Source organism: Carassius gibelio, chromosome A17 (genome assembly GCF_023724105.1).
Source record: "Carassius gibelio isolate Cgi1373 ecotype wild population from Czech Republic chromosome A17, carGib1.2-hapl.c, whole genome shotgun sequence".
Lineage (NCBI taxonomy): Eukaryota > Metazoa > Chordata > Actinopteri > Cypriniformes > Cyprinidae > Carassius > Carassius gibelio.
In genome coordinates this window covers 26094590-26238768 of record NC_068387.1, presented here as the reverse complement: position 1 = coordinate 26238768, position 144179 = coordinate 26094590, and the positions used below count along the sequence as shown (strand labels likewise).

At 33.5% G+C, this 144179-nt stretch overlaps 8 protein-coding genes and 1 long non-coding RNA gene across 14 annotated transcripts in view; 3 read left to right on the top strand and 6 right to left on the bottom strand.

Moving 5' to 3' along the window:
• The window catches only part of LOC127933226 (abscission/NoCut checkpoint regulator), an 11993-nt gene extending 11972 nt beyond the window's left edge, over positions 1–21 (bottom strand). Inside the window, exon 1 of the mRNA XM_052530038.1 lies at positions 1–21. This exon is cut by the window's left edge and continues 156 nt beyond it. The gene's annotated coding sequence lies outside the window, so the exon portion shown is untranslated.
• Positions 22–2429: 2408 nt separating this feature from the next.
• LOC128031449 (serine/threonine-protein kinase PAK 6-like) lies at positions 2430–29759 on the top strand. The gene is made up of 9 exons (XM_052619719.1): positions 2430–2727; positions 15856–16081; positions 18584–19204; positions 19567–20103; positions 23744–23877; positions 26146–26272; positions 27353–27478; positions 27554–27688; positions 28858–29759. The coding sequence occupies exons 2-9, from the start codon at positions 15878–15880 to the stop codon at positions 29023–29025; spliced, it is 2052 nt and encodes a 683-aa protein (XP_052475679.1). The 5' UTR covers positions 2430–2727; positions 15856–15877; the 3' UTR covers positions 29026–29759.
• A 2240-nt stretch (positions 29760–31999) lies between these two features.
• LOC128031532 (uncharacterized) lies at positions 32000–34190 on the bottom strand. Its single transcript, XM_052619827.1, has one exon. It carries the CDS (start codon positions 34052–34054, stop codon positions 32675–32677), a length of 1380 nt encoding a protein of 459 aa, XP_052475787.1. The 5' UTR covers positions 34055–34190; the 3' UTR covers positions 32000–32674.
• Positions 34191–58464: 24274 nt separating this feature from the next.
• LOC128031331 (1-phosphatidylinositol 4,5-bisphosphate phosphodiesterase beta-2) lies at positions 58465–91565 on the bottom strand. 2 transcript variants are annotated; one of them, XM_052619520.1, is made up of 33 exons: positions 91159–91565; positions 90900–90977; positions 89364–89432; positions 88649–88786; positions 86149–86228; positions 86019–86072; positions 85562–85637; positions 85381–85481; positions 85142–85305; positions 83662–83808; positions 83431–83588; positions 82346–82428; positions 82177–82261; positions 80793–81018; positions 80639–80703; positions 79166–79262; positions 78150–78234; positions 77926–78050; positions 74734–74885; positions 74465–74629; positions 74285–74384; positions 72440–72544; positions 72304–72359; positions 71243–71312; positions 70503–70649; positions 70317–70472; positions 69723–69900; positions 68568–68691; positions 67164–67228; positions 66713–66733; positions 65964–66012; positions 61135–61233; positions 58465–59065 (listed from the first exon to the last, which is right to left on the bottom strand). In XM_052619520.1, exons 1-33 carry the CDS (start codon positions 91240–91242, stop codon positions 58895–58897), a joined length of 3573 nt encoding a protein of 1190 aa, XP_052475480.1. In that variant the 5' UTR covers positions 91243–91565; the 3' UTR covers positions 58465–58894. The 2 variants fall into 2 exon arrangements, with proteins under 2 accessions (XP_052475480.1, XP_052475479.1); XM_052619519.1 differs by having other exon boundaries at positions 70317–70649; positions 91159–91564.
• Positions 91566–95120: 3555 nt separating this feature from the next.
• On the top strand, positions 95121–96528 carry LOC128031422 (putative transmembrane protein INAFM2). Its single transcript, XM_052619678.1, has one exon. The coding sequence runs from the start codon at positions 95466–95468 to the stop codon at positions 95991–95993; it is 528 nt and encodes a 175-aa protein (XP_052475638.1). The 5' UTR covers positions 95121–95465; the 3' UTR covers positions 95994–96528.
• Positions 96529–99943: 3415 nt separating this feature from the next.
• On the bottom strand, positions 99944–121026 carry LOC128031349 (coiled-coil domain-containing protein 9B). Of its 5 annotated transcripts, none has more exons than XM_052619539.1 (13): positions 120823–121026; positions 116429–116545; positions 116112–116216; positions 115164–115289; positions 113924–114034; positions 110891–111060; positions 106429–106466; positions 106294–106341; positions 104866–104959; positions 104412–104445; positions 102912–103248; positions 101811–101875; positions 99944–100779 (listed from the first exon to the last, which is right to left on the bottom strand). In XM_052619539.1, the coding sequence occupies exons 1-13, from the start codon at positions 120832–120834 to the stop codon at positions 100753–100755; spliced, it is 1284 nt and encodes a 427-aa protein (XP_052475499.1). In that variant the 5' UTR covers positions 120835–121026; the 3' UTR covers positions 99944–100752. The 5 variants fall into 5 exon arrangements, with proteins under 5 accessions (XP_052475499.1, XP_052475501.1, XP_052475503.1 ...); XM_052619541.1 differs by having other exon boundaries at positions 116429–116535; XM_052619543.1 differs by having other exon boundaries at positions 101811–101870; positions 120823–121025.
• An 8013-nt stretch (positions 121027–129039) lies between these two features.
• Positions 129040–129654, top strand: LOC127933524 (uncharacterized). Its single transcript, XR_008147531.1, has 3 exons — positions 129040–129172; positions 129283–129306; positions 129407–129654. It is a non-coding gene; the product is annotated as an uncharacterized LOC127933524 (long non-coding RNA).
• Positions 129655–134403: 4749 nt separating this feature from the next.
• Positions 134404–137095, bottom strand: LOC127933119 (zona pellucida sperm-binding protein 3-like). The gene is made up of 8 exons (XM_052529863.1): positions 136527–137095; positions 136185–136303; positions 135997–136100; positions 135747–135924; positions 134918–135035; positions 134756–134838; positions 134607–134695; positions 134404–134531 (listed from the first exon to the last, which is right to left on the bottom strand). Exons 1-8 carry the CDS (start codon positions 137061–137063, stop codon positions 134452–134454), a joined length of 1308 nt encoding a protein of 435 aa, XP_052385823.1. The 5' UTR covers positions 137064–137095; the 3' UTR covers positions 134404–134451.
• A 3461-nt stretch (positions 137096–140556) lies between these two features.
• On the bottom strand, positions 140557–143340 carry LOC128031637 (zona pellucida sperm-binding protein 3-like). Its single transcript, XM_052619938.1, has 8 exons — positions 142764–143340; positions 142433–142551; positions 142241–142344; positions 141991–142168; positions 141888–141922; positions 140896–140989; positions 140750–140838; positions 140557–140677 (listed from the first exon to the last, which is right to left on the bottom strand). The coding sequence occupies exons 1-8, from the start codon at positions 143298–143300 to the stop codon at positions 140601–140603; spliced, it is 1233 nt and encodes a 410-aa protein (XP_052475898.1). The 5' UTR covers positions 143301–143340; the 3' UTR covers positions 140557–140600.
• Between the last annotated feature and the right edge of the window lie 839 nt (positions 143341–144179).

The following is a 144179-nucleotide window of genomic DNA, read 5'->3' as shown; positions in this document are numbered from 1 at the left end:
ATGAGCATGTAAACACGGAAGCGCTGTGAGGACCGGGATGTGTCGGGAAATGTAGTTCTCTCGCACGCAGCTATAAAAACTACAGTAGTTTGAAAAGATAAATACATGCAAGATAGTGTAAAAGCTTATTAGACATTACAGTAATTACCTAAATATTTATCTTATCTGTCTGTGTCGAATGGAACAATCGATACTGTTAAGGTTGAAACGCACCGGGAAAACTCATTTTCCCAGAATGCAACATGACGGTTGACGTTGCTTATCGAAAAAATATGAGGAAACAAAAATACCTGTAAAAACAATATCGCTATTATATATATATATATATATATATATATATATATATATATATATATATATATATATATATATATATATATATATATATATATGCAAGATAGTGTTTTTAGCGATTTTTCTTTTTACACACATTTGAGTAATTTCATTGTCACTTTTATAACATGTCTATAGTTTTTATACATTTTTTTATTTCAATTTTAGTTTTTTGAAGTTAAACTAAATACATGTTTTTTTTCACTTTTTTAGATATGCCAATATACTTTTTTATTAATTTTTATTTACGTTTTTGTTATTAAAATTAAACTAAAAGTATATATATATATATATATATATATATTATATGAAAACGTATTTTGTTTTCAGACTAAAAAAAATCTTGAATATATACATATATGTGTGTATATAATACACTGTATATATAAACAAAAACTTATTTTGGAATAAGTACAGAGAGATCTGCTGAATTTAGACTAATACTTTGCCTGTTATGTGCAACTCCAGCTTTTACCTTCATAATATCTTTTAACATCAACAAAGCCAAAATTTATCTGCAACTCATAGAACTACTTTAATATATGCATTTATGTTATGAATCAGAAACGAACACAATATTGCCAGAACAGTCAAGCGCTTACACAAAGAAACATTTAGCCTTTTCTTTTTGTGAATAAATGCATGCATGCTGAGATTAGACTCATATTTTCTGGGTGAAGGTGTGAACGGAGGATCATCAGCTCTATTGATATGCTAAAGACAAACACAAAAGCTCACTGGGCGTCATTGTTTGTGGATGGACTTTAATTGCCCTGCGTAACAAAAGCTCTGAGAGGACAAAAGCAGCAGAGCAGAGCGGATCAATGTGTTTATTTGGGAATTCTGCATCAATTTTACATTTGATCTGATGTATTGACAGTTTCTGAATGACTGTGGTTACTCATGAACGACATGAAGAGCTGTTCAACACCAGCTCGAACAGCACTTTATCACTAACTGAGATGTAAACGTCTCTCAAATTCAAATGTCTTGTGGTTTTAGGTTAAGATTTTAAAGATCTGGCAGTGGCTTTGATGATTTGACTTTATTATAAACTATGTCATTGATTTCCTAAATTAATTTTAGATTACAAAGTATTGAAGAAAGTCTCAACATGAATTGGAAAAATATAATATATAAAAAAACAAAAAAAAAACAAAACAAAAAAAAAACACACACACATATATATATATATATATATATATATATATATATATATATTATTTAAATAGTTTACAAAACAAATATTATTAATATTTTGTCCACCAAAATACTTAATCATATAAATCTTAAATAATATATAATTCTAAATAACATAAAAATACTCAAATATATTTTATATAAATATATGAATATAGTTGTTACATTAAATCAAAGTAGAGCCATCTGTATCTGATTTGATCTAAAATGCTGGTGAAATGCAGGTATTCAGATTGATTTGAAGTCAAATGTTATTATTATTATTATTATGATTGCATTAGGAAAGGAAATTATGTTTACCTTGGTAAATATTTGATGATTCATCTTCTGTCATACGATTTTGATATCACATCATCACCGGCCTGTGGTGACCCTCATTATAATCTCATTAATTATTCATGAGCTGACCACATTTCAGATTCTGACACGTCACTGTGACAAAAACACGCATTTGTTAAATCAAAAAGAAGTAAAAGAAGAAACAGAGCCTACATTATCTGACTCATTGAATCCTGGTAAAAACCTATGTAGGTTAATTCAGTCATATTAAATCACTCAATTTTAATTCTGATGATTAAATTAGCGCAAAGTTGAGGTTGATTTTAAGTCAAATGTTATTATTATTATTGTTATTATTATTTATGATGATTTAATTAGGAAAGGAAACTATGTTTACCGTGGTAAATATTTAATGGTTCAGCTTCTACCCTGTTATGACCCTCTTCATCTCATTAATTATTCATGAGCTGACCGCTTTACCTGCCGTCTCAGATCACGCGCTCGCGTGGAAACGCTTCACCACGGCGACAGAGTGGGCGTGAACGGTCTCCTAGGTGACGCTGACCCCCCCGCCCCCCCCCCCACACACACGCACACATACTGCAAGGAGGAGAGAGAGAGAGAGAGAGAGAGAGAGGGAGAGGGAGAGACAGAAGGCAGGCCGTTCTCGTTTCCTCTAGATGTGGATTGCACCGTGTTTTCACCATGCTATCATCATCAGATGCGCGGCTTCGAGCATCATCTCTCTGAGATCTGCAGAGATGCATCGGACTGAGAAAGAGTCGAGCGGAAGCCTGCATTGGGAGGCTGATTGAGCGCGTGCTCGCGCGCGCGCGTGTGTGTGTGTTCATACGGCACCAGAAAGCCTCTTCCCAGCAGGACAGCCTTCTACATCCCTCATCACACAACGGCAAGGTAAGAAAAGCCGCGTTTTGACATCTGCATGCGAGCTGTGGGTGCGACAGTGATGCTGAGCGTCGCTTTGTGTCGCATCGCTGGATGAAGACGCGCAGAGAGCGCGCGCTGGACGAGACGCACAAAGCCTAGACGACAATGAAAAGCTGTTCTGTTCTGATGAGGAGATGCTTTCACCTTCCCTCACCCCCGGCTCTCTCGCGATGCATTTGCATGCAAAGATCAAAATCTCCTTGAAGCATCATTTTGGGGATCCTCAGATGCTAAACCTGTCAAAAATGGCAGGAACTTACAAAATGGATCCCATAAGTTCATTATAATGGAACTGATGTATTAAAGTTCCTCCAGCAAATGGATGTTCTTCAAAGGGAGATTTAAGGAATTGATTTTTTTGCAGCGATGCCATCGAAGAACCATTTTTTTTTGGCTCCTCAACGAACCTTTCGCTGAACAGTTCCACTGTTTTTTCTTCAAAAAAGGCCAAGTACGGTTCAGAACTTTTATCAACACTGGAACCTTTCCCTTGAATAAAACTTTCTTTATAGTGCAAACTGTTCTTTTAGGAACTGATCATTGAAAGGTTCTCTGACGAACCCTATCCTAGAACCTTTATGTTTAAGATGAACCGTTTTCGAAGAACGTTTTTCCATGCAGAGCTTTTTGTCATTCCACGGATGTTTAAGGTTTTTCATGGATCCATGAGTGTCGATAAGGAAACGTTATTTATGTATTTATTTAAAGAGAGCATAATGCACATCTCAATCTGAATACTTCCACATGCACTTTCAAATACATCATGATCTTATTCATATTCATGGCCATGCATACATAAATGTGCATTTATGCATTTGCCAGCCACTTTTATCCAATGCAACTTGCATTGCATTCATTGCGTTTTTGTTTTCCCTGTTGCTAGTGTCACGCTTTACTGTTTTAGCAACACTTATACATGCACGTGCATTTTACTGTTATAATCATCTGATTCAACTGTGCTGTCAACACACTGATATCTGCCAGAATCAAAAACTAGAAAACACACATCTTCTCAAAAAGCATGTTTGAGACGTGCAAATATCTGCGTGTGACTCGATGACGTCTGGAAGTGGACGTCCTCGTGGGCCGCTTGCTGCTGTCCGACCGTGTTTATCCTCGTTCGGACTCGAGTGATCATGTGAACTGATCTTATTAGACAGCGAGCTACAGAAACGCCAGAAAACATCCTCTGTGTGTTCTCTCTCCGGGATGAGAGTATTAATAGCGTTTATCATCTCTAGTGCTCATGATAAATCCTCTAATACCACACAGTAAAATACATCTCAACTTTAATTGAAATTTACAGGCAATTTCTGAGTGAAAGGTGTTTCAAAGTAAACCATGCACTCGTTATTTTTTAGTATAGTTGCAACCTTTAGTTTTTAATTTTTTTAATAGTATTTGCGAAGGTTAAAAATGTCTCTAGTTGTAACCAGGATGTCATATAATGAGGCATATTTAATGTCTCGGTTATTTTTCCAAGACAGCAATGCGATCAAATGGAGATTTTAAAATCATATTATACTTTAATATTAATTTTTATTTACCAATGTATCATCTTCAGTGATAAAAACTAACAGAATTCAATAAGAACTCACTATAAGCTGCTATCCGCTTTTGTTTTTATTCCAAGCAGTGTTATTTTAATATATGACATACTATTATAGCTTTTATTAATATTTAGAATTTTATTTAAAAAATATTTTTTACAGTATTAACTTTTATTTTAGTTTATTTTTTTAATTTTTTAATGTATATATAGTTATTTTTACAATTTATTTAGAGAATGAGAACTGAAATAAAATAATAATAATTTATTTCAGTTTGATTTTTTGTCTCAGTTTTAGTTAACAATAATAACCCTGATTTTAAGCGCTCTTACAATTGACAGATTTGGGACCATTTTCTGTAAAACTATGAAAGATCATCTGCTGAGCAATGCATGCATGATGCATTTATATAATACAGTTAATACATGTTTTCCTCTGACTGTCTTCATTTGACTACAAGAGGTTTAAACTGTTCCATCATTAGTCCCTGAGCAGCTCTTTTCTGAGCTCTAGAGATGTGGATGTGTGAGTCTGAGCTCAGGTTGAAGTGCTGTGGATGTGAATGAGGACAGATGACTCGTTTAGGTTCGGTCACTTCATCTGAAGTCCTGCTTCACACTTCACTTCTCTGCTGTTACTGTGATGGGACTGTCACGTCTCAAACATCCCCTGGAGAACAAGAGATTCACATCAAGGGCTGGAGATGGCAAACAGCCACTCAGAATAGATGCTGATTTGGGATTTGGAGCAGAATAGAAAAATCATGCAGAAACACAGAGCATGCAAAGGAAGACGTAAATACTCGGCCAGAGCTTGAACACATATGCTGTGCGTATAGTTTGCATGAAATGAAAAAGGACTCTATCTATCTAAACGCATGTGGGTCATCTTTTTTAAATGAAGACGAAAGCCAAAATATTAAATGTCATGGAGGTATATTTACGGTATAATCTACCTGAAATGACCTTAGGAAGATGGAAGTGTCATTAAATCATTTTCTAACAGAGATCAGTGGTCTGTTAGGAAAAAATGGCAATCTTTGTTGCATTAAATGGCAATAACTGTTCAAAAATAAATAAAAAAGCACTTTTTGAGTTTTTTCCAGCAATGTTTGGATGGCTGTAACTCAAGAAGTATTAAATATATCTTAATATCCTTTAAGACACTTCTGTATCTTAATCTTTAAGGCCCTATATAGTTCATTTCCAGAGATACGGGGATGTGGGTCAATGTGGGTTCAAGAGTAAATTATCAAAACTAAAGGTGGGTCACTTTGACCAGCGGATGTTTTTTTTTTTTTTTTTTTTATGTTTGAAATTTTTTTTAACAAAATGGAAAAGTTTCTGAAATCTGGTTGATTTGATGTACATTTACACACACACGCACACATAAATTTTTTTTTTTTTTTTTTTACATTTTGACCTAATAATTTGATTCATAATTTGAAATTCTGCTGAAAACAAGACTTCTCCAATCAGTTAGTCCGTTTTTATTTTTTAATAAACTGAAAGAAAAATCCTTATTTAGGACTTTTAAGCAAACATTAAATAAGGCTTGCATTTCAGGTGGATAATAAATAGCAATAGAATAATGTGCACACTTTTCTCTTCTACTATTTTTTTTTAAATAACAGTTAACAATATGCATTATGCCAACAATAAGCATTTTTGTTGCTTATACTCACTATGTTGCATCTAGTTATCATTACAATTTTTTTTTAAAAAGTTTTTTTGCATGTTATTCAAATTTTGTTGTAGATGACTTAAAGCTGCGGTCTGTAACTTTTGACGCTCTAGCGGTTAATAAACAGAACTGCTTGCGTCTTGCGGAAGAACATCGTGGCCGGAACTACTTCTCTCTGTTTATGTCTATGAAGAATCACAAAGGTACTGGGTTACTCCGCCGCGGTATCCCTGAAGCAATCTAAAATAGTCCGAATATAAACACTTATTATAGGTGCACCCTAGTGATTCAGGACAAGCTAAAAACACGGTTTGGAAAATGGATTCATGGTGTACTCGCTTATTATATACATTTTTCTACATTTTGAACACAAACAAAGTTACGGAGCGCAGCTCTGATTGGTTGTTTCTTACCGGGAGCGATGTATTTCTGCAAATGGCAATAGGACACTGGGAGGAGCCAGAGGAGCTTGATTTTTACACAGATTATCTGTCTCATATTCTACTGTCAGGACATAATGACAGGTTTAACAAATATGTAAAAAATATATTTTTACAAAAGTTCCCTACAGCACCTTTAAGTCGAGCGCATTGCATTGTGGGATATAGTGTTTCACACAGTGTTGATGCAATAGAAATTGTATTGGGAAAATGATTCAAAATTAACTGCTGAAATGACACAGATGACATGATTCGTCATAATTCATGAGTCGCTTGGGCAAAAAATGCAAAAACGCATTCAGTCATGAAACAGATGCTCAAGCGTGTTTCTTCAGAAGTACATCTCTATTCCTGCATGAGCGTGGAGCTGTTTAAACCCACACATTCTCTCTTGAGTTGTCTCATTGGAAAGCTGTATCTGTGTCGCTGGGATTTGGGCTGTCAAACACTCCTCACCCACAGACTCCCTCTCCAGCTCCAGATGAAACACTTCTCAGGTCAATATCCAACTTTTAGAGTCGGACTTGATTCTCAGATTACTCGCACTCACAGCTGAAGTGTACATGTGGAGAGGAGCATGTTGCAAAGCATTCGCAGTCATCATCACAAATCAGATCTATCATTTAATAAATAAAAGACCTTGCACGACATTCTTTTCTTAATGCATAGAGATTTTTAAAGATTGCACTCATTAAAAAAAAATATATGTATCAGAATTACAATTTCCAGCATACATATATATATATATATATATATATGCAATCTCAAACTTTACAACGTGTTCAGACAGCAAAAAAGGCAAGTCTGGGTTGTGATCAAAATAAAGCTATAATTTTAATTATCTGCTAATTTAGATCTAGTGTTTGGGTTGGACATGAGTAATACAGCAAGATTCATCAATGAGAGACAGATGGTGGCTCCACGATGCTTTAATAAATGTATTATTGTGCTGCTTACCCTTCCAGTCTGTTATAATGAGATAGTAAAAATTATATGATTCATAAATCATGGCAGCATATGTTTTTAAATTACTTCAACTTGTCAAAATAGTTTAACACATTTTTTACAATTACACAAGATTCAACTAGACAACATTGTTTTAAACTAGTGTTGAAATGACTTGTAGAGACAATTTGATAATACTTCAAATTTAAGCTATCTACTGAATTAGATGATGTTTGACAGATCAGATATGCATGCACATGTATTTCTGGTTTATATTCTGTAGCAGCTTCATAGAGCTATTTATACATTTAATCAATAATAAAAAGAGAAACCACAACAACCATAAAGGACTCATATATTTATTATCGTTGTGCATGATTTTAAATCCTGTGAGAGGATTTATATTCATGCATTTGGCAGATGCTTATTTCCAATACGATTTTCTTTGCATTTGAGCTGTATGTTATATCAGTTCAATATCAATCCGTTACCTCACTGTGGCTTTATTCTGCTGTTTGAGCTCCAGAGAGGACGCTGTACACACACACACACACACACACACACACACACACAGAATAATGAATCTAATGCAGGATTCACTGTACTGCACTGCAGGCACAAACACAAGCAAAGACTTTAAGTATCTCAGACGTGTGATGATTGTCCTCTATTGACAAATACAAAGAGAGGATTAACTCGTGTCTCACCCCCGCAGTGAAAAACCTCACACTCTTACTGCAGAAATGCTGAGCGCTCGTCCAAAACTGGTTCTGTGAAGAGGCGTGTGTTCAGTTAAGAGCCCAGACTGCGCTGTGTGCGACACTACTGTTGACAGAAATTAATAAAACACACACATTCATGAGAAACACACAGCATCTATCTTATCTTTGCATCCTTCACACACACACACACACACACACACACACACACACACACACACACACACACACACACACACACACACACACACACACACACACACACATCTGGTCAGCTATCCTTGTGGGGACTCTCCATAGGCATAATGGTTTTTATACTGTACAAACTGTATATTCTATGGCCCTACGCCTAACCCTAACCCTCACAGGAAACTTTGTGCATTTCACACACACATTCTCACTCATTCACTCACTAACTCACTCACTCACTCACTCATAAACACACACTCACTCACAAACACACTCACAAACACAAACACACACACATTCTCACTCACTCACTCACTCACTTTCACTCACTCTCTCACTCCCTCACTTACACCGACACACACACATTCTCACTCCCTCCCTCACTCACTCACTCACTCACTCTATCACTCACTCTATCACTAACTCACACGGAAAAACACACACATTCTCACTCCCTCCCTCACACGGAAACACACAAACATTCACACTCCCTCACTCGCTCACTCACTCACTCTATCACTAACTCACACGGAAACACACACACATTCTCACTCACTCACTCAATCACACACTCACACCGACACACACACACACATTCACACTCACTCACTCACTCGCTCACTCACTCACTCTATCACTAACTCACACGGAAAAACACACACATTCTCACTCCCTCACTCAATCACACACTCACACCGACACACACACACACACATTCTCACTCACACCGACACACACACATTCTCACTCACTCACTCACTTTCACTCACTCTCTCACTCCCTCACTTACACCGACACACACACATTCTTACTCACTCACTCACTCACTCACTCTATCACTAACTCACACGGAAAAACACACACATTCTCACTCACACCGACACACACATTCTCACTCACTCACTCACACAGACACACACACATTCTCACTCCCTTACTCAATCACACACTCACACCAACACACACACAAACATTGTAACTCACTCACTCTCTCACTCACTCTCACACACACATTCTCACTCACACACACACACGCACACACACACACACACACACACACACACACACATTCTCACTCACTCAATCACATGTTGTGTTATCTGTTAACACCTGCAATTCAATTTAGGATTTGCAACCAATTTTTAATAAAATTTTTCTGGTTATGCTCATATCTTTGCTATTTTATGGGAAAAGTATTTAATATATTTCCTGGTCTTCTGCTGTAATATTAATCTATCTATCTATCTATCTATCTATCTATCTATCTATCTATCTATCTATCATGAACAAGAATCATGAACAAATGTAAAAGAATGCCGTGGAAAATCATTTATCAAATAGAAAGAATATGCTGCTTTACGGTAGTATTTTTTGAATGAATTATATATCTGATATATGATATTGTTTGGACAATGGTTACAGTCCAAAGCCAAAAACAAATGAGAAAGATTGAATCATACTTCTTTATTTCACATGGAGCTTAAAAAACCCCTGTGGTTTAGTGCATCCGTCTGTCATCACAGAGAGCTGAACATCAGATGAGTGTTATCTCAATGATAATGGATTAAATTACCTGAGGGCAACACAAATGGGCCTCAAATGTAGACTTGTGGGACACGCAGAGGATGAACATGCTCTCCTGAACATGCACTCAAAAGTGAAATGCTTCACAGGCAAGAATAAAAAAATATAAATGTGCTGAAATTGTACTCACTCACGTCATCCGAGATCGGGGTTAGTTTGTTTCTTCGTCAGGTTTGTAGAAATGTAGCACTGCATCAGTGTCTCATCAGTGGATGCTCTGCAGTGAATGGGTGCCGTCAGAATGAGAGTCTGATAAAAACATCACAATAATCCACAGCACTCCAGTCCATCAGTGAACATCTGGAGAAGACAAAACCTGAAACGCATCCAGCATTAAGATGATTTTAACTCAAATATGAATCCATAATAACACTTCCTCCAATGAAAAAGTGCATCTCCTGTTGTCTCTATCATAAAAATCACCCACATATTAGTTTAGATCTGTTTAAACGCTGCTTGATCTGTGCAGATTTCTCTCCTGATTCAGACCAGATGCACTTTCACTGGAGGAAGTGTTATTATGGATTATAGAATAATTTCTCCAGATGTTCACTGATGGACTGGAGTGCTGTGGATTATTGTGATGTTTTTATCAGACTCTCATTCTGACGGCACCCATTCACTGCAGAGCATCCACTGATGAGACACTGATGCAATGCTACGTTTCTCCAAACCTGATGAAGAAACAAATTGATCTACATCTGGGATGAACTGAGTGCGAGCACATTTTCATTTCTGTGTGAACTATTCCTTTAGATAAACACATGCTGACAAAATATTTCAAGTCATCACATCTTCTCGTACAACAGACAGACTATTCTGTCAGACTATGCACTATGTAATCTATTTGGACCGATTACAACATCATTTTTTTCCTCATTGAACCTTGCGTCCAGCCGCAGCTCGATTTCTTGATATACTAACTTGAAGTCATTTTTAAATATAAAGTCTGAATATTTGTATAAAAACAAAGGCTGTGATGTTCAGAACATTAAATACAGTAATTCAGAACAAGTAATACAGTCTAAGTGGACGTCCATGACATGCGGAGTCCCACAAGGCTCGATCCTAGCACCGCTCTTGTTTAGCCTGTATATGCTCCCACTAAGTCAAATAATGAGAAAGAACCAAATTGCCTACCACAGCTATGCTGATGATACCCAGATTAACCTAGCCTTATCTCCAAATGACTACACCCCATTGATTCCCTCATCCAATTCATTGATGAAATTAATAATTGGATGTGCCAGAACTATCTTCAGTTAAACAAGGAAAAAACTGAAGTTTCTTTTTGATTTCTAACCCTGCAATCATATCAGATCTGGATTGAAACGCTGTGACAGTGAAAACGGATTAGTCTTTTTGAAAGCTGATATTGCTGCTTTAGCTGCACTATTTAAATGGATTATGATCCACATGGGATAAAGTCCCGGACAATATTAATATAGATCAGCAGATTAATGGATGAAGTAAAGTTGACAGCAGCTTTTAAGAGTAAGATTAAAACAACAGCGGTATCCGATTTATCATTAAGTACAAGCAAAATCTCATTACAGCTGATTGGACACTGAAATGTGCCGGATATCATCAGATCTATTAAACATAAACGTTACATGTTCAGCGCTGTTTTCTCAATGCTATATCTGTGTTTTAAGGATCTGTATCTGGTAGATGAAGCTCCTGGATTCAGTAACACACGCAGATCAATATTCGCTCTTGAAATCCTGATGCAAACACACACAGATAGTCTTGCTGTATAAAGAAGCGTGCGTTTCTTGTCAAGGGCAATCCGTTAAATGGGCGTTCGCTGTTATTGTCAGTGTGTTATAGACTCTATGGCTAGTTTCTACTCGTGTGCTGCTGGAAGAAATGTCAGTAATCAGGAATGATCAGGAACGACTTCAAAATAATCTGTCTAGGAGAAATATCTGGGGCTTTAAGCATAGCCAAAAATATTGTTTTTTCATGCATTGGTCGGTCTGGATATTTTGAACTGTTTCTTTTCTATAACATGGTGAGGCTAAAAATGCTAAATGCACCTCTATGTGTTTATTTTATTATGCTTTATCTATTTATGTGTTTGCATCTGTTACAATGTATCATATATCATTATGCAACATTTTCCTCAAACACGGTGACAGTGTATCGTTTCTAATTTATGGAGTGATACAAAGAGGTATCCAGAAATTTTCACAACAAAGTGAAAATAATTTAGACCCGGGCTTCATCCAGGCCTCAGGTTTCTGGTCTGGAAATGTATGTAAATTAGTACACACATAATAGGATAATATGACATTTGCATGTTTAAACATCACATTTCAGAGGAGAAAACAGCTGTTCTGATGTACTGTGATTTAATCAACCAGGGAAGATTATTTTTAGTAATTTATTATTATTGAAACTACCTCAGATGACTTTGATTTTACAGTAATATTACTGTAACACCGATGCAGTTTTTATCTTGTTGTGAGGCTGATTTAAGTGTGTGTGTGTAAAAAAATTATAAGAGTTTTTTTTTCTTAGCAAAAAAAAATTAAGATAATGTACAGGTTAGATTCTAAAAAATATGTCCATGTATTAATTTGTTGAGTAGTTGTATAATGAGAGGTACAATTTACAGTAATCCTGTAATTATTGCAAAAGAAACCCTTTCACAGTGTTATACGAGATGCTTATAATAAAATAAAATAAAATAAATTAAAATAAAATAAAATAAAATAAAATAAAATTAAATATTTTAAAACTTATTTTTAAAATGTATTTATTTTATTATTTTACTATAAGTCACCTCAAGACTGTTGTTTTGCATGCATTTTTTTTTAAACGAGGCATTGTCAAATTAAATATGCACTCATTTGCATACATTTCCAGAATCTGAATGTTGGCTGAAGCCAGGTTCAAAATTCTTGATTTTGATGACATATTAAAGTTAAAGATTTGGGATTTCTCTTTTCATTACTCCATAAAACAGAAACCACTGTCAGCAGACAGAAATACATGCATTTTCACCAAGTTTTTAGGAATTAAATGATATTATCAGGTGAATTATGTTCAGAATAAAGACAGGAATAAAAACTGTGATGCACTACTTAAATGGAGAAAAACTCACTGGCTTTAAATGTGTGTGTATTGTAATTAAAATCTACAGACCTACTGTAAATAGATGCATTAAAATAAACACTACAATGTATGCTTTTTTTGCGTTATGGAAGCAAAAACAGACAAAATATCAATATAACCCAGTTGTTTTTATCTGTTGTGCTTTACTTTAAATCAGAAAGCCTCTTTATTCCGATGTAAACTGCATCAGTTTCATAATGTCTCTGTGAGATATCATTAATAAAAACTGTCAAATAACTGTCTAGCCATTGTTTTAGCGAACGCACAAGCCGCTGTACTCATAACGTGACCCATTTTTCACATCTCCTCTGTGCTTTGACAGATTTCCAAGTGAAATACTGGAACGTGACGCACACTTTGGATAAAATCATTCCCTTTCCATCTTTGTCTCACTGAATGTCCTGTTTCACTTGGAAAGATGTCATATTATAGGAGTTCAATGTGTTGCTTCGAAGCAATCTTAAAGATAGTATATTTACAGTATCATAAGAGATCTTTTAGGATATAATTATTAATCGTTCTATGAAAACATGCATCATATTTATTTTATTAAACTAAATTGTAACAGGTGCAAAAATATTTCTGGCATCACAAGTGGAAAATACACAACAAAACTAATGTGAGAATAATATGTCCCTTTTAAATGCCATATTACAGTAAACTGTAAAAAATAATATAAAAAAATTGCAATTACAATGAAGAATAGAGAAATAAAACAGGAAAAACTACTTGTTTTTCTACTTAAAAATGTCATGATACGTGAATTATTAAATCAGGAAGGAAAATAATAGAAAACATTTGCTAATATTAGAGTATATTAGATTTATGTTTAATAAATAACTTATTTGTATTATGATATAATATCATGTCATTAATAAATACAATATATGATAATATAATAAAATAAACAGTAACCCCCCCCCCAAAAAAAGAATAAAATAAAATAAAATATTAATTAATTTTAATTATTTTATTTTATTTTATTCTTTTTTTTTGGGGGGGGGGGGTATATAAAAATACTGTTTATTTTTTTATTATCATATATTTTATTAATTAATGACATGATATTATATAATAATACGATGAAGTTATTTAGCCCTAAATAAAATAAAATATTAATTAATTAATTAATAATTAATAATATTTTATTTTATTAATAATAATTAATAATTATTTATATTTATATTTTATTTTATTATTATTTTGTGGGGGGGGGGGTTACTGTTTATTTTATTGTAATTTTATTTTATTAATTTAATTAATTAAAAATACAGGAATTTCGTTGTTATAGGAAAAAACCTAATGTTTTTATTAATATGTATTATTTTATAATTTTTGTATACAGAATATTTATTGAATGTGTATTTATTGTTTTTATATCTAAAATTAAGCTATATTTTTTCATGCATCAGACGGTAAATTCAATGTGTTGCTTGCATTGAAAAAGAATTGCAATGAGTGAAAATGAAGTAAATTCTGCACCTTTTTTCAGTGCATACGTCTGTCAAGATTTAAATCATTTTAAAATAGATTCAATACCTGAACCGAACTTAGAAAGAATAAAAAAGCGGCATGAAATCTACAAGGTCAGTTAACGTCCTTGCCTTTCAGTGAGCTCAGCAGCGAGAAGACAATGTTTTCCAGAGTTATTAGCATCCTTCAGTGTGACGGCAGGTCAGCTGCTTTCTCAGTCTTTTATCAAGTTAATGCACTTTGAACCCAGAGGCCTTCAGCGTCCCCCGTCTGTCATTTAAAGGGCAGGCCCAATGAATAAGCCCTAATTGAGCAGATCTACTTCATCTCTCGTGCACAGAACAGCCGTCGATGTACAGGAGGAAGATGTGTGTGTCAGAGACAGCATTAGAAACGCTGACAGTGAATCAGCAGATACGTCTCTATTTTAAGAACAAAGATGACTTGAGATTTCTTTTGCTTTGAGGCAATGCAACACATTTAGACCAGATTTAGTGCAACAAAAGAACAAAAATAGACATACTATATTTAAACGAGTCATTATGCAGCAGCTTTGGCGTCAAATGCTTCTAATTTGCAAATGCATTTAATGCATATGACCATTTTAATTGAAAATAACTCGACCAATGTTTTTTTATGTTTAGAAAATTAGTTTTAGTAATTTTGTGGTGTATTGTTTGTTGTTGTTGTCAGAAACTAGCATTTTTATTAATAGTTTGAACCTTTTTGTTTTATGTTGTACATTTTCTTTATAATTTCATAATTTTGGTAATAAATAACTTAATTGTATTATTATATATTATAATGTAATTAATAAATAAAATATATTATAATGTAATTACTAAATAAAATATATTATAATATAATAAAATAAAGAAAATAAACAGTAAGCCCCCCCCAAAGCTCAATGTTTTAAATTATATTTATTATTTTTATTTACATAATATTTATTTAATTTATGTTGTACATTTTCATTATAATTTCACAATTTTGTTGTGCATTTTTATTTTTTTAAATTGACTTTTTATTCATTTTTATTTTAGTACATTCATTTGAGAGACGTTTCCTTGAAATAAATGTTTTTATATATTTTTTTACATTTTATTTTAGTTATTTAGTCATTATTTTATTTTAACATAAATTTTTATTTCACATGCTTTTTTAATGATTTTAATGTTAATTGACTATAATAAGCCTGCAGTAATATTGTATTCCATATACCATAATAAATGAATATCCAAAATTATGGCAAATTACTATCTATAAATATCACATTATACTTGAGGCCTTTATGCATAGTGCATTAAAAGGAATTCATCAATAAAAGTTATTTTTACAGATTCCTGTGGTTGGTTTGGTCACGTGTTTAAATACATTTCTGTGTTTTGAAAGGCTTCTGCTGTAGTATCAGACAATGTTTCGCAAGAAGAAGAAGAAGAGGCCGGAGATTTCAGCGCCGAAGAACTTCGAGCATCGCGTGCATACGTCGTTCGATGCGAAGCGAGGAGTCTTCGTCGGTCTTCCCACACAATGGCAGAGTTTAATAGAAAACCTCCGGAGACCCAAACCCATGGTGGACCCGTCCCGGATCACGCCGGTGGAGCTCAAGCCAAAGAAGGTCAGGATTGCATGGATTAAATACCAAGAAGTGTCCCAGAATAACATACTAGACCTTTTCAGTTCACTTTGACTTGATTGGAAACTGCAGAGCAACAGCCTGAAAACTCTGGAGGCATGAGCCCACTTCAGAATAAGAGTCCTTTTATTTCCTCCCAAATATTTATGTGTGAATTTTGAGTAAATAAATGGCTGAGGCCTTTGAAAAATGTATATCTGTGTTTCAAAAGTTCCCATAAACTTTTTAATTTTAATAAAAAAAATAATAATAATAAAACAGTTTTTTTTATGCTTTTTAGTTTTTGTAGCATGAAGATAGAAAACATATATGTAAAATCTGTTTATATGTTAATATCTGTTTTTCGAAAGTTCCCATAAACTGAAAAAAATATGCTTATTTTTAATTTTTTTATTTTTATTTGATGATTTACTTTTTGTAGAATAACAAAAATAGATTTAAAATGAATAAAATTAAAGGGCAAACGTTTTTCTTGTAAATTATATTCTGAAAAATATTTTCTTATTATTTTCTTTTAAAAGATATTTTAATAATATATATATATTTTTTATTTGCAACTCTCAAAAATTGATTTATAGTTATTCACATTTCTTAATATCTGTGTTTCAAAAGTTCCCAGAAACTAAAACAAAATGCTCCTTTTTTATTTATTTATGTATTTATTGGATGCTTTATTTTTCTAGAATAAGAAAGAAAGAAAAAAATATAAATACTATAAAAAATAATAAAATAATAAATAAAATGAAAGAAATTCAAAAATAAATAAAATGTATTTTATTTTATTTGTATTTTATTAAGGGATAAGGCTTTTCTTGTAAATAATGATATATATATATATATATATATATATAAATATATATTTTTTTGCAACTTTGTTTTGAAAAATATATATATATTATGTAGATCAAGAAATTCACATTTCTGAAAAAAAAAGTTCCCAGAAACTGAAATCAAATATGCTGCTTTTTTATTTTTATTTAATTATTAATATATTTGATGCTTTATGTTATGTTGAATAACAAAGATAGAATATATATATATTATATATATATATTATTTATTTATATATATATATATATATATATATATATATATATATATATATATATATATATATATACATAAAATTAAAGGGATAAGGCTTTTTTCTTGTAAATTATTCTCTGAAATAATATTTTCTCATATTATTTTCTAGTAAAACATTTCAAGAAATTATATATTTTTTTATTCAGCTTTAAAAAATGTAATTCAAGTTATACACATTTCCTCGTATTTGTAGCTGGGAAACATGTCTGGTTTTGTCTCTGGCATCACTGGGACAGCGCTTGTATCTGAGCAGAGAATCAGTGCTTGGTCTCTCAGGGACGTCCTGAACGCCGTCAGAAACACATGTTTTTTCCCCTGTCACACACTGGCTTCTTATCTATCACGGTCCTGCTGTGAACACTGAATCCTCAGAGGAACGAGAGATTTATTACCTCTCGCTGGCAATTAATAATGATGCAGCGAGAGTCAGGCGGAAAAACTGCAACTCCACGCAAAAGAGCCGAGCTTCTGCAACATCTATGCGCTTTCATAGAGGCCTGCTTCATGAATGTGACGTCAGAGGATTATCAGGAAAAATCAACTGTGTTCGACAAAAAGAAATGGGAATATACTGGAAAATATAATGCATTATGTTACATTTATTTATGAGTAACTAGTGCTTATATTTTTCAATATACTGCAAGAAGTATGTTTATATAAATCCAAAATATACAGCAATGAAGACAAATTGAAACACTCAATTAATATTTCTTGTGTTAATGCATGTGTTTACATAAAACATACATATACATCATTATTCAATATATTGTAATATATTAACAAAAAATATTATTCCGTATAGTATACTTTACATTATACGTTATAATTTAATTTATTTTATTATGTAAAAAAATATATATATATATATATCACATTATAAAAATATTTTGTATTATTATGAATAATATATTTTTGAATATTATAAATAAATAAGTAAATGCATACATGCAATTTATATTATTATAAATTATAAAACATAAATAAATGTCAATATTGGCCAATACATTATAGATTATAATTTATTTATTTATTTATTTTATATATTTTATATATTTTATTTTAAATATATTTTAGATTTTTATTTTTAAAAAAAATACATAAATGCAATTTATATTATTATAAATTATAAAAAAAAACTGCATGAAGGTGACATAAATGGCATGGCCAATAATCTACAATAAAAGCCTCTTTACTTTGTCCTTTGTTTGCAAGAAAAGCAATCCTCCGATAGCCCCGACGAATCATTCAGCGTTTCATGAACACAAATCAGCCACAAATAGACTCCTCGGAGGAAAGTGTGATTTTGAGTTCATCCGCACCCGAGTGAATTCACACGCTCTTTAAATAGCATCCGGTTTCAGTCGGCATTAATCAAACCTGACTCTGTTCTCTCTCCAGACCATCGTGCGCGGCAGCATGATCGGCCACGGAGACTATATATCAGCCATGCTGTCCGACATGAGCCGTCTGTCCGTCACCAGCTCCAACTCCCTGCGCAGGAGCAGCCCGTCGGCCCGCAGGAGAGCGCAGTCGCTCGGACGCCTCGGGGAGGTCAGCGAGGCCGATGTGTATCAGTACGAAGCCCTGGACGAGCCTGACCCTCACTGGGACGAGAAATCACGCAACTTCCACAGCGAGAGCAGCACGCCGTACATGGGTCCGAAGAAGAGCGTGATGCTGCAGCCCAACGGCGTTCTGCCCCGCGCCAAATCCACTTACGAGGTCAGCATGAGCGCTCTGGACAGGCCTCCTCCTCCTCCGGCGCTCCCGGCCCCCCCGCCGCCCCCCATCCCTGTCCCGGAGCCACCCAGGGCCGTGTACCTCGGAGGGGACATCGGGAGCCCGACGGAGAGGCTAATGATGAGACGAGAGTTTCCCATCATGTTCTCACACAACCAGAGACCCATCACATGCTTCTACAGTCCCACAATGCCACACGGAGACGCTCTCACGCCGGACAGACTGCTGGTCCATCCGCAGAACAGCCCGGGGAGACCGTACTCCTCTTATGACCTGAAGGTAAACCTATGACGTCGAGTCGTTTACCCAACGGTGTTGTTTTTCTCACCACGTTCTTTCGTATTGGCAATTGCTATTAATTCTGACTTCTGTGGCCAACAGTCTCAGTGATGCAAGCGTCTTCTGACATGCATTAAATTTAAATTTATGCATTTAGCAGACGCTTTTATCCAAAGCGAGTTACAGTGCATTCAGGCTATCAATTTTTACCTATCATATGTTCCCAGTGGGTCGAACCCCCAACATTGCGCATGGTATGATGCTTAATAAATAAATGATATTTTAAAACATATTCACATAAAAAGGCAAACCAGCCCACGTCCTTATTTATATTTTCCTTGTGTTTCTCTTCTCAATGAAAGGGCGACGCAGCCATGAGACTCCAGCCTGGATATCTGCACAGTGGCACCAGCAGTCCCCTTGTGAGCGGCACCAGACCTCACAGAGCGGTGCGTTCGTCCTCCAGCTACACCATCGGACTCTCGCCCAACATCAGCTACCGGCCCACCGGGCCAGACCCCTTCATGAGACACTCGGGCTGCCCAAACCCAGGTCTCTACCCCAGACAGGACAGTCCATCTCAGCCCCGGCCGTCTCCCACCGGCTCTCTGGCTAACAGCCCTCCGGGAACCTGCTCGCCCGCATTCAGACCCCCGCAGCACCCCTCGCCCCGACCGCCGCCCGACCCGCCCAAAGTCACCCACGAGCAGTTCAAGGCCGCACTGCAGATGGTGGTGGATAAAGGAGACCCGCGCTCGTATCTGGAGAACTTTGTGAAGATCGGCGAGGGTTCGACGGGTGTGGTGTGCATCGCCCGAGAGAAACACAGCGGACGGGTGGTGGCCGTCAAGATGATGGACCTCAGGAGACAACAGCGCAGAGAACTGCTCTTCAATGAGGTGAAAGAACGAATGAGCATAATACTAGGGATGCACGATATTGGAATTTTACCGATATCCGATATGCCGATATTTTGGCCGATACCGATATATTTCCTTTTGTTTCGAAACAACACCAGGTCTGTGCAGAAATTATAAGCTAAATATTTTTAATTGTGGTTAACTTTTAACAATAAATTATTTGTTAGAATTAAATAAACAAATAATGATGGTTTTTGACAGTTCTTTGTAGCTTTTTAAATAAATATAAATAAACTATACATAAATCGCAGCATTTTCCCCAGAAAAAAAGCATAATGTTTTATTTAGTCAACCTAACATTTTATTTTAAGATTTAACATATTTATATGGTCTAAAGCAAAAGAGTGTAAAATCTTTCAGAGCTTATGATTAGTTTAAAAAAAACCACATTACATATTAATGAATAAATCTGTATATATAAAAGTATTTAATTTACAAGTGTCATATTTGTGATTTTTTTTTAAATGTAAGCTATAGCTTCTGACCTTTAAATAAAAACATACTCATTATTTTCTGATATTAATTACTGCTATATTTATTCAGAAACACAGTCTAAATGTTATTTTTGTTGGCTATTTTCCTTTTAATTTAATTAAGTAGGCCAACAGCGCCCCCTACAGATTTAAACTCCTTATCGAACGGGTGTTAGGACCCGGGGGAGGCTGGCGCTGTTTACTCTATCACACACCGAATCCGTCATTCTGTATCTGCTTTCACAGATTAAATACAGCGAACCGAACAGTCAATCTAATCATCATTCAGACAAAACATTGCTTCAAGTATGAGCCACACTGCTGATGTGATCTAATCGCTAGCACATCTTGAGCACATGTGAGTTAGCGCATTCCTCTTATCGGCAAGACATATCGGCATTGTTTTTTATATCAGGCCGATACCGATATTTACAATTAAAGGGTTAGTTTATAGAAGGGTTAGAGAAGACAATGATGAATAAAGTCGTAGTTTTTGCTATTTTTGGACCAAAATGTATTTTCGTTGCTTCAAAAAATTCTAACGGACCCTCTGATGTCACATGGACTACTTTGATGCAGTGTTAATTTTGACACGAAATTTTAATTTAGTTTTAGTCTTAGTCTTTTGACTATAATTCTTTTTAGTTTTAGTCAAGTTTTAGTCATCTGATTTGTTTTAATTTTAGTCTTATTTTAGTCGACTAAAATTGCTTGGTATTTTAGTCGACTAAAATTGCTTGGTATTTTAGTCGACTAAAATAAGACTAAAATCAATAACAGATTTACTAGACAATTTTTTACAGCTGGTATAGGAAACAAACTTAACCAAAATATATAAAACACAAATTCAACTTTATTTCAACACAACTGTGTCTTTATTTCGATTCAAAAGCTTTTATGCAGCAACAAACACTGTCATGATAATGTAAACAATAACTAGCTGCCAATTGACCATCAATAAAAGAAAAATAACGTTAGGTCCAGGACCTTAAAGCTTACAGCTGAGCTGAACAATAAGTGCATACATTTAAAGTAAATATTTAATAAGTTGGCAGCTAGGTGGATAAAAAAAGTAACAAGATTTTATAAGGTATTCATTTGTCTAGCAATATTGTATGTTTTAAATACTACAATATTGCTAGATTTGTATGTATAATGATAGGATGTGAACATTCATGTTTCACATGACTAATATAGAAATATTTGTGATATTGTCAACAAGTAGAACATTATAAAATATACTAAACATTAGTATTAATCAAATGTATTTATCATGATATTACGTATTAGTATTGTGCTCGCATCTAATTTGAAGAAGGGGCTATTTTACAGTACTTTTCAGTTCGTAATATTTAATGCTACAACATCTACGCACTGCACTATTACAATTTTGCTTAGCTCAATAAACAAAAGAACGTCGTTGTGAAATTACATTTGAGAAAATGTCCGGGTGGCTCGTCTGTAAATGTCTTTTCAAATCGGTTGTGTTCTTGCCACGAATGAGCGCTCTGCGTGCTTTACACTTTGTTTTGTTTTGTTCGTCGTCAAACGTGAAGTGAGCTGTGGACATTTTGTCGCTCTTTTAGACAGTATGGACTTTAAGCAACAGCTGCGAATGGAACGGCTACAGCGACCGGAAGTTTGCCGTCACACCGCTGTAGCCAAGAACGTAAAAGTCACTAAGCAACGGTAAAACAGAACAGCGCAACGCAGCATTAATTCATTTATTGAGATACAAAAAAATATATAATTTAAAAAAGCAAGAGAAGGATTGCTTTTGGCGTTAAATGACAATCTTTTGTCAGAAGAGGAGTTTTTAATATTGTATGATGTAAATAAGTCTAAAAACATAACATTTATTTACCTAACCTCTCACGTTGTAGCGACTCTGGCAAGTCAGCTGTTCTCCCGTAGTAGACCGTTAAATTAGAACGTCACAAAGTAGCAGTTAAATTCGCGCAGGCGCAATACAACGCCAGAATGGCGTTGCCGTTCCACCAGAGGCTGTTGCTTAAAGTCCCTATCACCTCTTCGAATGCCGACTTCCCGGGAGCTCATAAAAACTGAAAACCTTCGCTTCACGTCTCAATAAGTCAGGCTCTGATTGGTTCTCTTCTCTCATGCAGTCTGTTCTGTTTTGCCGGTTCTTTTGCTCATTCCTCGCATCTCTCCCGTCTGCTGATTTGATTTTCGTCACAGTCTATTTTCGTCTCGTCCTTTATTCGTTGACGATAATGTCAATCAATTTAGTCATAGTTTTAGTCTCCATCAGTGCCTTCTATTTTAGTTTTCGTTTCGTTTTCGTCGGCAAAAATATATTCGTGACGAAAATAATGACGAAAATATTTAGTCAACGAAATTAACACTGCTTTGATGATGTTTTTCTTACCTTTCTGGACATGGACAGTAGACCGTACACACAGCTTCAATGGAGGGACTGAGAGCTCTCGGACTAAATCTAAAATATCTAAAAACTGTGTTCTGAAGATGAATGGAGGTTTTTACAGGTTTGGAACGACATGAGGGTGAGTTATTAATGACATCATTTTGATTATTGGGTGAACTAACCCTTTAAAGCCATTATCGGCCGATTCCGATATTAACCGATAATATTGTGCATCGCTACATAATATTAATAAAAACAATTTCAATACTGATTTTATTCTAAGGAATAGTTCACCCAAAATTTTAATTTACTCACCCTCAGGCCATCCAAGATGTAGAGTAGTTTGTTTCTTAATTAGTTTTGGAGTTACCGAATATAGAATTTGTTATTCTGAAAATGCAAGTCCCATAACTGCATTTTTTTTCTCATTGAGTAGGCTATCTTGTTCCATTTTGTTACATAAGCGAAAACGGTTTCAAATGACATTGAACCCAGAACATTCAGTCACAAAATGTTTTGAAGGAACAAACAGGTTTTGAAAGGGAAATGTCTAGGGTTATTCATTAATAGTATAATCACAGTGTATGATTTCATACTACCAGAACTGACTCTATTCAGTCATATGCAAATAAATAGATGAAACATATATTAATATGAATTAAATATTTGGAACACTGTAAACACAAATCACATTTAATGTCTAAAAGTATATATATTTGACCTCTTGAATATTGAGATATGAATTCTGGTCTGTGTTTAGGTGGTGATTATGAGAGATTACCAGCACAGGAACGTGGTGGAGATGTTCAAGAGCGCTCTGGTGGAGGAGGAGCTGTGGGTCATCATGGAGTATCTGCAGGGAGGAGCTTTAACAAACATCGTGTCTGAAACCAGGTACCACAGCACAACAACTCTGACAACCATGTGATTTCTCCAGCCGTTTCTCATCCTTCTGTTTCATGAAAGATGAGAGAATTGTATTTCTTAGCCTTGCCGATTAATCTTAAGGTTTATGTTTTCATTGTGATAAGGATTTTTAAAATGCCTTTGACCAAAAAACTTATGTACATATGTAAAAAACAAATATATATATATATTTTTTTGGTCAAAGGCATTTAAAAATCATTTCTTAGGGACTTTATGTATACATAAATAATACAATAAAATAAAAATTATATGTATGAAAATGTATGACTTCTACTTTTTATTTTTAAACAATTTATTTTACATTTTATAATACATAATTTAAAAACAATACAATAGAACTTAAAATACAATTATATGATACAATATATAATTAGATTTTTTTTTTTTTTAATATAATATATAATTTAAAATAAACGAATGCAATATAATATAATATAATTTATTATAAAATAAAATAATTAAATATTTATAATATAATATAATATAATATAATATAATATAATATAATATAATATAATATAATATAATATAATATAATATAATATAATATAATATGCACATCATTTGCAGCCAGCTAATGGATGAAAAACTAAAGACAGACAACATGCAATGACGAATCTTTCACAATAAGACCAGATGTAATTGCCAATCAGTTTTAATTTCAAATCACTTTAAAGTGACAGTTTTTAATGCTAATTCACTGTGATTGCAGTTCTGCGTTTTAGAGGAGCGAAACACAACATCTGGCAGCTCTCAAGGGACTCTGCTCATGTCTGGTGCAGTTACTGACTCCATGTCGTATTACTGTGGTGTTTTATTCATGCCACAAGAGGGTGATGTACAGTTAAGGATCCGCTCTGAGCTGTGCATGTATCCTGACACTCCTTACACGACGGCCGACATTGATTTGATTACACAATCAGTTTAGTGCATGTTCTGATGACATGCAGGGGGAATTTGATTAGTGATCTAATGAGTTTGGTAAATGCATCTCTGTCTTTGTCTGGTGAGGCACTAGATTTACATGATAGTCTCTCGACTGAAGGACGAGATCTGACCCGAGCAGCAGGCTTTGAACCACACGTTTGCAAACACCATCGATTTTACACGCGGCCCCAGAGAGCACCAGACAACTGAGAGCACAGCAGTTTGACAAGCAATTATATGACATGAATAAATGAAGACTACAGTATATAAATAATATGAACGACGAACCACAACAATGAAACTAATTAATACAGCAGGGTAATCATAATGTCATGGTTATAAAAAAATAAATAAAAAAAATTAAATTAAATTAAATTAAATTAAATTAAATTAAATTAAATTAAATTAAATTAAAAATAAGTAAAGTTGATATCTATATGTCTATAAATATTAAAATGATTAATATATAAACAATAATAAATGATAATAAATGAACCAAAACCTTCCTTTAGAGCAAGTTAAACATAATGTCATGAATATATAAAGGAAAAAAAAAATTGTTTAGTCAACAAATACAATGTCAAATAATATACAAAACAATTAGAAGAATTTTAAATAAAACCATTTTCATAGTGATTTTAAAACAGTTAAATCTAAATAAAATCTAAATTAAATGAAATGTATAATATTATAATATAATAAAATAATAATGCATCAACAAAAACCTAATGTTGTTAATAAACAAGAAAAAAAATGAAAAATTATTAGTCAATTTATATATATATATATATATATATATATATATATATATATATATATATATATATATATATATATAAATTGTAAAATAAAATATAAAATAAAATATATATAAATATATATAATTTTTATATATATATATATATATATATATATATATATATATATATATATATATAATAAAAATAAAAAATAAAAAAAATAAATATATATATATATATATATATATATATATATATATATATATATATATATATATATATATATATATATAAATAAATTCAAATACCAAAACAAAAATTGCATGACATGAATAAATTAATAAGCGTGCATTACAAAAAACAAACAAGCAAAAAAAAAAACTTTAACTATATATATGCCAGTGGTTTCTTCCCGCCTCGATGAGATGCAAGACTCTGATATATAACAGCACAAAGAGCTCAAGTCACAGTTATACTGAAAAACACCAGATGCGTTGAGAAATGTGTCTGCTGATCTGTGCAGCACAGTTATGTAAGCTCTTGTGTGTGTGTGTGTGTGTGTGTTCAGGCTCAGCGAGGAGCAGATCGCCACCGTGTGTGAAGCTGTGCTGCAGGCGCTGGCGTATCTCCACTCACAGGGCGTCATACACCGAGACATCAAGAGCGACTCCATCCTGCTCTCGCTGGACGGACGCGTGAGTGAAATAAACCCTACTCAAACCAAGAACAGAGACAGAGATACACACAGACAATCAGAAGTGTTGGGGCCAGACACATTCTATTATTATTCATTATTATTATTATTTTTTAAAGAAATGAATACATTTATTCAGCATGCATTAATAGATCAAAAGACTAATAAAAGGCATTTATAATATTTATTCGGCATAGATGCATTAAATTGATCAAAATACTAATAAAAGGCTTTTGTAATGTAACAAAAGACTTATTTTCTATAAATAAATGCTGTTCTTTTGAACTTTCTATTCATCGAACAATCTTAAAAAATAAAATGTTTCACAGTTTCCATAAAAAATATGAAGCAGAACAACGGTTTTCAACATGTTTGTTGTGCAGCAAATCAGCATATATTTTTATGTAATTTATTACTAGGATTTAAAGCTGAATTTTCAGTATTGAATATTTTATTTTATTTTATTTTATTTTATTTTATTTTATTTTATTTTGTTTTTAATTTAATTTAATTTAATTTAATTTAATTTAATTTAATTTAATTTAATTTAATTTAATTTAATTTGTTGACTAATTCTTTTAACAGTTTTTATTTTTTTTGTATATTCATCACCTTAGATTTGAATTTTATTAAATTAATTTATTGCTACAAATATAATATAAATTATATTTAAATGATTCTTTCAATAATTAATTTTTATATTAATTACAGCTATTAATTATAAATATAATATTGCTATATAGGGTTCCGAAACAGATTTGTTTTCATTTTATTTTATTTTATTCTTTTATCTAATCAAAATCTGTTTACTTCACCATACATCAGTAATAATAAATTAACTGGTTATACAAAAAGAAAAAAAAGTGGAAATTAGTGATCAAATTAAATGGACGTAAAATGCTGAAAAACTCAGCTTTGCAGGAACAAGAATAAATGACATGATATAGAATATGTTACAATTGGAAACAGTTATTTGAAACTGTAACAATATTTCAGAATATTACTGTTTTTACTGTATCACTGTTATTCAATGCAGAAGAGACTTTGTGAACTCTCACCCGTCTCCATGTTTCTGGCTCAGATCAAGCTGTCAGACTTTGGCTTCTGCGCTCAGATCAGTAAAGATATCCCCAAGAGGAAGTCTCTGGTGGGAACGCCGTACTGGATGGCTCCGGAGGTCATCTCCAAATCCCCGTACGGAACAGAGGTACAGCTGAACACCACCACACAAACACATGAAGCAGACGGTCAGAGTAAAGCAGCGTCTGTGCTGCGTCTGCAGGTGGACGTGTGGTCTCTGGGCATCATGCTGGTGGAGATGGTGGACGGAGAGCCTCCGTACTTCAGTGAGACGCCGGTGGCTGCCATGAAGCGTCTGAGAGACGAGCCGGCACCCACCGTACGCAACCTTCATCAGGTACGAGGAAACCCTCTCCGTTAATCACAGAGACACACACAGAGATGAACGTGTGCAGAGTTACAGACAGTCGGAACTTCTTACAAACAAACACACAGAACCTTCTATATAAACAATATAGAAATAATAATAAATGAACCCAAACATTCCTTTACAGCAGGCTAAGTTTAATGTCATGAATATACAAAAGAAAAGAAAAAAAGTTAAAAATAAATATTCATTATTCAGTTAAATGGACTGGTCCAAGCCTGAATAATAAAATAAAATATTATAAAATAAAATAAAATAAAGCAAAAAAAATAAATAAAAAATAAAAAATAAAAAAATAATAAAAATAAATAAATAAAATAAAATAAAATAAAAGAAAAGAAAAGAAAAGAAAAGAAAAGAAAAGAAAAGAAAAGAAAAAAATAACTATCCTTTATTCATTTACACGGTCTGGTCCAACCTGGAAAAATAAATAAAATAAAATAAAATAAAATAAAATAAAATAAAATAAAATAAAATAAAATAAAATAAAATTAAATAAAATTAAATAAAATAAAATAAAATAAAATAAAATAAAATTAAATAAAATTAAATAAAATTAAATAAAATTAAAAATAATAACTATCCTTTATTCATTTACACAGTCTGGTCCAACCTGGAAAAGTAAAATAAAATAAAATAAATGTGAACAATAACTATTAATCATTCAGTTACATGCTCTTGTCCAACCCAAAAGAAAAAAAAGAGAAGAGAAGAAAAGAGAAAGGTGAAAAATATATATAAATGGTCTGGTCCAACCCGGAATAAAATGAAATGAAATGAAATAAAATAAAATCAATTATATGGCATGAATAAATAAGCCTGTATCTTAAAGAGATGTAAACACACACACACACACACACACATACAATATAAAATGTAAAAAATAATTAGCTAACAAATTAAACAAGGCTAAATAAAATAATACTACTGCTAATCATAATAAAGAAAACACAGCATATCAAAAAGGTAAAACTGCTTTTGATGTGAAAACATCCAAAAAGTAAAATAAAAAATAAATACGCACCATATAATATAAAAATAATGTAAAGTCCCATTGTGCCCAAACTGATATGTATCTGTTTAAACATCAAAATGTGGATGTGTTTGATGTTATTTGGTGCCGTCTGTTTGGTCGGCAGGTGTCCCCGGTGCTGAAGGACTTCCTGAAGCGCATGCTGACCCGGGATCCTCTGGAGCGGGCGAGTGCCACGGACCTCCTGGAGCACCCCTTCCTCCTGCAGGCCAGCTCTCCGCAGTGTCTGGTGCCCCTAGTGGAGCAGTACCGCAAGCGCATGTCCCGCTGCTGAAACCCCTGCTAACATCAGAGACCCGGCGGTGTCCCAGAGAGGAGATAACCAGTGTGAGACGCACCTCACGCTCCACCATTGAGACGGCTGCTATGAGGAATGGACTCCATAAAGCCTTTTTCTTCTACATGAGGACGTCTTAGTGGAGCTTAAAAGGCGGTGAATCAGAGAAGAAGTGCGTCTGACTGAAATGCGTGTTATCGTGACTCGCATCGAATCCCTGGCCGCAGAAACCTGAACGAGCCATGGTTTAGATTTTATAATGCTTTCACATAATGATCTCACTGTTGTTGTTGTTCTCTACAGCTGACACAACTTTACAATCGCTAACAATTTAAAATAAGTTTCTATTAGTTAACAGCTAAAGCATTTATTCATCTCGGTTCCAACATTTACTAATACATTAATAACAACAAAAATAAATTAAAATCGTATCTTAATATTATTTAATGGACCTGAGCTGATATGAACTAAAACTGTAACAAATATTGGGTAATGCATTAATATTCATTGTAAGGCATCACCTTAATATTTATTATTTACAAACTGGAATTATATATTACAGTCGATGATATTAATTCAGTTGATGTGCATCACAAGTTAAATGTATATTAAATTTTAATTTTAATTTAAACACCTTGCTCATTTAGTCAGATGTTAATGTATTACTAAAGGGAGATATATTAAAATACATTTTAGAATAAAATAAAATAAAACATGTCAACTGCTTCAAATGTGGCTTATCCAATTAAATTAAATTAAATTAAATTAAATTAAATTAAATTAAATTAATTTTTTTTTTAAATTAAATTAAATAATTTAAATTAAATTAAATTAAATTAAATCAGGCAGCTTCAAATCTGGCTCACTAATCTCATAAAAAAATAATAAATTAAATTAAATTAAAAATTAAATAAAATTAAAAATTAAATAAAAAAGAAAAATTAAATTAAATTCATAAATTATTTATTAATATATGAATTACATTTAATTTAATTTAATTTAGTTTAAAACAAAATAAACGTTTTGGGTTGAGTTTCCATCAAATGATCAAAAATCGTCAAACATCAGAAATTGCTAATACATTTCACAATTAAATAAAAGGAAATGCCACATTGAATTAACCATGAAGTCGAAAGACTGAAACAGTATTTTCTCCAAAAACGCACTCCAACAATCTTCTTTTTTTTTTTTTTTTTTTTTTTTTACAATTTCAAAATATCATTGTTCTGTTACCGTGACATAAAACGACTTGCACCATGAATTTGGTCATAATGCAAATTTTTTACTTTCAACAACCGATGACAGTGTGCTACGTTCACCTCACATTTACCAGTTTAAATGGCAATATTTAATCCAGAATCAGCGTGGATTCGGTCAGAGATTTAACGCCACAGAAGGCTCATATTTCCCCTGTGTTGTTACGGCTCGTGTAAGACTGGCTTGCATGGCTAAACAGTGGCTTAATCTTAATCTGAGGAACAGGCGGTGAAACGATGTCAAGTGTTTGAAACCTTTTTATGAGCCATTGTAACCAACTGTATATATTTTAATGAGCTATTTATTATTATTTTTCAATGGATTGACGAGCACCTGCTTTTGGAAAGGGTGCTGTGACTGGTTTGTAAACTGTGTAAATATTGCATCTGAGCTAGAGAGGTGTTCCTGATTCCTTAAACCGCTGTCAGACATCAGAAGAACAAATAATGTACATAATCAGAGTGAGAAACGAACCATATTTGCATTCGTTTAATGATGAGTGAGGAAAGGATAAGTCTGTTTATTGGTGTGTGTGTGTGTGTGTGTTTACATTTTGGATGCAGCTTTCATTGTGATATTTTCAGATCCTACCAGTTTGTACTGTGATGTTTCCTAAATGATTATACTGACAGATTAAAGGAGAGGATTTGGGTCTTGGGCCGTTCACACTGGAAGCATTTCTGCATTTTTTTTTTTTTTTAATTGTTGATCTTTATGCAAATATTCATCTCATGCAAACTGAAAATTATTTATTGTTCCAAACCTTTATACAGTTAATTATTATTATTATTATTATTAATAAACATGAGCAATTTTTGTTGTTTGTTGCAATTATAAAAAAATAAAAATAAATATTTGCTACAGAAATATTTAAACAAAAAGGTTACTGCAACATTCTATCTTACAATTCAGTTTTTTTTCTCAGAATTGTAAAAAAAAACCCCTCAGAATTACAAGATATGAAATCATAATTGCAAGATATAAATTATGATGGAAAATACTATGAATTACAAATAAACTGAATAACTTGTGATTAACTATTGTTATAGAACTGTAAGATATAAACTCATCTTTCTAAGGAAAAAGTCTGAATTGTAACATAAACTCAAAATTCTGACTTTTTTTCTCATAATTGCGATTGCAATTAACTTTTTTATTTTTTATTCTGAATTCAGACAAATTGTAATTTAAACTGAGAATCTTTTAATTTTTTCTCATAATTCTGTTTAGATTCCACATTTTTTGTCTCATAATTGCATGAAACGAAGTCTGAAATTATGTGATAAAAAGTTGCAATGACCTTTCTTATTTTCATACTTTTATTTTAAAAATTCTATACAGTGGTGTAGAAGCAATAAAAATAACACATTGAATTGAATATGAAAATTTAAAATATAAAAACTGGAACAGTATTTTCTCGTATAGAACACTTCAATAATCTTTTGTTTTATTTTCAACTTTGCAGTGTAGAGGACACGACAAGACAAGACAAATATCACTATTTATTCAAAGACTTTAAGTCTTTTTGTAAGGAACAGACACAAATGTATTTAATTTTGTCCAAACCGAATTTCAGAGTGAAAGTTTGAATATAGAAATTAGATTTGTGGAAGGCAATTGAATAACGACAGGCTGTTCCACACAAATCCGTGTCATATTAAGTTAAAAGTGTTTCCGAACTCCTGCATTTATTTCTTGAATCGCACACGTCTGTGTTTGAATGCAGGAATGCATCTGGTGCGAGCGAGCCCTCATTAGTTTGCACTGCTCTGTGTTTGTGTACATGACGCAGCTGGGGACACATGACTCAGAAACAACCTTCTTTCCACAACATGTGTCGTGTGCTTGTTTGAATGATGGCTGTTGATGACAAGAACCATACATTTAATTTTTTTAAAGAATAAATGATGCATATTAAAAAAAAACACTGATATCAAGTTTTATTTCTTATACCGAGGTGCTTTAGGCATACACAAGTGCTTTATTCATATATTTGCCCCTTTCACACAAATGCCTTGAGTTGTTTCAGTATTTTTGTCTATGAAAGAATGCAGAATACAAACTATTTACATTATAGATTAGATATGCATTTACAAATCACAAACATTTGACTGAAAACAAAATGCTTATAAAAATAGGTGCTTAAAGCATGATTAAAGCATGTAAGTACTTAATGCACAGCCACTCTTTAGCAGTGCATAATAATTAAATTAGCTGAAGAATGTTAATTAATCTAGGGAGGCATTTAAAAAGACCTTGAGAACAGCCGCAGTTAAAAAAAAGTCTCGAGTGAGCTTGAGTTCTTGCTTTTATAATGTCTTTGCCATAGTCATAAACATCTTCCTGAATGCCCATCTGAGTGTTTTAATCTAAACATGTGTTTAAAAGCTCATTTTGGAGCAGGATTGCTCTCAAACTCGCATCTCACCGCGCTGATGCTGTCCACACTCGGCTGGCTGTTCACTATCATGTGTGTGTGCGAGAACGGGAAGGTCTCGGACCGGGACATCTTCCCTTTACCGTGTCCGGCGTCTCTGGGATAGTCTGTGATGTGTCGCATGAATTCAGGAGCCGTGAATCTGCGCAGGAGTCTGTTCCCGAATCCAGAGAGCCCAGAAGAGTGAGGTTTGATCCTGTCAGGTTCGAGTTCTTCACGACTGAACAGAAGTTTGCTCTGCTTGGTCGTTTTGGGAACGCTGCCACGCTTCTGCAAATCTTTTCTGATCTCAAAGTCGCCAGCGACAGTCCTGCTGTAGAACTTCGCCACAAGAGGTTTTTCGTCTTGTAGTGACGCTCTTTTGAATTTGCTCGCAGATCTGTTGATTTCATGCACATCGCCCTGATAGGATTGTTTTCTTGCAGTTCGGAGGTCAAGATTAAACAAGTTGTTTTTTCCCCGGAGAGGTGCATGGACGTCCGTCTCACGTTCTGCACTTCCAGTGCTTCCAATATCTTTCAGCACCGAGTTTTGGATCTGTTTTGACGCGAACACCAGATCTGGTCCATCTTCGGATCTGATGAGGCTTTGGTTGGCGTCTGGACGTCTGAAGCGGATCCGCAGGTTGTTGCTGTCACTAACGCACATCTGTCTCTGAAACAAGGCCGGAAGGATTTCCTCGTGTTTGCTTTGGATTTGTTTGGAGAACCTCTCTAGAACCTGCTTTGGGAGGCGCCTGGGACACCGCAGGTCTTCGGCGGGTTCTCCGGTGCTGTTCGTCGGACTCACAATCTTCTTTCCGCACCCGTTGAGGGTTTGAACGCACTGGTTGTGCCCAAAGTAATCAGCAACTTGGATAGCCGAGTGACCGGCGTGATTCGTGCGATCCAGTCGCAAACCGAGCTTCTTGAACGCCCGGATTAAGAACTCCAAGATTTGGCTGTGTCCTCCGCACGCGGCGTACATGAGCGCACTGTTTCCCCACGTGTCCGCGAGCTCTGGATCAGCGTTGAATTGCACGAGGAGCTTCACCGAATCCAAGTGTCCGTGTTCGCATGCCAGACTCAAGGCTGTGCGTCCGTGGTCATCCCGGGCAGTAACATTTGCACCTTTTTCCAGAAGCAATTGAGTGAATTTGGATCTTGTTGCGTGCTCTTGAAGGCACACGGCGTGCATTAGAAGCGTACGTCCGTTTTCGGCTTTCCCGTTGATGATGCGCCCATCCAACGCGTCCAGGACAAACCGAGCCAAGTGGACTTTCCCGCTCTGCATGGCTTCCAGGAAGGTTTGGGTGCCAGATCCCTGAGACAAGTCCTTCGGCCTCAGCATCATGATCTGGAGTAAGTTTGTGGTGGTTATTTGCAGGCAGCTCAGAGTTTCCGAGTCTCACTTGAGAAACTGTCTGTTTTTATACCTTCACCCTCCGCGTGTTGCTACGGAAACAGCCATCTGAGAGCGGCGATGCTGCTATGGGTCCATTCACAATCACCTCCTCTTTTCTCAGCCAGGAGGGGAGAGAGATGCTCTAATTCGATGACAAGAATTACTCGGTGGTAAAAACACGGGTTTGTTTTATTCTCCTGTCAGGTTGGATATAAAAGGAGCCGTTGCCCGAGCAACAGCGTTAATAGACTTCTCTTTGGGTGTATAAAAATACATGTATATACAGAAGAGGTTGAAAGACAGAGTGCTTTGTAAGGTTTATAAAAGTCTATTATGGATGTTTAAATCCCTGAGTCATGCTTGATGAACCTGCAGTGACGGGTCGTTAGTATGCAGATTAACACTCCTTCTGATGAAACTAATGTTCACTCCAACATCTGCTCCAAAGCTCATTTACAAAGAGATGCCATATTTATTTTCACAACACTTTTAATTAACTTCAGTTATTTCTTATTAGAAGTGTTAAATTATTTGATGCCAAGTCAGGCATCACTGTAACTACTGCTCATATTGGTTTAGAGATCATATCGTAGTTCCCATATCATATATAACATCATACATCTTTCATACATTGCAAAAAAATACATCATAATTTACCATATCTCATTCATCACTTCTCATACATCGTGTCATACATCATATCTCAACTGGCACACCTCATATATATCATAATTTTTCTTATATCATACTTTTATTATACGTATATCTCATTTCTCATGTATCATTTATTGTAACTCAATTCATATCTCATGAATCATATACATCATATCATCTGATACATCATATCTCATGCATATCTCATACATTGTATCTCACATCATAAATCATCTCATAAATATATTATCTCATACATCATATATCTAATTTCTCATATTTACCTAACATCTCATTTATATCATCCATACATCAAATATCTCATTCCTTATACATCACATCTCATATCATATCTCATACATCAAATCTCATACATAAAATATCTAAAATATCTATCTCATACATCACTTCTCATACATCATGTCATACATCATATCTCAACTGGCACACCTCATATATATAATAATTTTTCTTATCTCATACTTTTATTATACGTATATCTCATTTCTCATGTATCATTTATTGTAACTCAATTCATATCTCAAGCATCATACACATCATATCATCTCATACATCATATCTCATGCATATCTCATACATTGTATCTCACATCATAAATCATCTCATAAATATATTATCTCATACATCATATATCTAATATCTCATTCCTTATACATTACATCTCATACATCAAATCTCATACATAAAATATCTATCTCAAACATTATATCTCATTTTCATACATTATATCTCATACATCACATTTATGATATCTCATAAGTCAAATCTCATACATCAAATATCTCATTTCTCATACACTGCATCTCATACATCATATCACACATTTAATTTCTCATCTCATATCATACATTATATCTCATATATCATCTATCATCATATATCATAAATCATATCTCATACACCAAAAATCTAATTTCTCATGCATCATTTCTCATACATTGCGTCTCATATATAATTTCTCATATCAACATTATATTTCATATATCACATCTCATATCATATTTCATCTATCAAGTATCTCATTTCTTATGCATTATATCTCATACATCATATCTCATTCTTCAGACATATCTCACATTTCACAATTCATTCATCATATATAATTTTCATACAACATCTCATATCATATATCACACAGTTCATCATATCTCATGGGTTTTGATTTGGGCTAGCAAGCAGCCATCCATGACTCATTAGAAATGAGTTTTAAACAGGCAATTTTCTAGTGTTTTCACTCATCATGCATGTCCTTTACAATTAAAGGGGTCATATGAGGTCATTCATAAGAACATTATTTTGTGTATTTGGTGTAAAATGTGTTTATGTGGTTTAAGGTTCTAAAAACACATTATTTTCCACATTATTGTTTCTCCTTTATGCCCCGCCTTTATGAGACGTGTTGTTTTTTCATCGGTCTGAAAATAGAGGTGTGCTCTGATTGGCCAGCTATCCAGTGTGTTGTGATTGGCTGAATACCTCAAGCGTGTTATGGAAATGTTACACCTCTTAAGACTGTAATGCCGTGTGTGCCTGACAGGTAGAATAAAATGTCAGGACACTGGCACGATGAGACAAAACCAATAAAACCCATTACAAAATAGGCATTTGTTGCATCAACTGGGGGAATAATTATTGATTGTAATGACTTTTATTGTCTTTTTACGCATTTCGTATCGCACTGCGTAAACATATTACCATGTCTGCATTTATGATCAGAGAAAGGACAAACAAAAAGCTCTAACAGTAATTCAACATTGCTCAAAACTTGCATTTGAATCATAAGTTGCAAATCCTTTACTGTTACATAAGAAAACGTACTTACAGGCCGTGAGTCAGAAGCGCCAGACTGTCCTTGCAAAGTTAGAATTGCCCCACTTTATAGAAACAGACATCAGGATCATAGGCTACTCTCAGAGGAAGAGACGCAAAATGCGCTGCACACATCTGAATATTTGTTCTGAACTGTTCTGGAACAGTGTTGTAGATACAACTTAACCACTGATTTCTAGTCGTGTCCTCTTTAGGAAGGCCACAATGAAAGTGTCTCCCCACCATTGTGACGGCAACAGTGAGAATCAAAGGTTACGTCTGCTTTCTTTGTGTGAACATTTAGATGGCATTATGCAAATCTTCCCACATTGTGATGTAGATATGTGGGGGTGTGTTTAAACGAGGCATTTTAAGGGGGGCGCTGAGAAGTTTTAACTTTTATAAAGAATATCTTTTTGGATTTGAGACTTTAGTCTTTGCAACTTCACAGATCTTTATGCACCAAGAGCTTGTAACACTCCAAAGAGAAAGGAAAAATAGAAATCGACCCCTCATTTGATTTCTCTAGCTCAGACGGTAGATCATGATGCTCGCAAAGGGCAGTGGTGGACAGTAACGGAGTAGCTTTACTTTGTTACTGTACTTAAGTACTTTTTTCAAGTATCTGTACTAAACTAGTAGTTTTATTTTGAGTAACTTTTACTTTTACTTCACTACATTCCAAAGCATAAGATCGTACTTTTAACTTCACTACATTTCATAAAACATATCGTTACTCCCTATAATATATCACGTGCTCCGACACGCAGAAGCGGTGTCTGATTCATCATGAACGAACTGAGTCTTTTCAAAATAAACTTTAATCGGATCGCGAATCGCACCAAACGATTCGTTTACGAATTAGAATGATCCGATTGCAGCTGTTCTGGAGTCGACCACTCACTGATTCAAATGAACCGTTTAGTGCGAGTCTCCAGAAGAACCATAGACAGTAAAAGAAATGGACACAGCGACTCCATTGACACTCAATTGAGACAAGTGAAGCCCATTTTTAGCGTTTTTTTAGCACTTCCGTTTCTGACGCGCAGACTCAAACTCAAACTCTTGCAGAGATGGCGAGCTTGAGCAGGAGTAATTATTCTGATTAATTATTTTGTATAGTATTTTAAAATGTAACGCCAGTACGCCATATTAAGTTAATTGCCTGCGAGCTTCTCCTCCTGTCTGTACGGTAATGCGACAGAGAGACGAGTGGTTATGACGCAATCGTTAGCCTATTTTTTACAAAAACTGTTTATACGGGGCCATAATGTAACATAGAAGGTAATGGAGCCCTTTATACATTGTCGTGTATCTTTAGAAATAAATAATGGACAAACGGAGTCTTTAAACGCCTCAGATGTAAAGTTATTCGCTGTCAAAGTGACGCCAAAATGAATGGGAGTCAATGGGAATGCTAACGCAAGTGAAGTTCTGCTAAAAGATGGCGGCACCCAGCCGACTTCAACTTCCGGTCGAGTTCCTTGCCCCCTGGATTGCAGCTGTTCTGGAGTCGACCACTCACTGATACAAATGAACCGTTTAGTGCGAGTCTCAAGAAGTAAGAACCGGGAGATCTTGTGAGCGTGCGTGCGTCTGATGTTGCTAAAAGTAAGTTATTAATGTCGAAATTTAGGATTAATTATTGTAACTGAAAGTCATATTTAGGTCAAAATTGTCAGTTGTTTGGGAACTAAATCCGCTGTAAAGAGTGATCTATTTAAGCCCACTGAATTGCTCCAGTGCAAACGATGCAGACACAGCGTCTCTGTGTTTTAGGTTAAAAAATAAAATAAAATAACCTTAAACTAACACAGATTAAATAAAATAACTCATGCATGTCCAAATTCCCCGCTACCGTAATATTAACAGTTTTATTAAAATGCTACCATGACGTCTGTTTTTATATTGTGTATCAACAGTAACGTTATACATATGTATATTGTTTGGATTAACTAGACGAGTAACGTTAGACAGACATGAATGTTTATTCATAACCGTACTGAAAATAAGTAAATATTGTAGCTGATGCTAAATGTCTAGCTTACAAGCTTGCTGGTGCTAACTTGAGGTAATTTTTATAAATAATGTCCAAATATTTTTATTCAACCACCTATATATATATATATATATATATATATATATATATATATATATATATATATATATATATATATATATATATATGTATATAGATAACATCTAGGGACAAAAGAAAGGATGTGATGTTCAGAACATGGTAACTACAGTAATTATCAAAGAGGGGAAGAGATGCACCACGTTTGGCCAGGGGTGTTTTTACACCACAGACAAGGTTTAAGAAGGAAAAAATCATTATGAAAATATAATTATATTTTCCTTAAAATGTTCTTCCTAACCTCAGGCCTTATTATCATGTCATATATAACTGTGATGTTCTGTAAAACCACAAACTTTAAAACACTTTAAAACACAAGTCCATATCAGCAACAAAAATATATCTTGACTCCATATAGTGGTTATTTTGGAAAAAATCCCAGGTATTTTGAGCAGTAGGATTATAAAAAAAATATATAAAATTGCAAACATCTATCTTTCAGTACTTTTTTACTTAAGTACATAACAAATTGAGTACTTTTGGACTTTCACTTGAGTAAAATTGAATAAGGAGTACTTTTACTTTTACTGGAGTAATATTTTATTATAGGCTGTACTTTTACTCAAGTTTATTTATTTAATTTTAACTTTTTATTCATCAAAGAATCCTGAAAAAAGTATCACAGATTCCAAAATAATATTTGGTAGCACAACTATTAATAGTTCTAATAATAAATCATCATATTTTCATGATTTCTAAAGATCATGTGACACTGAAGACTGGAGGAATGATGCTGAAAATACAGCAAATAGATTATATTTTAAAGGATATTAAAATAGAAACCATTATTTTATATATTTTATTTTGATAATTTAGAATTATTACTGAAATACAACCTTTTTTGTTTCAAACAGTTCATTGAACAATAATAAATGAAGTACCTGAAGCTGACAATGAAGTAAATGTATAATAATTAGCAAAGATTATTAATTTAGCGCTGTAAACGCGCGTGTGAGGGGCGGAGACGCGCCGCGGAGCGTCAGACGCGCGTGAGGACCAAACACAGCAGAACGGTAGGAAACTTCACTCCTCTTATTATTTCTCTTTTACTATAACTATTTATTTTTAGATACGTGATCTGAGCGACTCGGTTGATTCAGATCGGCACTTCGGAGCCTCTTCGCGACTCGGTTGATTCAGATCGGCACTTCGGAGCCTCTTCGCGACTCGGTTGATTCAGATCGGCACTTCGGAGCCTCTTCGCGACTCGGTTGATTCAGATCGGGACTTCGGAGCCTGTTCGCGACTCGGTTGATTCAGATCGGCACTTCGGAGCATGTTCGCGACTCGGTTGCAGGGCCGTGCACAGACCTTTTGAGGGGCATGTGCTGAAACTGAAAAAGGGCACCCCCCTCCCTTTTTTATATCAATTATATATATTCTCTTTTTTAGCTATTCTTTTTGGTTTTATAAGCTTATTTGTATTATTTGGTTAACATGATTATGAATGACATTGAGAAGAGGGGAAGGTGACCAATGAGTCAAGTATTTTTGACAAACTTTTTTGAAATATAATTTAAGTAATTATGTCCAACTCAGTTCCAGATTATAAGAAACTATAGCCATACCGTTACTATAACATATCCAACATGTATCCGCCTAACTAGGAAAAAATTTGATACTGTGGTGGACCAGGGATATTGATCTCTTGAAGGTCTCTTATTCACTATACTTTCCCTAAAATAAGCCAGCAATGAAAAAAAAAAAAAAAATAGTGTGAAAAGTACAGTTGCAGTGAAAAGCATTTCTGAAGGATCACGTGACACTGAAGAGATCTGAACTGGAGTAATGATGCTGAAAATTCAGCTTTGATCATAAAAATAAATTACATTTTAAAATATATTCAAATAGAAAACAGTGATTTAAAATTGTAAAAATATTACACAATATTACTGATTTTGCTGTATTTTGGATCAAATAAATGAAGCCTTGGAATGAATCATGAATTACATTCTGCATGATAAAATATAAAGATTTCACAGTGATCTTCTGTAACTTTTCTTTAGTTACTACTACATTACTGTAGTAAAACCATGTTTTACTACATTTTATACAGAGAGTATACAGAGAGTATACCATAACATGATTAGCCGAAATGTTAATAAATTAAGTGTATCAGCAATCATAAATCAAAGAAGAAATTTCTTAGAAATATATGTTATGTAGATGACGAGGAACACTCGTCGCTTTGTGTTAGTTCCAGTACGAAACAGCGGGCGGCGCACCTGTTATGATTTCCCGATGGTAAAAACAAATTATATGTTGTTGTATTACTTATCAATACATCGTTTTTGACCAGCGAATGTGTGCAAATGTGAATTTTTTTTGTCCGTCATTTAAACGGCGACGGCGCCTGCCACTGCCGGCATCACATTAAATTTGCATCTACAGGTTACAAACTAGGTTTTTTTTAGCTATATAGACGGAGCGCTCAGTTTTTCCTGTGGTAAAATGCATTTGGCCAAAATCGCATTTTATAAAAGATGAAATGCTACTATATGCACAGGCTATTTAAGTGTTGGCTATGTATCGGCTATGACTAGATGGCAAATGCTAGCCCTCTCCCTCAGGCGACGTCCCACATGTCTCAGTCAGTGAGTCAGTCAGACATCAAATAAATAAAATATGAGCCTTTATAGACATAGTGTATAGTAATACTTATTCAAACAACAAGATATTTATTTACCCTTCGCAAAACTTTGTTCAGCTCAGCTGTTGTCTACTGTACTGTGTGTTGACTCAATGAATATAGAGGGGGCGGAGTTATCAGCTTACTGACAGCTTGAGGATCGAATAAGATTTACACAAGCTCGTTTTAAGAACTTTCATTTGCTAAATATTTGTAAAACAGACAGACAGACGTAAAGTGTGACCAATAGCATTGATAAAAAAAAAAAAAACACCAAAAAAAAGGGCACTTCGGAGTGTAAGGGCAAAAAGGGCATGTGCTCTGCACAGGTTGAGCCCTACCTGTGCACGTGCCTGCTCGGTTGATTCAGATCAGGACTTCGTAGCCTGTTCGCGACTCGGTTGATTCAGATCGGCACTTCGGAGCCTGTTCGCGACTCGGTTGATTCAGATCGGCATTTCGTAGCCTGTTCGCGACTCGGTTGATTCAGATCGGCACTTCGGAGCATGTTCGCGACTCGGTTGATTCAGATCGGCACTTCGGAGCCTGTTAGAGACTCGGCTGATTCAGATCGGCACTTCGGAGCCTGTTCGCGACTCGGTTGATTCAGATCGGCACTTCGGAGCATGTTCGCGACTCGGTTGATTCAGATCGGCACTTCGGAGCATGTTCGCGACTCGGTTGATTCAGATCGGGACTTCGTAGCCTGTTCGCGACTCGGTTGATTCAGATCGGCACTTCGGAGCCTGTTCGCGACTCGGTTGATTCAGATCGGCACTTCGGAGCCTGTTAGAGACTCGGTTGATTCAGATCGACACTTCGGAGCCTGTTCGCGACTCGGTTGATTCAGATCGGCACTTCGGAGCCTGTTAGAGACTCGGTTGATTCAGATCGGCACTTCGGAGCCTGTTCGCGACTCGGTTGATTCAGTTCGGGACATCGGAGCATGTTTGAGATTTTTTTTTTTAAATTCAGATCTGGACATCGAAGCAGGACGTGTTTGTCAAACAGTTAATTGGTGATAAATGAATATTTGGACTTGAGGCTTTTTTTTGTTTACCTGTCGATTCAGCATGTACATGGACCCACACACAAAGGTGTACACACTCTAGACTTAATCATCAGTAGGGCTCTAACTTTTCCTCCTTTGTTATTAAGGACGTTATTCATAACCGTACTGAAAATAAGTAAATATTGTTAGCTGATGCTAACTGTCTAGCTAACAAGCTTGCTGGTGCTAACTTGAGGTAATTTTTATAAATAATGTCCAAACATTTTTATTCAACCACCTATATATATATATATATATATATATATATATATATATATATATATATATATATATATAAATATAATTATATTTTCCTTAAAATCTTCAGGCCTTATTATCGTCATATATAATTGTGACGTTCTGCAAAACAACAAACTTTAAAATACTTTGTTGTTACTGGTGAAGATCAGATGGTCATCTCTGTTTTCTCTCAGGTTCATCACAGTGTAAGCTTCACAGTGAACATTACTCTCATCAGCATAGTCCATATCAACAACAAAAATATATCTTGACTCCATATAGTGGTTATTTTGGAAAAAATCCCAGGTATTTTGAGCAGTAGGATTATAAAAATAAAAAAAATGTGCTAATAAAAATTAAATTAGCCTATATAAAATTGCAAACATCTATTTTTCAGTACTTTTTTACTTAAGTACATAACAAATGTAGTACTTTTGTACTTTCATTGAGTAAAATTGAAAAAGGAGTACTTTTACTTTTACTGGAGTAATATTTTATTATACGGATCTGTACTTTTACTCAAGTACTTGATTTGTGTACTTCGTCCACCATTGGCAATGGGTTTGAAATGTATACCTTAAATGCAGTGTAAGTCGCTTTGGATAAAATCAGCTGCCAAATAGCCATAAATATGATCTAGTTAACAAAGTCACCCTGAAAATCTGCCTGAGTTAAAGTCACCAGCGCATCTGGTCACTTTGATCACTCCAAACCAGACACAAATCTCTAGCTGCAGGTTATTGGATTTCCCATAACCAGGACGACCTGCTGCTTGGATGTTGGTGATATTATCTACATAATGACACACGTGGCGTGGACGGGTGCTGCTTCACCGAGACACTGCTGGGTAATTCAATTTATGATCAAAATAATCTCCACTTGAAAATCTCTCTGAGATGGACATGACTACTATAAACATCGGAGAAACTCAAGAAGATGTGGATCAGTCGGTTTCTGAGAACGGATCAGTGATTAACAGAGATGAAATAAAGCAGGTCAACAAAACAGTCCTGATGTGGAATGATGTTTCTATTCCCAGTAAATTGCTGGAAGCAGAAAATTCAAAATTTTCTGCGAAAAACTATAGTTTCAGTCTATTACTGACATAAAACACATGACTTCAGAAGACTTGACATCTCATATATCTCATTTCTCATGCATTATATCTCATTCATCAAAAATGATACATATGATGAAAAAGCAAATATGACTTCAGAAGACTTGGAATATATTAAATCCAAGTTTTTCCCAATTCAATTTTATTTTTATTGCGCTCGTGCACACACACAAACACATGTACAGGCCAAATCAAACTGTTTCCAATTCTGTTTTTTTTTTTAAATTGATAAATTTAGACATTTCAGGCCAAATCTAAAACCATTTTTCCAATTTTATTTATTTATTAGTTTTTTTTATGTAGAAAGTTAGTGATTCAGATTTTTTAAAAATAAATTTTAGTTCAAATTTTGTTTTTCATTTGTGTTTATATTTGTAAAAAAGTACTGTAGAAATGTATTTATTTAGACATTTTAAGCCCCATGAACCTAAAGAATTCTCATTTTTATTTATATGTTTAGAAACTTTTATTTTGTCTTTTTTCTTCAAATTTATTTATTTAAACTGTTACATTGAATTGTATTTTATATATATTACACCTATTTAATATTTATTGCTGATCTCTATGTAAGGTGACCATTGTTTTTTTCTTCTTCTTGTTTTGCAGCTGTAGATGTAGCACTTATGGAACTGATGCATGTGTGCAATTTATCAATAAATAAATGTATAAATTAATAAATGCATTTATTGAATTATTTAAATAGAAATTGATTGTTTAAAAGCAAAAATCTGTCCTGGGGCACAAGATTAATTAATAATTAAACTCATTCAATCCCTCTGGTGAATGACATATTTAAACACTAGATTAAGAGAATTGACTCACTTTAACTCTTTCATGGCTGTATCTTACCAGAAGCAGCACTGATTGATTGGCAGATTGCTGAAAACTTGTTGCATGTTGATGCCGACTGATGTAAACGTCATTGACTTCTGCTTCGGCAGGGTTCAGAGCACGTCTGGGCCGTATGGACGGACGGAAGCATGTGTGGATCCTGCTGGGATTTCTCACTTACAGCTTAAACACAGCTTGGACCTGCTTCGTTCTCACAGTGTCTTATATTCAAAGATACGAGCGTAATTAAAAATCAGCAAGTGTTCAGATCGCAGTAGCTCTTGATGAGCTTATGAATATGATCCATGCATTCAAACTGCGAACAGCAATTCATACATGATTAAGAGTTTTTTCTTTTCATCCGTGTAGAGAATACATTATTTATTAGTACAAATAGAATTTTTTTGTAGACTTGTATTACAGTATATAATACAGTAAAGTATATCTTGAATGCAATGCACGTCTCTTTATATTTTCTGCTAAATATAAAAGCATTGGTTTTGTGTACCTAATACAGAAGAGAATACAGAAGAAGTGTGAATGAGAACTGAATATATGTTGAGTGTTTGATTTTTTGTGATTTTATTTATTTATTTATTTTAGCTATTTTGGTCAAATAGCTCTATTTTCACAAAAAAAAATCTAACACTCAACATATATTCAATTCTCATTCACACTTCTTATATATATATATAGATTCATGTTTAAATACAGTTCTGAAAAAAAAAATTCTAAATATACACATTTCTAAATAAATACATTTCCAAACAAAATTGGAACATGCCCTTAAACGTTTAAATACATTTTTAAACAAATGTCTAAATACATTTCTCAAATTAATTTCTAAATGTCTAAATTAATTTCCAGATAAACAAAATCTTTAAATAAATGTAAAATTAATTTCTAAAAGAAAGAAAGAAAGAAAAAAGATTTGGCTTGAATATAGCCATCAATCAGAATCGACTAAGCAGTTTGTCTAAAATGAGTAATCAATACAATTTTAAATAAATGTCTAAAATTTCTGGATAAACCATGTCTATTTTTCAAAAAGATTTGGCCTGAAGTATTGGCTAGCAGTCCTTAATCAACCCAGTAAAAACTCCATTGAAGAATTCTTTAGTTTGTTCTTAAATTCCTGGTGAAGGGAGACCATGTAAATAAAAGAGGAGACGTATATAAAAAAAGTAGATGTGAACTGAATGGACACGATGGATGTGGGTTCAAAACATCTCACTGGAATAACCTGGCCTTTTCATTTTCATAGAGAGATGACTTGGATGTAAACATGGATTTCATATGGAAAACAGTCTTCATTTCAATAAGTTCAACATAAGTTTAGACAGAAAGCAGCTGTAAAACTCAAGCCCAATTTGCATGCAATGCATCCTAAAGTTTCAGAATTAGTGCATCCAAAAACATGAGGAAAAAACATATGCATCCAAAAAATTGAAGAAAAAACATGTTGAAAAAAAGTATATGCATCCAAAAATGTGGAAAAACATGCATCCAAAAACATTTTGAAACGAGGCCATTGTGCCTAAAAACATGTAAAATAAAAACATGAATCCAAAAATGTTTGAAAAAACATATGCATTCAAAAACATGTTTAAATAACATATGCAGGTGTAAAAAAAAAAAAATGGATCCAAAAACATGTTGACAAAATATATGTATCTAAAAACATTTTGAAAAAAGCATATGCATCCAAAACGTGACGAAAAACATGCATCTGAAGATGTTGAAAGAAGCATAAGCATCCAAAAACATGTTGAAACAATATGCATCTAAGAACATTTTGAAAAAAAAAAAATGAATCCAAAACTAAAAAAAAAAATGCATCTAAAAATATAAGTTGAAAAAGCATATGCATTAAAAAACATGTTATTTTTTTGAAAAAGCATGCATTCAAAAATATGAAAAAAAGGCCCTTAAAAAAACAAAAACCAAGAAAAGCATGCATTGGGGTGTGGAAAATGAAAATGTATTTAGCTAGATGATAGCAGTAGACTAATTCTTATAACAAAACCGAGAGCAAAGTATTTTTGCATTCTTCCACAGGGAATAATGGGAAATGTAATTGTCACACATCAGTCACCTTTTTTCTTCAAAAACAGCACTCAAATTGTGAACAAATTAATCCGTACAGTCAACATTCGCCATAAGAGCTAACAGCTTCCGCCGTGATTCATTAACTGACGCCCTCAACGTCTGAACTCAAAGAAAATCTTGAGTTCCCCCACTGATAATTACAACATTCACATGCACTCATCTCATACAATCACTGCGACATGACTGAAGGAAACACAATAGCCATAAAATACAGGCATTACAGCAATTTCCTCATGTTGCATCTGTCATGTAGTCTTCCTGAAGAGACAGAACATACAGGGACAGCGGGAAAGCTATGTGCATGTTCAGAACAATTGAAAACACCGTAAATCAGGAAGGTTTTTAATTCAGACAGATTTCTGGTCTGTTATCAGGCGTATCTTTGATGCTTTTCTTTTGCAACAGATTTGAATGCATGTGCGTGTTTAAGCAGCTGACAGACTTGATTCAGTTCACTAGCTTCTACCTGGTCAGATGCAACAAACACTTTTCAGAAAGAACTAAACACTAAATAACATCAACTCTTTGAAATTTGGGCAGAAACTCGAATCATAAAATCTGCACTTGATTTCTTTTGCTCTCCTCTGGAACCATTCGAGGGCAGACACTATTGTGCATTGATCTAATATTTCTATTATTATTCCATCATATCCATTTAAGTTAAATTTAGCACTAAATACCACAGGAAAATAAAAGCTGTGGGCTGTCAGTTTACACGCCAGTCGAATGGCCTGTTCCTTTCTAAATGGACATTTCTTAGGTTAGATGTTTTTTATATTTTATATTAAAAAAATAAACATACAATGCAGCAATGAAGCACCAGCTACTCAATCCACCAGTGTTCATGAAGCATTTCCACACCTGAACGCACTCAAGAGTCTTTATAAACCTGCGTGTGATTGAGATTAATAATGAGAACATCTCTGTCATTGGTCAGCGAGGCTCAGTGATTGGTTCCATCATTTCCCACAGGCCACGCCCCCTTAGGACCCGCCCACTGCTCGTTACAGCACAAAACAAGTTTAAAATTGCATCCTAACATACTATTTCTGAAATATATAGTGTTTATACAAAAGTAAATAACAAATGGAAAGACTATTTTAACCATATTTCGAAGTCAATAGAAATAATTATGAAATTACATAGAAAGATTGATTAAATTGGATGTTGATGTTCACATAATTCAGATGATTGCATATGATATAAATTTAAACTATATTACATTTTTTTTAAAGTGTTATATTGTATCATTGAAGTATTATTAATATTGTTTTAATTAATATTTTTAGTTTATTTTATAAAAGATTTTCCATTATTTTAACTCATCAAGGTAATTTAACCAATTTCAACAGTTTATTTAAGAAGGTATACAAGATTCAACCTTTTTTATAAAACGGTATATAATTTAGGTAGGACAATTTAACATATTTTAGTATAAATATATTATACAATAATAATATTCGAAAGTAATAAACTGTAATATATTTCAGCAGCATAATGTAATATATTTATTAAATTTGATGATACTTAAAACATTTTAAATAGTTGAAATAGGTGTTTTTTTTTGTTTTTGTTTCTTTTGTTTTTTTTTTTTACTCTACAGGTTTTTGCCATATTTATCATCCCATGAATCAAATTGGTTTTAATAAGTAGCATATACAGTTTCTGGAGTGTGATCCATACATGTTCACTTAATGCAAATAAGCATCATATAAAAGCACTCAAACCAATCTGTAAGTGAGCCTGAGTCCATCAGTGATGTGACTATTATCTCAGCAGGACGGCAATCAGAATAAGATGCTGCCAACTTTAAAGAAATGCCAATGCTGGAGACAGAAGAGACCAAAGACCCTCTTTACCCTTCTGAACCATCAATTATCAACTCCCACGGCCGGGACGACTGTCATCGCTAATATCTGCTTTCCTTCGTCTGAGGTTTACTGTCCAGTGGAGCTTCTCAGCTGTTTGTCTTATTATGTAACGGTTGGAGATTTCCTGCTCACAGCTGCAGTGTCTCTGTGGACAAAGTCCTTATATGTCTCCTCCTATATGTCATGCAAACGCACTTCAATGAGGACAGACCCACATTACAATACAGTTGATCAAGATTATGTTGTAAAATGCCTTAAAATCTGATAACAATGCATTTATGGGCATATTTTGCAACAGAGCTCTGAATGTTTTCATCCCTTGGGAAAAAAGAAGTGCAGTTAATTGTACTAAATGTGTACTTCAATTTTTAAAAGTAAGTATATTTAAAAAATCACACTTTCTAAACACACTTAAGTATACTTTTAAAAAGTGCAAATTAAACATTTGAACTTAAAGTACATTTTAAATCATGTTTTAATAATCTGTTGTTTTCATGCTTTTAAGAAGTACACTTGTTTTGATGTGTTGACTAACATACTAAAGCACATGTAAAGTACTTCAGTATAATTTGACTTGATTTGTGTGTTATTTGATATTACACTTAAATTTTATGAACATTCATATGCTTTTACATTATAAATACATTACATGCCATAGACGTTTAAACAGAAATTACATTAAAGTATTTTTTATTTTATCATAAATTCTTGTAATTACATTTGGCAGAATTTTGTATTTTTTTCAAAGACAATAGAAGTAATTCTGAAATTAAATTAAACTAAAAATTTATTTAAAAGTGGATCAAAAAAGCACTCTTAAGTTCAATGCATTTATAAATAATAAATTTTCATTTAATTGCAAATAACATACAATTGTCTGAAATAGTGTTATTTAATTTATAAAATTTGAGACACAAGTATTTCGTGGCTTTTGTCATCTTGGCAGCGCGTCACCGAGCGTCATAATCGAAAATGTGCAAAAAGGCGGGAGCTAGTTGCTGAAACCACGCCCACCTAGCTCAACAGTGGTGACATCAGAGGCAATCCACCTGTCACTCAAGTGGCTGAGCCCTTAACTATGCAGAAATGTAAGGCTTAATATAATTTAAACGGATGAGATATAAAAAAAAATTCACCCCCCTCAAAGTTGTCATGAGGGACAAAATTTGCTATATAGACCGAAATAATTTTTATACAAGTCTGTAAACGTTTTTTTCCGCTGTAAAGTTGGGCATTTTAACATGGATAGTCCAACGCTATCTCACGACCAATTCGTACATATTTTACGAGGTGGATTACTCTACTCACTCGTTCGATTTCATACGATTTGTCTAAACCCCAGTGACGGTTAGGTTTAGGGGCGGGGTTCGGTGGAGGTCATTCGTACAAATTCATACGAATTGTGCAACTCGTAAAATACGTACGATTTGTGGTCGTACGAATTCGTACGAATAAGCCACCTTGTGAAAAATTTACGAATTGCCGTGAAAATCGGGTTGGATAGTCTATGGGATTGAGCCAGCCTCCAGTGGCCAGTTGATGAATTACAGTTTTAGTCACTTCCGTGTTGGTTTCATGAGAAAGAGCGGGAAGTTGCCGCTTGGTTTGAACTCATGTAACACTCACTCTTTATAGATGCAAAACTGAACTATAATTGTCCATAAAGCAACAGACTGCAGTTATGGCTCAGTGCCTTGTTTTGTTCTGTGAAGCCACTGGGGACACTAAATTGTTTTTAAGGAAAGAGCCACTGGGGTATTGCAATTGGAAATGAACACTTAAGGGATGAGGACTCCCGCATGGAGCCAAAGATCAACAGGTGCGTCCAAAAGAACAAATTAATAAAGTCATCTTACAAATTCTGGGTAAAGCAACAAGAGCATGGATGCAGCATATATTTCCTCTGATATTATAGAGGTTTGAGGTCTATCCACATTAGTTTTGAGGTTGGGCATCTGGGTTCTGAGTGGTGTTCAACATATTGCAGGACTGTAAAGCACTTAGTACATACAGCAATACACAATAAAGTGCTATATAAATTAATTAATTCATTCATTGCAAGGTTAGAAAGCCCTTTTATACAACACACAAAGAAAATCATACTTTAGTGAATTATAATTATGACAAAGAATTGTGATATGTTAAGTGAGATTAAAAACTCATTAGAATGTAATCACTGTGCCTTTCTATCTCATAATTATGATTAACTATATTATAATTGAAACGTTTTCGTTAATAATTATGACTTATAATTATACTTTTAATTATAATAATAATCATAATTATACTGTTTTATATCAGAATTTTTGATGTCATAATTATAACGTTTAGTCTTATTTTTTATCATATTGTCAACTTTTAATTATATATCAATTATCACTTTGGTTGCAATAGTTTCAACTTTTATCTCATAAATATCAAAGTATAAATAGAACATACTATAACATTTTATAATTTAAACTTTTTTAATCTCATATATTTGTTTTTACATTTATTTACATTATAATGACATAAAGTAGTATGTCATAATTATAGCATTTTGCCATTTTTTTATTTTTTATCTCATAATTAGAACCTAATATGTCAGAATTATGACTTAGAATGTAATAATTTAGACTTTTTGTCAGAATTTTGACTAATGTCATAATTTTTGTTTAAAATGTCAGAAATTGGACATTTTATCCTATGTTTGTATCATAATTTAAACTTTTTATCTCATTATGACTGTCAATTTCAACATTTCATTTCACGTATTGTGTCATGATTTATACTTATCTCAATTATGATATAGTAGATTTTATTATAATTTCAACATTTTGACATTCATAATTATAACTTTTTTTTTAATTTGCATCACAAATATGTCTAACTATGTCATGATGTTGACTTTTTATCTCATAATGACTTTGTATGTCCATTTCAAATATTTATCTCATAATTGACTTAGTATGATAGATGATTTCATGTCAGAATTTTTCATATGTCATTTAGAACGAAATGTCATTTCAACTTTTTATCTCATCATTATGACGGTCATAATAATTAGTAACTTCAGTATTAATTCAATTTCAGTCAAATTTTCAACTCATTATCTCATAATAACGACTTAGTATATCTTAACTTTTCCCACATGTATAATGCGATGTTGAAACCTTGAGCGATCATTTTCAGATCAGTCCAGAAGAATACAAGGAATGTTGTCATGGTGAATGATGTTTTTCTCGGTGGATGTATTTTTGGCTCGTCAGGACCCTCGCTGAGAGCAAACGCTTGGGTTATTTGGCTGGAGAGCCACTCAAGCAGTTCGGACACAAAAGCGACTTGCTTTTTATAGCAGAAGTTCTCACTTCCACAGTCTGACAGAACCTTGAACAAAGAATTAAAAGCTTGTCCAAGTAAAATAGCTTCTATTCCTGCACATCTTGCAATTTCACACATCTTCAACTTCTGCTGCTCTGAAGTACACAATTACTGAACAATTCAGGCCACAGATAACTGAAGTTATTTTTTGAAGGAATGTAGGGTTCAATCTTTGCTTCTAAGAATACTCTAGCTTTGTGATCATAAGCGCTGACTCACAGATGGAGATTCAGTGCCATAAAATAAACTATTCTTAATTTATTACGAATTGTGTTATTTCATGTTTGATTTAGGACATTGTTAAGCAAACTAGCAGAAAATATAACAATCAAGTAAAAGTTACAGTAAAGACATGTTGCAAGAGTTTTTTTGTTTCAAACAAAAACAAAAAATTCTAATCTTTAGAGAATCCTGAAAAATAACTGTTTAAAACATGAAATAAAAGGCTATGATACAAATTTTAGAAAATTATGATACAAAACGTAATTATGACAAAAAAAAATCAATTATGAGATAAAAATGTGAAATTATGAGATACTAAATCATTGTTATGAGATAATAGTTGAAATTCTGATATAAAATCTCTGACATACTAATATCATAATTATGAGATAAATCAAAGATATTATATACTAAGCCATAATTATGAGATAAACTGTAAAAACGATTAGATGTAAAACATAAAACATATATGTTTCTCGAGCAGTAAATCAGTATATTATTCATGATTTCTGAAGATCATGTGACACTGAAGACTGGAGGAATGATGCTGAAAATACAGCGGAGCATCACAGAAATAAATCACATTTGAACAGCTATTCACACAGAAAACAGATATTTTAAATTGTAATAATATTTTACAACTTTTACTGTACTTTAAAAAATAAATAAATCAAGCCTCGGTGAGAATAAAATTAAAAGGATGCATTTGCCATGGAATTTAAAAAAAGTATTAGCAACTTTTTGTCGCACAGTTCTGAATTCTGAATTGCAAGATATAAGTGCAATTATAAGATGAAAAACTTAATTATGAGATTACTCGCAATTATAGGAAAAAAAGTTGTTGCGTTGCACTTAACATTTTTTTTTTTTTTTAGAAATTATAAAAAGTTAGAATTCTGAGTTTACATCTTGCATCTTTTATTGTGTGTGTGCTTCCACCACGGAAAAAAGAAGGTAATTATGACTTTTATCTCATAAATTTGACTTTATTTCTTGCAATTACACAATTTTCTTAGATTTTTTTTTTTTTAAGTCAGAATTGTGAGGAAAAAAAATTTACATTGCCTTTTTACTAAAATTTGTTTTAATTCCATGATGGAGACAGGCTTCAAAGCGACTTTGGAAACTTCATACAATACAAAACCAAAAAATCGGAAAGAAATCCAAACTAAAAATTCTGACCTCACAGTATTGATGTGCGATTGCTAAGGTAAGCTATCTTGAGTGGACATATTTATATTTCATAAGCATATAAAACAGGAATCACCTTACCTAATTTCTGACCTGACCACTTGTCAGAAATATTGCAGCATCTCTTTGGAAATTAAATTGATGCAGTTGTAATGTTTAATTTTTCTCTGCCTCAGAGATGGAGTGAAATGTGAGATCATTTGGGAGGCATCAGCGGGAGCAGATGGGACCGGGGTGGCCGCACTAATGGAAGAGGCAAACCCTTTCGACATGCACCAATCTGGTAGAAACCCTGCATTAGAATCCCAGGAGATGCTGTGATGATGCAGGGCAGGAAGAAGAGCTGAGGCAGGAGGTGGGAGGATCTGAAGGAGCATCAGGAACATCAGATCGCACGTGTTTTCGAGTCAAACGCCGCCTCGCTTTAGTAATTACATGCTAATTTCACAGAAAGTATTCAGATTTAATCAAATGTCTTGGAGGGCACCGTGGTACATGAAGTCATCATTTTAGGTCTAGAAACAAAAAAAAATTACATTTTTTAGTCTAGTTCTCATTGTGGCTCTCGGATAGACAACATATCGGATTCTGATCACATCAGCCATTAGAAATTTTTAACATTTCATTAGAGGGCTGATTGCAGCCTGTCTATTGATTGGGATAAAAATACAAATATTAATGGATAAGCCCAACTCCAAATCACCCCCATGTCATTTCAAACCTGTCTGTTTCTGACCATTTAAAGGGATAGTTCGCCTAAAAATGAAAATTTGCTGTCAATGTAATCAGCCTCAGGCCATCGGAAATGCGTGATCTTTTCTTAAATAGAACAGTAAAGAAGATTTTTAGCTGAATCTGTGTTTCTTGGTTGATTTATAAAATGCAAGTCAGTGGCTGTCCGTTTTTTGAGAATAAAAAAAAAGCATATCAAGGAACACAATATTAATAGGCAATATATAAAGGGTCAAATGAAGTAAACAACTGGTCTGTGCGAGAAACTGAACATTATTTACAACATTATCACCTGTTATCCAGAGCCTCAGGCAAACTTAGGAATTTGATTCTTTTCCACAAAATGGATCTTTGGACGGTTTGTTTCTATGAACTGATTCAATTCACTAGTTTGATTTCTTAATCATTTAAAAAAAAAATCAATATAACACGAGTAGACGTTAGATATGGCTTTGATTCGGCTGTAGGTAATCACAGCGTGCCGATATACAGCCATATATCATGTCTACAAGTTTGATATTGCATTTATACAACAGTTTGACATCACAACTGTGTAAATACATAAGAAAAACAACAAGGGAGTGTCTTGAAAGAACTACTTCCTTCCGTCACAGATTCAAATCTCAGTTTGAAAGTTTGACAGCTGAGCTCAAGATCCGTTACTAATTCATGAACTTTACTTAAGAACCAGGAACAAGGAATGTTGAGTTGCTTCATTAATCATTGTATTACTTCATTAATTACTTCATTATTACTGTATGAAAAGCTCACTGTATTATAGAGTATGATGAGAGAGGGGTGGACTGTGCGAGTGTGTTTACCTGCATCTGATACAGCACCCATTCTTCAGCTCAATCTCATATTCACAATACAACATTAGTTTGAATGTCCACCGAGGAAAGCGATATCTTTGTCCTACTGTCGTTTCATCTATTAAGGGTGATTTTTGACGACAGCGCTGCACTGCATTTGTTAACTGCACCTTAAAAGCTGTTGTTGAAAGTAAAAATAACTTCCTTGTTTACAATCCTGTTTCAGTCTCTTTCAATATAAAAGTCTTTACTGCAGACTCACTCTCTTATCGCCATCTAATGGTGGAATAATGTCACTAAAATCACTCACACACACTTTTTCTCAATACTAAATACTAATATTTTTTATAAAATATTATTTATTGAATAATATTATTTAATAAACAACAACAGCCATCATAAGAGTAAAAAAAGGCAAATCAGTCAAAAGTACAAAGGCCGCGCTCTAATAAACAGCACTGAAGTTATATAAAATATAACGTGATGAGATTTTGCTTTCATCTAACACTATTTGTTCTGGAACAAATCATAGATTAGTGAGACCAAATGATGTAAGGATGTACAATATTATCACTTAATTAACATTATTAAAGAGTGGTCATGGAGAAACTTTCAAACATTTGGTATCTCTGACAGGACATCAAGACTTAAAACTGTGACATTCTCGGAGAAAATCACTAAAATATAATGTCCTCTACATAGACAAAAACTCCATCGCTGGGTCTCAGGAGGATAGTATAGTGGGACTTAAAAATGTGATACTTTAGCTCAGTCACAGTACTTTTTTTGTGAATCCTGCAAATATGCATTCAGAATGGGAGATTTTGACACGAAATGATGTGATTTGCTCATCGAGAACATGAGAAGGGTCTGTGTTCAGAGTGAGAAGAGACATGAGTCACGGGCAGATGGGAGATCTCTCTGTGTGTGTGTGTGTGTGGGCAGAGCGACCAGACGGACATGCTAATTAGTTCATGACACACTTCACCCCTCTGTGCATGTGAATATTAACATGTGAAGCCCAGAGCCAACAGAACAACTGATAACACACACATTCTAGCACAAAACAGACTATCACTGCCTTCAACACACACACACACACACACACACACACACACACGCATAGACTCAAACAGATCGAAAACATGCAATTTGATGCAGATGCTGATATTTATATGATGAATTTTGATGCTTGTGTCATATCTCCAGTAATATGTCTCAGTAAGATGAGATTGAAATGATGCAAACATATAAAGCAGTGTAATCCAGTGCTGATTGAGAGATGGAGAAATAAAGGAGAGATGTTCTGGTGATTGTGTTTTGATCATGTTGATCATTTAGAGAACTCAAGGATATGTTTCCAATCATAGCATTGTCTTTGACGAGGATTTAACAGCGGGCAGGAGAACCCATCATGAGTCAGTGAAGATCTCAGTGTGAGGACATTCAATCACACATCAGACACTTTATTACAAACACTTTATTACAAATGAGAACGAGCTATTGCTCTTATATGCTTATATATCTGATATATGCTTCTTCAAATAATCAGAGACCGAACGGTGTTCTCAGAATTAAAGGGTTAGTTCAGCCCAGTTATTTACATTGAGATACAAGTCACAGAGCAAAAAAGTATTAATGGTCCTAAAACACGCTTACTTTGATTTAAAATCATATTTAACGTCATGATAAAAACAGAAAAAATAAGAATGTGTATGTTAAAATGAGAGAGAGAGAAATGATGGATAATATATATATATGCTGTGTGTGTGTGTGTGTTTTGTATAAATGTAAAAGTTTTTATTGTATTCTATTTAAAATTAAATAAAACTGATTTTTTTCAATTTATACATTATAAAAATATTAAAAAATATTAAACTATTAAAGTATTGAGATACTATTAAAGTTTTTTGTTCCCTATGTTTATATATATATATATATATATATATATATATATATATATATATATATATATATCAATTTTTATGTTAATGTTAAGTAATTTTGTTGTTTCTTTTTGTCTGTTTCTTCTATATGTCTATTTATATATCTTATTCATTTTAGTACATAAAGTCAAATTAAATAAAAATGAGAAATGTTCCATTCGCTGAGATAAAATAATTTACCTACAAATAAATTTCTTTACTTGAAATAAAATTCATTTTAACTGAAATAAAATATATTTTATTTAAAGTAAGGAAAAGTGTTATTATTATTTTTCATTATTGCCTTTGTTCTGTTTTTACATATTTTGGGTACACAAGGTTAAACCAATTGAAAATAATAAAAACTGCAATAAACAAAGTTTTTTTTTCTTCAAGCATTTTATTTAAGTTTAAGAATGAAGTTATTCACAAATGTCTTTATATTTTTACAGTAGGCTGTTAACTATTACAACGCTGTTTCTGCCAAAAATACATATCCTGCTATTTTAAGACCCTTAGTGAAATCTTAACAGCTGTCAAACTGTTTCACAAGCTTCCTTACATCATAAAATCATTTGCACTCACATCAGTATATCATCATATTGATTTATTAGGTCATTATGTGTAATAAGCGAGATACAGTCAGTGGTGGTCTGGGTTTATTCACTGATATTGACTGTCTGACTGTGAACTGGAAGTGTTATGTATTAACCTTACCCTCTGAATAATAATAATAATAAATAATGTGGATGGTTCGGACATGAGCACAGAACTCATTTCCTCCCTCCAGCACAATCAAACTCCCTGAAAATCATTTCCTTGAAGTAATCCTAGCAGTGTGAATGTGTTTTATGTTCATCTATCACCTCCACCAGCACAAATCCATAGTGCACCTCTCAGATAAGTATATTTGTTTATGCACTGTAAAAATAAATAAATAAATGAGTTGCTGCCTTACATTTTTAAGTATAATCAACTTAGCTGTTTAAGTTAAGTTAAGTACTGGCTTTAAAACGTGAGTTGAATTGTACCACAAGTAAATTAGAGTGGAAAACTGCTTAACTTGTTTTGACGAGGTAATGTAAAAACACATGTTGTCGTAACTTCTAGGACTTCTACTCATTTTTCACAGTGTGTAATGTTTGCTCATTCAAATAAATTACAATGACATTTAGCCATAAATTACATTATACTGATCCTCTATGTAGTAAACATTGACATATAAGTATAAATAATCTTGCGTGTGATTATATGCATTACAGTACGACGATCAGAAAATTAGGAAATGTCAAAAAGCAAATAAATAAATAAAATAAATTAATTAATTAATTAAAAAGCAAAAATTATTAGGGTTTATTTAATTAAAATCATATTTCACTTCATAATAAGCAGAAAAATAAATATAATAAAATCTACAATATATATATATATATATATATATATATATATATATATATATATATATATATATATATAGATAGATAGATAGATTCATATCAATGGTCCTAAAACGTGCATAATTTTATCTAATGAAACAATATAAGCCAAATAAAGTATTAAGAATATATATATATATATATATATATATATATATATATATATATATATATATATATATATATATATATATATATATAATTTAGCTGATGGATTACATATTTGTTTTTGTTTTATAGTTATGCAAATTTGGTGGGAAAAAATCTATAATATAAGTAAAAAAAAAAGAGATTGTTATGGCCCAAAAACATCCATATATTTCTTAATGCAAAATGTATTTCTAATTTTTTCCTTTTTATTTTGAAGTGAAATATACCCCTGAAGTGATCTTATCAGTTTTCATGTGATTTTTCATTATTTACACTGATTTTCCAGGGCTTTTTCGCTAACGATTATTTTGGTAATCGAGTACTTGGTCGATTATTCTGTCGATTAATCGAGTACTCGTATAATGGTAAAACATTTTTTGGTGGTGGGAATTAAAATAGCTACCTAAAGAAAAGAACACAGTGTATGCTATAACATAAACAAGTGTCAAATACATTAAGATTACATTAAAACGGTAAATATTAATGTGGACCTCATCCTACGAACACATGGTTGGACTGTCCAGGGTTCTCGGAGCGGTTTTCCCCGGCTTTCTCCACATGATCTGGGAAATGTGGCTGGATGCAGGAGTTGACGGCTTCGGACAGGTCCCCGGGCAGAGACCACATCTTCTTTGCGTGTTCGGCCACGGTGTCTTTATTCAGCTGGATACACAAGGGAGGAAATGAGACCAGCACTCAACATTTTATAAGATGAATCTCACAACAACAGCTGTTACTACAGTGTCCCTATAATACTATTATTATTAACAGATGTCCTCTAAAAGTGGTTCTGGATTTCTATGCAGTTGCTAAAGTGTTTCTAGTAGTTGGAGGTGTGTCCTTATTTCATTCAAAAATTGATATTATGTAATCATTTTCACATCCTCTTGTTGTTTCTTCTGTTGAAAACGCCATTGAGTTACCGTGTTTTCCGGACTATAAGTCGCACTTTTTTTCATAGTTTGGCTGGTCCAGCGACTTATAGTCAGGTGCGACTTATTTATCAAAATTAATTTGACATGAACCAAGAGAAATGAACCAATAGAAAACATTACCGTCTCCAGCCGCCAGAGGGCCCTCTATGCTGCTCTGTGCTCCTGTAGTCTACACTGAAGACATAGAGCGCCCTCTCGTGGCTGGAGACGGTAATGTTTTCTCTTGGTTCTTTGTTCTAAATAAATGCGACTCATAGTCCAGTGCGACTTATATATGTTTTTTTCCTCATCATGACGTATTTTTGGACTGATGCGACTTATATGCGACTTATAGTCCGAAAAATACGGTACATGGACGCAACTGTTTGGTTACCTGCTTTCTTCATTTTGGGTTTAGAACAACATGAGGGATTGTGTAAATGATGACACAATTTAGATTTTTGGGTGAATTTTCCCAAAGTCTGACCACTTAAGGAAACAAAATATTCCTAAATACCTACATTTGTATAGAAATGTTGAAAAGAAAAGCATTGAAATCAAAATTGTATTTTGAACGTACATATTCATGATTTGATTGATTATTAAAAGTGTTTGTATTTTTCATAGTTTTGTTTTAAGATGATTTATAAATTAAATTAATTTGACAGTTTCATAATTAGTAATCGTATAATTTTAATTGTTTTTATTTTTATATTTACTGTTTTATTTTCATTTTATATGCTACGATTCAATTAATTATTAGCGTTTCATCAACTCAATAAAATTAAAATATTTTGTAACATTTAATTATTATTTATTTTAGTGTTTTATTTTGGATCGATTATTATTTTTATATTATTTACTTATTATTATTTTCATAAATGTATTTACATTATTAATTCATTATTTGAAAGTGTTTTATTTTAATAGTTCTTGCTTTAAAATGTATATTTTACACTTTAGAATTTGAATAATAATCCTCTTTATGTAATTATAATCAAATAAAATGTTATTTAAAAAACAAGCTTTTCATACTGTAATACAATATATATATATGTATATATATATATATATATATATATATATATATATATATATATATATATATATATATATATATATATATTTTTTTTTTTTATGAAGTCACTTCTGCTCATCAAGCCTGCATTTATTTGATTAAAAAATAAAGTAAAAACAGTAATATTATCAAAAGGAATTACAATTGAAAATAACTATGAATACATTTTTTATGTGAATAAATTGTAAAAAAAATATTGATTAGTCTAATCAAAGCTGAATGTTCAGCATCATTATAAATGTTTAAATTTAAATGATTTAATTTAACATTTTTACTCTTAGTTCATGATTAAATTTTATTAAATTTTATTAAATTCATTTAAAATGTTTGTGATTTAATTAATTTTAAGGTTTTCATAAACTTTATGAAACATTTTGTAATATTATAAAATGTCTTTACTGTCAGTTTTGATTAATTTAATTAATCCATCATTACTGAATAAAATATTATTTCTTAGAAATTAATTATTTATTTTAATTTGACATTATTATTATTATTTTTTATTATTTTTTAAATTTTATATTTGTATGATTTAATTAATGCTTAGTAATGTTTTTATTTTAATTTATTTTAATTTATTTTTTTATTTTTAAATAATGCATTTTTGAGTTTTGATCAATTGAATGCATCCTTGCTGAATAAAATGAAAGGTTTGAATGGCTGTGTATAATATGCACTGTTAAATCGTGCACAATCAGACAGGAGCGAGTCGTAGGACAGAAGACAGGGTCAGTGTGTACCTGACTGATCAGTTCTCTGATGCTGGCCAGTGTAGCCGCCTGTTTCTTCTTCAGACTCTGTTCCTGCGGTGAAGCATCAGCGCTGCTCTTATCTGCCGACTGAGAGAGTGTGATATTACATGCATTATCAGCACACACACACACACACACACACACACACACACACACACGTGTTCAAACCACGTCTGCCAACATCACATGGTCATCCGACTGTGCGCATCTCCAAGCCCTGTGCACTTAACATACATGTTCTCAAGTGCAGCGTTAATATATGTGTGCATTAATATGTTAATATAGTGTTCAACAGAACGTGTTGCACTGCTCTCCAGGACATGTGCATGAACATGTGAGTGTCAGTGAAACAAAGAGAGAAAAGAGAGTTCATGTACAGCTATTGTTCACGCATCACGTTTAGCTGAGAGACTCGACCCTCATCATGTGGAAAAGATCAACTCCGGTGACCTTTCACTTTAACTTGAGGTGGTTTGTGCATCAAACCAAAACTATGAATCTGTTGCAATACCTAATGAGCTGATTTCTAAGAAAACATCATAAATTATTACACAAGAAGAAGAAATAAAAGCACAAGAAACTCAACTTAAAACTGGTTCTTATAGATAAGGGATTCCCAAACGTTTTGTCCCCCTTTGACCTAAAATATTCACTTGAAGTATCCCAGAAGATCCTAAGTTAATATTTCAGTAACTTATTCACATGTTTCACATGTTTTATGATGGTCACACAACATGCACGTAAATAAAAAAATCATTCAATCAAACAAATAAAATAGTATCTTTTTAGAAAGTGTTTTATTTGATTGTTTTTATTTGAAAATTGTTTATTTTCATTTTACATGTTTATGATTTAACTATGGAAGCATATGGGTAGCATTATTCAATTTGGGATGTAATATGCAAAATGACAATGCAATATGTAAAATGGCAATGCATTTCTGTATTTACATTTACATTTTCCAATAGATTTCTGCAACGTTTGGTGCAAAATTAAAATGAAAATTAAATTACATAATTTTCATTTGCCATTTACTACACCAGTTTTAATATGTAAAATGAATATTAATTTTAACGCTTTATAAGTTGCAAAATTAAAATGAAAATGTATTACAGAAATGATTAGATATGTCTAACATGTTAAAGCAAAAACTGTGGCAAAATGATCATTTAAATGCTATTTTTCTTAATTGCATTAACACTCACAGTCAAGACACTTACGATTGCATTTTCATTCGGTGTCCCGCAATGAATGTAGCAAAACTCAATGTGCACATTGGAAATGCATTCCGAGCCGATCACGTGTCCCCGCCCTCGCGCCACGTCAATCATTGTGTGAACAAGGCGGGGCTTACAGAAGGTCAGAGACTCAAGTCTCAAGAAGAGGATTCAATCAAGTGAGACAACATGGACAAGACAGTTGGTCCGTGTATGTTTTGATCATTTCGGTTTATGGCTTCAATATTTCATTCGGACTTGTGGGCGGAGCTGAAACGCTGCTTTCATCTGATTGGTCGAATCGGATCGGTTTTCATCTGACAGCCTTCAGCTCGGTCTTGTCATTCTTTCAGGCAAAAGAGTCAGTGCGAATGAAGCACTGTAATGTCTGAAACTACGCTCACTGTTAATTAGCATAATATTTGAATCAGATGTAGCTGGGCACATAATTCGTGCTGCTGAGACCTGCAAATTATTTCTAGGTTGTAGTATTGTATGAATATTGTCCCACTGATAAATACAGTGCAAATAGTTCTGTCCCTTTGGATAACAGTGAAGTGGAAATTAAAATCAATAATAGACTGAACAGTTCCATGTCTGTAACATTTACCACTCTCATCTTTTAAGTCATAAGGCACTAGGTATGTGTGTGTGTGTGACATTAATAAATAATTGTAAAAATGAATATAGTTACATTTCTAAATAAAAATAGTAAAATTAGCTCTATGCTGCTCAGTGCTCCTGTAGCCTACCCCAGAGCGCCCTCTCGCGGCTGTAGACGGTAATGTTTTCTCTTGGTCTTGAATAAATGTGACATATAGTCCAGTGCGACTTATATTATATAAGTCAAAAATACGTCATGACGATATGTTGTTTTCCTCGTCATGACGTATTTTTGGACTGATGCAACTTATACCGAAAAATACAGTTAACATTATTATTATTATTTATTATGAGAGTAATTGACACAGACTAGAACTTTAATGTTTCACCCAATTCAGCTCATATCTTTAGACTCGTCCGACTCGTGTTGCTTGTATAACTGGCCAGACTTACCTTCCCAAAAAATCCTATTTAATTTTATTTCATAAATGTAACTATATTTATTTCCACTTTACTGTTATCCAAAGGGACAGAACTATTTGCACTGTTTTTATCAGTGGGACAATATTCATACAATACTACAACCTAGAAATAGTTTGCAGGTCTCAGCAGCACGAATTATGTGCCCAGCTACATCTGATTCAAATATTATGCTAATTAACAGTGAGTGTAGTTTCAGACATTTCAGCTGAAGGCTGTCAGATGAAAACCGCTCCGATTCGACCAATCAGATGAAAGCAGCGTTTCAGCTCCGCCCACAAGTGCGAATACCATACCATACCAACTTTATTTGTTAAGCACTTTACAACAACCACAGTAGACCAAAGTGCTGTACAGAAAAATAAATAAAAATAAAATAGATAAAATAAACATATGTACCATTTATAACCACAGAATAAAAGCATTCAAAGTAACAAATTGAAACAAGTAAATAAAGTCGACCTCTTACTAGGTGTCAAAAGCCAAAGAGAAAAGATGGGTTTTAAGAAGGGTTTTAAAAACAGATAAAGAAGAGGCCTGCTTAACATGCAAAGGCAGATCATTCCACAGTTTAGGGGCAGACACAGCAAAGGCACGGTCCCCTCTGAGCTTACGCTTAGTTTTAGGCACAGTCAGGAGCAGCTGATCATCTGATCTGAGAGAGCGGACGGGTTTATAAGAGTGTAGAAGCTCAGAGAGGTATGGCGGAGCAAGACCATTTAGTGATTTAAAAGCAAATAACAGAATTTTAAAATGGATCCTAAATTGAATAGGCAGCCAGTGTAATGAAGCTAAAATAGGGGAAATGTGCTCATGTTTACGTGTGCCCGTTAAAAGACGTGCTGCTGCATTTTGTATCAACTGGAGACGGTTGATGGAGGACCCACTAACCCCCACATATAGTGAGTTACAGTAGTCCAGCCGTGTAGTTACAAAGGCGTGGATAACGGTTTTGAAATGTTGTCTTGACATCATTGGTTTTATTTTGGCCAGCTGCCTTAAATGAAAGAAGCTTGATTTGACAACAGCTTTGATCTGACTGTCAAATTTAAGCTCAGGGTCCACTTTAACTCCTAGGTTTGTGATAATAGGTTTAATATAGGGTGCTAAGGAGCCCAGATCTACAGGCGGGGTCCCAGTGGTGCCTCCGAAAACCATCACTTCTGTGTTTTTATCATTAAAATTTAAAAAGTTCAGAGCCATCCAGGCCTTTATGTCGTCGAGACAATTGAGTAGTTGTCCAACAGAGTTATAATTTTTCTTTTTTAGAGGTACATAAATCTGACTGTCATCTGCATAACAGTGGAATGAAATGCCATACTTTCTAAGTATGGAACCAAGTGGAAGCAAATACAGAGAGAAAAGTAGAGGGCCGAGGACTGAGCCCTGTGGGACCCCACACAAGAGAGGACTAGAGGAGGATACAGAGTCTCCTAAGCTAACACAAAAAGTCCGATCCGCTAAGTATGACCTAAACCACTCCAGTGCTATGCCACTGATGCCCACCCACTGCCTTCAATATTGCCCACCGAATGAAAATGCAATCATAAGTGTCTTGACTGTGAGTGTTAATGCAATTAAGAAAAATAGAATTTAAATGATCATTTTGCCACAGTTTTTGCTTTAACATGTTAGACATATCTAATCATTTCTGTAATACATTTTCATTTTAATTTTGCAACTTATAAAGCGTTAAAATTAAAATTCATTTTACATATTAAAACTGGTGTAGTAAATGGCAAATGAAAATTATGTAATTTAATTTTCATTTTCATTTTGCACCAAACGTTGCACAAATCTATTGGAAAATGTAAATGTAAATACAGAAATGCATTGCCATTTTACATATTGCATTGTCATTTTGCATATTACATCCCAAATTGAATAATGCTACCCATATGCTTCCATATTTAACTGATTATAAGCAAGTGTTTTTAAATTTTTTTATTTGAAAAGTCTATATTTATTTAAAATTCATATTTTTGATTTAATTCATTGTTAGTAATGTCTTTTTATTTTGATCATTTAAAAAAAAAATTGTTAAAAAATTATTTTATTATTAGTACATGTGTTATTTTAATCGTTTTTCATTATTTATATTAATTTTACATTTTATAATTTAATAAAATGTTTATTAAGTATATTATCCTTATTGAAGAATTAAAAATTAAATCAATTTAATTATTAATGTTTCATTTTGATTGTTTTTATTTCTGCATTCTTTCTGTTCTTGCAGTGGAGATGTGGAAATAATGGACAGTGAAAGAAATAGAGAAGTGGATGAATTTGGATGAGCTGCATGTGAATAGAGAGAGAGAGAGAGAGAGAGAGAGAGAGAGAGAGAGAGAGAGAGAGAGAGAGAGCGCACATGTTAGACTGCGTTTGTCTTTGTGTCCAACCGTTGTCATGGTTACAGCTCTCATCTCAATTGCACTTCTCATTCAAAAGCTGTCCATCTCTTTTTCTTTTGTGCTCTTCACGCTCAATCTCTCGATCTGTGCTCATGTGGTGTTTTACCTGAGCGCTATCATTGTCAAGCTGCTCCGTACTTTTGGATTTCTTCATTCTGAAACAGAGAGACATAAGGATTGGTGTGTTAAAACAAGAGTAATCAAGTTTGATGGAACATAAAAGAGGATTATAAAGAAATTAATACTTTAATAGCATAATAGAAGATCATATGACACTAAAGACTGGAGTAATGATCCTAAAAAATTCAGCTTTGGTCACAGAAATAATTACCATATTACAATATATTACAATAGAAAACATTTATTTTAAATTGTAATTATATTTCACAATAGTTACTGTTTTTGATAAAAAACTGTTATTATAAAAAAAAAAAAAAAATTATATATATATATATATATATATATATATATATATATATATATATATATATCTTACATTTTTATGATTTAAATAATTATTAGTGACTTATTTTGACTGATTTAATTTGAAGTATTTATGGTTTAATTTATTATTACTAAGTGTTTTATTCAAATTATATTTATATTTATATTTACATTTTAATTTATTTACATTTATGTTGACAATTTACATTTAAATTATATATTTTACATCTTACATTTTAAAGAAATCCAAATAAATGCATCTTGGGTGAACATAAGGTATTTATTTTAATTTGACATATTTATGACTTTTTTTTTTTTTTTTGTAAGTGTTTCATTTTGATCAATTTAAAATTATTTTATTTTTTACATTTTTATGTAAAATTCATACATAAACATAAAAAAAAATCTTACTTGTCTTTCTTCTTGGACTCACTAAAAAAAGAAAGAAAAAAAAACAGATTGTGAGAGATGTGATGAGAGATATCATGAATATTATGTACCTTTTGTGATCTAGTTGTGGATTTTAATAGTAATAGCAGATGTTCTCATACAGCAGTCATTCCTCACACAAGCTGTTTTATTTCACTATGGGGTCCCACTCATGCCCACGGTGCTCATTTACTGTGAACAATAATAATTAACAAACAAACCGAGCTTCACGTAGAAAAGGTCACCGGCTCCTGGTTTTGTCAGACATGAAACCTCATTATAAATCTAAAGACAAAACCATCTCACACACTTCAGCTCTCTGATGCATTAGCTCAAAGACGCACTCAATGATTCATCTCACGCTCGTTCTTTCTTGCTTTTTTTTTTGTATTTCTCTCATTGCAAACCCACACACACACACACACACACACACCTGTTGAGTGCCTTGACCTCACTGCAGTGCTTCTCTGTGGCCATTTCCAGGAGTTTTGTCAAACGCTGTAACACAGGAAGTACAGGAGAGAACACAGGAAGTGTCACTGACACATATCAGAACAGAACGCACCAGCTGGCCCTCCGAGCCGCTCCGAGATCTGCTCCACACAGAGGAAATGAATACAAGCACTTCCTGCGACTTCCAAGAAAGAAATACCCAGCACCTGCTTTCTGGTTTAGCGGGTGAAAATAATGCATCTGATCACTTCATGTTCAAATCATTCATGTTTTTAGAGTGTTGCTGTGTGGTTGGAATGGTTTAAAGTGTTGTTATGCAACATTGTTTCATATTCTTCACAAACATTTGCAAATGATACATTTTCGTGACGATGCAGCAGTGGCCAGAACATAATGGCAGTCCTCATTGTCGAGCCCTGAGGAATCTTTTGTGTTTTCTCTGAGCCCGAGTACAGATCCATTCAGAGGTGACGCTGGTCAATATGAGTGTAAGAGGATGTCACGGGTCCGGTCAGGTTTACTCTTCCAGTACGGGACATGAGTGACCCCTGATCTGTGCTGATCAACTAGAGAAGCGGTGTGCTGATGGGTAATCAATACCTGAGAGAGTCCTGGCTCACGGCCAGCTGGACAGTGCAGGACTGAGAAGATGATCGGATCATTGAAACGCTCAGTATGGCCAAATCAAACAAGAATTTATAAAATAAAATAAAATAAAATAAAATAAAATAAAATAAAATAAAATAAAATAAAATAAAATAAAATAAAATAAAATAAAGTTAAGTTAAGTTAAGTTAAGTTAAATAAAAATAAAAATAAAAATAAAAATAAAAATAAACTGAAATTCTCGGTATAGGTGAAACAAAAATAATTCACATAATAATAATAATAATAATAATAATAATAATAATAATAACAATCTAATTACAATTCTTAGAACAAGAATTCACAAAAAAATTAATTAAATAAAAGAATAAAAATAATTGGCTAATTAAAATGCTGAAAACTAAATGGCAGATTTTTTTTTATTTATTAACAAAACAACATTAATAATGATGTTTACTAGTATTATTATTGTTGTTTATATAATATAATGTAAAACATAAACTCTGATCACTGTGTGATTATTGTGTTTGTTTGGCATAAGCCAGTTAAAACCCTTCCTGCCAATCCTGTTTTGATGAGAGAGATGTTCATGTGCTTTTTTTATAATGTTTTCTAGCAGATTTACGCTATGTGTGTATGTGGTTGATTTCTGAAACAAAATCAGCAGATTTCTTTGACTGTACACTCTCTCTGACAGCTGATGAGGTCACAGTCTCACAATGCGACTCTTAAAACAATCATTAGCAGCACTGTACAGTAATAATGTGTGTGTCTTTACCTCAGTGTTGTTCTGTTCTTTCTTCTTCTTGATTTGATCGTGTTGCTCCACCAGCAGAACCCTGAGCTCCGACTTCAGCTTCTGCTTGAGTTCATTTATCTGGTCACTGGGATCATCACCAGACCTGGACAATCACATGGGAACAAACACAATAACTTAACCAGACATCAACACACAACATACTCCTCATGGGACAACAACACAACACAACGTGGATGCACACCAGACTTCTTTACTAGTTTAATGAAGACCACCACTGATCAAGGACAGAACCTATGGATGTCCAAACCTGACAAAATTTGAAATAAATAAATACGTAAATATACAAAGAAATGTAAACAAGGAAAACTAAATAAATAAAATGTATTGATAAATATACAAAGAAAAAAATATATAATTATTTATACATTCATTTTCTTATGTATATTTCATTTTTTCCACATTTATTTATTTCCACTTTATTTATTTCCACATTTATGGAGTTAAATAAATGTATATATATATATATATATATATATATATATATATATATATATATATATATATATATATATATATATATATATATATATATATATATACATAATAAAATAAAATAAAAATCAATGTAGAAGAAAAATAAAATATGCATAAGGAAATTAAAGTATAAATATATTTTTTATTTTCTTTGTATATTTATTTATCTATTTATATACTTCACATTTTTTCAGGTTTGAAATTCCATAAGAAAGAGCCAATCACCAGTATGTACATTGTTTACTAAAACCAAAATTGTTTAAAAATAGTTTTCTTTTTAATGAAATAAAGATAAAAAATGAAAAGTATGTATTAGATGAAAAACAACAACAAATAAAAATGTAAACAATACATTTTGCTTTGATAAGTAAAACTACTCAAATGTATAAAAAAAGACAAACGTACATAAAATTATGAAAACGTCAACTTAAATAGAAAAATACATTTAATGGAAGATATATTATCTGAAAAAGTCTTATCTTCAGCAGTTTTGCTTCTCAGTAGAGAGAGAAAACTAAAATTTAAATAAAAAATAATTTAAATGAATTAACTAAATTGGAAAAACATATGGAATTTGAAAATACTGCAATAGAATAAAATAACACTCCCTATAAGAGAGCGTGTTCACTCTGTGTTTACTTCTTGCCCGTGCTCTTCTTCTTCAAGGCTTTGAACTGGTCGCTGTATTTCTGAATCAGTTCTTCTCGTTTCTTCTGAAACTTCTTCTCCGTGTCTTTCAGCTCTTTGTCCTGTTTCTTGGCGACTTTCAGGAAGTTCTTGTGCTGCTGCAGTTCTTCACAGGTCACAGTGCTGGGATCTGAAAATAACCCCAGTGAACGTGTACACAACCAATAACAGATGTTAATAAGGCAAAATTCTCACTATGACAGAATTTATTTATGATTTTTTGTAAACACCATGCCAGCTTATCTGGCTATTTTTATAGTAAAAATCAATGCTTGAGAAAAAAAAAAAAAGAAATTAAATAAGAAAAAAACAAAAAAAGGACTGTTTAAAAATGAATAAAAAATGGATTATTAAAATAAATATTCTGTTTAATAATTATACATTTATTATTATTTAGTTTAGTGGTAGTGACACTGCATTTTGGTGGTTACTACAGTGATATCCAAACTATCCCCCTAGTAATGTGACAAGCAATGTAGAGAGTAAAATGTGTGATGACTTTACAATGTATCATTTAAACGGAGTCATGTGACACATGCAGGTCACCTGACGGATCAGATGGGGTTTCCTCGGTGGATTCTTTGGTCTCCGTGACAACAGCATCCGCAGCTGCAGCAGGTTCTGGATTTTCTTCTGGTTTTGGTTCAGTGTTTTCCTCTGGTTTGGGCTCAGGTTTTGGTTTTTCTTCTGGTTTGGGCTCAGGTTTTGGTTTTTCTTCTGGTTTGGGCTCAGGTTTTGGTTGTTGTTCTGGTTTAGGCTCAGGTTCTGGTTTGGCTGGTTCTGGTTTTTCCTCTGGTTTGGTTGGTTCTGGAGCTGGAGTCTGTTTGGCCGGAGGTGCAGCGTCGCCCTCTGCTGGAGCTTCTTCTGCAGCCTTCGTTTCTTAAAATACAGACGGATAGATATTATCATCCATTTATCCATTTATCCATTATAGGCTGTTTCCAATCAGTCAAAGTCTTAATGGTGCAAAATCCATCAATCATGAAACAATTTCAGTGAATCTGAATATATTTTGTTTCAGGTTATTGAGACAAATGTATTCTACAGAAGACAAGTGTTGTTATTCAGCTCAATTAAAAATAACAATGATACAAATGGCCAAAAATGACTAAAAAGTGAAAATGTAAAAATAAAAGCTAATTCAAAATATTAATAAAACTATAATAGCATAAAAATAATACTAACATATCACTGACAAAAAAGGATTATTAATATACTATAGCCAAAACTAAATGAAAAATGAATTATAAATACAAAACACACACACACAACACAAAAACTATATGAAATAAAATAAGTTTAACACTAAAATTACTAACACTAAATTTAGATTCAAAACATTTTTTTCTTACAATTATTATATACAAATACTTTAAAAAAAAAAAGGGAAAATTTGTCGTGTCAGTGCAGTTAAATCGCTGATTCTTTGATGTTTATTAGTTAACGATGTCCATCACGTGTGTGTTATTCACCTGCAGGTGTGACCCCCGTCTGGGCTCCGTCAGCGACAGGTAACTCATATTCAGACACGTATGTAGAACTCTGTACAGAGATTACAGTGAGATCTGTGTGAGACGGCTTCATTCATAACAGCACTGAATCACACAGTTACTGTATGCATTAGGCTCACACTAAGAAGAGGATTTCTCTCATATTTGGTGTATTTTTAAATAATGTCCAAATGATTGTACAGTATCACACTTATTACAAGGCTACTTATCAAATAAGTAAATAAATGTGCGTGAAATATTAGATTCGAATTTAAATGAGATGTATGAAACTTGCAAATCTATGAATGAAATCAACAGCAGTTATATGTTCAGAAGTTGTTATCAGTGTTGTTTTAATATAATTTGTTATATATATTATATGTGTGTGTGTGTGTGTGTGTGTATATGTGTGTGTGTGTGTATTAGCATATTAATTTAACATTGAATGAAATGAAAATTGTTTCCTTGACAACTAGTTCAAATAAAATATGTTTTTTTATATATATTATTTTATTTTATTTTTATTTTTATTTTAAATAATGAAAGTTGTTTTTATCGTTTCGTTTTAATTTTAATTTTACTAAACCATAATAGCCCTGGTTGTTATCAGTGTTATTTTAGCATCTTTTGAATTAGTTTGTGTTTTTATATTTTGTTTTCTTTTTAAATGTAACAATTTAGTACAAAGTTTGTATTGTGTTCTGTGATTATAAGAATTGTAAAAAAAATATCTATATAATTTTTAGAATTTTATTTGTTTTGGTTTTTAGTACATCAAATTAAACTAAATAAAAATGTCGCCTTGTCATCTAGCTGAATTTTTTTTTTTTTTCGGTTAATGTTTATTTATTTATTTATGGTTTCAATTTTAGTTAACTATTATAACCTTGTTTTTTTTTTTTTTTTTTTTTTTTAAATGCAGCAGTTAATCTATATTCTTTTTTCTAAGAGACCCTGCATGTTTTTAGACTGCAGGTCACTCTAAAGAAACGAATGTCTGTCAAGAGAACATGCATCTCTCATTCTCTGTGCACTAACTCTACCTCAGTCTTCGGCGGCTTTGACGTCTTCACAGGATTGAAAAGTGCATCCGAGAAATCTAACAGAAAAACAATCATTGAGTTGTTGTCCGATGTTGCATTCAGTAAAGCAGGTTACTGTAGGTTTGTAGGTCAGTACCAGCGAATGCAGCGGGGATGTAGTCCTTCACCTCGATGTGCACGAACACAGACGGCAGCGTGAGCGGCATGTTGCTCTCAGTGCGCAGACCGATGTGCTGGAAACCTGCAAACCATCACAGCATTTGACAAACGTCTTAAACTTTATTACATTACTCAAAGGATACTTAAATAGAGTGCACTTGCATCACTGTTTCTGTGCACGTCTGAAAAATGCACTGTGTTTTACAGTCCTTTTTGTCATGCTTTAAATAAATATATGTATGTTGATGTATTGACTAACATACTAAAGCACATGTAAAATAATTTATTTTCATTTCAACCAAAAGTACACTTGTTAATGTCTTTTAGAAGTACTACATTTCAATGCACTTTCTGGTACAGTTCAGTATACTCCAGTACAAACTGGTTAAAAGATTGTCTGTAACGCATTTGGTGCTGGTCAATACATGATAAACAATTATTTACTTGACACAAATATATTTCCTTGCTTCCGAGAGCCTGAAATGTAAGTGTGACAATTAACATACAATGCATAATTGATAAACTCTGTGTGATTAAATATATATAAATGAAGATTAAAGTAGATGTATATGTATTTAAAAAGCATGTTTATTACTACTGTGCACTTCAGACAAAGTTTATTTATTTATTTATTTATTTTTTAAATTGGAGTTTGGCAAAAATAAAATAAAATAAAATAAAATAAATGCTTATAGTGTTGTATACTACACTGGTAAATTGAATTTAACACATTAAAATGTATTATATATTAAGACCCATTAAAATCGTTATAACAAAATTGATTTAAATTCAAGACTAGCTATTCAAAGACTACTTATTAGGTAGGTCAATTGGTTAATGTTATTTAACGCATTAACTAATATTAACTCACAATGTGCAATACATTCTTATTCCATTTATTAATCTTTGTTTGCATTAATTTTAAAAAATACAACTGTTCATTGTTAGTTCATTGTTAGCTCAGGTCTATTAATTAATAATGACAGATAAAACTTTAGATTTTTTATAATGTATTTGTAAATGTTAAAATTAATATAAACTCAGATTAATTAATAATTTGCAAGTATTTGTCAATGCTGGTTTATGTTCACTAATGTAAATTGAACCTTATTGTAAAATGTTACCAAAAAAGACAACTATATATAAGGGTCATGAGGGTACATTTTTCGAAATTGAGATTTATATATCATCTGAAAGCTGAATAAATAATTGTTCCATAGATATGGTTTGTTAGGAGGACAATATTTAGCTGAGATACAACTATTTGAAAATCTGGAATCTGAGGGAGCAAAAAAAATCTAAATATTGAGAAAATCATCTTTAAAGTTGTTCAAATGAAGTTATTATGAATATAAAGCATATTACAAATTAAAAATGTAGTTTTTATTTATTTACAGTAGGAAATTTACAGAATATCTTCATGGAACAAGATCTTTACAGAATATCCTCATTATTTTTGGCACTAAAGAAAAATCTATAATTTTGACCCGTGCAATGTATTTTTGGTTATTGCTACAAATATACCCCAGAGACTCAAGACTGCTTTTGTGCTCCAGGGACACAAATATATTTAACTTTATAATAATGTTAATGTAATCAACATGAAAGCATAATTTAGTTTACTTTAATCGCTTATTATGTTTCAAAAGACACAATAGATGCAACTGAGACAGTGCACATGAAGATGCATTGAAGTAAAAAGTTGCATTTAATATAAATTTAAACGATAATACATTTGAATCAATTTCAAATAATATGCATTCAGGTTTAAATCGCAGAAGTATATTCTTTTAAAGTATATTACGTTGTAGGAGGTTCTCACCTGTCTGTAGAGCGTCCAGAGGGATGATCCGGTGACCCAGGAACTTTCCGCCCTCCTCCTGAACCACGAGTCTGAGGTAAGCCATCTCCGGCAGCAAGATCTGCACAACATCACACAAAAGTCAGCCTCCGAGCTGCTCCAACACACCTGAGTCATGATACGAGATGCGTGGGATCTGACCTTCTCGAAGACGAATGGCTCCTCGTTCCACTCGGGGTTGATGGCGTTGGGTGTCGTGCTCCATTTGGTGCGATATTTGCGTTTGGGGTCTTTGGGCAAACCGATGAGCTCGACCTCCACTCCAGTTTTCACGTGCTTTTCCGACAGGAACTGACCGGAGTAAATCTGTATACACAGGATACAGTTCACAGGTACATCAACAAAATTTACATTTTGAGTATTTCCATGCATGATTTTTCAATGTGAGCCCCAATGCATTTCTGCAGGACCTTAATGGTGAGAGTGCTGGCGATGATGGTGTCAATCCTGTCGGTGAAGGGATCGAACTTCTTGTCGCTGCGGCGGAGCACGTCGTGTTTGAGGAGGTAACCCGTCCTGCCGTTAAACTCAAACAGAGCCATGTTCAGCTGCATGGGGAAGTCTACAGCATCAAACACACACCACATCATTAAACCCACAGACACAGACACAAGTGACAGACACAGAGACACAGAGGCACAGAGACAGAGACACAGAGACAGAGATAGAGACAGAGACAAAGAGACACAGAGACACAGAGACAGACACAGACACAGAGACACAGACACAGACACAGACACAGAAAAAGACACAGAGACACAGAGACAAAGAGACACACAGACACAGAGACAGACACAGGATAGAGACACAGACACATACACAGACACAGAGACAGACACAGACACAGACACAGAGACACAGAGACACAGAGACACAGAGACACAGAGACACAGAGATACAGAGACACAGAGACACAGAGACACAGACACAGAGACACAGAGACTCAGACTCAGACACAGAGACAGACACAGAGACAGACACAGAGACAGACACAGACACACAGAGATACAGAGACACAGAGACACAGACACAGAGATACAGAGACACAGAGACACAGACACAGAGACACAGACACAGAGACACAGACACAGAGACATAGACACAGAGACACAGACACAGACACAGACACAGACACACAGAGACAGACACAGACACAGACACACAGACACAGAAACACAGAGACTCAGACACAGAGACACAGACACAGAGACATAGACACAGAGACACAGACACAGACACAGACACAGACACACAGAGACAGACACAGACACAGAGACTCAGACACAGAGACATAGACACAGACACAGACACAGACACAGACACAGAGACAGAGACAGAGACAGAGACAGACACAGAGACATAGACACAGAGACACAGACACAGACACAGAGACAGAGACAGAGACAGACACAGAGACATAGACACAGACACAGACACAGAGACAGAGACAGAGACAGAGACAGACACAGAGACATAGACACAGAGACACAGACACAGAGACAGACACAGAGACATAGATATAGACACAGACACAGACAGAGACACAGACACAGAGACAGCAGGTGAACGTGTGTGTGTGTGTGTGTGTGTGTGTGTGTGTGTGTGTGTGTGTGTGACCTCAGTGTGTCTGACCCTATTGTGCACCACAGTGACCCTTAGTATGTTTGTGTATTTCTATGTAAGTTTAAGACTGTGGAGTCAAACGTTCACACAAATGTTATAATTTGCTAGTTTAATATTAGGAGATATTATAATCAGTTCCATTACTGTGATGTCCATTTATTTGTTATAATTTATTTTATTTCTTCTATATATGTACACTAAGCTTTGGAAATATTGTATAATTTACATTCATGCCAATAAAGCAATATTTAATTGAATTGAATTGAATTGAGACAGAGACACAGAGACTCAGAGACTCAGACACAGACACAGAGACACAGGGACACAGAGACTCAGACACAGACACAGACACAGACACAGACACACAGACACAGAGACACAGACACAGAGACACAGACACAGAGACACAGACACAGACACAGAGACACAGAGACACAGACACAGAGACACAGAGACAGAGACACAGACACAGAGACTCAGACACAGAGACTCAGACACAGACACAGACACACAGACACAGACACAGAGACACAGACACAGACACAGACACAGAGACACAGAGACTCAGACACAGAGACACAGAGACTCAGACACAGACACAGAGACAGACACAGAGACACAGAGACTCAGACACAGACACAGAGACACAGAGACACAGAGACACAGACACAGACACAGACACAGACACAGAGACACAGAGACACAGAGACACAGACACAGACACAGACACAGAGACACAGAGACACAGAGACTCAGACACAGAGACACAGAGACAGAGACACAGAGACACAGAGACACAGAGACTCAGACACAGACACACAGACACAGACACAGACACAGAGACACAGAGACTCAGACACAGAGACACAGACACAGAGACTCAGACACAGAGACACAGACACAGACACAGAGACACAGACACAGAGACTCAGACACAGAGACACAGAGACTCAGAGACTCAGACACAGAGACACAGATACTCAGACACAGACACACAGATACTCAGACACAGACACAGACACACAGACAGAGACAGACACAGAGACACAGAGACACAGAGACACAGAGACTCAGACACAGAGACACAGAGACACAGAGACTCAGACACAGAGACACAGATACTCAGACACTCAGACACAGACACAGACACAGACACACAGACAGAGACAGACACAGAGACACAGAGACACAGAGACTCAGACACAGAGACACAGAGACACAGAGACTCAGACACAGAGACACAGACACAGAGACTCAGACACAGAGACACAGAGACTCAGACACAGAGACACAGAGACTCAGACACAGAGACACAGATACTCAGACACTCAGACACAGACACAGACACAGACACACAGACAGAGACAGACACAGAGACACAGAGACTCAGACACAGAGACACAGAGACACAGAGACTCAGACACAGAGACACAGAGACACAGAGACACAGAGACTCAGACACAGACACAGACACACAGACAGACACACAGACACACAGACACAGACACAGAGACACAGACAGCAGATCAACAACATTATAATGCACATTCAGCTCGGACACTTAAAGAGAACAAACTGCATACATCCTCTAATATCAATATCAATATATATATATATATATATATATATATATATATATATATATATATATATATATATATATAATTTTTTCTAAGTGTTTTATTTTTTGTTGTTTTAGTTTTACACTTTTATCATTTAATTAAATATTAGCTTTTCATCAACTCATGAACCCCAGTTTGTCAAACCCTGAGCTAATGTAAAGACATTCTTCCGCATTTTTAAATGACCAAATAATTTAATGACAAGTTAAAAATATAAATAAATATTCAATATAAAAAAGGACGTTTATTTATATGATATTTTTTATTATTTTATTTAAAATAATGAATATTACTCAATGATTGTGTGTAGTTCTTCATCTCTATAATTGATCAGCTGCTGTGTGTTTGTTCTCTTACCCATAGTCTGGTAGTTGAGCGCCACAAACTGACAGCCGGCGCTCCAGAACGGCTGAGGACTGTAGTTTGAGGAGTCCACACGGGTTCCTTTAGGATAGATACGACTCATCTGCCTCTTATTATATCTACAGACATCAGTTTAGGAAAGCACCGACATCCAAACACCAGAAAACACTGAATCTGAGTCTAACTGAGAACAAGAACATGTCAGAAGTAAAGGATACTCCACCCATTCCACAGCGCTCTTAGCGATCAGACTCTCTCCTTTGGTTTCCACGAAAGAAGAGATGACAAAACTCTTGTTTTTTTCTAGATTTGGACAGAATCAGATCCTCAATGAGAAACACATGAGACAGAAGGCAGAAAAACAAAGATCCAGTCCTGAGATGCAGCATATTTCCATGTCTTATGATAAAAGTCAAAATAAATAAATATAACATTTACTGAATGAACACAAATAAAACATTTTATTATTGTAATATTTCAATATATATATATATATATATATATATATATATATATATATATATATATATATATATATATATATATATATGTATATGTATATATATATATATATATATATATATATATATATATAAAATAAATTAGAGAGATATAAGAAATGTAAATATATAAGAAAATATAATAATAATATAAATACATTTATTTTGCTGTAAAAACACAATATAAATAGATACGGTGTCTTAATGTATCCATTTTAAACGTATGGTTAAACCTTCTGACTTTTATTATGATTTCATTCTTTCTGGGTGAATTACAGTTATTATTATTATTATTATTATTATTATTATTATTATTATTACTAAATAACAATCTAAAAATTTCTAAATAAAAACTTGCAATATTTTGCTGTAACTTTTTTTTTAAATAATTCAATAATAATTATTTTATTTTACATTACTTGTCAAATTAATTTATTTTTAATTTATTAATTTTCTCACATTTTTCATACCCTGCCCTTAAAACGTGAACTATTGAAATGTATACAGTATAAATAAGATGCAAATATAAAATCATAATAAAAATATAAATCAAAATCAAATGGTGTGTTGACATCAATTAATGCTAACATAAACAATAAACAACTGTATTTTTAACTAATATTAATAATATATATTTTATTGGTTTATACATTTGATTTTGCATTTTATAGATTAAATGGGAATCATTTGCCAAAAAAGTGATTTATATTTATTGTGTAATATTGATCACTCACTGGCTGCGTTCTCAAAAGAGATGAATTTGTTGGGCTGTACGTAGTTGACAATAGCTGACATCTCTTCATACGCTGTCACTTCCTGTCCAGCGGTTCCCTGAGAGGAAATGACAAATAATAGAGACTCAACAGAAGTTGATTAGATTTGATAAGTTATTAGACTTCATGCAGCAAACAATTATTTTGTAAAAAGCAGCTTGGAGAGTCTTAAGTACATGAAAAGTTACTACACTACTCTTCAAAAACTTGCTTTTTCTTTTTAAATAAATTAATTTTTTTATTCAGCAAGGATGCATAAGAATTTTTCTAAAAGTGACAGTAAAGACTAAAACTTAGTTGAGTTATTATTTTAATCAAAATAGAGCAAAAACAGGCAATGCTGTCACTGATGTTGAAAAAAAAACAAAAAAAAAACAATAATATATATATAAAACAGTTTTTTAGTCCAAATGCACTGTAAGATAATACATTAATGTAAAACCTAAATACTCAGATATATCTGAATAGCCACGTGAAAAAGCACACTTTAGCACAGAATTAGCATTTTAGCATTTTAAAAAGAGCATTTATTACAGAAATTTATTTATTTAAAAGAATATACTTGTATATAATTCATTCATATATGCTTTATCATTTTATATAATTTTATAATTACATCTATTGTCTTTTAAATAAAACTAATTTTAACACATTTAATTAAATTAATTAAATAATAAAACTAATAATAAAATAAAATAAAAAATGAAATAAAATAAAATAAAATAAACAATAATAAAATTAATAAAAAAATTATTAAAAAAGGACTTCTGAACCCTTATTGAAATTAGTTAAATATATTACTTAACATGAACTAACAGTGAAAACTACCTCTTAAAGCATTAATCCTAGTTATTAAACATTTTACATTATTACAATTATTAAAATCAAAAGCATTAAAACATGATCATTTAAAATGAACTTTAACATAATCTAATAATCTAATCTAATATGATCTAAACCAAGGCTGTGTTTATTTGTACGAAATACAGTAAAAAAAAAGCTGTAAAAATTTTTAATATTATTACGATTCAAAATAGCTGTTTTCTGTGTGAATCAAGTAGAAATATATATATATATATATATATATATATATATATATATATATATATATATATATTTTTTTTTTTTTTTTTTTTACTTGATTTGTAATCATGTTGACAGATTTTTGGACAGAAAGAAACATCACTATTCTTATGACATTCACTATATGAAATGATATAAATATATAAATGTTCTTGAATTTTGTGATCATTCTACATGCATTCTAATAGACCCTTACTGAAAATGCAGGTTTTTATCGCAGGAATAAATTACATTCTGACTCATATTCACACAGAAAACAGCTATTTTGAATCATAATAATATTTAACATTTTTTTACAGCTTTTACTTTATTACATTTGTGAATTCTGAATTTATGGGAATTTAAGTTCACCTCGTCAGAGTTCTTCATCTTCTCCTCGTCCTGTTCATCGTGGTCATCATGTTCTTCACGGTCGTCTGGAGTCAGGTCAGACACAACATACTCTTATTTTCAGTGGTTTGTTTCCGTCCACTGACACTGAAGACTAGTTAACAGAAGAACTGACCGGTTGCATGCGGCGGGTCGCTGCTCTCTGGGTTCGCTGGAGCGGGTTGGTTAGGATCGCTGGGTTGGTTGGACTCAGAGTCGTCCGCAGATGCGTTTGCTTGCTCTGGAACAGATGCTTTCTTGACCTGTTCGGGTTTGCTGGCAGGTGCGCTGCTTTTCTTATTCTTGATCAGGATTTTACCCATCAGCTCGGACGGACTCGGCACCGGATGACCCGGCTTCAGCTGAAAAACACAACCACAGAAGATCAGGACGGATATCACGTCAAATCACTGTTAACGGTTCATTGGTAACACTTTACAATAAGGTCCTAATAATTAATGTTCGTTCATGCATTAACATTATTTTGAGCAATACTTTGTTACTTATATATGTTAGCTTTAATAAAAATACAACCATTCATTGCTAGCTCAGGTTGCTTTTAATTATGCTTTAGTTAATGCTCAAATTAACAATAACTAACTAACTTTAGAAATATCATTCATTGTGAACTAATATAGATAAGTGTTAAACTGAACCTCACTGTATTGTGTTACTGGCTTTATTTTATTATTTTATTTTATTTTATTTTATTTTATTTTATTTTATTTTATTTTATTTATTTATTTATTTATTTATTTTATTTTTCTTTTTTTTCTTTTTTTATTATTTTATTTTATTTTTTTATTATTTTATTTTATTTTATTTTATTTTATTATTATTATTATTATTTTATTTTTTTACTTTACTTTATTTTATTTTATTTATTTATTTTAATTGTTTTTAATTTTTTTTAATTTTTATTTATTAATTTTTTTCACTAGTCCATTTTAAATGCTTTATAAATGTTATTTATTTATTTCTAAATGTATTATTAGTTCATATTAAAAAATATAGTTAACAAATAGATCTTTATTGTAAATTGTCAATTTTAGTTCATGTAAATGGTCACTATTTATATTATTTATCAATTTTAATCACATTTTCATTGCCACTAGTTTATTTTAGTTAGAGGTATTAACTTTAAAGGTTTTTCTTTTTAGAATTATTTTTTATTTTAAGTTCATTTAAGTAATTTTAACAAAATATAACTATATAATAATGTAATTTAAGTAAAATTTATTTATTATTTTATGTTGTTTAATTACATTGTGTCTTCACTTGTCAATTTTAAATGCTTTAGAAATATTTTAATTGGTTCTCATGTTCACAAATATAGTTAATTAATGTAACCTTAATGTAAAGTTAATTTAACTGTTTGTAACTGGTCATCATTTATTTTAATTTATTTAATTTTTTATAATTTTTCCATCTTCACTACTCAATTTTAAATAGTCCTGTGGTGTGAAATGATATTTGTAATGATTTATCTAATGTCATATATCTGAAGCGTCTGAACTCACGGGATATTTGTCCAGAAGGTCAACGAGCAGAGCGTCTCCGAAGATCGTCCTGCAGTAGTTGGCCATCTTCTCCTGCTGCTTGACTCTGAAACAAACACATGATCCCGAATATCACTCCATCAGACCTGATGTGTTCATCTGTCAATCAGATATTAGGGGTGTGTCTTACGAATCGACGTGGTTCTCAAAAGAAAGGACCACGGGATACTTGGATGTTTTAAAGGCGCTCTCAGCGATGGCTTCAATCACATCCTGTCATGAAGAAACAACATCCTTTAGCCTTGTGAATTCGCACCTGAGTATAAGTCGCATCAGTCCAAAAATACGTCATGATGAGGAAAAAAACATATAAGTCGTGTTCATTAAGAATCAAGCACCCAGAGAAAACATTACCGTCTCCAGCCACGAGAGGGCGCTCTATGAGTGTAGACTACAGGAGAACTGAGCAACATAGAGCGCCCTCTGGCGGCTGGAGACGGTAATGTTTTCTCTTGGTTCATTTCTCTCGGTTCATGTCAAATTAATTTTGATAAATAAGTCGCATATATATGCATATATATGCACTTTACAATAAAGTCAAATTAGATTGTTAAAGTTTATTTTAAATGATCATGTTTTAATGCTTTTGAATATAATAATTGTAATAATTTAGTAGTAGTTTTCACTGTTATTTCATTCTTAAGTAATATATTTAACTCATGTTAATAAGGGTTCAGAAGCCCTTAATTATTTTTTTCAATTTATTTTTTTAATTGTTTATTTTATTTTATTTTTAATTTAATTTAATTTAATTTAATTTAATTTAATTTAATTTAATTTAATTTAATTTTATTTTATTTTATTTTATTTTATTTTATTTAATTTAATAGATGTAATTATAAAATTATATATAATGATATATAATATATGAATGAATGATATACAAGTATATTCTTTTAAATAATTATATTTCTGTAATAAGTGCTCTTTTTAAAAAGCTAAAATGTTACATTCTATCTGCTAAAGTCTGCTTTTTCACACATATTTGAGTTTTAGGTTTTACATTAATGTATTATCTTACAGTGCATTTGGACTATAAACTGTTTTTACCATTAAATGTGTTCCCTGGGAATTGAACCCACCACCCTTTTGCGCTGCTGACACAATGCTGTACCACTGAGCCACAGGTTTAGATTGCGTTAGGGTTAGAGCTTGCATTGAGCCTCCACTGCACATCCCATAATAACAGCGAGATCTCTGATTGGAGGAACTGACCTTGAAGAGGATCTCGGTTGTCATGGTGAAGCCGTGGGTGATGATTGGCTCTTCATCGGGAGGTTTGCCCTTCCAGCAGTCGAGCTCCAGACAGCGGCACCCAGCGAGGAGACACTGGCGGTACATCTCCGGAGACGAGACGCCCGTCAGCTGCCCGGCTGCACACAACACACGCTTCAGATACACATCCAGAAACAGCGTTTATACTCACTGCTGTGGTTTCCTCCTCACCGGTGAGATATGTGTTGTGGGAGGACTTGACGAAGTAATGTGGGATGGGTTGGGTCATATCGTGACTCTGGGCCAGTTTGTCCAGCTTCACCACCGATGTTTCAGACCCCATCAGATAAAACATCAAACCTTCTGGAGAAATCTGACCTGCAGCAGCACAACACTCAGAATGAACCTTCAGTAATAATATTAATTATTATATTATGTTATGTTATGTTTTTAAATAACATTATTTATTAAATATTAATAATAATTATTAATTAATTAATTAAATTATTATATTATATTATATTATATTATATTATATTATATTATATTATATTATATTATATTATATTATATAAACTTTACATTTATTACAGGTTGATACTTCACAGATCTATTAATTATTATATTATATTATATTATATTATATTTGTATATTTTATAAACTTTACATTTACATTTACATACAGGTTGATACTTCACAGATATATTAATTATTATGTTATGTTATGTTATGTTATGTTATATATTAATATTTTATTAATTATTTAAATTTTAAGTTAAAGTTGTTAATTTTGTTGTGTTTTATTGTCATTTTTATTAGTTATGTTTTTTAATGTGTATATCATTGTAAATAACATTATATTTTAGTTGTATTAATATTTTTTAACTTGTGTATATTTTAAGATTTTACATTGTAATATAAGTTAGTTTTACTATATTTGTTGTGTATTAAAGAAAATAAAGTTTTACTACATTTGTTGTGTTATTTTATTAGTTATGTTTTTAAATTTCTATCTAGTTTTTATTAATATTTGTAACTTGTTTTTATATTTATATTTTTCATTTTTATTAAAATTTTATAATAATAAACATTTTCTTAAAATTTACTTTTTATATGAAGAAAATTATTTTTAATAAAAATTTAGTGATGTTTCTGATTAAAACACAAATAAAACTGTTGCCAATGGGTCAAGACAGCAGACATAAGAATAATATTTTTATTTTATTTTATTTTATTTTTTTTTTTTTTATTTAAAATAAAAATGTTTTATTTTATTTTATGTAAAAAAAATAAAAAAAAACTGTTGGCAGTAGATCAAGACAATCCTTAAAAACTTAAAAATACCAAAACTAGAAACTGACAGAAGTACTAAAATTCTAAAATTCTAAAATTCTAAAATTATAAAATTATAAAATCATAAAATTTAAAATTGTAAAATTATAAAATTATAAAATTATAAAATTATAAAATTATAAAATTATAAAATGAAAATGAAAGCTATATAAATAAATAAAAAAACACTGAAAAAAGCACATAAAATCTAACAAAAAAAGTACTGAAAACATAAAAAATAAAGCATTAAATTAAATGAATTATAATTTTTTTATTAAAATATTAATTAAATCAATAACACTGCATCTCAGATGATATATATAAATTATTTTTTATCTATTTATTTTGTAAAAAAGTCACTGATTAGACTGAACTCACCGCGGCTGGCGTTGGACGAGCTGGGCTCGTATTTCTCGATCAGATTCTTCACCTGTTCGGGTCTGACAGGTGGAAACAGCTCCGCGTTGAGACGTGAATCTCTCTGTTTCTCGTTCAGAAACTTGGCCAGCATCTCCTTCGTCATGAAGCCCTTTCCCTTGGTGCTACAGGGGTCATAATCAAACACAGATCAATGATCAGATCAAACGATCGAATGAACCGATGGAGCGATCACTCACAAGGACGTGAAGATTTCATTGATCTCAGGTCTGGGACACAGATTCAGAATGAAGGTCTTGAACGCCGCTTCAGTGAACACATCAGGTTTGATGGTGTCGAACTAACAACACAAGACGAGTGATGGTTAAATACTGTATAAACACACATATACACAAACATACAGTACACACACACACACACCTTTCCTTTGGGGAGATTTGCTGCGGTCAGAGCTGCTTCCACTCTTTTCTTGTCTGCTGGAAACATCTTAAAGATACTGAGACCAAAGATTAGAAGATAGAAGATATTAAGTATCACTTTACCTACCAAAATATTAACTTTCCAAATGCTGTTCTAATCAAAAATTGAATTTGTTGCTCACCAAGGCTGCATTTATATGATCAAAAATACAGTAAAAATTGTGTAATATTATTACAATTTCAAAAAGCTGTTTTCTGTGTCAATATCTGTTCAAATGTAATTTATTTCTGTGATGCGCAGCTGTATTTTCAGCATCATTCCTGCAGTCTTTAGTGTCACATGATCCGATATATTTAATTATTCTGAATTCTTCTTTGACGAATAGAAAGTTCAAAAGAACAGCATTTCTTTGAAGTATAAATATTATGTCACATTAAAATGTAATCTTTTTTCTTACTTTTTAACAGGGATTTTCCCATCTTTGTTGGTTTGCAATGAAAGGCGGACGTAGCTATGAAGAAGACATAAATCAATATAAATCAATATTTGTGATGTCATAGTCTCAAACTGACAGCAAAGATCCTCACACTTTCTCCAGGAAGAACTGTCTGCAGGCGTTTGCTCTCAGAGTGTTATAAGCTATAGCCAGGATGTCGTCTGCCCACGTCTGTGCCAGAAAGAAATGAGCAAAGATTAGAAAAACATGACAGATTGATGCTCTGCAGTGAATGGGTGCCGTCAGAATGAGAGTCTGATAAAAACATCACAATAATCCACAGCACTCCAGTCCATCAGTGAACATCTGGAGAAGACAAAACCTGAAACACATCCAGCATTAAGATGATTTTAACTCAAATATGAATCCAGAATAAGACTTCCTCCAGTGAAGATGTGCATCTGCTGTTGTCTCTATCATAAAAATCACCCACATATTTGTGTAGAGCTGTTTAACCGCTGCTTGATCTGTGCAGATTTCTCTCCTGATTCAGACCAGAACACTTTTTCACTGGAGGAAGTGTTATTATGGACTAGTTTAGTTAAAATCATCTTCATGCTGGATGTGTTTCAGGTTTTGTCTTCTCCAGATGTTCACTGATGGACTGGAGTGCTGTGGATTATTGTGATGTTTTTATTAGCTATCCATCCATCCATCCATCCATCATCTATCTATCTATCTATCTATCTATCTATCTATCTATCTATCTATCTATCTATCTATCTATCTATCTATCTATCTATCTATCTATCCATCCATCCATCCATCCATCCATCCATTATCCATCTATCATCTATCATCTATCATCCATTCATCCATCCATCCATCCATCCATTTATCAATCATATATCGTCTATCTATCTATCATCCATCATCCATCCATACATCCATCCATCCATCATCCATCCAACCATCCATCATCTATCCATCCATCCATCCATCCATTTATCTATCATTTATCGTCTATCTATCTATCTATCTATCTATCTATCTATCTATCTATCTATCTATCTATCTATCTATCTATCTATCTATCTATCATCCATCCATCCACCCACCCATTCATCCATCCATCCATCCATCCATCCATTTATCAATCATATATCGTCTATCTATCTATCATCCATCATCCATCCATACATCCATCCATCCATCATCCATCCATCCATCCATCCATTTATCTATCATTTATCGTCTATCTATCTATCTATCTATCTATCTATCTATCTATCTATCTATCTATCTATCTATCTATCTATCTATTAGGGGTGTAACGATACGCGTATTCGTATTGAACCGTTCGGTACGACGCTTTCGGTTCGGTACGCGGTACGCATTATGTATACCGAACGGTTCGTTGGAGTAATTAATTATATTTGGAAAAAAAAAAAAAAAAAGAGAGAGATAGAAATATAATGATATGCGTTCAACAAGGTAGCCCAATAACCCAAACAACGTAACAGGCAACGCCCCTGACACTCCCGAAGAAGAAAAAAACACCATCTTATATGTTTATGTTAGGCTACTCAGCAGGCGCTCGCTCACTCAGTACGCGCTGAAGGCTCGTTGCAAAATAGCCAATGCGTTTAACAGACTAGAAATGAGAAGATCCCCCAATAACCAACAGGTCTGGTGTTTGGGTGCACTTTGGATTCCCTTTAAGCTATAATGGTGATGGCAAGAGAGTGGTGGATAAAAAAACAACGGTATGTCGTTCTCCTCCTTTCCAAAGCGCTCGGGCAGAAGCGCTCATGAGGCGTCTGTCTTTGCTGAGCAACAATGACGTGCTCTCTCCATGAGACGCGGAAATTTCAGCGAAGGATAAATGGATTTGCAGCTCTAAAAATCGCTTGCAGTAGCTCTGCTACTAAATTTATTTCAAAATTGCAATCCATATACAACTATGATCAGCTGTTCCTTCATCTTGGCTGAGCTCTCAACGTTGTTACGGGAAAGGATGAAGCTGATTGGTTGGTTCTTGTCACATGACCCGCGGTGCGCTTGCGGCATTCTGAAAAGTTGAGATGTTTTTACATTTTGCTGTATCTAAAACGTATCGAACCGAACCGAACCGAACCGTGACATCAGTGTATCGTATCGAACCGAACCGTGAATTTTGTGAACCGTTACACCCCTACTATCTATCTATCTATCTATCTATCTATCTATCTATCTATCTATCTATCTATCTATCTATCTATCTATCTATCTATCATCCATCCATCCATCCATCCATCATCCATCTATCATCCATCCATCCATCCATCCACCCACCCATCCATCCATCCATCCATCTATCTATCTATCTATCTATCTATCTATCTATCTATCTATCTATCTATCTATCTATCTATCTATCTATCTATCTATCTATCTATCATCCATCCATCCATCCATCCATCCATCCATCATCCATCTATCATCCATCCATCCATCCATCCATCCATCCATCATCCATCCATCCATCCATCATCTATTATCTATCATCCATCCATCCATCTATCATCCATCCATCCACCCATCTTTCGATGTAATGTGAAATGCAGTGCAGTGTGTGTTTTAAAGGTAAGCAGGTGTGTGGAGTGTGATACCTGAGCCACTTCTTTAGCAGCGAAGAAGTTGTGGTAAGTGAGGTTGACGGTGTCTGGTCCGGTCACGATGGTCAGCGCTTTGGCCAGATGATGGCTGTCAGGGAAATCCATGTTGAAGACGTTACGGACCTTTGGATGCTGAAAGAGGAAGATAAGAAGCGTTGGCCAAAAAGAGGGACAGATTTCTGAAAGTCCCTCAAATATCAAATCTCATGCATGACGTCTGCTTTCCATAGATGAGCCATCAACAAGAACAAGATCAACCCAGAACTGCAAACAAATCCAGCTTCATGCAAATGTGTGAAGGGAGAAACACGAGGTCAACAGCTGTGTGTGTGTGTGTGTGTGTGTGTGTGTGGAGGGAGACAAAGAAAATCACTGTATAATTGATCTAACAACAGTGATATGTTGATGTTTCTAATAGCACTGAAAACATGTCAAAAATGCTCCTGGTCTGTTGGGATAAAGCATCTGATAAATGCATACATGTAAAACGTTGTGCTCAGAACTGTGAGTGTGTTCATATGTTCATGCTGTGTGTCATGGGTTCTCATGACTTGACTGTAGTTGATGATGTGATTGTTTCGGCTGTTTGCAAGGCAAATTCACACAAATACTCAAATGCAACAATGAACTCAAACAGTGACGCTGCGTCTGTTTAGTCATGATGAAAAGTTACGCAACACAAAACACAGAACATGACATGGACACATACTTTAGGGAGCTTGGCATATTTTCCCGCTCGTGTGTCCCTGATGGTGGCAATATCCAAAAACTCAGTTTCCTGCGGGACAGAGAGACACAGGATGTGACATCACAGATCATGCACAGAACAGGATGCACAATCTCTGTAGCTCAAGCAGTGAAGGGTGAAGGTCAAATGGGTTTGATTGCATGAACCGAGCAAGTGTTTAATTTCACATTGCTTTAGAAAAAAGGCATCTTCAGGTGCAATGCATGAACATTCTCTCCCAAAGGACACTAATAGTTTTTTATTGTATTGTTTAGTGATTTATATCTTGTTGAATTTATAGTGTATTGTCTTATATTGATGTGTTTTCCTTTATGTAAGCTTTCTTGAAAATAAAGCAACTTTTAAAGGCACTACTGTATAAGAAATAAATGTATTTTTTATTATTATTATTGAAAAATAACTGCTAACAAGACATTATAAATCACATGATGTTGTGTGCAGTGTTGTTGTTAACTTAGACTAAAATATAAAACTATTGTAAATTATTTTAGTTAATTGAAATGAAGCTATAATTAAAAAACATTATATAAACTTTTTTTTTAAATTGTATTTAAACTACTAAAAGTGAAATAAATATACATAAATGTTTACACACACACACACACACACTGGAGGCCTGCAGATATGAATATCATGATGCTGCTCTCATAACAGACATGGCCTTGTAAAATGGATTTAATATATTAAAATCTAAAATATATACATAATTGTTACGTTATCAAATTATGAGTTTTCAGCTATTGCACCAAATTACTTATTGGTAGTGATTTCGTGATTGTGAATGCCAGTTACAAATGAGGGTTATTATTATATTTCACTAAAACAAAAAAACATACAATCTTGTGACTTTAAATAAAATAAAATAAAATATAGCAAAGAAAAATAATTTTATTTCAACTAGCTGCCAAGCCGACTACTAAATAACAAGCTAAAAATTAACTAAAATGAATAAAAATAAATACATTTTAAAAATTAAAATAAATACATAAATAAATAAAACTAAAATTAAAAATATATTCATAATAAAAACTACATAGGCATCTTTTTTTAAAAAAAAAATCTAATAGATTTAATTTTATAAAAAAAATTTACTTGAAAATATACTTAAAAAATTCAAATAAATAAAATTATATAAAGTACATTTATAAAAATCTAATACATTTCAAATTAAATAATTTGTTAATTTATTATTGACTGGATCAAGGTAAATGTTAAAATACTGTGGTATTATCACCATAGTACAGTATGAGTTAAGTGGGATTTCACGTAATAATTTAGTAGATTTTGGTTCAGATGACAAATAAAGCTCTTATAAATTAAATAAAATATATTAGCTAAAAAAAAGATTTTTATTGCGTCAATGTAAGAGGTGAATAAATATTCTCATCAAACCATTAAATAAAAAAAAAGAAGTTTTTTTTGTATATGGTTAAGCTGACAAATAAAATTTTAAACAAAATTATTATTATTATTATTATTTTTTTTTTCATATCTTACCTTGCTCTGATTGACCCAGAACAGGTAAAATCCTTTCGGATCCATCTTCAGGGTGACCGGTGTGGTTTTTTTCGAGTCCTGTGAAAAGTTTAGATTATTAACCTATAAAACAGCTATAAAATATCTTTCAGCATGAATATAAACCTCAGAAATAAACTATAAACACAAATCTAACAGGTCAAAGAGGCTCTATTTATTAAACACTGAAAATGTCAAATGAGGTCCTAAACGTCCTAACCATGATTTCCCATCCACTTACTTCTTTCCATTTTGTGAACCTGTCCCCCTTCACCAGATAGTCTTTGACATCAGGTTCCTGAAGTGTGATGCGGTTTCGGTTCATTTTGGACGGGTCACCACAGTAAAGTGGTCTAAAGCTTCAGTCCTGAACTCATTGTCCCCGGTGAGAATGAAGGACTTCGGGGAAACTGGGCTGAAATGAGCCGGCGGGACGTCCCGCCTTCAATATGCATTGCAAATGAGCGTCAAGAGCGGCTCGGACCCGCCCTGCTCAGGTTCAACCATTACTCTGGGTTCAAGCATCTCAAAAATCAAAGAACATAAGAATCCAGAAGCCAAGACTTATATTTAGCCCTGATTTTAAGATTTAGTTTTTGTGTATTCCACACTTTTAACATAAACAGACTAATACATTTGTGATGCATATTTATCATTCATACATGAATAAAACAAGTTTCTGAACTAAATATTTGCGATTTTATTGAAATAATAATACTTTCAAAAAGTGTTCATTCAAATTGTCTCGAATCAGCGTAAATCAGTTAATTGTAAAATAAATACATATTAAATTAATAAATATTTATATTAAATTCAATGTATTTTTTCAGTCAAAAAGAATTAACTTAATTAAAATATGGAATAATTAATAGTAAGTAAGTTAGATTAAAACAACTGTGATTTATTTATTTAAAACACATTCAGTTTATTAGTCCTTTTACAGAAATCTGACTTTTTTACGTTTGATTGACAAATAAACATCACATTTATATACAATTCAAATAAATAAGGCCTAAATACTAAGCAAACTCATAAAACGCTCTTCTAACAGTGTTTTGGTAATGTTTCCATTACATTAAAGGAACATTCCATTTGATAATTTTGTCACAATTACGGAACGTTACTTTTGAAAGTTCTCTGAACATTCCGAAACAGGTGGTTACATTTAAAGAATGTGTAAACAATGTTTCTATGGCAACATTTTGAAGGAACATTCTATTATTGTCACTGGAGCGATTGTTCAGTGTTGATTATTAAAGGCAAGCTGAGTGAACAAGGGTTTGGCATTATTAATGATGTAAGATTAGAATATGTAAATATTAGCATGGCTCTCACTGACAGGTTTCCGAAGGGTCTGTCACACACACACACACACACACACACACACACGTTTAGAATCATTACTATATTAATTCATTAATCAAAAGTGGACATGTGAAGTTCATTTGATTCACTGATTGAGAGAAGAATGAGCCGAAAGATCTGGACTGTGCTTCAGAAGGACGTTCACGTCGTTTGGCTAACAGTCAAATATGAGCTGACACATGGAAATCATCACAGAGCACATTAACATGAGACTGTTCCCGAAACTACAGGACAAACCATTCACATCCACAGCACCGCACGAGCAGAACACCAGCAGAACCGTCATGAGCACATCACATTAAACAGAGATTTGTGTTCATTAATATTACATGATTCAGTGATGTCAGTGACAGTCCGTGATCTCACAGAATATTAAAGATGTAAAGAACACAGAAACTATTTTACATACACACATGTGTTTAGCCAAATATGGATGTGACACAGACTTCAACTGCTTAAAAATAATGTGATTTTAAAAGTTTATTTATTTTTTTTTTAAATAAGCCATTTCTGCTAATCAGGGCTGCATTTATTTGACCAAAAATACAGAAAAAAAGCTGTAATATTGTAAAATATTATTACCATTTAAAAAATTATTATTATTTTTTTTTTATACTTTAAAGTGTAATTTATTTCTGTGATGCTCCGCTGTATTTTCAGCATCATTCCTCCAGTCTTCAGTGTCACATGATCTTCAGAAATTATTATCAGTGTTGATGACAGTTTTGCTGCTTAATTGTATTTTTATTTTTTGGAACCTGTGATACTGTTTTCAGGATTATTTGATGAATAAAGAAATATTTTCTAACAATATAAATATTTATTGTCTCTTTTTATCCATTTAACACATCCTTGCTGAATAAAACATTAATTTCTTTCAAAAAAATAAATAAAATAAAATAAAATACTGTCCGCAAACTTTTGAACAGTATAGAGTATATAGTTATAAAAGATTTCTATTATGAATAAATGCAGTTCTTTTTATCTTTTTATTCATCAAAGGCTCCTGGAAAAAGTATCGCAGGTTCCAATAAAATATTAAGCAGCAAAACTGTCTCCATCATTGATAATAATCAGTATATTATTCTGATTTCTGAAGATCATGTGACACTGAAGACTGGAGGAATGATGCTGAAAACACAGCGGAGCATCACAGAAATAAAATAACATTATAAGAATATTAAAATACAAAACTAAATATATTTTAAATGTCTAACAAAACAAAAAATAAAAAAATAAAACAAACAATCATTTATTTAATATATGAATAATTTTTATTTGAACAAAATGTTAGTGATGCCCGCTGGCAAAACATTAATGAATTACTTATAATCAAAAATACTGTAATAAACCAAAATATATTCGTTCTAGGTATAAACATGCATGTTTAGGAAGATTTTGAGTATGTAAGTGTGATCTCAGCACACATGACCTTTGTCTCAAAGCCATCAGAGCTGGACGGCAGTGATTGGTTCTTACCAGCCAGCCAATCAGAGCAGGACATCATGGTGCAGGATTATAAACTCTAAATCTGATTGGCTCATGCAGCAGCACTTCCAGGTGACGTGGTATCAATCAGGTCCTGTGGCATCAGAGGACAGAGCATCATCTGTCCAAACCCCACAATTAACAGCTTCATTACTGACTCAGGTCAGAGGTCAGAGATTCTGCATGTTCAGACCACATCACTTCACGTTCAATTAAACAAACATTTACATTCACTGCAAATGTTCAATCAGTTTGCTTATATCCAAAATAAAGAAAAAAAAGGAATTATCACATTAAAAACATAAAAACTTTATTTATAAAATTTTATAAAAAATACAGCCAGAATTCATAATGTAGGAGATTTGTTTGAATGGATCTATGAATTATGTAAATTAAATAAACCATCAGAAGCCTTTCTTATTTCATATCAAATATTCATTGCATATTTAGATTCATTATTAATCAAAAGCGCTAATGGAACGATATCTATAAGACAGTAATGATGCGGATTAATATTATATCATAATGTTTTCAACAATATACTGCTTTGATTAAAACACAGAACATATTAGACCTTTATTGTAAATATGTATTTAAAATAATATTATTCTGCATGTTATTTTGTAGTGTTTGAGCAGTGGGATATATTGTTTGATTGACAGATCACATTCTAATCTCATCTAAATCAAAATCTGGTAATCTTTAATAAAGGTTATGAATAAGCACTTAACAAACATCATGCATCATGTATTTAATATATTCTCGTTTGTAATATAAAAACATCATATATATATATATACACTAATAAAAGATAATGTGTAATTTTTTTTTTTTTTTACTTAAAAACTTATCTGAGATAATGTTATTTTAGTTGGCTATTACTGAGATTCTCTTGTAGTTTTTATTAATATTTTTAAACAGCGTTATTTTTTAATAATTTCCGTTTCAAATTTTATTTTAATGTTTTATTAATTTTACTGTGTAATTTTGACATATTTAGTACTTTTTTGCTTTTAAAATACATTTTTTTAAATTATATTTATTTATTTTAGTGCAATAAGTTAAAATGATACATTTTAACACACACACACACACACACACACATATAATATTTGATGAATAAAATGTGTTCTTATCTGAATGCACCTCATACAGATCTGTTAAGCATGTTATAATATTTTTCAAAAGCATTTTTGATGAAAGTTATCATAAAGAGTCACCAGATCTTGAATGAACTCGTTCTCTCTCTCTTCAGTCTCCGCTGGTCCTTTAAGAGCCTCCTCCTCCTCCTCTCCTGTATTTTTAGCTGATGAAGCCTCTTCTTTAGTTGAATAACACACACGCACACACACACACACACACACACTCGCACGCGCAGATGTGCGTACAGTATGATCCGTCTCATCATTTTCACCCCTCTCTAATCCACTCCCATGATATTTGGATCAGAAACATCTCAGCCTTCGGGGAAAAAGCTTCGCTGGATGCTGGAAAACACCAGAAGCATCAGCACCACCATCATCATCCTCCACATTGAGCTGCAGCATGATCCTGAAGGATTCTTGAGACGTTTCGAGCGCAATGGACGCACGCGACTCGATTTAACCCGCGCGTAAAAGAGCCTCAACATCCTTCAAAACGGACGGAGTCGTGGAGCATCGAGGGAAAACCCGGGCCAATCGGGACAGAGACTACATGCCCAACATGGAGAGGGGCAAGCCAGCCACTTACACCGGCGACAAGAAGGCAAAGATGGCTGCAAAGACCAATAAGAAGTGGGTAAGACTGGCCACGGTGTTCGCCTATGTTCTATCCGTGTCTCTAGCCGCGATCATCCTGGCCATCTACTACAGCCTCATATGGTCTCCAAACAAGTCAAACAGCCCCACTACCACCCCCAGCCCCCCCACCACCGCGAGCATCAACGGGACGGACAGCAACAGCACGCGGGCGACTCCGCTCCCCATCAACGCCACCGGCACCAACGCGTCTCTAGAGCCGACGCACGCGTCCCTCTCCAAAGGCGCGCGCTCCCAACGCGCGGTTCTCTACACACACGCGTCCGGCGACATCTCACACACCCAGACTGCAGAGAAAACACAGCCTTCCCGGGGAGAGCAGACCCTCGCCGGCGGAGACGCGCGGGGACGAGCGCGCCGCGCGACGTCGCTCGAGGACGACTCCAGACAAACTCCGTCAAATGAGCGGCACAGAAAGACCTAAGCGAGGGGTTAAGACTGTTGCTGGTCCACAGGCCGAGATGGACACCGATGCATAAATATCAGAGACTCCGATAGTGTTTAACCCTTCATATATAACCGATTTTGTTTTGCCTTAATAATCGGCATCTCCTTGCAGACTATTTTGGGAGCGTGCACTTTAAAACTGCATTGAATTGTATAAGAAGCATTCATCCCAGGTGAAAACTTGACTGTTCATTGCGCACAATGCCTTGATTTGAACAGCCATGCTTTTTTTTTTTTTTTGGGATGGGAGGGGGACAAGCTTTTAAAATAACTACACTAAAAGCTTGCATGAATTTCCACCAAACCTGTTAACCAGTTTGGTTTTGTTAGAGGAAAATGTATCGATGCTCAGGTATGTGCACAATATCCATGTAAATGTATTGTTTAGTACTGTACATACATGCTCTGGAGACTTTTAGCATCCCTATATACGATCATTTTTACGACAAATGATGTACCGTAGGTGTAGAAGACATCACCGTAAAGGTAAATAAACAACCTACAACTATGAACACTCACTTCATTTCACTGCACGAGGGGTTAAATAGTGTGTGTGTGTGTTATATAAGCCAAACTGAGCAGCACATCAATCACTTTGACTTGATTAAAAACAAGCTGGCAAGGTAATGAAATTATAGTTTAGTTAAGGTGAGCGCACTGTTTAATCCTGCTTTAATCAGATATTAGGATTGACTCAATGCAGACTTTTGTGCTTCCGTTAACTGGTTTTATTCAGATCAAAACAGGGTTATTTTTCAGGCATTAGCAGCTTCACAGCAACACATTTTCACTCTCTTCTGGCCTTGAAGTGATCTGTATTATTCATCATCGTTCTCTAAATATCTGCTACTCTCTGTACAGAACATGATGGAGGCTTCTTTATTGACTACTGAAGTCAAAAGCAGGAATTACACAACCCTGCTCTATTTTCAGCGGCGGCTTTTTGACCTGCTACAGCACTTGCCAGAAAATATATGGGAGAAATTTGTGCAACTCGAACACTGAGATACAAAACTGCATTCAAACGGCACTTTTATGAACAACACCTGTGCAAAAATGGCCATTTAATTTAAACGTGGAATATTGCATTTGCAAGTTGCATATTCACCTGAATGTAAAAAAAACTTTAATTCTTAAATATGGACACTGAAAGAGTTTGACTGGTTTAAAAAACACTAAATCTGTCATTTAAAAAAATGTAATGTTATTAATAATGCATATTTGGCTCAAACAGGTCATGCCAATCATAAAACTCATGTTTGAATTTTTTGTGCTTTTGTAAAATAAAGAACACAAGTCGCTGAAAACTGAAGCAAAACCATTTGAGGAGCAGTAAATACAGTAAAGATGCTGTTTGAAAGAAAGTGCAGGATTATGTTAGAGTTTGACTGGTTGAAAAAAAACACAATCTGTTTATTCAGGGGTTGAACTGGATACTTTGAACTCATGCGCTTTACTATTAAGCATCACCTTCCTGTAAACAAGATGTTTTGGACATGTTTTTTGATTCGTCCTGTGACTGTAGAATTGATTCAGCAGCTGTGGGTACAAATCAATGATGGAAACCTCAGTCTGTGCACTTCAAGTGTACGAAATCCCCTTGAGAATCAATTATTCGAGGTGTTTACCAAGTCAGTCCTCACTAGCACTTAAACCGATAGCCATGTGATCAAACCTAAGTGAAGTCGAATGTGTGTTTTGTCCAGCTGGACCATAAAACAAGTGAAAAATACAACTGGAACCACACCCTAGCTACCATGTAGCATCTTTGACAGTGTTTTGCACAGATAAAAAAAAAAAACTATTTTATATATATTTGTAAATATTTTCAAAGCTAATTGGTGTGACACACAGTATATGTTTTTTAAAAAGGCACCACGAAAAAAAAACCCGATATTGATAATAAATAAATTATACTGTACATAATTTACACACCATAGTGTTAATAATATAACAATGCAATCCATTAAAAGTTAACCTAATCAGATTACAAGCCTTTTAAAAATGAAATATAATCTAATTACAAGTACAATTCATGTGTACTTAGATTAGATTATTTATAATCAGATTACAGTTACTTTTTTATGGTTATCCTCACATTATTTTGACCTCAAATATTTACTTGATGTCCCCCTGAATACATTAAAAGCTGCTGTTTGAAAGAAAGTGCAGGACTATGTTGCATGTTCATATTGGGCTTTATAATTATGATCAGTCAGAGCGGATGGAAATGCATTATTAATCCCATCAGCAGCGTCTGCGTTCACAGCTGCAGGCGCTCATGATGTAATCGACTGTGTGCCAAGAGATGTTTAGTCTTTAAGTCTTGATTTTACTGTAAACAAGACGGTTACAAACTCTGCAAATGTGCATAATATTAAAGAGCTCAAAACGTGTCAGTGCTGAAACCCACAACAAGAGAGAGCTTCATCCAAAATATCTAATAAACACAAAAAATATATTGAAATTTAGTGCTAAAATCAAACAAAATGTATGCTTGTTTAAATTGTAAGGTTAATATATATATAAAAAAAATCTTAATGGTCCTATTTTTATTTATTTTTTTATTTTAAATAAAGCAAACTTTTTTTTCTTTTTTTAAACTAAGATAATAGTTTATAAATTAGATTTTAGTTTATAAAAAAAGATTATAAATTAATAAAAATATATTATGATTATATACTGATATATGTTGCTTAATTGAACGATTTATACTAATTTAAATGTTAATATTAATAATATATTTAATATAAAACTGTTACTATATATATATCTTCTCTAGATGCCAGCATGACATTTGATCACTGAACATTTGTTCTCTCATGTATAACCCAGACCTTCACGATGATCATAAATCATGTGAGTCATGTGAAGGTCCCCGCGGATGCTGCTGTCCCCGAGCACGCCTGCTGGAAAAGGCTAATTAAAAGAGTAACAGAAGAGAAAGCCGTGTTTGAAGAGAACAGGGAGTGATTTCCAGAGCAACCGGCCGATGGGAGGCTTTAAAAACAATAAGACGTCAGTCCCCAAAGATCCTGAATTAAACTGAACGCCAGGCTTCTTCAAAACAACGCTTCTCAGGTTATTAGTATCTGATGCACAAATGTGATCGCTGTAGAAGTGGGTTTAGCATTTACTACACAAGCTGTGACTAAGCACAATCCAAACTGAGAGAGTGAATAGACTCATCAGAATAATTAATTAGTGGATGTGTGATTAGCTCCGCCCCCTTGAAGGATCAGGTGAGAGAAGCAGGTCAAAACAGAGGCCGGAAAATAATTATGAATATTACCAGTGATGGAATCAACACAGCTTTGCTGAAATATTGACAGAAGGGCCAAAATTAATTAATGCACATAATGTGTTTCAGTCAAAATCAACTCAAGTTTTATATGTATAATTCATATTTAAATAATTATATATACTTATATCCAGGTAGAAACAACTTAGTTACACAAACACTCACACAGACAAACACACACACACACACACACACACAGACAAACAAACACACACACACACACACACACACACACACACACACATACAAAGACAAACACATATTTCATTTCATATTTCATAATTAAATAATAAATACAAAATGTTAAATTCATAAAATTTATGCTAATTTAAATATGATAATTAATAATGCATATCATTATATAATCCTTAAATAAATTAGGATTATTTATTTTCATGTATTATTAAGTGTATTGTCTCAAATTAAATCAATAATGAAATCAATAATGAAGATTAAATCAATAATGAAAAAAAAATCAATATCAACATTATGACATTTAACAGTAATAATAACTTAATTTGAGTTTAATTACTTTTCACAAATACATTTTTTTTTTAATAAAAAAAAATCTTGGTTTAATTTTTTACAAGTAGCTATTGTTGTAATAAATGCATAAACAAGATGCATTGTAGGTATAATTTTAGTGCATTTTAATAATTTGTGCAGTGAAATCAGTGCAAACATCGCAGCACAGGGCTGGCCAATTTTTATAATGCTTATTATTTATATTTCTACATTCATTTCAAAAGCAAATGAACACAGAGTACTTCATGAAAGTGACAGCAAAATATAAAAATCAATTATTAAACCCTTAAGTGCATTCTTCAAACAGTAACAAGTTAAACTTATCAGGACTGGTGCAATTCAAATGTATTTCCATTTACAAATTAAACAAACACCAGGTTATGAGCAGAAAACCAGAAACCAAAACTCAGTCCTGTCCAAAACACTCGGCAGTCTTTTGTAAAACAATCATTTAGACCTTAAGAGTTAAATCAAACACATGGTTCATTCATACCACACTAAAGTGCTAATTAACATACTGGTTAATGAAGAACAGTCAGAGATATATGAGTGAGTACTAGTTTAGTCAGTTAGTGTGCTGGTTAAGTCTAAATGCACTCTGTGTCTATGGGTTTGTTCCTCTAAAGTTACACATTCAAGCCGTTTTAGTGCTTTTAGACTGAAATCCCACCAAAGACCCCCCAAAAACCACCGGACCTTGGGTTTGGGGTCTCAGAGGAAGGTTAAATGTGCGTTAAAACATTAACAATCTTTAACCTACGAGAAGATACCAGTGTTTTCAGCATCCCATAACATGACCCGCCACTCAAACGCTCCCAAAAAGAGTTTAGATTAACTCTGCGTGAGCCAATGATATTTCTGTTCTTCTGTGTGACGCTTCGCTCCGGATGTGAGTGACATCATTTCCTGTCTAAACCACTTTCCCATTCTCTCTGACCTGGGGAAAAAAAAAAGAAAAGAAAGACATTTTAAAATAAATAAAAATATTTTAACACGATTAAATGGATGCATGACACATTACAATATATTACTATATGATTATTTATATGACAATATATTACTATATGATTATTTATATGACAATATATTACTATATGATTATTTATATGAAACTTAAATATTTATATTGTGTTACATTTTGTAACATTACAAACAAACAAACAAAAAGTAATATTGTATTTTATATATATACATTTTAATTAATATAAAAAATGTCTTAAATGTACATATTTTTATTTCAAAATGAAATATTATATTTAGTAATGATTATAATTATTAGCACACAATATTTGTTTAGCACACTTTAAATTATTATACAGTTTTCCTAAATAATTGTAATTTTACAGTGAAATAATAATATTTTTTATATAATAATAATAATAATAAAAAACATTAATTCTTCAAGCATTTATGTAGGCCTGTCATGAGACAGACATAACTATTATTATTGTAATTTTAGGTATAAAATAAAATTATTATATTATTTTTCCTAACTTTTTTTACACAGAAAAACTACAAAAGTAATATTTTGTATTTTTTTTATTTCATATTCTTTTAAAAGTATTTTTTATTTTTATGATTGTTTTATTTATTGATAATAATAATAACAATCATTATTAATTTATAGCCATAAAATCACAATCTTTTAGCTATACAATTGAAGTCTTAAATAAAAACAGCAGCATCACATTCTTTTAAATGCATTTTAAATCACAGTTTTAGCAGAAAAACTGCACTTTGATATTGTCCCCGAGTCGTGCAGCTCTAGATCAATGTGAAAAGGCCAGAAATGGACCGTAGTGTTGCATTTAACCATTTAAAAACTGATGTAACCGTGCTCTGTACATCGCAGGACGAATAAGTGTCCTGGTTTCATATGTAGTACTGCTTTCTAGGGTATTTCTGAAGCACTGGATAAATCCGCTAAATCCTGTGAGGCGAGACGCTTTAAATCTGCAGCACACTCACCACATCAGAGAGAGACTCGACCGGATCCAGGGTCAGGAGAGACAGAGCCGAGTCCATCAGCTGTTCTGTCACACACACACACACACACACACACACACACACACACACACACACACAGCATCACAATCATTTCAGTTTATAGTACGAGTGCATTGGTGCTGGCCATTTTTTCAGTGGTGCTGGATTTCAAACTAAAACTAAAATATTAATAATAATAAAAAAAAAAAATGTTACTGGAAATAAACGAAATGTTACCTGAAAATAAGTAAAATAATAAATCACTAAGTTACAATACAACATTCTCTCATTTTCATTTAGTTTAACATAAAAAAAAATAAGAAAAACTGAATTAAAAATAAATGGCAGAAAGTGACAAACACACAAATAAATTAATAAAACCTAAAAATGTAAAAATATATTTTTTATATATATATATATATATATATATATATAAAAATGGGGAAAATAATTATCAAAATCTTAATAAAACCCAATATAAATAACACTTGTCTGGAATTTTTTATTTTACTTTATGTAAAATAAAATGTATTTTAATATTATTTTTCCTTAAATATCCATTTTTTATTTCACATTGAACATTTCAATAGTAATTTTAATTGTTATTAAATACTACTACTAATAACAATCATCATTACAAACTTTGATTTGAAAATCGGACCAAGAGACAAAGACTTTAGTGAGGGGAAAAAAACTACAATCCCTTGAAGCATTGCGAATTACGGAATTAAAAACTAACAAATATTCATTTAAAGATGTTGATGTTTTAAGTTTGTTACAGAATATGATACTAGTATTCTGACAGCAAAGCGAGATTGACTCGATGACATCATTCGCAGGAGTGGGCGGAGCTTTCCGGCTCAAACTTCCCGTACAGCATTATGGGTAATGTAGTTTTCCACCACAATTTCAGGTTTTAAACAATTAAAAATGTTGAAATACCGCAGTCTGACAAAAGCATATACTTGGAGTGCACAGTAATTATGTTAATGTTAAAACTAAAATCCATGGAGGTTTTACAACTCTCGCGCTCTTTGGTCAGGGATGCATGAGGAACATAACACGCAAGCGATGTTCACGCACCGTTTCCTCTGTGAGAGCAGCTTTCGGTGTGTTCGACAGGTTGCTTCTCGTCCGGTTTGGGACACGACGCTTCACTTCCTTCAGGAAGCGGATTGAGTCGGTCTTCTTCCACAGAGCCGTTCTGGAGCTGTGAAGCTGTTTCTGTGCCATCCGTATCACTGTTCTCTGAGAAGCTGGCCTTGAGAACGGACGACGAAACACTTCTGTTGTGGTCTGCGACAGACGCACGTGGCTTTGTGTTTTCATCATCAGTCTCTGGATTGACGCGCTCCACTTCAGGAGCACAAAGAGCGTCCAGTTCCTCTAAAAACTCCTGCAAACTGCTCTCTGGGTGCACCTGATAGAAACCAGCCAACAGGTGTATATATATATATATAACCTCAAACTTGAACGGTTTTGAGTGAATCTCACATAAACCTCCAGAGATTATCTCCAAAAATCTAAATCTAAATTAATAATAAACCTATATTTGGGACTATTAATATATTATTATCTTGCATATATATGTATTCATAAAAATGAAGCACATTTTTATCTTAAATGTCATGAAACTTCATGAAAACATATTTAGAAGTTACCCTAAAATAAGAATAAAAAATTATTAATAAAACAGAATTTGAAGCCTATGTTTATGAATATAATTATAATTTATTGTGAAAATATTTAGCACATTTTTTATCCCAAACCGGAGTGAATTTCAAGAAAACATGTCTAGAAGTTACCTCCCCCTCAAAAATAAATAAATAAATAAATAAAAATCTAGATAAGACCAAATTTAAAGCCTATATTTAGGACTATTAATATATTATATTGTGCATATATATATTTATAAAAATGAAGCACATATTTATCTCAAATGTCATACAACTTCATAAAAACATATTTAGAAGTTACCCTAAAATAAGAATAAAAAAATATTAATAAAACAGAATTTGAAGCCTATATTTATGACTATTATATAATTTATTGTGAAATTATTTTCAGAAAAAGTAAGCACATTTTCATCCAAACCTTATTATTTTTGAGCGAATTCCATGAAAAAGTGTCTAGAAATTATCCTTAAAATCAAAATCTAAAAATATAAATAGGGCAGAATTTGAAGTTTATATTTAGGACTATTAATACATTTTATTGTGATTATATATATATATATATATATATATATATATATATATATATATATATATATATATATATATATATAATATTATATAGAAGTTAAAAATAAGACATAATTAGAAATCTATATTTATGACTATTATTATATTTTTTTCTGAATTTTTTTTAATAAAAAACAAGCACATTTTCGTCCCAAACCTGAGTAAATTTCGTGAAAACATGTCCAGACGTGACCCCAAAAACCTAAATAAAAAATCTAAATGAGACTGAATTTAAAGTCTATATTTAAAACTATTATTATATTTTATTACATAACTACTTTCATGAAAATTCAGCACATTTTCGTCCCAAATTCTAATTAAAGTAATAATAATAACTCACCTTCAGATGCTCCTCCTGCTCTTTAGCATCCCACCTATCAGGACAAAACCAAAACAATTATTAGCAATTAGCTCTTAATTAGCATACAGTAAATAGATATATTAATTTAGCCATTAAAATAGTAATTGTAAAAAAATATATATTGTTATTTAATTCAGTGAAAAAGTCAGTTGGTGATCTTAGATGCCATAATTAATAAAGTCTTTAATTAAATATATACATTTAATGGTTGATATCTTCTATAATAGCATCAGTCTGTGTGTAAAGAGTAAATGAACATGCATTAACTGTATAATAAGGAGCTCATAATTAGCAGAGGTCATGTGATCAGAAGCGTTAATGAGAGCGGAAACGCTCAAAACCGTAAACTGCTCTGAAAGCATTTCCCAGCATCCTCTGAATGGGGCTGAATGTATGCTATAATGGCTTTGTGAGCAGTTTGAGGTCAGTTTACCTCCTGGCTCGACCCGTCAGACGCTCTTTACCCTTGGCTTTACTGCCCACCACTGGAACACACTTCCTCTTCCTGTCCGACGCCTGCTGTCCACCTAAAGAAAAACACACAACACACAATATGATTTCATGAGCTCTCTGTTAATAACACAGAGCCACGGTGACTGCATCATTTCAGATTTGTATATACTGTTGGGATAATAATTTAATTTAATATTGTTTAATTTAATATTGATTAATTTATATATAATTTAATATTTTATATATAAGCTTTTAAAGTTTAAAAAATTTTGGTTTTCTGTATTTTTTATTTAGTATTTTATTTTATTAAGTAATTTTTCTATATAATAAATATTTTTAAATTTATCATTTTATATTTAATTAAATTTTATTTATATATAATTTAATATAATATTATTTAATGTTAATTTATTTATTTATAATTTAATATTTGTATATATAAGCTTTTAAAGAGAAAATGAGCTCAAATTTTAATTTAATATTTTTGTTCAATATTTGTAATTTAGTATTTTTATATTTGTTTTTATATACAATATTTTATGTAAGCTTCCAATTAAGTAAATTTAATAAAGTAAACAAGTATACATTTTTATATACATTTACCATTTTATATTTAATAAAATAAAATGTATATATAATTTAATATAATATTGTTTAATGTTAATTAATTTATAAATAATTTAAAATGTTCATATACAAGCTTTCAAAGAAAATTCTACTCAAATTTTAATTTAATATTTTTATGTTCCATATTATGAATTTAATATTTATATATACTTTTTCTATATATATTGTCATATTTTATATAAGCTTCCAATGAAGTAAATTTCATAAAGTAAATAAGAATTTTTATATTAAATATTTGTAAATTCAGCATTTTATATTTAATTAATTTATATTTATAATCAAATATTTTTATGTAAGTTCCCAATATTAATTTAGCTTAAATTTGTACTTAATATTTTCATATATATTTTTTATATTGGATATGTTTAAATGCAATATGTTTTATCTTTAATTAATGTACAGTGTAATATTTTATATAAGCTGTGAGTAAACGCATTTTATAAAAAGCATTTTATATTTAATTCTATTTATATATAATTTAATATATTTTATATATAAGTTTCCGATATTAATTTGTGAAAATATTTAGCACATTTTTATCACACACACACACACACGCACACACGCACACACTAAAGCTTTAACTAAAATTAAAATGAAAACAGAAAATACAATGTTTTATTTATACATATCTTCTTTTTAAGTGTTTAATTTCTAATATCAATACAACTTTAATGCAAATTTGAACACCCAAGCATTAAACTTACTGCTAATGAAGATTTGGACGGTCCATGCTTTATTTTTTAGTCCGAATGATCACAAGTTTTTAGGTTTTACGCACCTCTGGATCCTTCTGCTCTCGAATTTCCTCTCCTAGTGTTTCGACCTCCTATAAATCAACCATAATTAATACAGATGCAAAATGCAATCCACACAGAAAGCACAACATAAATATAAATATAGTTAATATGCTCACCTCTGTTTGATGCTCCTTCATGTTCCTTCTCAGAGAACCTACAGATAAACATCAGAACAAACACACAGACGCAGATCAACATTAACACAAGCTGTTTCTGTCCAGAAGATCAGTCACTCGTCAAAATCTTAAATATGAAATAGAGTTGAAAAGGGATACCAACTGTGCAAAACCTTTAAAATGTTTTGATATTATTACATTTCATCGATCTGTATCTGCCCCTCTTCGAAAATCAAAACAGGAAAAGCTACTGGAAAAAAGAAGAAAAGAAAGAAAAATTTTTTTTTTTTCAGGAAATTTTAAAGAAATAAAAAATTAATAAATAACAATCTGGATAAAGAAAATTAAGCTTATTTTGGGACCAATAAGATTTCCTTGTAGTGCTTTCTTAAAGACAAAAAAAAAATAAAATAAATATATATATATATATATATATATATATATATATATATAGTAATTTAGTAATTTTTATTTTTTAAATATAATTTAGTATATTTATACTATTAAATATATTTTATTTAAATTAATAATATTAGATTATTATTATTGTTAAAATTAATATTAGTGTTTATATTATTAATATTATTATTAATATTAATATTAGATGTTTTGTATATATTTAATAATAAACAACTTATATTTTAAGTAAAATTGTATTTCTAATTTAAATATAATTTATTTATATTATTTCTCATTTATATTTTTAACTTAAATATAGAGATATAAATTATCAAAATCATAATTTTTAAAAAAATGTATAATATACATTTTTAAATAAATATATATATATATATATATATATATATATATATATATATACAATTTTTTTTTTAATTATAATAATTTTTTCTTTCTTGATTTTGGAGTAAAACACGATCTAGAAGTACAGGGATGATATACGACTGTGACGTGATTGTTCTGTTCTCGAGTGTTTTTCTATCTTCAGCCTCCCACGAAACGATCGTCCCTGAAGCGGCTCGCGGCTCCGAACGATCTCTAGTCCTTCAAACCGTCCCAAATAAGGCAAGGCATTCAAAGCATCCTAAAAATAACCCCCTTTCCCGTCCACTCAATAGTGCTCACAGGGGAGAAACCCATCTGAGACACGGAAGACGTCCAGACATTTATTGACATTTGACCTGAAGCTTGTTTGTGGTTCTTCATGTCCAGGTTTGATGATGATGACATCATTATACACAGAAAACACAAGAGATCCACAGAAGCCTTACTCTATGAAAACCCTTCCATATAACTAGAAACTAATTACCACTAAAGACTTTCAATGCTTAATTCTTTTCATTTTTGACATCTCAGTTCAGGTAAGCTGCTGACGAGAGGCCTGACATGTCAACTTCTGGCTCGACCAATCACGTGAGTTTGGGGCGGAGCTACATATTATTATGCAAATCCATTAGGTGGTAATCTTAGAGAAGATATTAGACATACAATTACAGAGTAAAACAGCACAAAACAGCATTAAATACCCATTTTACTTTCAGAATGTAATATATGAGTATTTAAAATATTTAGTAAAAATAAGCTTGGTTGGTAAAAGTCAGCAAATGTTATTTAAAGAGGTGAAATATTTTTTTTAATATCTGTGTTTTCAGTTTTAAACTTTTCTGATCTGTTGATTGAATTAAATTTTAATAAGCAAAAAAGATGTTTAATCAATTTATTTCATAAAGCTTAAGCAATATAATAATTACAAATATTTTAGTAAAACTGCCTTATGATATGTTGCATTTTATTTTATTATTATTATTATTATTTAGCATTTTGTGTTTTATGATTTAATGCGAATTTATTATCAAATATGGTGGTCATCATATGAACAGACAAAACTAACAATTTTATTAATCTTTGAAAAAAAAATTAAAATAAAATGTAATACAATTTCTTTACTTTTTTTGGAAAATAATAATTAAAATAATTAATTAAATTAATTAAATGTTCATGATATTCCTTTAAAATTATAAATATAAAATGTGTTTAATAAACTGTATTATTATTATCATCATTATTAATAATAATAATAATAATGACCATATTATTATTAAAGAAGTGAATACTGTACAATAGTGAAATATTTCCGTCATAATTTCTTCAAGTTAAACCACTATATCAGACTGGGAACACAAATGATTAAAATAAACCAAATTCATTTTAATTTCATGCTGACTTATAAAAAAATATTTACAAATAATAAAAAAAAATCAAGTAAAAAACATAATACTGATTTTCTGCCACAAACGCATGACAAAGACTATGTGGCTTTTCCAGAATGACCTTTAACTCTAATAAAGTTTGATTCAATTCCTTAAATTAAAGTCATCATGTCTCATGAGCATCTGACCCCAAATCCCACTCGCTTTTACAAGAGACGTGATTCAGAAACATTCCCAGAACAGAAGCATGTATATAAGAGGTTTCGATATGAGTCTCTGTTTTTCTAGTTCTTCTGTATCAGCTCGTGTTTATTCGTGAAGCTTTAACAGTCTTCAGAGCGTAAACACGGAGCTTTTATCACCTCTGTCACATTAAACAGGAGTCATTTACGAACCCTTCTGCATCCTGCTCCCAAAACATCTGTCAGAGTGAGATATTAAACTCAGATCTGAATTGTGCATCGCCACGTTTTCCCAATGGCCATGCTTCTCTTGCATAATTATCATAATGTGATATTACTGCTGCAAATTTAGACAATTACAAAAAAATTACTAAATTAATATAGTACAGCTCCAGTATCTATTTTGATATTGATTTAGGCTACTTATTAGGTAGAAACATTGGCAAAATTAGAATATTGCTTGAAAAAGTTGCAATGTTTCCATCACAAGAGAACAAAATCATCGCTTCCTGGGAAAACTCAACACAAATTATCAATAAAAATAGAAATTGTTGTAAAAAATATGTACCATATTTTATATAGAGTATATAGAGTATAAGTCGCATCAGTCCAAAAATACGTCATGATGAGGAAAAAAAACATATATAAGTCGCTTTGGACTATAAGTCGCATTCATTTAGACCCAAGAGTTCACATTACCGTCTCCAGCCACGAGAGGGCGCTCTATGTCTTCAGTGTAGACTACAGGAGAACTGAGCAGCATAGAGCGCCCTCTGGCGGCTGGAGACGGTAATGTGAACTCTTTGGTTCATTTCTCTTGGTTCATGTCAAATTAATTTTGATAAATAAGTCACACCTGACTATAAATCGCAGGACCAGCAAAACTATGAAATAAAGTGCGACTTATAGACTGGAAAATATGGTATATATTTTTGAATTGCAAGTAAAATTGTGTGTTAATTAATAAACACAATAACTGTGTTTTTATATTAATCATCAATAAATCCAAATAGTTTCAGTGTTTTTTTAAACTAACTGAATATTGCTTGCCCCACAGCTAATCATATATATAATCATAACCATTTTCATGCTTTTTAATTAAAGTAATTATTGTCACTGTGAACAGATTTATGCTCATTTTAAGCAATTTGAATAAACACAGTTCATAAATATGATTATTTAAATAAAATCAAATAAATTAACTATTTTCATGTTTTATTTAAAAATAATAATTTAAACTATAGCATTTTTATTTTAGTGCAGAAATCTGATCGGTTTAATTAATGCCTGGCTGGTTTAGTTGATAAGTTTTCTTTTGTTTAATGTTAATATCATTTAATACAAATTGGAGGGAATTTTATATGCAATTCTAATACATTAATCTTAAATCAAGGCCTAAATATTTTAAATCTGTGGCTTTTTTCCCACATAACAAATGACGACCGCTTCAATTTAGCAAATCTTTTTTTTTTTTTTTATATATATTTGATGCACATTTCAACTTTTTAAATGTAATATCCTAAATTTTGCATAAAAAAATGCATGGATGGATATATAAGTAATGACTTAATTAATAACTTTATTAAAGTGTAAATCTTCATTTTCACCGAAATAAAAATTCTTGGCTGAAAACCAAAAATTTATTTTAATAATTATTGATTGCACTTTATTTTAAGCTGTCCTTGCTACTGTGTAATTATACAAACAAGCACTGAGTAATATTAATTCACATTTATTTACTATATGCTTAGGACTAGGGTTTGGCTTGAATGTAATTATGCATAATTAATTGTTATTATAATAGTAAGTGCATGTAATAAAGACACCTTCAAATAAAGCGTTACTTTATTACATTATAATATCAAAATAATATTAACACATTAACACAATATTAACTCTAATTCGGATAATTTTGAGCATAAAAAATAACAAAAAAAGGGAAAAAATGTCTATTATTTTTCTGGTAATCTATGAATAATTTTGTCCAGAATCAATGAAGACATGATTTGAACACATGAATCTAAAGACAGACAATAATGATGCCATTAGGACTCAAACAGCTGGGATTTATGTATGCATGAGTGTACAAACCAAAGAAGAAATCAGGCTTACATCAGCTCGGTCTTCTCCACGTCCCAGGCTCTCCTCCACTGGCCTTCAGCGGTCTTGTGTCGAGCCACACGCTCGCGGTCGATCTCCTCGCGCTCCTTCTTCCACCGCAGATACTCCAGCTGCTCTTCTTGGGATGAGACCAGGCTCAGGTCAGCGATGGCCTCTGTGACCTGAAGAGAGTCGAATACAGTGAAGAGCATTCAGAGATGTGACCCTGGACCACGAATCCAGTCAAGAGGAGCAGGAATTAAGCTGAATGAATCATCTTTTCATTGATGCATGGTTTGTTATGATCGGTCAATATTTGTCTGAGATGCAACTATTTTGAAAATCTGGGGTGCAAAAAAATCTAAATATTGAGAAAATCATCTTTTAAGGTGTTCACATGAATTCTTAGCAATGCATTTTAATAATCAGAAATCACAACCCTCTGATTTCAGACATCAAGCATCAAAACGTTGAATGCAGCTTTCAATTTGGTCTTTTTTTCACATATTATATTTGGATAAATATCAGTGAAATATCATTCAAAGAATCATAATACAACATTAAAAGGATCACAATCCAGCTGCCAAATACTGAACTCTTTGCTATTCTTTAAAACGCTAGATTTGTCAAAAAGATATCATTTAAAATATGATTAAAATTCGAATTATTTTTTATATTTTAATAGGTACGGGTCAGAATAAGCATGCTGTTTAATTTTTGCATAACACTAAATGACGATGCGACATCTTATATTTGCACAAAAGTTATTTGAAACAATAAAGTAGACACTTTACTTATATTTAATATGCTTTCTATGTAAACTCCCAGTCAAGCGTTTTTGAACAGAACGATTTTTTATGTTTTTTTTTTTTTTAAAGAAGTCTCTTCTGTTCACCAAGCCTGCATTTATTTTACCCGAAATACAGAAAAGGCAGTAATATTGTAAAATATTTTAATATTTTAAATAACATTTGAATATAACATGTTTTTGATCGGCAAATCATAAGAGAATGATTTCTGAAGGATCATGTGACACTGGAGTAATGATGCTGAAAATACAGCTGTGCTTCACAGAAATAAATTATAGTTTAACACATATTCAAATATAAAGCAGTTATGTTAAATAGTAAAAATATTTATATAATATATAATATATAATAAATGTAGGCTTGTTGAGCAGAAGAAACTTCTTAAAAGAAAAACATAAAAAAATTTACATAAAAAAAGAGTGTTAGTGTACATTAAATAATTTTTGTGAATTTAATTTAATGTGGAATCCAAAATGGGATATCGCATAAGCACATAACATACACCACAAAGAGATGCACATTAAATATTCATAATTTGCGTTTATTATTATTAAACTTACTTTTTTTTTTTTGCTTTTTTTATAGCAAAATGCATTTTCTACATGGCAGGTAAAAGGGTTTAATGCTCCATCTATATTTCAGTACAAAGATTAATGTTTTGGATGTTGCTATAAACAATCTGCTTTGATTTCTGCACAGAAACACTGCCCTCGTGTGGATAAACGCAAGCAGTGCACTGGCTGTAGTGACGTCATGATCGCAGCTGGTGCCTAGAAAACGTCAATCAGGAAAAGAATCCAATCAGATCAAACAGTGAGGAATCAGGACGCTGTTATTAGAGAAAAGAATATTTAACTCCCTGTGACGTGTGTGCATGTGTAGGATTTGTGGGATGAAATATAGCAGTTTATAAGCTCTTATGACTATGCAAATAAAAAAAAAACACAATAATCAATACAAATAAAAACACTTTGTGCAAGCAAACTCGATGGCATTTCAGTTAAATCAGTCAGATTTCAACATATAGACAGGTTGTGTGATGGAGGGTTATTATAGTTAAGTTAACCCCAATTATGGGACTCACAGCTGAAAGTGCTCTACAAAACTTATAATTGTAATAGTTTCCTAATTCGGTGTGTTACAAACATAATGTTGGTGTCTTTGGAAAGAAGACCCTTTGGGCTTTACTTTTTATCAACCAGATTTGATAATGCTCAAAAATATTAAAAGTTATAGACACTGAAGTGCCTTGAAATGTATGATGGAGACGCTGCTGCTGTAAGAGTGTGTGTGCTCCTCGGCTCGGACACACAATGGACTGCATTATACAGCAGCAGCCGCCTCGCAGACAGTTCAGCCCCGCCGGGTGTAAACACATCTGTGCACGCCCCGACTCTCTCACAGACAGGACACTGAACTTCTGCGATCGGGACGCTTTGAATTAGTAGTTTCTGCTGAATTGGTATTTTAGATTTTCAATAAAAATGTTAAGTTGTTATTTTTATTAGTTTTAGGGGGAATTTTGTTATGTCTATATAGTGTGTGATAATTTTGTATTACAGATTTAGTTTAATATTTTATTTTAGTTGAAGTTTTACTTTTTTTTTTTTAAGGAAATTAATATTTTTATTCAGCAAGGACATTAAATTGGTCAAAAGTGACAGTAAATAAATTTACAATTTTATAAAAAAAAAAAAAAAAAATATTAATAAAATAATACTTTTATTCATCAAGGATGCATTGAAAATTGCATCCAACGTGACATCTATGACACATAAATGCTATTCTATTTAACTTTCTATTCATCAAAGACTCCTGAAATATAAAACGCATCATCGTTTCCACAAACATATTACTATTTTCATCACTGCTAATAAATCGGAAATGTTTCTTGAGCAGCAAATCAGTCTATTATCATGATTTCTGAAGATCATGTGACTGAAGACTGGAGGAATGATGCTGAAAATACAGCTCTATAATCACCAGAATAAATTTCATTTGAACAGATATTCACACAGAATACAGGTATTTGGAATTGAAATAATATTTAACTATTTTTACAGTATTTTTGATCAAATAAACAGAATAGACTCCTTTTAAAAACTTCTCTCCAACCCCAAACTTGTGGACAGCAGTGTAAAGCAGGTAACTAAGGGATCATGTGACGTCAGGTGTGTGCGAGCCCTGATGAACGCTCTTATGATCAATCTGAAGTGATTCGAGCACCTCTGCTCACCTGCGTGACTCTCTTTATCGACTCTTTTTCTCGAGTGATGTTGGACTCCAGCTTTTCTTCAGCGCACGACTTCAGGTTTCTGTCCTTTCGTTCACCAAACACCCTCTTCCCCTGAAACAACAGGATTTTACACCTCACTGGACAATTTAGACAAAAATAGTGTGATTATATACCAGTATAACTATAACAATAATAACTGTTATTCATTTTATTATGATGGTTATTATTACTAAATTAAAATATTAAACAAAATAAGAAATAATTACTATAGTGATTGTGCTATTATATATTGTGTCTATATAGTTTTTTTGTAAATCAAGAAGAAACTAAATCAAAATGTGCAACTAGTTAAAATAATAAAAAAATTGTTAATTAAAAAAAAAACAAAATTTTATAAGTTTAATATTTTATATTACTTACATTTGATTTTAAGAAAGTATTTTTCTTTTTGTTCAAATAAAAATAAACATTAACAGAAATAAATTAAAATGTTCAATATCTTTCCCATATATGTTTAAAAAATAACTATAAAGACAGATTTTTATAAAAAAAAACTAATAAAACTAAAAAATTTTTAAACGAACTAAAATTAAAACAAAAACTAAAAAATTGAAATAACAAAAATTTTAAATAATAATAAAAATAATAAAAAAAGTGTCCCTGATGAAAAATAATGTACAAATAATTTTATTTTACAATACAACTGTAAAATGACTATACTAATATTTATGGTCTAATTAATTAATTTTTTTCCTTTTTTTTAATGCAAAATGAAAACTCTTGAGTCTCTATGTAGCAATATCCAAAAATATGTTGCATGGGTCAAAATTATTGATTTTTCTTTTATGCCAAAAATCATTAGGATTTTAAATAAAGATCATATTCCATGAAGATATTTAGTAAAGCTCCTATCGTAAATATATCAAAACTTAATTTTTGATCAGTAATATGCATTGCTAAGACTTCATTTGAACAAGATCTTCTCAATAATTAGATTTTTTTGCTCCCTCGGATTCCAGATTTTCAAATAGATGTATCTCAGACAAATTTTACCCGATAATAACAAACCATACATCAATGGAAAGATGATTTATTCAGCTTTCAGAAGATTTAGAAATCTCAATTTAAAAAAAAGAACTGTTATGTTGAGCTAGTTTATAAGCGCTCCTCATGACCAGTTTGACTTCACATGTAAGGTCTGAATGGAGTCTCTAATAACTTTAGTCCGGTTGAGTCTCACCGTGATGTTTCCTGATGTTGTGACGAGCAGCTGTCGTCTCTTTCCTCTCCCGACGCTGAAGACGCTCGATCCCGGATCCTTCTCCTTCTCTCCGTGTCCCGAGCGCTCCGTCACCACACGCCGATCCTGAACTCAAACATTTACACACAACACTGAAAACCTTTACACATATCTTTTTTTCTGACTCCGACGTCCCCCGGTTAGTATCTTAAATCTATTTTATTTTAGATCAAGTGTTAGAAATGTAGTTGTGTTTTCATCATTTTATCAGGCTTGTGTTTTTCTAGTAATTACAAGAAAATAACTTTTTAATATTTTTTTATAATATCTTTTCAAAGTAAGAGTTTTTCATGGTTTTAGACTAGTTTTAGTTATAAATCTGCTGTCCACAAAAACATTTGAAGGCCCTGTGACTTTTCCAGTTGTTTATGATTTACTGGATAAGGATTTATGATTTATTTATTATTATTATTTAAATATACATAGGTTTGGGAATCCTGGTCATTCAATTTTTTTTTTAAATAAATAAATAAAAATGAAAATAATAAAAAAATAATCAGTTGCTGAAGGGGTGAATTAATTTAAATATCATTTTTCTAGTTGTTTTGTCTTATTTTAAACGTTTTTAATATATCTCCAGGTTTCAGACGTCGTCGAATTTATTTTAATAAATAAATAAATGTTCACTTTATAAAACAGAGATTGTTTCAAAGCAGCAATAATCAGGAAAATACTCATTTAAAATTCACCAATTATGAACCAAATTTTATTTCAGCTGTAAAACAGATGATAAAAGACTGTTTTCAGCTCAATTCAGTTCAGTGTTGATTCAGTTCAGTTCAATAACATGTCAAAATAATGCTTATTGATAAAATGTCACCTTTAATCACTTTGAATGCGAATGTAGTTGCATCTAATGAAGCGTGTTTGTGTTTTAAAGCCGCTCACGTTGGAGGATTTGTTGATGGTGATGGTCAGATCATCAGGCTTCCCCTTCCTGCTGTGGAGTGGCATCACTTCCTGTTCCGCCCGCTTTTTATCCTCCTCCACTTCCTGCAGAACATCATAACACTCCGCAAGGCCCATACACAAAAAGTGCTTTTTTATGGGATCGCTGACCTTTTACCATTTTATTTTTTTCACAATAAATACCTAAAATGATTTCTGAATGGCGTTCCGTGACTTTAAATGTTTTAGTTTGCAAATTTGAATTAATCGAGCGTGTTTTCTGACAGATTTTAAATGTGAGAGTACAAGGTTTTCACCTGGTAGCGTTTCATAAGTGCTTCGTTTTTCTTCCGTAAGGCCTCGATCTTTTTATCCAGCTCTGCGTCCTTGTGTTCCTTCTTCTTCATCATCATCATCATCATTTCTGTGGGACACTGAACAGTTTATGAACATGTCACGATCACAAAAAAAGGAGAACTACACAAAATATGGCTGCATTTATGTTACATAAAATGTTAGAGACCCAGAAGAAAACGTTCAGGACTGAAACTCAAATACAATGTTTGCATGTTTCTTTACCATCGCGCACATGGACGTGCCATTATTAGCATCAGCTGCTACGAGCCGCAACATGAGCTCAGCGCATTAAACTCTTCATGCTATCAGCTGTTTCAAGACGTCTGACCTTCACACGTGATCATAGTTTCAAAGTCTGCCAAACACATCCAATAACCCCAGGATCTTGAGTATAATATATAATAATAATGATAATATTTGTATTTTACATTTTTATTTTTTTTTTATAAACTGTTAAATTGTATGATGTTCATGATTTCAATTAATTAGACATGCTTTTTGATGAAAAAAAAATAAAAAAAAAAAAGTATTTTGACCATTAATTAATAAAATTATCCACAATAAAATAAAGAATGAAAAAAAAAAAAGAAAAAAAAAATTCAACTTAATCCATAAAATAAACTGGGGGGGGGGGGGGGGGGGGGGGATATTAATCCAGAAAAAAAAAAGCAAGAGCAAAAAAAAATAATTTAATCCAGCTAAATTAAACCTGGGAAAAAAATGGAATCAATATTTTTTTTTAAGAAAAAAATAATTAGGACACTTTTATTTTACATAAATGTCTACAAATTGACAGAGCAAAAAAAAAAAAAAAAAAAAAAAAAGAAAGAAAAAAAGAAAATCCCAAAACTTTTTTCTCAGTTTTTTCTGGATTCCATTTTTATTTTTTGGTTTTGCATTATTTATATATATATATATATATATATATATATATATACACACACACACACACACACAAAACCAGAAACATTTTTAAATAAAAAAACTGGAATCCAGAAAAAAATGAAATAAAAAAGAAAACCAGGAAAAATTCAAACAAAAAAATAAAATAATAATAATTGGGCATTTGTGGAAAAAATAAAGCAGATATCAGAGGGGTCTAAATTTACAAATGAATGCATTTCTAACATCACAATCCTGTTTAAATGCATTAGGCTCATATTTAGGCCTTTCTGCTTTACTCCTGAAGCTCGGCCTGAGCGTGTGACGCAGAAAGAGAGAACGAACACTTCTCCACAGCTGAAGAGAAACGTTTAGCACAGCATCCTATTCACTACACGTCAGGAAAAGCAGAATCTGTGGATGTTTCTGAGAAAATGAAAGCCAGTGATCCTCCCACACAGAGTAAATCTGGATCTGAAGAGGCTTGCAGAGATCTGAGAGAACAGAGTCAGCTCAGCTCAGTCCAAGGATGCTTTCATCCCTGCAAACTAGCACTGGGCGATAAAACATAACGATATGTGTGCAACGATACAATCAGAAGCCTTTTCCACCTACAAATCACATCATTTACCATGCATTTACTGCTACACCATGGTGTAGTGGAAGAAATGTGATCATGTTATTAATGTAGACATGTATTAAAAGAGTATAATTACAGTATTTCTTTGATTAAGCTATAGCATTTGTGCATTTAAACTAAACAGACTACTGTTTTTCATACAAATACCTAGAAACCATACATTTTTACCACGGTATTGAGGTTTTAACTGTGGTTTCTAAATGCATGCTACAATGGAAGACCAATGGTTCATTTTAATAAGCCTCAAACAGTCAGAATAATTCAATTTCACCATATAAAAATTTGGTGGTTTTATATATACAGTACAGACCAAAAGTTTGGAAACATTACTATTTTTAATGTTTTTGACAGAAGTTTCTTCTGCTCATAAAGCCTGCATTTATTTGATCAAAAATACAGAAAAAACTGTAATATTGTGATATATTATTACAACTTAAAATAATTGTTTTTAAATGTATTATACTTTAAATTATCATTTATTTCTGTGATGCAAAGCTGAATTTTTAGGATCATTATCACATGATCCTTTAGAAATCATTCTAATATGATGATTCATTATCAAAGTTGGAAACAGTTCTGCTGATTAATATTTCTTCAGAACATTTAATACTTTTTTAGGATACTTTGATGAATAAAAAAGAAGCTATGTTTTTAAAATATAAATATTTAGTAATAACAATATACACTACCGGTCAGTAATTTGGGGTCAGTAATTTTTTTTTTTTTTTTAAATAAAATCAATACTTTTATTCAGCAAAGATGTGTTAAATTGATAAAAAGTGATAGTAAAGAAAATATATTATTAGAATATATATTATTAGAATTGTTTATTTTATTTTAAATAAATGCAGTTCTTTTGAACCTTTTATTGATCAAATATATTGGACAGCAGAACTGTTTCCAACACTCATAATAAATCAGAATATTAGAATGATTTCTAAATGATCATGTGATCGACTGATGTCACATGTGACACTGAAGCTGGAGGAATGATGCTGAAAATTCAGCTTTGCATCACAGGAATAAATTATTTTTCTAAAGTATATTCAAATAGAAATATGTTATTTTAAGTTGTAATAATATTTCACAATATTACAGTTTTTTCTGTATTTTTGATCAAATAAATGCAGGCTTGATGAGCAGAAGAAACTTCTTTCAAAAACATTAAAAATAGTAATGTTTCCAAACTTTTGGTCTGTACTGTATATATATTATATTTTTTTTTACAGATGTTCTTGTTTTTGATAATGCACATAAATTACAAGTAACTTAAGTTACTATTGTTAAATATGCATTTTTAAAAAGACAAAAAATGCACTATTATTAATATCTCTGCAAACTGTGCTGAAGTTATTCATCGTCAAATTCAGGAACACAAACCTGCTTCGTGACTTAAAACAATATCAATACAGAAACATTGAAATATCTGCAGAAAGGAGTTCACTTCACCAATCAAAATGCAGTTCTCCTCCACAATCTCCTTCAGAAATGTCCATGTTATGATGTCACAACCATGAGCTCATTAACATATCCCCGCATATATTTACATAGTAACACCCACTCATTATTCAGCAGCTCGGCCTTCTGTGATAAACAGAAATAGAGAGAGTTCGCCAAATCAAAGAAGATAAATTAATTCCTTATCTCAGTGTAATAAACAGATCTACATTCATTGCACTGTGATTGTTTAAAGAGAGTCTGACCGAATAAGTCCTGCTTCAGACGACACCAAACATCTTAACTTTGTTAGGATTCCCAGCATTCCTGTTTCACTAAACACACCGACACATTGTGTGTGACCGGACCGAGAGGTCTGGGTGAAAAAACACGCAGACTAATAATTCACATGTGGCTAAAAAACATATTTGCAAACAACAAGTTTGACTTTCTCTCCTCTGTGGAACACGAAAGCCAAAAATGGTTTTTAGAAATGTAGCATTGCATCAGTGTCTCTTCAATGGATGCACTGCAGTGAATGGGTGCCGTCAGAATGAGAGTCTGATAAAAACATCACAATAATCTATAATAACGCTTCCTCCAGTGAAAAAGTGCATCTCTTGTTGTCTCTCACATCAAAATCCAGACACACATTAGTTTAGATCTGTTTAATCGCTGCTTGATCTGTGCAGATTTCTCTCCTGATTCAGACCAGAACACTTTTTCACTGGAGGAAGTGTATTATGGATTCATATTTGAGTTATAAACATCTTAATGCTGGATGTGTTTCAGGTTTTGTCTTCTCCAGATGTTCATTGCTGGACTGGAGTGCTGTGGATTATTGGGATGTTTTTATCAGACTCTCATTCTGACGGCACCCATTCACTGCTGAGATACCCAATGCAATGCTACATTTCTCTAAATCTGATGAAGAAACAATCTCAGATGGTCTGAAGGCGAGTCAGCAAATATTCTTTTTCGTGTAAACTTCAACAAAATCTCTTTCTGTGTTCAACGCACAATAAAGGATCGTTTGAAAGGAACATTTTGAGAAGTGCGCAGAGAACTCACAGAGACTTTCGGTTGTCAGGGGACCAAAACAAACACACGGAGGAAAATCCAGCGCAATACGAGCCAGCGTGAATCATCAGTGCTGCAAAAGGACAGGGAACATTCCAGCCGCCGCTTCCCACTCATCCGAACGGATCACATGTCAAAAAGCCCAACACAGCGGCTCTAACGCTCAGCTGACGGACGCTCTCGTGTCTAAACCGAGGCCTCGTTCTTCAGCTTTGATCCAGCGACCATCCTCATCCTCAGACTGCTGGAAAAGGAAAGATGTGTACAAAAGAGTGAGAAAAAGCAAGTGGAGGAATGAGAATCAGTGGCACTCACAGCTCTGTTCATGTCAGAAGGGAAATCTGGGATCCTTCCAAGCGGCAGGCAGCCGACGCGGCTCGGGGAAGAAGCGCATGGAGTCCCGGATCATGCCTTGATTACAAAAACACCAGCTGGGCTGCGAGCCAAGATCTCTGAATGCAAAGAAAAGCCCTACTGCTGCTCGCCCGTACGGCGCAGTCTCTCTCTCTCTCTCTCTAAGCTCTCACTCATAGTTAAAATTACCCCTCACTCGCCCACCCCACCCACGTCTGCTGTCAGACCCCTGAGGAACTCCACAAATCAGTACATTTTTATTATTGCAGAACTTCAAGAAATACATTTTGAAATCAAGAGTGTTTTTTTTCAACTATGGGTGCATTTGTCTCTTTGAAAAACTGCCTCAATAGTCAATTTAAAGGAACAGTTCATTCAAAAACGCACTTATGCTGTTGCTTAATAGGAAAGGGTTAAAACAAGGGTTGGAAGGATAATCGCATCATAAAAAAAGCTAAATAAATGAAAATGATAAATTGTAATAAAATAAAATACTTCTAAAAAGATTATAAAAATGATAAATAGTGAATAAATAAATTATAAAACTAAATAGCAATTAATTAAATAATAAAAATGCTATATAAATTAACAAAGAATAAATAAAAAATAAATTCTAAACACTTTCAAAAAATTTATTAAATCATAAAAATGCAGTATAAATAAATTAAGAATAAATACAAAACAATTGTAAATTAAACACTTTCTAAAAATGAGGAATTGATCAAATCATAAAATGTAAAATAAATAAACATATATATAATTATATGTTTATTTATTTTACAAATAAATACAAATGTATTTTATTAATTTATTAAATAAAAATGTTAAGCAACGAAATGATGGAGTAATGATGCTGAAAATACAGCTTTGATCACATAAATAAATTATATTTTAAAGTATATTAAAAAAGAAAACCAGTATTTTAAATAGTAATAATACTTCACAATATTACCGTTTTTTTTTTTTTTTTTTTTTTTTTTTGGTCAAATAAATGCAGTCGTGATGAACAGAAGACACTTATAAAAAATGTAAAAAAAAAAAGGTAAAAATCTAGCCTATATATAGACTGGGAAAAATAGTTTTTGTTGCATATCAAACTTGTTTACAACTGAGCAGACAAACACAGTGTATTTGAAGTATTTTACTTACATGTGAATGATTAAAACATTTACACTTGCTCAAAAAAAAAAAAAAAAAAAAAAAAAAAAAAATGTAATTGTATTTTTAAATATCTGAAATGCTTAATCTGAGACAGGGGTGGTTCTAGGGTGAGTGGAGATCCGGGGCTTAGCCCAGAAAAATCCATGTATGTGACTTTTTATTTTAATAAATCAGAAATATTTACCTTGTTTAAAATATACAAAAACAATAAAAACAAAAACAAATTTAAAACATTTTATTTAAAGTATTGAGGAAAATACGTTTGCTTTTTGCAAACAAAAATTAAGAATTGCAAAACAAATGAAACAGCGCGAAAGCAATGATTTTGCAATACAGATTTTCCATGGTCATATCTATTAATTTATTTGCAATGCTGCTTTTATTTTGCTCATCAGTCTAGTTTGAGCTTGCGATACCATTTTTCCTTTGCGCTTCACTTTTCTGCACATCTCTCTTTGTGGCACTGTTTTGACGTGGGGGCGGAGTCAATTGACGGGGGCGTGTTCAACATGCCTCCATGGAATTGACGTCATCGGCCCGAGAGGCAGCTCACTGATCCAGGTCCTGTCATCAGATGACATATTGTTGATACATATTGTGTACTCTACACAAAGTTGTATATAATTGATGTCATCTTTGTATTGTTTGCATTCACAATAAAAAAAAAAAAAAAAAAAAAAAAATCCAGGTCCTGTCATGATGAGCAGAGACTTTCGAGTGGATTGTTTATTTTTATTCAGTAGCATTAATACATTCATGTTTTCGTTTTATTTACTTTATTAACAAATGTATGTGTATTAGCAGCGTTTGCTCAAGTTAAAGAAGTTGTTAACATGAACATCTGCTGTTTATTTCTCTCCATGTGCACACTTTTATAGCATTATGTGTATTGGGATCGCAAATCATTTGATTCAGTTCGGAAGTTCGTAGCGGGATCGCGAATCATTTGAGTCAATTCGGGAGTTCGTAGCGGGATCGCGAATCATTTGAGTCAGTTTGGGGATCGCAAATCATTTGAATCAGTTCGGGAGTTCGTAGCAGTTTTGCGAATCATTTGAGTCAATATGGGGATCGCAAATCATTTGAATCAGTTCGGGAGTTCGTAGCGGGATCGCGAATCATTTGAGTCAATTTGGGGATAGCAAATCATTTGAATCAGTTCGGGAGTTCGTAGCGGGATCGCGAATCATTTGAGTCAATTTGGGGATCGCGAATCATTTGAATAAGTTCGGGAGTTCGTAGCGGGATTGCGAATCACTTGAGTCAGTTTAGGGATCGCAAATCATTTGAAGCAGTTTGGGAGTTGGAGCGGGATCGCGAATCATTTGAGTCAGTTTGAGGATCGCGAATCATTTGAGTCAGTTCGGGAGTTCGAAGCGGGTTCGCCAATCATTTGAGTCAGTTTGGGGATCGCAAATCATTTGAATCAGTTCGGGAGTTCGTAGCGGGATCGCGAATCATTTGAGTCAATTTGGGGATAGCAAATCATTTGAATCAGTTCGGGAGTTCGTAGCGGGATCGCGAATCATTTGAGTCAATTTGGGGATCGCGAATCATTTGAATAAGTTCGGGAGTTCGTAGCGGGATTGCGAATCACTTGAGTCAGTTTAGGGATCGCAAATCATTTGAAGCAGTTTGGGAGTTGGAGCGGGATCGCGAATCATTTGAGTCAGTTTGAGGATCGCGAATCATTTGAGTCAGTTCGGGAGTTCGTAGCGGTTTCGCGAATCATTTGAATAAATAAATCACAAAAATAAAATCACAAAAATGAATCACAAAAATAAATAAATAAATAAATAATTGGCTTAAAAAACCTTTTAACCAATATTTTTCATAAATCATACTTTTTTAATATGGTCCCATGTTATTTATTTGAAAAACTTGGGGGGAATTTATTTATTCATTTATTTATTTATTTATTTATTTATTTATTTATTTATGTATTTGTTCCAGTGTCCTTATATAACTAGTAAATGCTTTGGCCAAAAATAAAAATAAAAACTAGCATTGCTTGGTCACTTTTATAAAAACACAGGTTCAACTTAATGTGAATGTATTAACATGTACAAACAATACATTTATTACATTGTTTATTATTCTTTGTTAATGTTGGTTAAGGAAAATACAGTCATTCATGTTAATCCACAGTGTATTAACTAATGTTAGCAAGCACAGCGTTGGATTTTAATGATGCATTAGTAGGCTAAATGTACGAAGATTAATAAATGACGTAGAAGTTTTGTTCACACTTAGTAAATGTTAACTAAAGTAATGCTAAAATATGAACCTTAATCTAATCTGTTACCAGTGTTTTATATGGCACAGTGGTACTATCACTCATAATTACTATAATAATAAAAATAGGATTTGGCTTAACATATTAATTGACAATAATGGGCAATTAAACACTCACCCTAATTTTCTTACGTTATATGTTTTTGTTGTTGTTGTTGTTGTTTTTTGTTTTTTTTAGTAAACCAAAAATAACGTTAATAAAAAAAATAAAGCCCTTCATTTAGTCTTCTGAGCAACACCATTATATCTCATTGACGTCGATTTGACGTCATGCATTTACATCTACAAGTGCATTCTAGAGGACGTTTCCTATCAGATGTCTAATAGACGTTTAGAAAATGTCTTTAAGATGATAGGTGTGAAGAGGACCTAAAAAAACATACTTGAGTTAAGTATAGATAGCTACAGTGAAAATTAGATAATGGTCCAAAACAACTCTTAGAGTGTCTGATTTGACCAGTATAGGCTACTTAAGTATTTTACTCGTATTAATTATAGACTATGTTTAAGATGCATGTGTTAAAGGGACATGAAAGTGAAAAATTGTATTTTGGGATGTTCAAGACTGAAGCTTCAAAGCATCAGTATCAGCATTTCCTTTACATTATAATGTTACATAATTACATTCCAATGTGTTAGAATTTGTATTTTTGTATAGTAATTTAATTATTGAAGTCAAAAATGACTTTTGGCCATGAAATATCAGTGTAAGGACTGAGTGCCAGTACACAGACACAAACGAATGACTTTGACAATAAACATTATTTACATAAAATATTGTAATATATATCAGTCATAGAAACTACTGGCTTTAATGGAACATTACATTTTGGAAGGTGTTATTTATTTTTATGACCACTAGATGGCCACAGCATAAACTGTTTTAAAAAGCTTCCTGTCATGAACCTTTTTTCGATACAATAGTGAAGAAAGCCATTAGTTCAGAATGCTTCACTTCGCCATCACTAAAACAATCTGTAATGTTGTGGAGAAGCTGAGGAAAACAGGCTGAGGCAAAGATCTATGTGCAGGTATTATTTGATGGAAAAAACTAGTTTTATTAAACCAAAAGGGAACAAAGAACAGCATGACAGACAAATAAACAACCATTTAATTCAACAACTTACATGAACCAAAAGAAACACTGAAGATATATAAACACAGGGGGATAACAAGACAAAAACCTGAGGAGACTAATCAAGCATTGCAACGGACTACAAATAGGGAGACAGGAAGTGACATAAAAGTCCAAAACGGGGCACAAAGAACATGTAATAAAACAAGAAATAATTAATTTGTGAAGAGAGCAATCACATATATGTTCTAAAACCAAAATAAAACCGAAAACCTCAAAATTGCAATACAATAAAATAAAAAAATAAAAAGCTACTTGCTAAGGAGCTCACATCCTTGTAAAGTAGCCCTGTTGACAAGCTTGGATGAGTAAGGGAAAAACACACAAGATACAGTACTTTCAGTGCCCTGTAGTCGGCGATATCCCTTCTATTGTAGCAGAACTAAACTACTTCAGAAAAAGCTGGGTGCCATGCAAAGTTTAATGTGTAACTCAAATGTATTGGAGTAAAGCGTGCAGATGCTTATTCAAAAGTGTAGTGAAGTAGAGAGTAAGGGTTGCTTATATCTTTGATGCTCGGACAAACTCAAGTACAGTAATTAATTACATTTATTCAAATACTTCACACCTCTGCATCTTAAAAACATCTATCAGATGTTTGTACACAGCAGATGCTTTCCAGATGAAGCGATCTTTAACAGACATCTCGCAAACGTTCGTGTGCTATCTGGGTTGGCAATATATACAACAACAGAGCATCACAATAAAGAGCGTGAGTAATGAGGCCAAAGTGCAAATGATGAAAGAGATTACGCCTGTGGGAGGAAACTGTTAAATGTTCTACTGTATATGTGGTTTAGTTCAGCATATAGAATGTCAATGTGTGATTTTGGCTTGCATTAATATGCAGCAAATTATGTCTGTGTTTGTACAGCCGCACCTGAAGAATTCAGCGTAGACCACACCCTAGCTCGAGGGGAAACTATAGTGTTTTGCTGCATGACCGGTCATCTCATAAACACTAAGCATGTGTATGCAAGCTTTTACAAAAGAGATTCAGATGGCACTGTCGCTTTATATTTCAGTGCAATGAGATCCCTGCTCTTTGTGCATATCAAACACTGTTATATATTTGTGATTTCTCATAAAAATGCAATGCAAAACACACAGGTGTATCACAACACTGAACAACATGCATATTAAATTAAATGATGAAATGATATGAAATAAAATAGTTTATTGAGTAGTTGATAGTTTTATAGTATCATCTTACATTTAGAATCCATACCTATTTAAATAGTTGTGCTATACAAAACAATATATATATATATATATATATATATATATATATATATATATATATATATATATCATAATGTTTTATACTTGTATGCAGTGAACTGTAGTTTCAAAATGTTTAACATCAGAAACTAATGCAAACAAGTATTTATAAATTGCTGATAAATTTGAGCTACCAAATGAGTATCGAAAACATTTATAGGCGTACATTGAATGTGAAAAAACGAGAGAGCAAGTATGCTGCAATGTGAGGCTTTTGGAAACATCGAGAACTTTTAAAAATAAACCTGACAAGCCCCCATGAGCGACCAATCAGAGGAGTGAGAGGAGTTTAAGGAGTGACTCGACATTTGTTGTTGATAATGCTGGTCATAGTGCTCAACCCATCTTTCACTAGTCATAACTAGAATATTCTTGCTTACGTTGTAAGTTCAGGAAGTACATTTGCAAAATAGTAAAAAATTGTTATATATATTTTTTTTTTAGAATCTCACTCCCCTTTATCTAAACATCTCTACCTAACCATTGGTCACACACATCCACCATATTTGTAGTTTTAACATTTTATTTGTGTTTGTAGTGTAGTTCTAAACCGAATCCTTATCGTTTATATATATATATATACTGGCTAAGAAAATCTATTTTGCAGTGTGGGCAATCTGTGATGATAAAGATGATAAATTTGTAATGTTCATTATCTGGTCATAACATCCTTTATTAAACCATTTAGAGATGATGGTTGTACAAACCTTTCATTCACCTTTTAACAGTGACTCCAGATTAACAGAGCAAACACCCAATGCTTTATGTTCCTGAAGAAGATTAGTCATACAAACCATTCAGTGTTCAGTTAAAGCTCAACATGTGCTGGCTTACAAGAATCAAACTTTATCACCTTGCTTCATTTTTACACTTTATTTTCCAGTTTGAGACACATCAGTCTCCATTTAAGCACTACTTCATTTATTTGTGATTTCTCTTTTGAACTAGATAACAGATATTTGTTGTCTTAGTATTTCAGATACTTTAAAGAGAGCACTTTACGCACACCAAAAAATACATATATATCAAAGCAAACTTCATCCACAAACATCATCTGCTATTTCTTTAATAGTTCTACTGTCCAAATATATTTTTTAAGCCACTGTTTCATGCCTTGATGCTTAATTTTTATGCTTAATATAATTCAATTTAATGAAAAAATTAATTGCATTATGAAAAAATATTAATTTAAATTTGTTAGGTTTGCTTGCATCTTCTCAATTTTTTTTTTTTTTAAATGCATCTTCTTACATTTCTCATTAAAACAAACTGTTTAGTTCAACTGGGCTGACATCTCACAAGATCTTACAAACTTTTGTAGACTTTCTGGTTTGAGAAGTGAAGTGGAAACACAGGGCATAATTACGATTCCTTCAACTGTCTGTTTCTGTGTACCTGCCAAAATGTTTTGGGCGTTCCTTCATCCGGACTGCATCAATGGGGTGATAACATTCCTATCACCATGAACAAAAAACAACTACACCATTTTATACCATAATCAAACATTTATGTTGAAACTCATGCAATGATCAAATTTCTTTTGGATTGTGCCATTTTTTATTTTAGAGGAAATTACTGTTTTTATTCAGTATTCGGTGCATCAGCCAATCAAATACTTAAATCAGTGATCATTTAAGACACACACATTCAGCAAATGCAGTGGATGTCTAAAATATTCTTTAGTTAACTCACGATTCTTAGTCTAATGTTTTAATGTGAGCCCACAGACTCGTTTATCCACCCTTGGGTGCACATGAGCAGGTATATGTGTCACCTGAGGGCGGATCTAAAGTATAAATACAAGGAAGAAAACGGCATTTCCACACTGGAGAGCAAGACGAGACAAGAGGTAAGACATTCCTAATTTAATAACTGCGACAGATACTTGTCAAATGCATGCTTCATGTGAGCACTTGATGGCAACTAACAAAACAGATTGATTCAGTTACTGAATTCGCTCATTGTTCATTTAGAAAACTCATTGGCAAGGATTTTATCTTACGAAGCATCAAAATAAATATAACATGAGCATGCATGCAAAGAGAATCTTGCTTACCGTTTTTTTTTTCATTGTTTAGTGTTACGGACGTGTTGAATATCTGAAAATCTCAACATGAGTGATCCAAGTAAGTGATATTTCTGATATACTGACGTCTTTCTATTTGTGGCACCGGAAGACATTTTATTAAGTTTAAAATGTTTACACTTTTTGTGATAGCATTTGAATAAATGTTACCAGAAGAATTATTTATGCTTATATTTGTTTTCCAAATTTCTCCTGCAGAACCAAAAAAGGTAAGATATTTATAATTCTGCTTAAATATACAAATGTGCATTTTAAGTATGCATATCAATTATACAAGTACATTAAAGGCTGATTTTAACAAATAATACACTGACCGTATTGTATTGCAGGAGGGCGAAGATTCTGGTTCTGAGGTATAACGCTCTGTACATTTCTACACATCAATTACAATTTTAAACAAATAGTTATAGTTAGTAATTCTCCGTTGTATGGTAAACTTATTATCATATTTTCTGTCTCACAGAGCTCAGGAGATGAAGGTGGAAAGGTAAAAACCATCTCTAATGGTGAAAATAATAGTAATAATGCACTTATTGCATTACATATGCAATGATATACTGCAAGTCTAATTCTACTTCTACTTAAAGAAGCACGGAAAGGGCAAAGGGAAAGGGAAAGGACACGGAAAAGGAGGTGAACACGGGAAAGGAGGTGAACACGGGAAAGGAGGTGAACACGGGAAAGGAGGTGAACATGGGAAAAAAGGATCTGACCAACAAAAAGGAAAAAAGTAATGAGCTCATAACCTGAGGCCTGGGAAGTCCATTTATTTCCGCATGACTTACACAACAAAACTCCATTTTACATACAAAAAAATAAATATAATTAAAACACCCTTAAGCGAGTAGTGTCTGTCTTTTACTGAGCATGTGTCTGTTTGTGAAGCATTAAAATGGTGTCTTAACAACACTCAGATACTGACATACTGAAACATGAAACAAAATGCCTGAGATGTTGCATGAATAATGCCAACCAACAGAATTTAAAAGGTCATCTTTGATTAAAATACATTAAGGTTCATTGTTATGCAACCAATGATCTTAAGGAACTATAACAGATCTCCTGCTACTGGACACAACCAATTATATCAGTACAGGTTCTGCAAGTTTGCCACTCTAAATGTTAAACTGAACTTTGAAGTAGATGCATGCCATCCATATTAAAATGCTTAAGACCTACAAATAACCCAAATGAAGGTGGAGAACCCCAAAAGTGGGAAATGTTGAACCAAAGTTGGTGCTACAGGTTGAAAACTTGGAGTGTGCTTCATACAGCATTCTTATTCAACAAATAATTCTCCACCCTGGTCTAAAAAGAAAAAGAAAAAACATATTGGGAACCCAACTTTAAATAGGGATAAGAACTTCCAATAACTGAAGAAATGCATTAGTACCCATCACTTTTCCATAGGAGAAAAACAATTATCCTAAGTTAACTGCTTGGAATATGCAAAAAAAAAAAAAAAAAAAAAATGCAGGAAAAGGAAATTAACATTCTCTGTAGAGTTTGACAATTCAGATTGGTGCAGCTCTTTAGAGCATCATGGGGTAGTGTAGTTCTCCCACTTGGGGATTTCTCTAAACCTTGAGTTCACAGGAGGTAAATTTCCCTACTGAGAAAAGAGCTTTTCTCTTCCTGAACCTGAATAAGAACAGCTAAATTACAGTTTCCCTACATTTAACAGAAGGAAGTTGTTACCAAGTGGTTTCTGTTCAACTACACTCTTAAAAATAAGATGCAAACAAGGGGGTGGGGGCTCAGAGTTCAGTGGTGTCTGGGGCAAAAGATGGGAATGGGGAGGTAAGGTTGAGAGGGGGTTCAGGCAGCACAAGGCACATGCCAGAGTGCATAAAATGATTGTAGTGCAAAAGAGCTTAATCAGACTTAAAGTGACAAAAACCACAGAGAGCATTTCTTTATTTAAACTGACTGAAGAGGTAGTTGAATGATGTAGTGAGCAGACCAATGCTGCACAAAGTGTCTGGTGCAGGTCACAGTTTGTAAGTGGGAGTGTGGAGTGGAAGGACCTGGGGATGTGGGAGCTGGGGGGGGGCAAACAAGGGGGAGGGGGTTCAGAGTTCAGTGGTGTCTTTGATAGCAGCCTTCAGCTCCTCTGTATTGTTTGTCAGTTGTTACTTATCTTCTTCTTCACAATACCCCATAGATTCTCTGCGAGGTTCAGGTCAGGTGAGTTGCATCGGAAGTAGAGCACTGTAATATCATGGTCAGCAAACTTCTTGGAAGTGGTTTTGGTACTGTGGGCAGGTGCTAAAGTCCTCTCCATAAAAATTGTCAGCAGATAGAAGCATAAAGTGCTCCAAAATCTCCTGGTAGATGGCTGCATTGACTTTGGAGTTGGTAAAACACAATGGACCAACACCAGCAGACATCAGAGCACCCAAATCATCACTGACTTTGGAAACTTAACATTGGACTTCAAGCAGCTTGGATTCTGTGCCTCTCCAGTCTTCCTCCAGACTCCTGACCTTGATGTCCAAATGAAATGCTAAATCTACTTTCATCTGAAGAGAGGACTGTGGACCACACAGCAACAATCCAGTTCTTTTTCTCCTTACCCCAGGTAAAATGCTTCTGACGTTTTTTCTGGTTCAGGAGTGGCTTGGTTCTAGGAATGTAACAGCAGTAGCCTTTTACTTGAAGACGTCTGAGTGTGGTGACTCTTGATGTGCTGACTCCAGCTTCGGTCCACTCCCTGTGAAGCTCTCCCAAGTTCTTGGATCGGCTTTTCCTGACAATCTTTCCAAGGCTGTGGTCATCCCTGTTGCTTTTGCACCTTTTCTTACCACACTTTTTCCTTCCAGTCAACTTTCTATGACTATATTTTGATACAGCACTCTGTGAACAGCCGGCCCTTTCAGCAATGGCATTCTGTGGCTTGACCTCCTTGTGGAGGCTGTTGATGATTGTTTTGAATAACTGTCAATTCAGTAGTCTTTCCCATAATTGTGGTTGCATATTCTAAACTAGCTCAAGAGGTGCCCAGTATTTATATTCAAAATGAATCAAACTAATCAACCTCAAAATGGAATATTATTATTTTTTTGAGATACTGAATTTTTAATTTTCCTAAACTGTAAGTCTTAAACCAGGGATAGTCAACTCCGGTCCTGGAAGGCCACTATCCTACAGAGTTTAGCTTCAGCCCTCATAAAAACTCACCTGCCTGTATCTATCTAGTAATCCCGAAAACATTGATTGCCTTGTTCAAGTGTGTTTAATTAGGGTTGGAGCTAAACTCTGCAGGACAGTGGCCCTCCAGGACTGGAGTTGCCTATCCCTGTCTTAAACCATCAGAATAAATAAAAATAAAAAAACTCTTGAAATGTATCAGGTTGAGTGCAATGAATCTAGAATATAAGAAAGTTTGCTTTTTTAAATTAAATTACAAAAAATAAAGACCTTTTTCATGATATTAAAATGTTTTTAGATGCACCTGTATAGTAAATTGGCTAAATGGAGGGACTAAGCAGCCCGGAAGACACCTGTATTTGTTCAGGTACAGTAAGTGGGATTAAACTTTTTTTGTACCTTTTATTGTAATTTTTTTTACTTCAATGGATGTCAATCCTTGTAATGTCCGGAGATTTCATTCTGAGTATATTCATCAGTATATTTAAAAAAAAAATTGTGAAAGATTAAGGAACTAGAAATATTTTAGATGCATTAAGTCTCCACATCTAACAGTGATTGAAACTTTTTAGATGTTCTGAGACAAAACTGTGAATCTCTTAAAATCCATCCATCTTTAAGATTATTCCAGCAATACATTTTGATGCAATCACAAACCCATCACTTGTAACATGACGCTCTCTTGTGGCTGCTGGGATACATTGGAGATGTAAGTGAAATTAATTTACGAACAAAAAAATAAATAAAAAAAAATTAAAACCTAAACAAAATTTCAAAGCTGATTAAAAATAGTACAATACTATTCATTTTTATAAATATAAACTTTAATTATATAATAGCATATAATAATAAAATCACTTTTAATGTAAATTTGTCAGTGCTGTCACATCTGTACTGTGTAAAACTTTAAATCCTGCAAAAGGATAGAATCACAAATCATTACTTTAACAATTGAGAAAATTCATTTTCTGAATGAAAAATAAAGTTGTTTACAATGGGATATAATTTAGCTCTTCTGACAGCTGTAAATCACTCATGATGATGGTGGCAATGGCGGAGGCTGAGATCTCACTCTACAAAACCAAAACAGATGGGATTCCATCTGGGGTGAACAGCAGTTTTACTGTAATGTGGTTAAAAGTAAAGCACACTTAATAGTCACCAATATAAACAGTATCTGCTAAATAATATACATGTATTCCAAAAAGCAGCTCTGAGAAGGGCTTTTCCAGTCCAGTTTTCAGCTTTGTTCATTAATTGTCTTTAAGTTTGTTTTTCCAGTTCAGATGAACACTGATCATTGTCCACTCACATCAGCAAACCTCAAACACCGCAGCAGTTCGTCTGAAGCTAACCCAACAAAACTCAACATGAATTACGAAAAGGTTTGAGACCAACATTGCGCTTTTACAACCGTTTACTCCAAACACTTAAATGACTTTTACCTCATAGTTATTGACATAAATGCTGATTAAACCATTGTTGAAGGAGCTCAACCTGTGGATAGGTTCAGTTTTTAAATAAATGTTTCATGATATTCAGATGCACAAGATTGTCCTTTGCAAAACAAAAGATTGTTACAGTTTAACCAAAACCCAAAAAGGCAGGCGAGAGAGAGCGAGAGATTCCGGGACAATTAAACCTTTCTGCCTTGTTTCATAATTAAACTACTTGGCCTCAAATTTATTACGGTCAGGAGAAAGAAATCTCATCCCCTTATTGAAATTCAGAAATACATCATCCTTTCTCCCCACAATATAATTCCGTACAACCAACACTTTCAATTACATATATTTCTTTTATGTAAATTGCACTGCTTTTTTCCCCTTTGATTTTAATAGTAAAACAGGACTTGGACCAAAAAAAATTAAATAGTGCCTTTGAACAAGACTCTGCATATATGTTTAGGTTTAAAGCAATGGTATACTAAAATGAAAGTTAGCCGATAATGTGCTCCCCCTCAGGTCAACCAAAAAGTGGACGAATGGTTTTCAGTCGAGGAATGCAGCATTGCATTAGTTGCTCACCCAGTGAATGAGTGCCCAAATCGCTGGTAGTTACACTTCGGAGCAAGCGATATGGACGGTCAAGGGATATTGGGAAGTACACTTAAAAAGCAATAAATTATATTTATGCAAGGAGAAGTAACACAATCCAATTGGATTTAACCAACATATAGAAAGCAATTGGTTCAAAACATAAGATGCATAAAAAAAAAAAAAAAAAAAAATTATGCAGTGCTTCCGGGAAGTGGATGTTCAAGTAGAACTCTTGGGGTAGAGATTAAACCAAGTTCACAGTAGGTCTCTTTAAAGGTTATGTTGACTTTACTACGGAGGACTGCTTTTCCTTCTAGAAAAAGTAAAGGGACCAGTAGGACTCCCAATTTCCCCACATTTACTGCTCAAATCCAAGTTTGTAAAACTAGACAAGATAAAGGTTTTCCCCATTTATTGAGAGTCACCAATTGGGTTTTCCCCATTTATTGGGGTCCGGCTAGAATCTTCTGTCGCCCTTGAACCATTACAGGACCGAGGGAGGCCTTGCCTTCCCACTGAACACCTATTGAAAAAGGCAAATCCCCAAGTCAAGTAGAGCACATGAAGTGTCAGAAGCAATCTTAAAGCAGCTACCTACCCCCAATAGGAGCATCACGTCCCCCTTCAGGACCACATGTTGAGTCACAGCAAGCGCAAACCTGGTGGTTCCCATCAGCAGCAAGCCACCTGCAACAAGAACAATCAGACACGGCAGCTTCATCATGTTCTTAAGCAGCATGAACATACCCGTTGGAAAAGGAACAGGATTTGTGGAGAGCGTCACTGGGTGCAGAAGCAAGAGTGGCCTTCACGGTACACGTTATGTAGATCTGCAAGAGACACCAGTAAGGGTTCACAAAACCAGAGCAGATGGGAAGAGGACTCAGATTCAGTCAATATAGTACGTACAGAAGGACTGGATCCTCCCTGGAACATGAAAGCCTCCAGCTGGAACCGGATCTTGTCTTCCTGGGTCCGAGGCAAGAAGTGGGAGCTGGAAGCCGTAGCCTTGGCATCCACAAGGCACCTGATAAAGAGTGGGTGACAATTCAAAGAGTCTATAGCAGCAAGTCAACAGACCTTACCCTAATTCTCAGGGACAAAGTGGGTAAAGAGGAGCTCAAGAACACCAACTTAATTCATCAAGTGCCATGACCCATGCTGCATCTCAGTGTGGCTACTTTGGGACAAATGGTCACACAACATAGTCCTTTACAGACTTCTCTCACAGTTACATGCACTGTAAACTGGCCTGTCACCGTATACCATTTAAATTTGTACTACTTGGTCTGGCAGCCGCAGTCTTCATGTAATAAACTGCCAATTTTTGCATGCATTTAAGAACATACTAGAGAAGGCTTAGAACCAGTGGCCCACATCAACAATGTTCGGGATTAGAACACTGCCTAGGAATTGGTTTGATATGAACTCCTACTACAGAGCACAAGAGACTGTGCACAACATTAGCAATTAGTAGACAGGTTTACGCCTCAAACCGAAAAACAGAACGTCCAGGGACTTTTGGGAGACATTGTGAACTAGTTATGCTCCAAGACTAATTTAATCTCACATACCATTTAGGATGATAGTACGTACATTAGGGCAGTCATTCTCAGCGATGGGAAGCACTTGGAAAGAGGAGCTAAACCTGGTCACTGGAGTCAACCCAAATTTCAGGGATCAAGTGCTCACTGAACAAATGCAATCAGTTCTAGGGAGTCAAGTGACAGGACTTTACCCATGATTCTCAATGAAGGAATATCTTGGAACAGAAGTCACATCAGGTCCTTGGGTGGCCACACAGTGGTCCACAAACACACGCAGGGGGACGTGGTTGTACACCTTCACAGATGCCTCAATATTAATGGTGTCACCCAAGTAGTACACACTTGAAGGCCTCTGATTGGCCCAGTCATCTGCAAGAGGAAAGAACGGTTTATTCACAGCCTCATTTCACAAGGCTTAAGATCTAAAGAAACTACACAAACCCAGCATGAGGTTCATGGAGAACACCAAGACATCTTCGGCAACCTCCGTTGAAGCATAAGGAACCCAAGTTGGCCTCAAAGCATTACTGCTCACATTACACAATCTGCAGTTCAAGAAGGTACCAAATAAAGGCTTCCAGTCGCACCACCTCAAGAAGCCATGCTGAAAGTGACATTAACTCACCGACCTTTGATAGTGGCATTGAACGCCAACAACTGCACCCTCAGTACGGATAATCGGAGTGCCAGCAAATGCCACAGGAGTGTAGGTAAGAGCAAAGGTGTAGACAAGCTCCTCCTCAGTCATCTGTAAGACATGGACGATGTTAGCAAGTGGGTTCTGTTCAACTACACTTAAACATTAAAAAATAATTTTAGCAGCAATGCCATAGAGTTACTTTTGGCTCCCCAAAGCAGCTTTGGGTTATCAGATCTTACAAGCTGAAAGGCTCGGTGGTGTTAAACACTGAAGTAACAACTGACAAAAACTATTTTTATTGGTTAATCCAGTAAGATGTAACAGTTCTTACCATCAGCACACTATTGCAGTCCTGTAGTTCATATTCAAAGATGAGCACCCCAGAGGCAGAGTCCTCACCAACAACAGGACAGCCTCCCATAGAGAAACCAGATGGCTGGATCAGTTGACCATTGCTAAACATATCCTTCTTTACCTCCACAAGAACCCGGCTCTCACTGCATTGAACAGCCACATTACTGGGAGTCACAGGTTGCTTCAACTGGAAGTTCACCGCCAACTCACGTTGCTCCTCTGGAATGATGGGATACTTCCAGTCCAAAGGCTTGACTGGACCCTGCAACAGCTGCTTCTCCTGAAGACCAAGAGGGTCTTCTGCAAATTTTCTAGAGTCAAGACTCGGAAGTTGAGAAGCCTTTTGGAAAGGACTCAAGAACCCTTGAGAAGAAAGATCAGGAACTCTGGAAGCTGGAGCTGATTGCGGCTTTGTGCTGCTTGGACTTTGACGGTGTTTCAAACTTCCCAATGCGCTCTTCAGGTCAAAAGCCACAATCACAACCAGCACTAACACACCTTGCAAGAACCCCATCCTAACAAAGTTTGGCACAATGCTACAATACACATCAGTGTTGGCTTTGCTATTTAGTAGAGCTTTGAATTAAGGTGGCTCCTCCCCTTTCAGCTTAATTGATTAACTTTGATTCTCCTCTGGGCTTGTAGAATTTATTCATCCCCAAAGTCCAGAACATCACTAACCAGTAGAAAGCTACATGTGAATATGAGCTTGTAATATTCATTTGCTCACTATTTTATATAAAACACAACATTTTGCCATTAAAGATAGTAAATAGCATCTAAAAAGTATCTGTGTTTATAAAAAAAGTATTCATCAATAATCATAAATATTCATGAATCATTTTTGTTTAGTTTTTAGTGCAGTCCCTATGGTTTAATGGTAATGTCATACATACCTAAATACTCATATAAATGAGTAGAAAAAAAGAATACACACCAATCCTAGTAATGTCTGGAGATTTCATAGTGAGAGATATTGATCAGCATATTGGCAACATTTTTCTTAGAAAGATTAAGGAACTATAAATATTTCAGATGTATTAAGTCTCCACATCTAACAGTGACTAGCAATACATTTTGATGCATCCACAAAACCATCACATGAAACATGACGTTCTCTTGTGGCTGCTGGGATACATTGGAGATGTAAGTGAAATGAATTATTTAACTTAAAAATTATACATTTAGAACAATAAAATGGGTTGATTTGCAAAAGCAATTAAACTTTTAACACTTTAAAGAAACTTAAACAGATACATGCAGTCACTTTTTTATTAAAACAATTGTCATAACTTGTTTAATATGAAAACATCTAAAACTAAACAAAAAATAAATAAAAGCAATAGAAATGTAAAACATACAAAAAAACTTTTGTATGTTACATAACACCTGTATGTTTAGTATGTATGTGTTTGAATCTGATTTCTTGAAATGTTTCTGAAAACAAATTGACCACATAGAAATAGTTAATTGCAGACCGCTCTCAAATCTCCCTTTTCTGTCCAAGATACTATGTATTATGCTCACAATTATATTCCTTCTTAGAAAAAAATTGTATCTGTGAGGATTTCCAATCAGGATTTAGACCATATCATAGTACTAAGACTGCTCTCCTTAGAGTTACAAATGATCTGGTCTTATCATCTGATCGTGGTTGTATCTCTCTATTAGTGCTAATGGATCTTAGCGATGCGTTTGACACTATTGTCCACAACATTCTTTTGCATAGACTAGAACAATTTGTTGACATTAATGGAAGTGCATTAGCATGGTTTAAATCATACTTATATGACCGCCATCAATTTGTAGCAATGAACGAAGAGGTATCATATAGATCACAAGTGCAGTATGGAGTACCTCAAGGCTCAGTACTAGGGCCGTTACTCTTCACGCTTTACATGTTACCCTTGGGAGATATCATCAGGAAACATGGTGTTAGCTTTCACTGTTATGCTGATGATACTCAGCTCTATATTTCTTCGTGGCATGGCGAAACATTCCAATTTGAAAAACTAAAGGTATGCATAGTCGATATAAAAAACTGGATGACAACTAATTTCTTACTGATAAATTCTAAAAAAAAAACTGAGTTGTTAATTATAGGACCTAAAAACATGCATGTAATAACCTAGAACCCTGTCTAAGACTTGATTTGTCACAATGGCCACCAGATCCAGTCTGTATCCAGATAAGATGGTCACTGCAGTCACCCAGATTCAGTACGTTTCCAGACCAGGTGGTGGATCAGCTTCTAGAGAGGACCCCTAGTTCTGAATATCAGCAGAAATCTGACACAATCTGACTTTGCTGCAGTCTGGAACAAGAGGGCGGGGCGTCCACACGCAGCAGCTAATCTCGCTTGTGTTTTTTGTATTGTAAGTCTTTTCCTTACTGAATTCTGCCCACTGAGCCCCATTGATTTACAACAACAAAAAATGTACACTCATTACTTGCACTACTGACTGTTCTTTCATACAGAAGATTCCGTTTGCACAGTGGAACATTTTTCCATGCACTTATTTTTTCAAATATCCATTGCACAAGTGCAAATGTTCATAGCTCTGCTTATAGTGTAAATACACTTATCACATAATAAAGCGGTCTGGTATGTTCATTTGTCTATCATGCTGATAGCATTTAAAAAAAAAAAAACAGGAATTTTCTGAAAAATTAATACAAGACGTAGTCAACCAGATGAACACTCTTAACAGCAATTATATAATGCAATCACACTTGTAACAATATTTGGTAGTTCTGTATGTTGTTTAAGGGTTAGCATCATCTGAGGTCTTCTGATGGCTTGGCATCATCTCTTCTAAGGTGTTCTGGATCCAGACTGGAGGTTGTGTAAACCTTAGTTACCACAGGATGTAAATCTCATGGCAAAACAGAAACAAATAAAGACATCAGCGTAGATGCTGTTCTAACAAAGTAAAATTAATTATTTTAACCAAAGCCAAATAATAATGCACATTTGATCAGATACAACTGCAGTCACAAATCATGAGATGCATTATACAAATGCTTGGCAAAACATGTTTTTAATCTAAATTTAAACGGTGTGTGTCTGAACCCCGAACATTATGAAGGCTATTCCAGAGTTTGGAAGCCAAATGCATAAATCTCCTTAAGTGGACTTTACTATCCTAGGAACTACCAGAAGTCCAACATTTTGTGACCTTAGAGAGAGTGAAGCATGGTATAAGACTAGTTAAAAAAAATGAGCTAAACAATTTAGGGCCTTAGTCAAGTAATAAATTTGGAACTTAAACAGACCTTAATAGGTGGCCATTGCGGAGACTGTAAAATTGGGGTAGTATGATCAGAATTTCTTGACATGGTAAGCATTTTGGACTAGCTGTAGCTTATTGAAAATGCTGGACAACCACCTATTGTAGAAGTGCAGTACAATATTCTAGAGGTTCTGATTGCATGAACTAGCTTTTCTGCATCAGAAACAGCTTTCAAAAGACAAGTTGCGGTCTAATATACCGCCCAGATTTTTGGCTGTAGAGAAAGTAACCGCACAGCAATCTAGTTGCAAACTGTAGTTGGTGTACCTTTTTTAGGCCCAGTAAGTAATGGACTAATCTGAATTTGAGAAAATTGGTCATGCAATCCTTTACATTAACACACGTAATGTCATCTGGTCTCGTTGAGATCTAAGTGGCAGCTAAACCCATATTTTCTAATGTTACCAAGGGGCAACATGTATATATAAAATAAGACCCCAAGATGGACCCTTGTGGCACTCCATATTTTACTGGTGATAATGGGACCACTACCCAAGTAAACAAACCAAATTGTAGCGATTGGACTGGTAGGATCTAAACATCTTTGAGCCTGCCCTTGAATACCTGTATAGTTTTGTAATCAATCTGAGCAGGTCATGATCTATGGTGCCAAATGCAGCGCTAAGATGAAGTAAAACTAGCAATGAGAGGAATCTAATCTTTAGAGCACAAACCCAGAGTTTTTAAACTAGACAAGAAGAGCAGAAGCAAGAACACGGTTTTCAGTTTATTGGAAGCAATAGGGTTGTCCCCATTTGTTAAAGTCCACCTAAAGACTTCTGTCGCCCTTGAACCATTACAGGACCGAGGGAGGCCTTGCCTTCCCACTGAACACCTAGAAAGAGCAAATACCCAAGTCAAGAAGAGCACGTGAAGTGTCAGAGGCAATCTTAAAGCAGCTACCTACCCCCAATAGGAGCATCACGTCCCCCTTCAGGACCACATGTTGAGTCACAGCAAGCGCAAACCTGGTGGTTCCCATCAGCAGCAAGCCACCTGCAACAAGGAAAATCAGACACGGCAGCTTCATGTTCTTAAGCAGCATGAACATACCCGTTGGAAAAGGAACAGGATTTGTGGAGAGCGTCACTGGGTGCAGAAGCAAGAGTGGCCTTCACGGTACACGTTATGTAGATCTGCAAGGCACCTGATAAAGAGTGGGTGAAAAGCAGGGATGGGTTTTGTTAAGGCTTTAACAGCATTACTACTCCTACCGATACTGCTTAACGGTCCAGCACTAAAAACTGCTTGCAGTAGCACTGCTACTAAAAAAAAAAAAAAAAAAAAAAAAGTCCCCATACAGTTATCAGCTGTTCCTTCATCTTGGCTGAGCTTTCAACATTGTTACGGAAAAGGGGAGGAAGTTACATGACCTGCAGTGCGCTTGCTGCATTCTGAAAAAAAAAAAAAAAAAAAAAAAAGCTTCCATTACGAGCGCGCATACCGCGCGCCTACATTTGAAATAACGAACTTGAGTGATAGGTGAACAGCCCCTTGCCCTCATGCGTGTGTGTGCACCGCGCTCGTTCTTGTTATGTGTGTGAGACAGATAGCCTCTGCGGCGCGCATGACAGGTCTCACAGACAAACATCTTAATATGATCGCACATTAGAAATGTTTGGCGAGATAAGATGTGCACGATAACATTACTAAAGTCCATACTAAGTTAATTTTTTCCCTCCAGTACCGAAAGCAGAACCGATACAGTCAGATCTTACTGATACTACGGGCTTTCATAATTTAGCCCCGGGCCATTTTAATACCGGGTTTCGGTACCCATCCCTAGTGAAAAGAGGTTTACAGCCAGTTGCCCACATCAATGTTTGTGGTTAACACTGTAGTAGGGGTTCGTAGAGCGAACCAATTCCTGCCCAGAGCACAAAAGATTGTGGGCAACATATGCCATTAGAGTGGGCACAAGTCCACACTTAAACCAAAAAGGGAAATGCCAAGTTACACTTCAGACAAGTTTTAAAACGGTCATACCCTTTACAGTAGGATGAACATTGGGACAGTCATTCTCAGCGACCGTGAAAAGCACTTACCAAGAAGAGCTAAACCGATGGTCACTTGACTCAACCTAATTCTCAGGGATCGAGTGCTCACTGAACAAACTGAAACCATTCTAGAGAAGTGACAGGACTTTACCCATGATTCTCAATGAGGGAATATCTCGGAACAGAAGTCACATCAGGTACTTGGGTGGCCACACAGCGGTCCACAAACACACGCAGGGGGACGTGGTTGTACACCTTCACAGATGCCTCAATATTAATAATGTCACCCAAGTAGTACACATTTGAAGGCCTCTGATTGGCCCAGTCATCTGCAAGAGGAAAGAACGGTTTAGGCACGGCCTCATTTCACAAGGCTTAAGATCTAAAGAAACTAGACAAACCCAGCATGAGGTTCATGGAGAACACCAAGACATCTTCAGCAACCTCCGTTGAAGCATAAGGAACCCAAGTTGGCCTCAAAGAATTACTGCTCACATTATGAAGCCTGTAGTTCAAGGAGATACCAAAACAAATGGTCATCCAGTTGTAACACCACAAGAAACACTGCTTAAGGCATCCAATCAGTCGCTTACCTTTGATAGTGGCATTGAATGCCAACAACTGCACCCTCAGTACGGGTGATCGGCGTGCCAGCAAATGCCAAAGGGGTGTAGGTAACAGCAAAGGTGTAGACTAGCTCATTCGCAGTCATCTGTAAGAGACGGAAGTGGTTACCAAATGGGTTCTGTTCAACTACACTTAAAAATAATGTTCAAGAAGGGTGTTTCTAGCAGTTCCCCAAAGCAGCTGTCAGTTATCAGGTTTCAAAAACTGAAAGGTTCAGTGGATGTTTAACATACAACTAACACTAGTGAAGAACCCTTGTTTTTATTGGTTAATCCAGTAAGACGGAACAGTTCTTACCATCAGTACACTATTGCAGTCCTGTAGTGCATATTCGAGGATGAGCACCCCAGAGGCAGAGTCCTCACCAACAACAGGACAGCCTCCCATAGACAAACCAGATGGCTGGATCAGTTGACCATTGCTGAACATATCCTTCTTCACCTCCACATGAACCCGGCTCTCACTGCATTGAACAGCCACACTACTGGGAGTCACAGGTTTCCTCAACTGGAAGTTCACCGCCAACTCACGTTGCACCTCTGGAACGATGGGAAACTTCCAGGACAAAGGCTTGACTGGAGCCTGCAACAGCTGCTTCTCCTGAAGACCAAGAGGGTCTTGCGCAAATTTTCTGTAGTCAAGACTCGGAAGCTGAGAAGCCTTTTGGGAAGGATTCAAGAACCCTTGAGAAGAAAGATCAGGAACTCTGGAAGCTGAAGCTGATTGCGGCTTTCTGCTGCTTGGACTTTGATGGTGTTTCAAACTTCCCAATGCACTCTTCAGATCAAAAGCCACAATCACAACCAGCACTAACACACCTTGCAAGAACCCCATCCTAACAAACTTTGGCACAATGCTACAATACACATCAGTGTTGGCTTTGCTATTTAGTAGAGCTTTGAATTAATGTGGCTCCTCCCCTTTCAGCTTAATTGATTAACTTTGATTCTCCTCTGGGCTTGTAGAGTTTATTCATCCCAAATTTAGAAAAGTCAAGAACATCACTACCCAATAGAAAGCTAAGAACGTTTTATCTGTTTAATACAGATAAAACAGAGGTGATGATTTTTGCCCCAGACAACATTACCCTTAAGATTAGGCAGGTCCTTGAGGGTCTATCATCATCTGACTACAGTGACACGAGAAATTTGGGTGTCATTTTTGACAGATCGATGTGTTTTAACAGTCATGTTAAGTTTGTGGTTTGTACCTGTTTTTTTCCACCTCAGGAACATTGCTAAGATTAGATCTATGGTTTAAATAAAAAGAGAGGGAGATGCTTGTTCATCCTTTTATTTCTAGGACCAGCAGGAGATCACACATTACTCCTGTGCGTAAGACCCTTCATTGGCTTCCTGTTGGATATTAAATTATTAAATTTAAATTAAATTAATGCATTTAGCAGATGCTTTTATCCACAGCGACTTACAGTGCATTCAGGCTATCAATTTTTACATATCATGTGTTCATGTGGATATAGAGTGCATTTTAAAATTCTGGTCATTACTTTCAGAGCCTTGCATGGTCAAGCACCCTCTTACATCCAGGATCTTTTGCATATACATACTCCATGTCAGTCTTTGAGGTCTTCAGGCCAAGATCTTTTAATTGTTCCCAGAACACATCATAAGACAAGAGGTGACCGTGCTTTCTGTGTTGTGGCTCCAAGGCTCTGGAACTCGCTCCCTTTTTAGGACAAGCTTTTAATTAACA

Bases quoted from the DNA above. Each gene is read 5' to 3' on its own strand.
- LOC128031449 (XM_052619719.1), top strand. From the start codon at position 15,878: ATGTTTCGCAAGAAGAAGAAGAAGAGGCCGGAGATTTCAGCGCCGAAG. The intron at 23,878-26,145 runs GTACCACAGCAC...GTGTGTGTTCAG, and splicing joins AACATCGTGTCTGAAACCAG to GCTCAGCGAGGAGCAGATCG. The intron at 27,479-27,553 runs GTACAGCTGAAC...CTGCGTCTGCAG, and splicing joins AATCCCCGTACGGAACAGAG to GTGGACGTGTGGTCTCTGGG.
- LOC128031532 (XM_052619827.1), bottom strand. From the start codon at position 34,054: ATGATGCTGAGGCCGAAGGACTTGTCTCAGGGATCTGGCACCCAAACC.
- LOC128031331 (XM_052619519.1), bottom strand. From the start codon at position 91,242: ATGAACCGAAACCGCATCACACTTCAGGAACCTGATGTCAAAGACTAT. The intron at 67,229-68,567 runs GTAAAGACACAC...CCTGTGTTACAG, and splicing joins AAGAACAGAACAACACTGAG to CGTTTGACAAAACTCCTGGA. The intron at 61,234-65,963 runs GTAAAACACCAC...ACACTCTCTCAG, and splicing joins TTGACAATGATAGCGCTCAG to TCGGCAGATAAGAGCAGCGC.
- LOC128031422 (XM_052619678.1), top strand. From the start codon at position 95,466: ATGCCCAACATGGAGAGGGGCAAGCCAGCCACTTACACCGGCGACAAG.
- LOC128031349 (XM_052619539.1), bottom strand. The intron at 114,035-115,163 runs GTGAGACTCAAC...CTGTTGTTTCAG, and splicing joins CAACATCAGGAAACATCACG to GGGAAGAGGGTGTTTGGTGA. The intron at 106,467-110,890 runs GTAAGCCTGATT...GTTTATCTGTAG, and splicing joins GTGGAGAAGACCGAGCTGAT to GTTCTCTGAGAAGGAACATG.
- LOC127933119 (XM_052529863.1), bottom strand. From the start codon at position 137,063: ATGGGGTTCTTGCAAGGTGTGTTAGTGCTGGTTGTGATTGTGGCTTTT. The intron at 136,304-136,526 runs GTAAGAACTGTT...CATGTCTTACAG, and splicing joins ACTGCAATAGTGTGCTGATG to ATGACTGAGGAGGAGCTTGT. The intron at 136,101-136,184 runs GTCGGTGAGTTA...CTTGAACTGCAG, and splicing joins GTTCAATGCCACTATCAAAG to ATTGTGTAATGTGAGCAGTA.
- LOC128031637 (XM_052619938.1), bottom strand. From the start codon at position 143,300: ATGGGGTTCTTGCAAGGTGTGTTAGTGCTGGTTGTGATTGTGGCTTTT. The intron at 142,345-142,432 runs GTAAGCGACTGA...CTTGAACTACAG, and splicing joins ATTCAATGCCACTATCAAAG to GCTTCATAATGTGAGCAGTA. The intron at 140,839-140,895 runs GTATGTTCATGC...TCCTTGTTGCAG, and splicing joins TCCTGTTCCTTTTCCAACGG to GTGGCTTGCTGCTGATGGGA.